The sequence below is a fragment of the Amphiura filiformis genome, chromosome 11 (genome assembly GCF_039555335.1).
Source record: "Amphiura filiformis chromosome 11, Afil_fr2py, whole genome shotgun sequence".
Lineage (NCBI taxonomy): Eukaryota > Metazoa > Echinodermata > Ophiuroidea > Amphilepidida > Amphiuridae > Amphiura > Amphiura filiformis.
In genome coordinates, this window is record NC_092638.1 from 65,243,288 (window position 1) to 65,387,466 (window position 144,179).

The 144,179-nt window shown below is 37.0% G+C and overlaps 6 protein-coding genes and 1 long non-coding RNA gene across 7 annotated transcripts; 4 read left to right on the forward strand and 3 right to left on the reverse strand.

Annotated features, from left to right (window-relative positions):
* Positions 1-10,150: 10,150 nt before the first annotated feature.
* LOC140165157 (uncharacterized) lies at positions 10,151-49,083 on the forward strand. Its single transcript, XM_072188599.1, has 30 exons — positions 10,151-10,582; positions 11,534-11,905; positions 25,311-25,556; positions 26,586-26,717; positions 26,837-26,977; positions 28,416-28,547; positions 28,769-28,915; positions 32,238-32,555; positions 33,224-33,294; positions 33,510-33,747; positions 34,131-34,421; positions 35,533-35,835; positions 36,339-36,438; positions 37,270-37,346; positions 37,531-37,763; positions 38,261-38,354; positions 38,780-38,856; positions 39,370-39,406; positions 39,530-39,627; positions 39,908-40,030; positions 41,313-41,491; positions 41,598-41,733; positions 42,482-42,628; positions 43,693-43,792; positions 44,534-44,610; positions 45,324-45,458; positions 45,943-46,071; positions 46,387-46,538; positions 47,056-47,191; positions 48,255-49,083. Exons 1-30 carry the CDS (start codon positions 10,456-10,458, stop codon positions 48,327-48,329), a joined length of 4,623 nt encoding a protein of 1,540 aa, XP_072044700.1. The 5' UTR covers positions 10,151-10,455; the 3' UTR covers positions 48,330-49,083.
* On the forward strand, positions 14,965-18,417 carry LOC140164089 (uncharacterized). The gene is made up of 3 exons (XR_011860490.1): positions 14,965-15,019; positions 17,443-17,510; positions 18,290-18,417. It is a non-coding gene; the product is annotated as an uncharacterized lncRNA (long non-coding RNA).
* Positions 49,084-55,663: 6,580 nt separating the features above from the next.
* LOC140165160 (uncharacterized) lies at positions 55,664-67,784 on the forward strand. The gene is made up of 11 exons (XM_072188601.1): positions 55,664-55,952; positions 57,084-57,455; positions 58,202-58,447; positions 59,116-59,247; positions 62,646-62,789; positions 62,972-63,103; positions 64,736-64,882; positions 65,606-65,913; positions 66,609-66,679; positions 66,987-67,224; positions 67,506-67,784. The coding sequence occupies exons 1-8, from the start codon at positions 55,877-55,879 to the stop codon at positions 65,773-65,775; spliced, it is 1,419 nt and encodes a 472-aa protein (XP_072044702.1). The 5' UTR covers positions 55,664-55,876; the 3' UTR covers positions 65,776-65,913; positions 66,609-66,679; positions 66,987-67,224; positions 67,506-67,784.
* Positions 67,535-85,026, forward strand: LOC140163868 (receptor-type tyrosine-protein phosphatase epsilon-like). Its single transcript, XM_072187181.1, has 20 exons — positions 67,535-67,790; positions 68,879-69,175; positions 69,546-69,639; positions 70,353-70,426; positions 70,606-70,847; positions 72,900-72,993; positions 73,487-73,563; positions 73,733-73,769; positions 73,885-73,982; positions 74,276-74,398; positions 75,802-75,980; positions 76,783-76,918; positions 77,724-77,870; positions 78,384-78,483; positions 79,297-79,373; positions 79,785-79,919; positions 80,386-80,514; positions 80,978-81,129; positions 82,137-82,272; positions 82,805-85,026. The coding sequence occupies exons 1-20, from the start codon at positions 67,535-67,537 to the stop codon at positions 82,877-82,879; spliced, it is 2,658 nt and encodes an 885-aa protein (XP_072043282.1). The 3' UTR covers positions 82,880-85,026.
* Positions 85,027-85,705: 679 nt separating this feature from the next.
* On the reverse strand, positions 85,706-94,410 carry LOC140165161 (3-oxoacyl-[acyl-carrier-protein] reductase FabG-like). The gene is made up of 9 exons (XM_072188602.1): positions 94,291-94,410; positions 93,202-93,341; positions 91,828-91,920; positions 90,007-90,145; positions 88,657-88,697; positions 88,307-88,376; positions 87,025-87,061; positions 86,470-86,533; positions 85,706-86,295 (listed from the first exon to the last, which is right to left on the reverse strand). The coding sequence occupies exons 1-9, from the start codon at positions 94,337-94,339 to the stop codon at positions 86,149-86,151; spliced, it is 780 nt and encodes a 259-aa protein (XP_072044703.1). The 5' UTR covers positions 94,340-94,410; the 3' UTR covers positions 85,706-86,148.
* A 5,805-nt stretch (positions 94,411-100,215) lies between these two features.
* LOC140164090 (short-chain collagen C4-like) lies at positions 100,216-102,274 on the reverse strand. Its single transcript, XM_072187342.1, has 2 exons — positions 102,063-102,274; positions 100,216-100,722 (listed from the first exon to the last, which is right to left on the reverse strand). Exons 1-2 carry the CDS (start codon positions 102,271-102,273, stop codon positions 100,217-100,219), a joined length of 717 nt encoding a protein of 238 aa, XP_072043443.1. The 5' UTR covers position 102,274; the 3' UTR covers position 100,216.
* A 22,429-nt stretch (positions 102,275-124,703) lies between these two features.
* Positions 124,704-130,712, reverse strand: LOC140163869 (cytochrome P450 2U1-like). Its single transcript, XM_072187182.1, has 3 exons — positions 130,346-130,712; positions 125,514-126,458; positions 124,704-124,897 (listed from the first exon to the last, which is right to left on the reverse strand). The coding sequence occupies exons 1-3, from the start codon at positions 130,710-130,712 to the stop codon at positions 124,704-124,706; spliced, it is 1,506 nt and encodes a 501-aa protein (XP_072043283.1).
* Between the last annotated feature and the right edge of the window lie 13,467 nt (positions 130,713-144,179).

Genomic DNA, 144,179 nt, shown 5'->3' on the forward strand with positions numbered 1-144,179 from the left:
GGAAATTTATTTCTCTAAGGAAGGTGTTGCCAGAAAAACATACATTTTGTAAAAATTCAAAATTCTCATAAAAAGAAAATTTGCTGCATTTTGCCCTAGATTTAGCACATGTGATGTAATGAGTTGTATGTAGAGTCAGTTTATCATCATGGTCAACTATTCTGAATGTTTGGAAACAATAAATGAAGTTTAATTTTAATGCGGTGTTGCCAGATCCCGAAAATTATGAAAGCTACATTACGCCAAATAGCCCAAATAGGTCAAGTTTTCATGTATGAATCTAGTCAATCCAGTTAAATCACGGTCTATTGTTATAAATCATTTTATCATAATTTTCACCTGTTCTGAATGTTTGGAAACAAAAAAGTTCATCATACAATGTTGCCATATGCCAAAAAATAAAAAAGATAGGTACAATTCTGGTTTACCCTGTGTTTTCAATACAATTCTGGTTAACCCTGGGCACCATATTTTCATGAAAGGATTTTTTTTCTAATTTGCCCCGAATTTAGTACATGTGATGTAATGAATTGTATGTAGAGTCACATTATCATCATGGACAACTATTCTCTATGTTTCGAAACATTTTTTTAATGCAGTGTTGCCAGATGCCTAAACAATAAAAAAATATGACAAGTTTTTATGTATGATAAACAATTAAATTATAATAAATTACGATATGACCCCTTTAACCATGTTATTTAAACCTATCTGTTTGTCAGTTGTGAATGTTTAACATAGTGTTGCCAGATGCCAAATACTAGCAGACATAGGAGGATTTTGTAAAAATACACCATACATGCCATACACTCTCAGAGCTTTTTAAACATTTCCAGTAAACATGTTTACAAACAAAATTGTAATTTCATTACTTTAATAAGTCCTCAGTATCGCCAATTTTCATTTTCATTTCAGATATTGCTGAAAAGTTGGAAAAGAAACTGGCCAATCATATCTAATCAATACACATACTCTTTACCAGGGTTCCAATTTCATGATTACATGACCAGGTATTTGATCAAAAAGTGTTCCCAGAACATAATTTTGAGTTTAACAAGACGTTCTTGATGTTCAGGGTGTATCAAAATGGTTGGTACCGGGATATGTGACATTTTCAAAAATATATCAAAAATATAAAATTGCTAAAACAAATAGGAAGGGTAATATGTTAACTTATTGTTCTAATAATCTGAAGATAATAGGTTGATGCATCTGGGAGCTACAGTCATTTAAGCGAAGATCGACTTTTAAGTAAAACAATGCTTAAAAGCATTGTTTTACTTACATAGCACAAGATCGACTTTTAAGTAAAACAATGCTTAAAAGCATTGTTTTACTTACATAGCACAAGATGAATAGCCGGGGATGAATAGGTTCATTGCTTGAACTATTTGCATACATGCTCTCAATCAGTCTACATAACATAAAATTGCTGTACACATACTTTTTAGAAAGATAGTTCCCGAAGTCTATGCCTTACGACTCTGACAGTGTGAGGTGAAGCCCCGTGATCTTAAATGAGCTTAACACCTGGGATAGATCCATTCTGTAACTGCCCGCATCAAATTTTGAAACATTTTGAAACGTTTTGAAATCATGTTTCCATGCTCTTGGAAACTGTCTTCTAAATCTTCTCTGCACTTCTCCATAGCTTCGTGTCAACCAGTAATTTTTCACTATGAAACCCGGCTATGAAAGCACGCTGAAGTGTTGAATACTGTGGAGCCATTCCAATAACTCTTACCAGGTCTAACCTAACATTGTAGACTGTCTACAGTCTATCACCATTCTGTCACACCATCTACTTGTAATCTCAATGCACCCTAGAAAGTGTTAATACACAAATTTCTTTAAGGCGTGGGGTATACTTGAAGTATATACATGTATCTGAAGGGGGAAGCAACGAGTTACCCCAAATCACAGTAGCAGGTAGTGGCTGGGCCGCCGAGTGTGAATATGTATTTATTTTGGAAGGTTCGTGTTTGTTATAAATTTTGTGGTGTTTTTCCAAAATTTAACATTTTTGGTGATAATTATTTGAAAAAAGCGACATGCCAAAGACAAATCTCTGGGCACATACTTTGTTATTGTTAATGCAGTTCGTTTCCGCATACCTTTGTTACCATTCGCTTTGATGATTTACTAATATTATCAATTTTGTGACTGCAATTTGGCGTTTTAATACGTTTTACCAAGAAATTAAGAAAAATATCTGGTCATGGTCGTTTCAGAATTTCATTATGATCTTCGGCTTTTGCAGGCAACAGAATGCAGATTGGCTCACGATCGATGTCGTATTCGTCTATGTGGGTCCCTTGATGATAAAATTATTTTGAATTCCTTGTAACAACATACAAATTTTCGTCTGAAAACAGGGTTTCAGTTTTATTATGGCACAACTGTAGTCTTCGGCGCCGTATCAAGTCTCCAAACAAATAGTTTAAGGGGTCATATCATAATTTATTATAATTTAATTGTATTTTAGATGCATCATCAAAGAAATTGTTCTATTTTTCATAGTTTAGGCATCTGGCAACACTGCAAGTTAAAATTTTGAAACATAGAGAATAGTTGTCCATGGTGATAATGTAACTCTACATACAATTCATTACATCACATGTACTAAATTCGGGGCAAATTGGAAAAAATGTCCTTGGAAATAGAGTGCGCACGGTAAACCAAAAATGCAGCATCTGGCAACACTGTATGATGAACTTTTTTGTTTCCAAACATTCAAAACAGGTGAAAATTATGATAAAATGATTTATAATAATAGACTGTATGTGATTTGACTGGATTGACTAGATTCATACATGAAAACTTGACCTATTTGGGCTATTTTGCGTAATGTAGCTTTCATAATTTTGGGCATCTGGCAACACCGCATTAAAATTAAACTTCATTTATTGTTTCCAAACATTCAGAATCGTTGACCATGATGATAAAGTGACTCTATGATACAACTCATTACATCACATGTGCTAAATCGAAGGCAAATTGCAGCAAATGTTCCTTTTATGAGAATTTTGAATTTTTACAAAATGTATGTTTTTCTGGCAAAACCTACCTTAGAGAAATAAATTTCCCCAAGCTGTTCTTATTATATATGTTGGGGGCAAGGTATGTTCTACCAATAACCATAACGACAAAATCCTAGGTGAGCGCGAAAGTTAATTTTTCGAATCACCAAAATCGGTAAAAAATGGCATTTTTCAAATTTGAAAAACTTGCAGTGTTGCCAGGCCCGAAATCGATATTTAGAAAACAAATCTCTAAACACAACTTTGTTTGTAGATAGAACAAGGATAAGGCTTTTTTATGATACAATTCATTTTTAAATACCAACTTGTATATTAAGGCAACAAGGCATCCTTTTAAGGGCCATTTTCACTTTTTTAGCTCCAAAATAGGCGAAAATTGTAAAAACACAAATCGGGTCGTTGCCATGGCAACGGACTTCAGCTGAATTTTCGAAATGCATTTTTGTAACCTCCAACCAAAGTCCTTTCACCTCAGCAAGAAAAAATTTTTTGACCGTGGCCAACCCTACTAAATAAATATCTGATATTGCACTTAACACCATAAGAAGGTTTGTCCAAAGTGTTGCACGAAAATTTGAAAATTACTACGTGACCTCTCTAAATCTTAAATCATAGTACTTTCCTGCTCTAGGCCTATGTATTTACATGTATAAAAATGAAACAATCCAAATAATATGTATTTTATGTTGAAATTGCCTATAGTTTTCTGGAGGTCATAGGTCAAAAACAATGAATCACAGAAATATGTTATTGTTAACCTTTTTAAACTCAAATAAATTTTACCTCAATATTATGGAATGATGGAAAATATTTTTGTACACAGATTTAAAGTATTCATATGTCCTCTATTATTCAGAGCAAAAATGGAGGTTGTAGCCAATTTTCTTTTAAAGTTATGGCTAGCTGTAATATTTGGCATTATGGGTAAAAATTAGAAAAAATCATAAAAAGCACATTTTTCAACCAAAATATCTCATATCACACCACTTTACAGACATAATTGCCAGCCGGGTAAAACAATTAATTCTAACCTGGCTGGCACCTTTGTCCAAAACTATTGCACGAGACTCTATGTAGCCAGTAAGTGGCCTCTATACTACTATGGAGGAGGTTGTACAAAATTAAAACAGCAAAGGTTTTGCCAATTGGGCGTAGACACTGTGTATAAGCTTAGGCCAACTCATCTATAATAAAAATACAGATAAGATGTTTTATCGAAAAGCGTGATATTATAATCAAAATATTAAACGGTGCTTATCACAACCTTATGCACTATTTGAAACAATTCGCATATTATGAAATGTTGTACTGCAGCGTAAATTTATAATACTCTATTTAAGCAATATAGCTAAGATTCCCTGATTGGGGCACTCAGCTATATTAGAGTCACGCGGTAGCTTGACCAGCAAGTTTTTAAAAAAAACGACTGATAAAGAAGAATAAACAGATGCACCGCGAGACTATATTTACACGGAACAAAACGCTATTGTTCTATGATATTTTTCGCTGGGTACAAAATATATCTAAAACCATGCTAAATCGTATAGACTGTCCAAAGTGTCATATTTTGATAACTCTTTATTTCAAAAAGTTACACGAATCTTACAGTCAATCCGATTGTTTGATAATAAACAAACATTCTTGCTTTATTTCACGCTGTATTTCATAGCCAAAATTAGTGGCAAATCATAGCTAATCATACTGATATCCACAATCTTTCGACACTGCTACAGCCATACATGGCTGTCACTGTCGCACTAATTTTTCAGATTCACTTTCAAATATACCCAGGCATTTTCCTGGATACCCTACATACAAATTCTGGACCCCATTCGCCAAAAAATCAAGTTTTTCACAATTCTTTTATTCTTTCCGGACCACAGCATATATTCATATTAATAAATACTCCACTTTCACACACCGTAATAACGGGACGTCCCCGTGGCGAAGTGGTTAAGGCCATGGACTTCTAATCCATTTATGAATTTTTGCTCAAGTTCGAAACTTCCCACCACTTTTTTTAAAATGTTTTATTAATCAATTTATTGTCGTAAATCAAGAATAACACCATTTCGAACATCCATTGCTATTGTGATATTATTATTTTTTTCATCAAACAAACATGTTTGATTTTTTATTCACATTTAGGCCTAGGCCTTGGGCCTACTTTCACCATCCAGATGCTATCACCATGCCTGACTATCATGGCATCTTCGTCATTTAAAACACCGAAATTTATTTATTATTTATTATTTATTTATCAGTGACTCTGTTCACAGCTCAGACTGAAATTATAATTCATATAAATATTATAAATGAAAATCACAAACCGCGAAAGATCGCCAACAACTGCCGCTGAATATTGATATCCAACTAGATTTCCCCACAGGGCTAAAGGGCAGGACTTAATTAGGGGAATTAAAATCACAAACCGCGAAAGAACGCCGACAACCGCCGCTTAATAGGTGTATCGAACTAGATTGCCCCGCAGGGCTACAAAGAACTACAAACCGCGAAATTTGGATATCCAACCAGATTGCCCGCAGGTATATCGATTATATGGATATCCAACAAATTCAGACCACAAACCGCGAAAGATCGCCAACAACTGCCGCTCAATATTGATATCCAAGTAGATTGCCCCGCAGGGCTATAAAGAACCACAAACCGCGAAATTTGGATATGGAACTATTGCCCCACAGGGCTTCAAAGAACCACAAACCACGAAATATGGATATCCAACAAGCTTAAACTACAAATTAGCTCCCGATAGAGAGCAGGACTTGATGAGGGAAATTAAAACCACAAAACACGAAAGATTACAAAGAACCACAAACCGCGAAAGACTAGATTGCCCGCAGGCCTATCGATTATAAAGAATCACAAACCACGAAATACGGATATCCAACAAGCTTAGACTATAAACTAGCTCCAGATAGAGGGCAGGGCTTGATGAGGGAAATTAAAACCACAAACCACGATATTCAACTATATTGCCCTGCTGGGCTACAAAGAGCCACAAACCCCGAAATTGGGATATCCAATTAGATTGCCCGTAGGCCTATCGATTATTCGATTATAAAGAACCACAAACCGCGAAAGATCAACAACAACTGCCGCTTAATATTGATACCAACTAGATTGCCCCGCAGGGCTATAAAGAACCCCAAACCGCGAAATTTGGATATGCAACTAGATTGCCCCACAGGGCTACAAAGATCCACAAACCACGAAATATGGATATTCAACAAGCTTAAACTATAAATTAGCTCCCGATAGAGTGCAGGGCTTGATGAAAACCACAAACCACGAAAGATCGCCGACAACCGCCGCTTAATAGGAATATTCAACTAGGTTGCCCTGAAGGCTACAAAGAACCACAAACCGCGAAATTCGGATAGCCAAGTAGATTGCCCCGCAGGGCTACAAAGAACCACCAACATTAAAACACGATTATCTGGGGCATTTAGACGCTTCCGTAGTATAGGCTTAAATATATGCGCATTTACCAGTTCCGACATGAAGTAGGCCTAAATCGGATTTACTCTATGTGTGTCTCTCTGGCATTGTCAACATTGGGTGTGTGTTGTTCATATTTACATTTTATTTACATATTTACGTAGCCTTGAATAATTTAAGTATATTAAAATGTTTATTGATCATTGTGTACGCCTCTGAACATTACAGTCACGCGTGACGAGCAAGTTTTAAAAATAAACGACTGATAAAGTTTTGTTTAATTATTTATTGTCATGAATCAAGAATGGCAACTTCAAACATCCATTTTTCGTTTTATTCGTTTTATGGTGCACTTCATAACCTGACTTTCCAAGCTTCGAGCTGCTTGGCTACATTCATAAAAAGAAAAGAAATCTACCAAAAAAACGTTGACAACGTAAAGAAATCAGCAAGTTTAAAAAAACCACCTCGGCTCACTTTTTGAAACTTGGTCCCATTTGAACACCAACAGCAAATCAGTGTTTTTATTTTATTTCAACAGAATACAGCGTTTCCAACAAGATTACAAACAAGCCTACTTGTTATTCGTTTAATTCAATCATTAATCATGATATTATAAAACAAAACACAAAAAGATATAGGCTTATCATGCAAGAACAAGATAATAACCGTTCAGGTCGTTCCAGAAAGCTTACAAATTAATATCGCATCTGCACATTAAAGATACATAACACTTCTGGAAATGTTTTAAATTGATGTAAATATGATAAAGTTTAAATCAGTACCTTTTACAAATGGGACCAAGTTTCAAAAAGTGAGCCGAGGTGGGTATTTTTAAAATTGCTGATTTCTTTACGTTGTCCACGTTTTTTTGGTAGATTGGTGTTTACACGTGTGACCAAAAACAAACGGGTAGAACTATACTACTTTTCTAAGTAGTAGATAAAGGGTGAGAAACAGACCATTATCAGAAATAATGGGCGTGTTGTTCATGACTGGCTCAATGTTAGTTGGTTTGAGGTTGAGACCCCGATTTTCTCTTGCCACTCTAACATTTGCATTTAAATTGAGCTCTAAATGCATTTGTTTTGAAAATCTACCCGAGACAAGAAACGAACTCAGATTCTACATGTATGTTGTGATCCTTTCCATAGTGTTTCTAGAATGTCCATGGTATTCCTTTTGTTTAGCTCGCAGCCCGAGACCGTTATCTTGAGCTATTGTGTTGATAATGGTCTCTGGGCAGCTAGCCACCTCCATTACTCTATTGTAGGTAATGGTAGGGGCAGCGAACCTTAAACAAAAGAAATACAATGGATAATCTGTGAATATAAAAGGGCTAGACGTATATATCATAATAATGAGAGGAATACATACAATCAATCACTGTATAACTTAACTATAGTATGTCAATGGTATCGATTGCCATCTTCTTCATCACCGTAGACGTGGTTGTTGCCAACCATACGTCATACCTTAGTAACTTGTTCACGTTTGCATACCCGTTGGCAAGCATTGACTCTATGTTGTGATCATTATGATCGTGGTTCCAAGCACATAGAGCGTGGAGACTTTTTCAGCAAACTTCCCCTTACGGCATACCGTCGCGAACGCAACATTGGAAATCACGTGGTTCGCGCCTCATATCCTCAACCCACACCTGGCACCAATCCTTGTAAGAGACCACGATGTAAGTGCTGACCTATGTACTTCAGGTCCCTCATGTCACTGGACATAATGACGTCAAACACCACATCACCTCCAGATTCAACTGTACATCTGAGAATTTGATTTATGCCATTATTTGCCAACAATGGCACAAAGTCTATACATTGGTGAAAGCAAAACTCATCTGACTCATCTGTCTGTTCGCTTTTCCGCACATCGCAGGTCAATTGAACCTTGCAAACCAGTAGCCGCACATTTTAACAGCCAGAACCACAGTTTGGAATGTTTTATCCTCTGTACCTGATTGGAATGTTTTATCCTCTGTACCTGAAGAAGGGTCTTTACCCGAAATATTGTACTTTTGACTCTGTACACTTTCAGCACCGCTACCACACCCATAGGCAACTGGACTCTATAATATTCTACAGTGCTACTGGTTTCAGATAACACGTTGTTTAGCGTGCAGGGTAGGGTTTATATAATGATTATGGGCTATGAAGGGTAGTTGGTGAATAATTATAATGCATGGCAGAAGAATACGTAACGGTGAATAGAAATGTGCACTTGAAGTATTTGAAGTATTTGAAGTATACATGTATACATGTACTTTGATAAGCTCCCATTAAGCATACTTTCATAGTTTGAAAACTGACTTTGTAAGTTCAATAGGTGTGAAGTAGCCTGGGACACGTATGGTTGAGGTAGTGATTCTTATACATGTTTTATAATCATGTGATTGTTGTCAAAATTAAACATGAGCCAGGTATGGTGCTAGTATATAATGTAAAACTCTTCTCCTTCCAATCATGTCTGTAAATGTATGTGTATTTTATTTATAATAAAAACATAAAGATAAAAATATAACATATGATTTTGCATACCACTTTGTCCTGTTTTTTTCTCATTTCTTCACAATTTTTTTTTTTTTTTAAGTGGAAGAGAATTTATGCCCAAAAATGAAGTCTTCGCTTATGAATAGGGCTGCCACACATCCAGGTACTCTTTTTAAAATGGATACATTTTAGCAACAATACGTGTTCCCAAATCCCAATAACTACGTGTTCGAGTAAACTGATCCATTTTACATTGCACTAATGCATGACACAGGAGGGCGATATATAGACATCCAAAATGAACCAGAACAGGGCCACTGGCGTAGAAAAGTGCAACCACACTATCGTATATCCGCCTTATAGTTAAAACAGTATTTAAATTTACTGTTTGTGCTATCGACTGTTTATAAAACGTACAGTTTGCATTGTCTATTTTTTATTGTGAATGAGATGTAGGCCTACATGTTATTATAAACGATATGGAATATGTTTATTTTCATTTCGTTTACTTGTATTATACAGTAATATCTTCATGGAAGTGTCAAGTGCGTTAAGAAAAAAATTATAAGAAGAATGATTATTGTGTTATAATATGAAAACAATTATTCAAATGTCATGATTTTAGAGACGGAATTATTTAGAAATGGTTTATGAATTATCAAGCTCATGACATGAGGAGATATTTATGTGTGTGATATTCGTTTGATGAAAAATAAAAATATATTGTTGTTCAGATGTATGATAAACATACAATGTACTTGTAGTAAGTACAATATTAATGATCCGAGCAGTTATAATATAATTTTTGTGGTGTTTATGTAAATCATATAAATCAACAAGTTTTATGGTGATATAAAGGACCGTATCTCAGAAACTGGTCGGAAAGTCTATACTTACATTTTGCAATTAAAATACCATATAAATATCAACTTTAACAGTGATCTGTACACTAATGGTCGAATCTTTATTTTCAGTCAAATTATTAATACAACACTCTTTCGCATATTAGTATGACTTCGACTCTTTGTTTCTCTTTGTGTTTTCTGAAGCGTTAAATTGGTTCAATGTTACTGGAACTCTTTTGTCAAGTCAAAGTTCACAAGTGCTATTGTTAGAATATTTCATAAAGCCATTCAACGTGAACAACTAATTGAAATGATATTTACTTTTTCATAACTTCCTTATTTAGACAATATAAGCGATACCAAGTACGTCGGTATTATGGTATAAACGATAGAAGGAAGTACTTCAACGTGATAATTGTAAATTGTCAGTGATCATGACAATCGTATAGGACTATTTGTCGTCCAATAATGAGATATTATTGCGGTGATTCAAATACATGCTATAATGAGGCGGATCAGGCAAAGTTTAACAAACAAATCCGGGATGCAAGCAAAAACAACTCGTTCTGTTCCACACAACACTCGATGAAAATCTAGCAATGAAATCACATGATTCTAAATAGTTTAGTTGACTCGTGTATACTATACAAAAGTCTCGTCATGCATGTCCATGCAGTTGGTGTACAAATTTTTGTGTCAGTAATGCTTATATGCATTTGGGAAACGTGGGCTGCTGGTAAGTACAATGATACTTATATATGCCTATAACAGGAAACCATTGCCAGTGTTAGTATGCTAGAATGTAAGATATTAAAGTTTTAGTTGAGCTCGGAGTGAATGAATTTGAACATAGGTCAAGAAATGAATATTGGAATAAAACAATTTAAAAAGCGCAGCGTAGCTATTATTATTGTGCACCATATACGCAAATTTGATTTGATTAGAATGATTGGTTGCAAAGAAATTAGCGATTACATGATGCACACACCAATGCAAACAAAAGTTTTTAGTTGTCGTATGGGAATCTCCGGCCTCGGGTCTGCACAAATAAAAGGAAGGATTTGCCGTAAATCCTTCCTTTACTTTGAAGCCACTTTTTAGCCATGTCCTTATGCAAGTCATGTCTTGCATGGAGACATGCATGCTTTGTGGAAAGGCAGGACTTTGAGCTATGTCCTTATCCAAGACATGACTAGCTACAAGACATCAACAAAGTATGTAGCTAGCCTTAAGTCATATCTTAATACGATCAGAATGGGACATGTCTTACTTCATGTCCTAATTAAAGACACATTATTGAATAAGTGACTTCTAACAAGTCACTAATGCTTCGAGTCGTGTCTTATCACAATTTCCTATGTCTCTAAACTAGACATGACTCATATGAATAAAGTCATGACTAACCACAAGATATGTGGTTATGATATGTGACTTGCACAAAGACGCTAAATTAAGACATGTCGTCTGAAGACATGTCTCCATGCTAGACACAATTTTTGCAGCGTACTACTGATAAATACTTGTCCAAATACTCAGTGGATATCTTTGGTATATAAAATGCTACTTTGGTTTTAATTTTAAATCCCAAACCACAAATTCAACTCTTCTGAAATTGGTCTATGTACAAGTCTATGGATCAATTAACATGACTGCCTAACAACTGCTCCTAATAATTTTATTTCCACAGAGTACAAAATAGACGTAATTCTTGTTGATAGCAGTCCCCTTGTTGGTGAAAATACTGCAGAAAAATACAGAGCCTATTTACCATGGAGCAGACAAAGTGCAGATTTTATTGAGATTGGTAGAACCAGCAACACTGGCACAGGAGAGGTGGGACAAGGATATAAAAACCCTGGTGATGGAGACAGTGTTCCACGCGGGTCTGGTTTACCAGACGGTACGAGAATTGATCTTGGAAGCAGTGATGGCAACTGGAGACGGATGGAGGTACAAATTCCCAAATCAACAAGTCTCAATCGTATTGGAGTATTCTATGCCACAACAGAATACAACTCAAACCGTGTTACAATTCCAATAATCAAGATGTCTGAAACTGGTAAGATCTGTTATGTAATATTATGACCTCTATAATAACGAATGTAACCTTTATACCCTTTAACATTTGACTACAATATGACCTTTGACTTTGAATGACCTCAGCTTAATTTTTGTCATGTATCTTTCATATTGATGATTATATCACCAAGGGAATGTTTATAGGAGGTCTGGTTTCCAAGTAGTACAATATTTCTGTACCAATGATCAATACGCAATGACAAATGGATACGGATTTATAAAACAAGTCTTACATTACTAATGAAGACAGCTTAAACCGTGTCACAAAACCAACTATCACGATGTTTGCAAATGGTAGCATCCCCTTTCGGTTAAATGACTTTGCCTTAAGGATGGTGTAAACTAACAGTCAGATAATTCTTGATGCAATGATCAAACCTTTTTGAATGGAAATGAAGTCAATCAATGTTGTTTGATTGCATCATATGGGTAGTTTATACATTGTAACAACCGTTACGTTATGAATATTTACAAACAAACTCTACAGCAATTAGCTATGGTGTATATACACACACACTCTACATTGAAAATAAATAATCATAATCTTAAACTAGAACAGTTCTCGGCTTTTGTGGTGGTAGGGGACTTTGTGTGATGCTGGTTGGTGTGTTTTGATTTATTGGTTTACACTTGATCTGTATGTGAAATTTCTCTTTAGAACGTTTGTGTTTTAAATGTACATGACTGTATGTGTTGTATGTCTGTGCCGTTGGAATAACCAATGCCAGATCTATCATATAGTTTGATTTTGAAAGGCCACTAATGGTAGAAAGGGTGTGTTTGTAGCTTAGAATGGATTTGGAATCTTCATAGCTTGTTGTGATTGTATAATCACAATGCCTCCACCTTGACGCCCGTTGATGTAAAAAATAATATGTGCTTTTTGTTTTTGAAAATTTGAAAAACATTTGAAAGAAACTATTTTTGAAATTAAAAATCAGAAAAGAAATGCAAATTAGCTCAGTATCATAATAACGAATTATATCATACCCAAAAATTAGCCGGAATTTTAACCGTGGTCTACCTATCCTACCTCTGAAGTGGATTCGCCTATCCATTCACGAGATTGGACGGAGTGCTCATTCAAATATTAACAACTCAGAAGTAAAAACAGATTAATTGAATTTTACTGATAGACCTTCTCCGTTTCCGCAAGGCCGATCACGTAAGTTGCATTACGTAAAAGCATTATGGCATGAGGATTTTAAGAAATGTAATTGCGAAACAATGGACATAGCTTCGCCGTACCATGGGACTTATTTATAGGATCAAGTAGGTGCAAAGGTGATGTTTAGTGTGCTGTTGAGTTATGTTTTTGGTTAACAACCGCCCTACCCTACCACCCTACCTCACACTCATACCCCCACTACCATACCCACCCTTATACCACACTACACCCACCACCCTAACGGCCACCACCTTACCCCACTAATACACCTGACACCACCACACCCATCATCCTATCCATACTACACTCATGTACTCTATGCTCAATCTCATTAATGCACTACTCCTACCACCCTACACCACTCTTATACCCCCGTATCACCTTCTATCATCATACCCAGACCCCACTACCCACATCACTCTATCCCTACCAACCTTCCCTTATATCTCACCCTAATACCCACCACTCTATCCCACGCTAATACCCCACCCACTCTAATACCTCACCACCCTACCCCACGCAGATATGCCATTGAGTACTTGAAAAACATACTGATAAAACATGAGGGTCTATCTTACTTCAAAATAATTAAAAAAATCATTCGTATCATGCACTGCAAGCAAAGAAAGACAATTCATTCTACGCGTATTTCAATGAGTCGCTTACTTAGTGATATGCGCCATTATCACTAGAGATGTCCTTTTCAGAGGGCTGAGCTTTCGGAACTCTAGCGAGTGTCATCTTCAGAGCAACTAAATAAACATGATTATGCGCCTTATATACACTAGGGCAACTGTCAAAATAGGACATGCCAAAGTAATTGACATAAAGTGTCAAGAGGGGGATGTCAAAATGATTGACAGGATATTCAACTTGGTCAGAAGTCCTTTTGAATAATCTATTCCATTCAGGAGGAACGTCCACTCCTTTGTCCCTACTGAAATTGTCTGGAGTGGAATGGATACGCCAAGCTTCCATGAACTTCCTTTCAGACCATGGTGTTCATTAGACTAAATCCGTCAGTCTCCTAACCTATGCGCACGGCCGCTTCTCTGTGCCGGTTCGGAGACTGACAAAAATATAGCGCATAGAGTGTAGCAGTAGAATTTGACCCTACGTCATGAAACGTCACCTCATGAATATGGATTTTTCAAGCATATAAGATCGAAATTCACTTCAGCGATGCGCTGGCTCAGTTTATTTTTACTGTCGCTTAGATGTAAATTTCGAATGTAATTTCCCTGCCAAGATAACTTTTACTAATCTTTCTTGACTTTCAATGAAGCATGTAGAAACTTTGAGTAAGTGGGCACACCTGGACTCCACTTGGGCATATACAGTGCTCAATTTTACGTAGGCCTATATTTGATAAGGACAAATATCGTAACCGGGGATGGCACCATGCAATGCATGCATGCTATACACATGCACATATGATATACATGTGTATAGTGTGTATTGAAAACTGCAGGTGCTTCTGAAAATGTGAAATGACATGAGCCAGGGCTGTCAACTTTTTGGAATTGCTTGGCGTGAGACAGAGACGTACCGGGATTTGCCGACTCCCAATGTTCATTTTGTACCAGGATTATTTGAGCCACGGCGCTCGAGAATGTGAAACGCGGGGTGGGGGTAGGAGCAACAAATTATTCATGACGATGCGTGAGATTTTACTCATTTTCCAGCTTTTTGCGTGAGCTTTACTACCTTGGCGTGAGATTATACTACCTTGGCGTGAGACCGTGAGAAAGTGACCCAATGCGTGAGACTCACGGCCAATGCGTGAGAGTTGACAGCCCTGCATGAGCCTGATCGTCAAAATACTTCTGCACCGTCCTGCACATTAATGGCATCTGCAACCTGACATACCAGAGATGATTCAATGGGTGAATACTGAGTCTGAGATTTGTGCCGTTTGAAATTGTGGTAAGTTTACTCGGACAGAAGTCTGAACTGTCACACTGTCACTGAACTTCAACTGTTGAGCGTTGTATGGTTGTACTGCTGGTTTGTTTAATACTGGTATCATAATACTAATCATGGCGTGTCCGTCCGTCCCTCTGTCCGCGCGCTATCGCGTGCGCGTGGCTCGCTAACGCGTGCTCGCGGTGCGTATCGCGTGCGAGCTATCGCGTAGTGCGCGGAGTATACCCACGGGCGTCATGGGCGTAGTGCGAGCATCGGAAAGCATTACAGTGTGGTTAATCGTGCAGGTGCATCTCATCGGATTCCAAAACGGCACACGTGCACTAGTCGTGCAGAGGCCTATTAGTAGTTTAAAAGGTCAGGGCAGTAGGCCTATATGGGTAACGGGTGTTGGGTAATGAGAGATAGTCACAAGAACCACCCAACCCGAGAACCGCGAAATCTAGTTAGGCCAAGTAAAAAATAAAACATGTTTCACGTCCGGGTTTTGAAAAAAAGGAGGAGGAGGGGCTTTTATTTTTTATTTTTATCGCAAAATTGGTGTAAATACCCATACTTAGAGCTGTCTTAGCGTATACAATAATGCCTGGAAAAGGAGGAGGCCCTTTTTATTTTGTTGTTCTGAGAGTTACACCCCTCCAATGATCACAAAACCTTCCTAAAATGTTTCTTGTATCTTAAGGGCTGGGGTATGAACGTTTGGACAGTATTTATTGTGGGACATTAGAGCACATCAGACATATCGAATTGCATTCTGAATACGAAGAATGTCATTCTGATATCAAATAATTTTGATTTTTGAAATTCGCAATTTAATACACATTTTATGGCAAATCATTAAAATTGATATTTTTGATATTTAACAGTACTTGAAGTAAACTTTATAAATCTGATGATTTATACTTAAAGTGTATGTAGATGGGATGAAAAGCCGACGATCAATTGAAAATTTTGACCTTTCGTATTGAAGATATGGATTTTTTTTCCCAAAACACCCAAAAAAATAGGTCTTTTGGGAAAAAAATCCATATCTTCAATATGAAAGGTCAAAATTTTCAAGTGACCGTCGGCTTTTCTTCCTGCTACATACACTTTAAGAATATGTCATTAGATTTATATAATTTACTTGAGTACTGTTATATATCAAAAATTTGAAAAATATCGATTTTTTATAATTTGTCATAAAATTTGTATTATATTGTGATTTTCAAAAATGAAAATTATTTGATATCAGAAAGACATGCTTCGTATTCAGAATGCAATTCGATAGGTCTGAGGTGCTCTCATGTCCCACAAAAAACTGTCGAAACGCAATAGACGCTCATTTTAGATCCCTTAACAAAGCTATAGAAAGCATTCCAACTTCCTAGACATATTTTTTGAAAAGTTATAACTGAATTTCAAAAAATAAAAATATATTTGAGGAAACCTCAAATAAGGAAGCGGGAGGGGACGTGAAACATGTTTATTTTTTTATTTTGCCTTATATATAAGGCGGAAATTATTCGGGTTTTGTTACTGCGTGCGTCAATAAAGTCCCAACTCACGCTTGCGTAAATTTACATTTAAATATTAAGCGTGCGCCAGTCATGCATTGCATTTACACAACAACTAGCGTAAGCACTGCGCCCAACAGGATGCTAGCTAGATTAGTCTTATTTTTTCCGCCTAATGCTTGGTTTCATACTTTTTGCCGCTCAGCGGCATGACGCTTCACCGTGCCATTTGTACTTGTCTGCAAGCCGAGCGGCACACCACTGAGCGGCAGTGGCATGACTCTGAGACTGAATGGCACTCTTTCCGCGCAGCACCACTCCAACAATTGTATTTTGTTCTCATACGTCAGAGCGACACCGCTCTGAATTGATTTGGAACTCTTTGAAACCAGGTCACCAAACTCAAGGTGTAGGGTCTTAATAGTGTGCGCATTTTGGTGATTGCAACAAATTATCAAATCACAGGTACCGTATTTGTTCCATTGCCCAGGGCGCTTAACAAAATCATTTAAAATCATTTTGGGTGGGCGCTGATTTTTTACATTTCTTAGGCCAAGAAGATGTAAATAAAGGTCCAAAATATTCATCTATCATCGTGGTGTGTCATATGTTTCAGATTTGCATGGGCAGAACTAATAATGTAATATTATCAGTTTGCTTGATGTAAAGTCACTACAAATTATGTAGGTGGGCGGTTAATGGAACAAATGCGGTACGGTACGCCAACCTAATCCTTCAGCCGCAGAGCGTACACATACAATGGTGGTCTGTTGGAGGTGGCACACTGAAAGTAGGCCCAACTGATGTTAACTATCAAACTTGAAGCAAGTAAAAAAAATACTATGGTCAATGTTTATGAATTCTAAAAATAGGCCTAAATGTAAATAAACCAAGACTACTAAATGTTTTGTATTGTTTGTTTTTCAGTACACAACATGACTGTATAGTGTTCAGCAACTTGAAGTTTCACAACTCAGATGACAATCAATTATCAGGTATGTACAAATTAAACAACAAAAACATTGTGAGAGAAAGATATGATCACTTCCATATTGAATTTTGAACTGGAAGTCATGCATACAGGTCATAAGTTTTGTGTTATTTAGACCAAAATGTTTTGTGTTTATTAAGACAAAAATGTAAACCAAATAACCAATGTAGGCCGAGTATGCCCGCAGGGGGCAGAGTGCCCCTGAGCTTTTCCCCTGACAAAAATGGAAGAAAAACTACCTTTCTGACAAAAAATGAAAGAAAAACTGCCCCTCTGACAAAAAAATGAAAGAGATAATCTGGAGGACAAAGGAAAAGAAATAGAAAAGGGGCAAGGAGCTCCTTTCCACCAATATTCACCCTGATCATGGGCAAAAATAGTGTAAAATGCATGAATGGTGTTGTTACATTTGCAAAAACAACAACATTTTAACTGTTCAAATGAGGGGCCTTCAGGAGGCCTCATCGTACCACTTCCGCATGAGGCCTAAAAAAATGTTTGATCGGCGTAGCCTGACCGACCCCAAAAGAGTCCCGACCCTTTTTTTTTTTTTTTTGCAAAATGAAAAATAAATGAATTAAATTTTTTTAAAGAAGAAAAGTTCAGCTAAATGGGTCATCTGGTTACGCCAATCAAGCAATTTTTTATGCCTATTTCAACAACTTTTGAAATTGGAATGTGTTACGATTTTGAAAGCCAACATGCTGTAATACCGTACATGATTGCATATCAATATTCTTTACTTTTATTGATTTAGCGTTCTTTTTTGTTGTTATTTTGCAGATCAAGAAGATGGATTTCAACTATAACAAGTTTTGCCTACAGCAACAATAGATGAATGATTAGCAAGCAATGGGTGCTGGCATTTTGCTGAACTGAAAATATGAAAAAGAGCAATTGTAACATTCACAATCATTAAGGGGTGGTGCAATAATTATGTGTACCCCGGGGGGGGGGGTGAATTTTCAAAATGGTCTGCCAAAAGCCGCTTGCCCCCCCCCCCCCTTTGGCCGTGCCAAAAACCTTTGCCCCCCCCTTTCGACGTGCCAAAAACCTTTGCCCCCTTTTGACGTGCCAAAAATCTTTGCCCCCCCTTACACATGCAAGATTTTGGGAACCCGAATTTAAAACCTTAAATTGTCTTAACATGTAATGCGAGCGCAGCGAGCAGGAAATTTTGTATATTTGAACGTGTTCGTAACGTTTTCCTGCGCTTTTTAGGGCGTAATATAGAAACGGTGCCCAAAATATCTGTGCCAAAAATTGCTTGCCCCCCCCTTTCGACCGGCCAAAAATCGCTTGACCCCCCCCTTTCGACCTGCCAAAAAATGCTTGCCCCCCCCTTTTGGCCTGCCAAAAAATCTTTGCCCCCCCTATAATTCACCCCCCGGGTACACATAATTATTGCACCACCCCTAATTCACATTCCTCCAGGAGTGAAATTCATACCGTAGTTTTCCTTACTGATGTTAACAGTAACAGTATCCTGCAGGGTTCATCAAAAATAAATGAAATAAAAGATTGGGTCAGATTTTTATCCAAGTCCACCTCATCTCAGTCATCTGAGTCAGAGCGATTCCATTTGTATCCAGGTCAGTCAGCCACTTCCGAATTCATTTGTGTCTGAGTCCAGACTCGAATCCAAGTCCAACAAGACTATGGCAGATTTCATGCTCATAATCGGAAGTTACAGATTTTATATTAAAGATTCCAAAAAAATTGCCACCAATCCCATTGTAGATGTTCAGTCACAAAAACAGGTGTTATATTTCTTGTAACTCTACATCCATACATTGTGAATCGCAATCGCAATGCATGTAGAGTCACAAGAATTAAAACACCTTGGGCGGGTGTTGTTTTCTTATGAATAATGATTACTCTTCATGATTTTGTTGTTTATTATGTAGGGTGTCATTTTTGGGTAATTTACTGCCCGGGTACCCGGCGCATTTTTTGGGCGGGTAACCGGGTACCCAAAATTGCAAAAAAAGTTTTCGGTTTTGTAGTGTCCCTGGACCTAGACCTAAATGCTAGGATCATTCATGGTTGACGATGTTTTGTGTTTTTAATATGAAAATTTATACTTTGTTTTCATGTCATACTCTATTAATGATATCAAAATGCATTGAATTTGAAAAATGCACAAAACATTGTGCAAATTTTTTTTGGGTTAACCATGAATGATCCTAGCATTTAGGTCTAGGTCCAGGGACACTGCAAAACCAAAAAAAAAATTAAATTTCTGGTACCCGGGCAGTGTAATCTCGGGCGGGTACCCGCGAGCCCGTCCAAAAATGCCAGCCTTATTATTATGTCAATGCACCTATTGGGTTGATCTGTGTTTATCATTACCCAGCTTTTTGGCTGTCCGTGCTTCTTGCCATGTGCATTCACTTTCTTCTGGACACAGATCATCTCCATGTACCGTATTTAATTTTAAAATAACTTTCATAATGTGTGATTTGATTGTATGAGCAGTAGTTGATTAAGAGCAGGGAGCTGGTGGTTATTCTCTTTGTACCAGAGATGTAAGTTTTCGGGGAAATTTCCTGGGTTTGTTTTGGTTTGGTTCTTTTCGTGGAATTTTCATGCCTTTCACAGGAGTTTTTTCGTGGCTTACATCTCTGTCGTGTGTCTTTTCCCCCACCAGTCCCAAGTACAGGGAATAAAAAGGAAAAAGAATTAAAACACCTGTTTTATCTTTTCTAAGTTTTATGATAAAGAAATAAACAATAAAAAAAGTGCACACTTCACAACCGGATCAAACTGCACCACTAATAATAACAAAGAAAAAGTAGCATTTTATTATTAAAAACATGCAAGAAATCATTAATGTTGTGACCAGATTGACTCTTCTCTTACAATATATCATCACTTCCCTGATCATACAAAGTGACAAAAACAACAACACTCCAACCCCTTCAGATGCTCCTTTTTTGTCTGAATTCAGTTCCTAAAGTTATGTAATGGGACTAGTGACTACTCTGCACTGCACACCCCTACCAAGATTTTAGTTCAGTGCTCGCACCACAGAACCAGTCACACAATGAGTCCTGAATACATACTTATGAAGAGGCAGCTGCTACTATGAGCCCCAACTTAGTAACTCGGGCCATGACTTAGTAACTCGGGGCCCGAGTTACTAAATCAGGCCCGACTTAGTAACTCAGGGCAACGCTTTAGTAACTCAGGGCCCGACTTAGTCACTCAGGGCCACAACTTAGTAACTCGGAGCCTTGACTCAGTAACTCGGGGTCCGAGATAGTAAGTCAGGGCCCCGAGTTACTATCTCGGACGCCGGGTTACTAAGTCGGGCCCCAAGTTACTTAGTAACTTGGGGCCCTGACTTAGTAACTCGGGGTCCGAGTAAGTAACTTGGGGCCCGACTTAGTAACCCAGGGTCCGAGATAGTAACTCGGGGCCCCGACTTAGTAACTCGGGTCCGCGATAGTAACTCAGGGCCCCACTTAGTAACTCGGGGCCCTACTTACTAACTCGGGGCCCGGCTTAGTAACCCAGGGTCCGAGATTTTTATTTTCTTTCATGTCACTTGGGGCTCCGTAGACATATGACCATCCATCAGGCACGTAAAAGGATAGAAGACGGAACCTAAGCTACTAAGGGTGGAATTGCGCCACCACCAACTTATGCAAGTTGACCACTAGTGCATAGTGTAGTCCTAGAAGTTCCATTTTAAACCCTTTAAACACATACCGTATCTTGTGCAATTGACATATTCAAGGTCTGTGACCCGATTGACAGCCTCATCCCCAAGTTGAGATTTTTATACCATCAGAAACCTGATTTACCTGATACTACATCACATTAAAATGTATTTAACTTTACTGCGATATCGTTTGCAGTTTGGCCTAGCCCTAGCTGAGGCTAGCTCTAGTATTAGACTTAGAGCGCTCACTTGGGTATTAGTTCCAAGGGAAATGAAGAAATCCTTGTGACCAGATCCACAGTACTCGCACATTAAAGGTCCGTTCATACCACCACCGCATAATTTGCGATGCTTTGCTTTGCGATGCCGATATATCGATTACTTTTTACCGCAACTCAACGCAACTCGTCACATTTCCAAGTTAAAATGTATTTAACTTCATTGCGATATCGCAATGCAATTTTGCAGTACGATGCAGTGCGACAACGCACCGCATCGCATTTGCGATGCGTTGCTTTGCGATGCCGATATATCGATTACTTTTTACCGCAACTCAACGCAACTCGTCGCACTCAAAGTTAAAATGTATTTAACTTTATTGCGATATCGCAATGCAGTTCTTGCAGTGCGACAACGCACCGCATCGCATCGCAAATACGGTGGTAGTATGAACGGACCTTTAAGGTTCGTTCATACTACCACCGCATTTGCGATGCGTTGCTTTGCGATGCCGATATATCGATTACTTTTGCCGCAACTCAACGCAACTCGTCGCATGTCCAAGTTAAAATGTATTTAACTTTATTGCGATATCGCAATGCAGTTCTTGCAGTACGATGCAGTGCGACAACGCACCGCATCGCAAAGCAACGCATCGCAAATACGGTGGTAGTATGAACGGACCTTTAGTTTGCAGTACGATGCAGTGCGGCAACGCACCGCATCGCAAAGCAACACATCGCAAATGCGGTGGTAGTATGAACGAACCTTAAGGTCCGTTCATACTACCACCGCATTTGCGATGCGGTGTGGTGCCGACGATCAACGATTGTGACACAAGTTTTACTTTCATATTAGGGCATACATGTACAACTACAAGAACTCCAAAAATCATTTGAATTTCAGTAGCCTTCAGTCGCAGGCCTAAATGTCGGGCCTAGCTGTGCAGTCGTACATCACATATCATAGTTTTAACATTAAATCATGTATATAGGCCTACTAGGGCAGGCCTAGGCCATATAGTAGTCACAGACACTATAGGGGCCTAGTATAATTTAAAAGAGTCCTGTACTCCTAGCTATATTTTTCACCCATGTATCAGTGATGTCAACGCATTGTGGAGGCTATTTTCACTTACACATCAGCAATCTATGTGGTGTCCTTACTCGTGTGCAGGTGTACACCAGCAATTTCATGGTACGCTAGCTATTTGAACTTGAAGCTGCGCCCAAATGCAATGAAATGCGCAGTCATGTCACTGACATCTACTCACTGCCACATCACAGCAGGTTGCAAAATGGTAGAACTATGGACACCAATATGGCAATAATAATAATATTTTTGTTGAAAACAAGTCGGTCTGGACAAACACATATTAAACATCCGGGATGACATCATATTCATAGGCCCGAATCCTTTCCCTTTTAAAGTAATTTATTATAAGCTGAAGCTTATACTCTGTCAATGCAGTTTTGTGAGTAAAGATTTTTACACACTGCACTGCGGCCTCGGCATGATCAGTCTCAGCAGTCAGTATTCTCAGCCTCAGGGCCAGGCATCAGAAACCCGATAATATTGCATGCTTGTGCATAAGCTTTCTTGCAGATCAGGCATGCATACAATGCATAACTATGCAGGTCGTTTGACAAAGATATTTCTCGGATAATCATCCATAATTAATACCATGAATACCTGACTACGTTGACGGTAGATGAAAACTTGCATTCGGCCTACATGCCCGGGCCTACATGATCATGTCTGTGTCTGAAAACACAAGCCCTTACCCGGCCGGTTCTGCACAGGGGTTCTGCATGCCCTTTTACTGATGATGAAGCTATTCTGAACAAATAAATGTAGCGATTCCTCCAAAATAATCATGAAATACATGATTAAATGGTTAAATTACGATCACCAACGACACAGTTTATGTAAACAACTTCACGTGTGTGATGACACGATCCCGGCACAATAAACCTGTACCGCTGATATTTATGACAAAACAGGACACTACTGCGCACGCTCAAATGGCAGGAATCCTGCCAGAAAGTGCTACACTTTTTAACACACAAGTTTTGTCAGGCCCTATTCGCGGCCGAACAGGATTATGGGTAAAAACGAACAGGATTGTGGGTAAAGTAGGACGCCGCCGCGATAGGGCCTGACGGAGATAGGCTAGGTGTTCATATCCAAAATCTTGGTATTGTCCCAGTCAATGCCATGTTGGTTTTGCCACACATGCCACACATGCTCAATGACTACAGTGTGAAAACTCACACTGACCAGTATCTTAACTTTGACTCGCACCATCCACAATCAGCCAAACGTTCAGTGCTGCGATCACTGTCCCAAAGAGATGACAATGTTTCGTCGAACGCTTAGGAGAGGAGAAACGCCATGAGAAGACTCACATCCGACAACCTTTGAAGCTCAACAACTGTAATCTTGCCGTACGTAGCTGGGACCTCTAAAGCTATACACAAAGTTCTTCGGAAGAAAAACCTTCGCGTTTACTTCAAAACGACCAATACTCTAAAACAGCAACTAGTACACCCCAAGGTCCATATTGCCAAGGATCTCCACTATTCTATACCTTGTGGAGCTTATGACCAAGTTTACATTGGTGAAACTGGCAGAACTTTGAAGAAGAGAACCAAAGCACCTTTGTTTCATAACCATTAAGGTATAGGACATTTTTCGTTTTTGCTATAGCCCACGAATGAAATGTATTTAATTATGTTTGTACTCACTCAGGTAGCATTGTGTGTAAATTTTACATCCGAACTAAGTGCTATTCTGTTTTTATGGTCATTTTAGTTTCTAAAATGGTCCAAAATTAGGGTTTTTTTAATATTGCCGTCCATTTCTAATCGTCACCCCCATAGACTTAACATGTAAATTAAAAAGGCCCATAGAAATTGAATAGCACTTAGATCGGATGTAAAATTCACACAGAATGCTTTTTGAGTGATTACAAAGATAATTGAATACTTTTCATTCGGGGGCTATGTGGAATTATACAATGACATTATAGGTCCTTTCACAATAAAATGTCCATCTGAAACAAAGCTGAAAGAGATACTGACTCTGGCAACACACAAAAATCAGCAATCGCTGAGCATGTGTGGCAAACCAACATGACATTTAATGGGACAATACCAAGATTTTGGACATGAACACCGAATGGTCTGAACGGAAGTTCATGGAAGCTTGGCATTTCCATTCCACTAGAGACAATTTCAAAAGGGACAAAGGAGTGGACATTCCTCCTGAATGGAATAGATTATTCAAAGGACATCTGACCAAGTTAATTAGCCTGTTTGCTCTCTACACAGGAAGTTCTCCTTTTTTTGACTCATTGACATTTCCTGTCAATCATTTTGACATCCCGCTCTTGACACTTTATGTCAATCACTTTGACATGTCATTTTGACAGTCCCCCTAGTGTATATAAGGCGCATCATCATGTTTATTTAGTTGCTCTGAAGATGGCACACGCTAGAGTTCCTCCCGAAAGCTCAGCCCTCTGAAAAGTACATCTCTAAGGAAATATCAAATCTTACTCAATTATTCCTATATATCATTAGGCCAATATTGGTTCTGAGTGTATTATTGAGCTACAATGCAATGAACATTGTGCGCCGTTAAGGCCAGTTTACCGAATTTCTCATTAAATTAGATATCCGTTGACGTTCAAAATAAAGTGCTGTCTAGATGTAATCACAGTTGACACACCAGGGAAATTGTACAACATACATTTACCTAAAAAAATAGTAGCTTGCGAACAGACCTGTTTCTAAACCAATAACAATGTATAAGGCCCTTTGGGCTCATACAATTATCAGAAACATAACAGTTTCTTTGCTAACGGTCCAAATGTTATTATTACTTTTTTTATACACATTTTGTATCGCCTCGCAGCAAAAATAACACCAGACCATTACACCAAGACCATCGGTATTGGGGAATCTGTTACACTCACTGTGACATCAACTGTTAACAATGTACGCTGGGTTCACAATAACGGCGACATCATCACAGATTGGAATGACCAGACTGAGGTGACAATAGACAACGTACGGCTGGCAAACGCTGGTATCTTTGAATGCTTTGAAGCAGGCAGACGAGAAATGGGTGAACATGCTATTATGAGACTTATCGTCAGAGGTATGTCACTTTAGCAATGCGTACAGATTATTTCTTCAGTTTTTAACAAAGTAACTCTCTAAGAGGGCCTCTATATCAAACTACAAAATAGTGCAGTTATGCTGCACAGCAAGAATGATTCGACCTTTGCAGTACTTAAACCTGCTTAACAGGAACTTACTCCAGCAAAATCAATCGATAAAGTCTCACCCATCCTCCACATTGAATGGTGGACTGCACCAATACCCAAATATGGCACTTGCCAATCAATAATCACCCACTTGAAATCCCCTGACTCGCTCCACATTTGCAGATGCCCCACCTACTCAGTTTTTAGCCTACAGGTAATGATACATTATTCTTGATTGACAGCAAGTACAAAAAAAATCCGTCAAGTGGTAGAGTGCGTTCCACAAGTGAGTGATAGTCACTAAAAGTTTCATTTGAATTACACAGGGAATTTTGCAGGACATGCCGTGCCCTTCCTTACCAAAACACCAAAGTGCGAATATTTCCAAACATCTAAATTAGCTAAAAATGTAGGAAATGTTACAAAACTATATTTTCTAGAATTTCAGAGAGTACAAAAATATTGGCCGGTTATTTTTCACACAGTGACGTTAATTAGGCAATGCCCTATACCTATAACATAAACTGTTTGTCGAGGTCACACGTCAATGGTGAGAGCGTTGTGTAGGCATATAGAAAAATGAACAGTAACTGCAGCATGAATAGTTATGAGCTTGGCGGAAATTGTCCAAGAGGAAATATAAATTTTTTTAAACTCTACCTTTTATCATTCAAATACGTATAGATAAGTGGAATAAAGCCGCACTGAACCGAATATGGTATCAAAGTCCGCAGAACAAATTTTTCCGTATATCGACGCAATTTGTAATTCAAGAAATTGCCAATGATAAGTGTTCAGATACTTTTTGGTCGCAATATACAAAATTGGCGTGTTGTTTAGGTGTACAGAAATGTTGTCTTATATATTTGAAATGGGTGTGTAATTCTTTACTTAACTAATACTAATTACTTTTTGTTTAGCGTGTCCAAGTGCTAAGTACGGCCAAGACTGTTCCAGCAACTGCGAAACCTGTTGGAATGGAGGTATTTGTGCTGCTGACAACGGAATATGCTTGTGCCAACCAGGATTCACCGGCCCTTTTTGTGGTCAACGTAAGTACGTTCATCAAAATTCAACAAATATCCAAATGAAAAAGTAAATTATTAGCAACCATTGTCTTTGCTTGAATAGATTTAATTAACTAATAACCCCAACCATAATTCGTGTCTAGGTCATGGCAGAAATACATTGGGAGCTTCTGGCTACTTATCTTGCGGTTCAGGTTCCGAATGCATAAGAAGACTGATTTGCGGTCCTGATCCTATTGGATGTTCCTGTATAGCAGGGTACACTGGACTTGATTGCACAACAGGTATTATTGAATTGATGGAACAATAAAAATGATTCAATTTCGTACTTGTGTGGGTATAAACGTAAAATTGCAAACTTGGTTGTCTTGTTGATTTTAAATTACGCTCTAGATGGCAATGAAATACATCGTTAAGTAAGATGATTTTAGAAATTTGGAAATGGTTACAGAAGAAGATCGCGCGGAAGCAGTGATTGACTCTAAAACAGTCAAACATGACCGATGTCTTGCAAGGGTTGTGGGACTGAGGACTTTCGATTACAATTATAAGGTAATGATTACTACATAAATAACATTGTGATATTCAAACCCATAAACGAACACACAAGACAACGTGTTTGATATGATTCAAATTCATCTGATGCCCTATTAGGTACCCACGTGACCTTTCGTTCTCAATGACCTTTTGTCTTCAAAGACTAGTAGTTTCCTTCTACCGACTAATTAAACCATTTTGCGTGTTTGACTCTGCATTCGACGGATATCGGTCTTTACGCCATTGACAGCATTTTGAATAAGCGTGCGATGTCATAGTAAGAAAAGTAGCACGCATTGCACAGTGTTTCAGCTCATTGTTTTAAAGAAAATAACTGAGTAGCCATTCACAAGCTTTCAGCACGGAGTTGCTCATTATACTGTCTTTTCGCCCAAGGTCGGAATTACCAGAGCATGAGCTACTTTACGCTTGCGCCCAATATTGCCTTATGCAATAGAGGTGGGTTAAAATCAATCAGATGATGAGGTTTCCCTATCATAAAAATTCTTATGTAAATGGTACATCAAACTTGCCACTTAATGTAACAACTTTCTTACGGTTTTCTCTCAAAGTGCAAACCATTTATATATTCTCATAAGGTAACAACATAATGTATCATTTTCCTTGAAAGACGGGGGTTTAGAATTGTCAAAAGATTTGCTTCTATCAGAATCAGAAAGAGTGGACATCCAAAATCACAAAAATATCGAAAACTTTTCCATGATAAAAGAACTGATTATGAAAGAAAGAAGACCCTTTCTGAATGATTGTAACAAAACCAATATTTTGAGACCATTTTCATCACAATTGGGTAACTTTTTTGTGTTTGACCCCTATGGAGCCCCGATTCCAACCTTCGACCTTTTCGTCAATAACAGACTGATTGGTCGTAAGTAGTTCAAACTATATATTTGCTAAATTCCTGTAATATGGGGAATTTTTTGCAACCTTTGTGTAAATTTTGACCCTGCATTTCTCGGAATGCTCTTATTCTTATTCAATATACCTCAATATTAAAGCAAAACATGTAAGTCATACCCAAATTTAAAAGCATAAGCAAGTTATATCCCACTACAAAGCATGAAGTGAGCCTACACCGAAATCACTGATTGTGTTCCCTGAAGAATTGTGTTCCCTGATGAAAATAAAATAGCATTTCATCTTTTGATTCGAATTACTTCACAGCTTGCACTCAGGGATGGTATGGGGCAAACTGCAATATGGAATGTCATTGTGATGTCGACGACTGTGATAATGCAATAGGTTGTAACTCAGACAATAATTGTAACGCTGGTTTTGGAAATAACTTCTGTCAAGGTAAGAAAATTTAATAATCATGTCAATTGACTTGATGGTGTCTTTATAATTGGACATTGCTTTATTTCTGCAGCATGCTTTGTTGCGTCCGGTACTATTAGTGTATTGAATGTAGCCATCTCATGGTTACGCTTCGTATTTGAGAGAAATGTATTTATTATAAGTGTCCCTAATATTCTATTAACAGAAAGTTTATTATGTTAATATTAACATTGTCATAGGAAAAGATGTATGCAGTCGTGGATACTTTGGTAAACAATGCGAATTCATGTGCCACTGTCATGAAGGAGAAGGCTGTGATCAAAACAGTGGTGTCTGCAACAATGGAAGATGCGCTTACGGATGGGGCGGGGATGACTGTCAACAAGGTAATGTATAGATTCGCTTATATTTAATGATACCCCAGAAGAAAATAGTTATTTACAACGAACCATATAAAACAGTAGAATTGTTTTGATCTACATACAGTCATGGACAAAAGTTTGGATTTTTTTTTTACATAGCCCTGTTTTAAGTACAGATTTCTTAACATCAATGACCCGTCAGCCATGCAAAATGGATCACGGGTGTCTGGCAAGGTCCTAGGTACCATTTTATATTACACATTACGTAATGTAGGACAATGGCTTCTTATGCCTGACCGATGAACCATCGGGCATCCTTTTCGCAGTTATTTGAGCGATATGATTCATAAGGTCATGGGATACGAGTTGAGCGCAGATTTATACGCCTGCCTCATTCACTTACGTTATCGCGGCTACAAACAGAAGGATATTGGTGCCGCTTTAGTATTACACAAGTTGCAGTTCTAAACTTTTGAAGGGATGTCGAGAGACCGGAACTACTACACCTACTACACCAAGGTCAGGTCGGCCCCGAAAGATAACCGCCAGGGAAGACCGACCTCTTCTGAGACTTTGCCGCAATGACCGCACAAAGTCTGAATCTCGGCTAGGAACAGAATGGCTGAGGTCCACAAACGCGCCTGTTACCAGGAAACTTGTGAACAATAGACTGGTTAGTGCAGGTTTTCGCCCAAAGCGACCAATAAGTAAGCCGAAACTTCTGCAAAGACATCGGCATTCGCGCTTGCAATGTTCACAGAGACACAGGAATTTGACAGTAGGCCACTGTCGTAATGTGATCTTCAGTAACGATGCCCGGTCCTCCTCTACAGACAAGATGGCCGAGTCAAGGTCTGAAGACAGGTTGGTCAGGCCCTGCTTGAGGATTGTATCCTACCTAGAGTCCAGGGAGGTCGTGGTGGAATCGCAATATGGGAAGCATTTCACAGTAGGTCGAAATCACACCTCTGCATGCTAGAAGGACACATGAACCAGGACCAATCCTGCATGTTCTTGATACAGTTATGCTTCCGTTTGCAAGAAGAGACTTCGGGAACAATTTCTTGATCCAAGAAGGCAACACCACGGCACACAGAGCCCGACGCGTGCAGAACAATAAACATGTTCCTAATAATATTGAAAACTGCATTTGATACAAAAATAGAAATATTCCAAACTTTTGTCCATGTTTATTTCTTGATGTGTATGGTCGAGTAACTTTAGAATCATTGCGTCTCTCCAATCATAATCCTAACCCCAATCCTAATTTCTTAATCCTAGTCTAGCTATAGGACTAATCCTAGCTCCAAAACATAACCTAAATCATTACTCTAGACCTAACTAACCTTATCCACAGCTCGTGAGGTGGCAATAATTTTCTGAAAACTAATTTTTATATGTTTTTATAAGTAGGTATGTCACAGTGGCTGCACAATAATTCTGCTACACTGTGCATGCAAGCATAACAGTGAATTGAAAAGGGCGCGCTTCAAATTTGGCCAATTTTAGAAAACATCCATGTCGATAAATGAATTTCTTCATATGCTTCATTTATCCAAATTGTTTAAATTTTTAATATATGATGTGTGAAGCCTTTCCGAGGCTAACATCGGGTCCTTAAAAATTAAAAATTGTTTTGTTTAAAAGCTACTGCCTGTTTTTATGGATTTTGAAGATCGCTCATAAATCAGTAAATATAGGCCTATTGAAGTAAAGGAACTACCACCATTTAGCTGAAATACTAATCTTTCTTAGCATGTAAATTAATTCCGTCGACAACAAATGAAACACTTCCCTAAAACCAGTTGAAGCTAGGGAGTAATTTTCCAAACCACAATAGCTCTAAGCCATTGTGTGTGTCCAAGGCCATACTATTTTTGTATACGCGGTACAGTAAAATTGCTGTTCATTTTACCGATTGTCCTCCCGTGTTAATCCAGATGACAAAATGTTAATTTAAAGTCTCATTGCAACTGAATTTTAATTTTTAATTTTCGGACTTGGCTTTGAGTAATGGTGACGCATACCATGTTTACAGTAAAAATGAAAATTATATTCCAGACACCGTCAAAATGTCAATTTTTATTTTTTTGTGTATTGTTTTTAAATAATTAACTGCAGTTCATTTATTCAACCTCATAACAGGATCATACTTTAAAAAAATATGATGAATGAACAGACGTTCATTAAATATTGAAAAAAAACTAAAATTACTCATGCCTAATTTGCATAATAATATCATAAATACATAATTAGCTGTAATTACCTAATTTGCATAATTAATTACTTTTTGTGTATTTTTTGTTATCAATTGAAAGAATGTTGTATACATATGTGTGCAAAAAAAAAACCGCACCTTTATATCATGTTTTATCATCAATTTTGCATATTAATTAGAAACTTAGTCATTTTTTGAGATTTCATTTGTCTGCAGATTGGCCGAAATCGCTAAAATAGTATATTTGGTTAATTTATTATGATTATTCAATGATAAATTTTTTAATTTTGTTTTCTGTAACGAAGTCAGGAAAGATAGGCATTTTACATGTGATATTTAAATTAACGCTGATTTTTCAAGCAAGCGTCCAAATATACCTTCAAAATCTCGAAATGTGCCAATTTTGTCATTACAGCCATTTGTGGCAGGATTTCATTCCATCTACGAGCATCTTTAAATTGACACTACATCACAATGCATTGACCGATTTCAATTCTGTTTTTGATTTTTGATGCTTTAATAAAGCTCAATAATGTAGGAACATTAAATAACGTGTTTCTGCTGCGATTATTTTTGAGGTGATATGCCTATTATAAGTGGTTAACAGTTAAGCAGTCAAGTTAGCTCAATCGATAAGGCGTTCGACTGTGGTGCGAGAGGTTGCGGGTTCGAACCCTGGCGGTGCCTAGTACGCTCACGTGGAAAAATTGAGTTAGCTTGAAATTCCCCTGGACAAGGAACTCACTGCTAATTTGTCTCGTTGTAACCCGTACGAAACTCGGGGAGCTGATCCTGGTTGCGATAGATATTTGTGGAATGTATAGGGTGTGCGCTCTTGAAGCAGCAAAGTCCCTGATTTGTTGTTTAATGGTTTGTGGAATGATGTGGGGCCGTAGTGGTCAGCGTCAACCTGTAAAAAGTGTGCTGAGGCTTGTGGATCAACGTCTAGGCGTTGTGCCTGTGCGTAGCGCACTATAAATCACTGCGCTTTTTTTTTTTTTTTTTTAAGCACTATCACTCACAACCCAAAACAAAACCTAAACAATTTACCAGTGCTGTCAACGGAGAAGGGTTTTTTCGAATTTACTGGGATAAAGATTCTCTTTCTCGCATTTATCTCTTCCATAGCATTACCTTACTTTTCCAACAATGATCACATCACTGCAAACGCTACACGTAATTCTGTACTCCTGGCCTGGGGTGACTGGAATCAAGCAATTGACTATGGTACAGGACATGTTGACCACTATAAGATCTACTTTTGGAAGGAAGGTGAAAAAGAAACTTCAAGCCAATTTCAGACGTCATTTGATTCGTCTGAGATAATCTCAGACTTATCCATAGAGTCAGTATACAATTTTGATGTGGCAGCAGTTAAAACTGTTAATGGCGAGGAACTAGAAGGACCGCGTGGCAGATATATATCTGCCACTACACAATGTGCAGGTAATTCCCTCTCCGTCGGGCGATTAAACGATAGATTAATGAATCACATATTTTGCCAATCAGGTACTTCATTAAGGCGAGTGGTACGGGGGGGGCACTTAACACAAATGACCATACGGGTATGTTCCCCCGGAAAGACCCCCCTTTTTGGATTTAGCAGCTCCGAAAGACCCCCTATATATGACCAAAATAGAGTTCCGAAAGACCCTTGATTTTGATCATTTCAGCTCTAAAAGACCCCACAATTGCTCATTCCTCATATCTCTGTTTTTCAGGCGATTTTCATCCAGAAAACCAAGAAAGACCCTTGATTTTTACTGTTCGCAGCTCCAAAAGTCCCCGTTTTACTTGTTCGCAGCCCCGTTCGCAGCTCCGAAAGACCCACCGTCAGCTCCCGAAGACCCACCACCTCAAAATTCCGGGGGAACATACCCTCCAAAATTGTTTGATGTGTGTCCCCCCCCGGAGTGGTACAAGACGTGGCAAAATCAAAGTAATGACGGAATAAATACAGATATCTTTTTATTGATGAAATAAGTTGCCTTCTCGTTTTAAAACAGGTTAATTTGTAGGGTATCAACATCATTATAAATAAAAATTGAACGAAACAATAATATAATAATAAATATGATTATTCTTTTTTCTACCTTTTTTTTCTACTTTTGTAGCACCTACACTTTCACCGTCAATAGAGAGCGTGAAACAAGTCGAATACACGACAGTAAAACTGTCATGGAAGGTATGTTCATTCGATCAATGATTTTCAAAAGTACCTTTCGAAACAATGAATTTTACATTAGTAATATTTACAGACAGTGCATAATGTTATTAGCAGAAATCTGTATAACAGGGTATTTGCTTGCGTTTGATTTCTCAGTTTCGTTTTAATAACAAAGTATAATCCATCTTTGTTGATCAGGTAACTGGGGTAGAATGTTTTGTTTATACTTTCAGATTCCATCTGATTCAGGTTGGATTCAGTGTTCCTCAGGTTTGAGTGGATTTATCATCACTTATAAGATTAAGGGCTTAATGGGAAATGCGACTGAAGTGGTAATTGCTAACAACCAAATCTCATCAACTGAAGTCACATCTCTGATGCCATGCAAAATTTATCAATTTCAAATTCGTGCCATGAATAAAGACGCGGAAGGAAACAATAGTTCCCCTGAAAATGTGGATGTTTATGTTGGTCAGTGTTTGATATTTTCCTTTATCTTTTGCACTATAAAAACATGATGAATGCAATCATATAAGTATATTGGTTATCACAGTGGGTTATCCCACAAAGGTTGATTACCAATTTTCACAAGACATTAGGTTAGGTTAGGATAAGAGTACGGATTAGAGCTAGTAGTAAAGTTTAAGAATTAGGACAAAGAGGTTAGGGTTAGGATTATGGTTACGATTGCAACCACTTTTCTAAAGCTGTTCACAAATTTGTTTACATTTTCTAATCAGAAGAAATAAAATCGTTATCATTGTTTTTGTGTGTTAAAGGACAGGAGCTATTGTTTTCCACACGAATATTTATAATATGTAATATGTTTAAACCATTTTGTCCTTCTCATACAGCTCCAGAAACAATTACAAATGTTCAGCTCGTAGAAAATATACTGAGTTGGGACGAGCCTAGAAGTATTTGCAATGTGACTGATTACGTGGTAAAATTGATACAAGTTAATCGTGACCCATGTGATCAAACAAATACGCAGGTCAATAATACTGTGGTAGCATCATCAGATATAACTCTTCCTGAGCTTGAATACTTCTCAACATACAAGGCTACTATACAAGCACGATCTGGTGACAGTACTTTCGCTACGAGTGAGTCTACTACTAAGAGATTTGACACAAATGAGGCTGGTAAGATTTTCCTATTGCATTTTAATTATTGTATTTTATTTAAGGCTTTTATTTATTTTTATTTAATTAATTAATTAATTTATTTATTACACTTTATCACTAGCACAGAATTACAAAGATATAATATTGCACATAAGTTACATCAAAAATTACACAATATCATAAAAGGAATTTTTTTTTAAAAGTCCAGTGAATGGCTGGAGCAAACAGGTGCATATGCAACTCTAAGACCGCCCTACAAAATCCACAAAGAGGGGTGGGGAAAAATAACATGGAAGGGGAAAATGCAGGTTAAGTTACGTTTGCCTGCAATTTTGACAATTACAAAAACAGGTCCAAGTGCAAACACAAGTTGCATCAAAGGTGCGAGCAAATTTGGACTGGTAAAACATCAAAACTTGTTTATTAAATGTAGCAACAGAATTTGTGGATCTGATAATACTAGGAAGCTGGTTCCAAGTGGGCACCATACGCTGAAAAAAGCTCATCTTGTGGCACTCAGTTTTAGAAAGCTGATTTACCAGCAACAAAGGATCAGAAGAAAATCTGGTACGGTGGGACAGTCTTTGTTACTACCATTAAAAAACTACATAATCATCTAGATTGATGTCATATAATCCCAGATTATACTTGATAAATATATTTAGATCGACATATTCTTTTCTAAAACTTAATGAAAGAGGAGTTGGTTTATCAATCAAAGGGAATAACTGTGAACATACATATGTGATGGTCCTAAATTTACATGACAGAAAAAGGGTTTGATATTCAAATGACTGCTCGAGGGTTAATGGTTTCGTGTGTAAGTGTAAAAAGAGCCTGATAAGGGTTCTTATTTTTGTTTAGCAGTTCAAGTACCATATGTGGTTTCCTTAATTACTGGTCGTACCAAAAACGAAAATGAATGTTCTATCCTTAAAAAACGACAAACGTGATTGATTTATAACCCATTCCAGAAAATAAAAGAACGCAGACAAAAACATCCAAATCAATAATTTATTGATGATTTTGCAAAGTGTATTAAATTTTATTTATCCTGTTTTAATAATCGCATTTACTATCATAATTAACACTGACTACAAATGTATTATTGTGCATTTTATATACATAGCTCCGTCTGGTCAACCCCAAAATCTTCAGGGCAAGGCACTAGAAGATGGTCAACTATCTTTCACTTGGAACCTACCACCATGCGGATCGCGACATGGCAAAATAATCGCCTATGAATACGAGTATTGGCTACAGTCACAGCAAGATGCTGTTAACAGAGAAAACACAACACTTGAAGAGATAACTTTGTCTGCGTTACTTAGCAACAAAACATATGTTTTTCAAGTGCGTGCATATACTATAGAGGGTCCGGGACCGTTCAGTGAGATGTATCGAGCAAGTACAAGGATTTCGTTGCCACCAGGTAAATCTAGGACGAAAAACGTTTTTACGATAAGAGAAAGTAGAATCTTTGACCAAAATTCTGACATTAATTGGTTCGTGGCAATAATGAAATACCTAGACATATTTTTGTTTGCTATCTTTGTTGAATTGTTTTAAATTGAGACACTACTTCAAGAGGCGGGGACCGGAAAGTTACCTTTGCCAGCACATGCAACTGTTTGCAAAGAAGTGCTTAATATCATATTTATAGATTAAACAACTGATAAATCTTGAACACCATATATTGAAAATATAACACCATCAATATGCAAATTACAAAGGATATTAATTTAAAATATATGGATACATGTATATTCATTATTTAAAGTCATAATGTACGATCTGTGAAATTGGTTAAATTTCTTCAAAGCTGGTTATTTGGCGTAATGTTCACACATATTTCAACTTATACCTAAACGGAATCAATTCGTTATGTTTTCAGATTAACAGAGAAATCTTACTCTTTCTTGAACAAATATATAGGCTCTTCAGCAAACATTGCAGGTGTCATTGGTGGTGTTGTTGGTGGCGTTATTTTGCTGCTTGTATTACTCATTGTTATAGTCATCATAATTCGCAAAAGGTAGGTAATATACTTGTAATAAAGAAAAAATAAAACAAATATTTACCAACTTGAAGTTAGTGGGCTCCTATCGATTCTACATTTTCCAGATATGAAACAAATATACGATTAGCTTACAGCCTGTCTAAAAAAATTGTGCAAGTAAAAAGCGCCCTCTTTGGCACTTAGAAAATACCGTTGTGACATGATGCTTACATCAACGTCAAGAGCACAGTCTTAGCTCTCAAATACCGTTTGTTCTGTTCAATTTGGGTTTTTTTAATCTCGAGATATGTATAGTTAACAACGAAAGGGTAAAATCACAATTGTGCAACTTTTACTTGGGAATAGGGCTGTACATGAAAATGAAAGAGAGCACTTTTCACTTGCACAATCTTTTTTTGAGACAGGCTGTCAAGTTACGATTCTCAAGTTACGATACCTTATCATTGTAGAAGGCGTCTAGATATTCTCTGGACTAAAGGCTTCAGTATAATGCGTTAGACGAGTTTTGGTACTTCGTCATTTTAAGCTCTCGTACCTTGGGTTATGTTTACCATCTGCACGCTTTCGCCCTCTGTCCTGACGTCTATTATTATGTAATGTAGAATCGCAGAGTGTTATGTAATATTAGTAAATAGATTGATAATTACAATAAATAATACAAAATACAAACATTTTTTGCCGAATATTTTGTCAGCACTTAAAAAATAACATTATGTCAGAAAAGTTTGCAAGAACTTTTCAACAAATGTCTTACAATGTTATAAAAACGTTTTATACCCTTTATATATCCTTTATATAACCCGACATTTAAACGTTTTCAAACCTTTCTAATCTTGCATATTTTAGAACTACCGAGACAAAAACTAAGACACAAGACAATACTACAGAATCGCTTTCTCAGCCAAAGAGAAACGACAAAGTGTGTAAGTCAACATTATTCTATTTACTAAGTTTTTACATTTTTTATTTTTTATTTTTAAATGTGAAAGATTCAAATCAAAGTAAATAACGTCAATTTTAATATAACTTTTTGGACATTTGCACTTAAAATGTATTACTATTGTTCACCCCTGATTGCTTAATAATTTCTGTTTACCTCGTGACCAGCGAGTTTAAATGTTGGTTATGTGAAAGACACAGCTGTTAACATAGGACATACAGACGCTAACGAGACGCCATTGGAAAGACCAACACCTAAACCAAGAGCTATTGTGAAACCAATATATGAGAATACGCAATTACCAAATCGCAACCAACCAGTGAAAGTAGAATACCTGATGGAATACGTGGAAGTGAACAAGGCTGGTGGTCCTGATCATGGACTTAGCAAGGATTTTAAGGTATATAAAAATAGATGTATTTACACTGAGAACATCACGGTACTTCATTAAGTGTATAGGGATAAAGTCTTAGAACACATTATACCAAATGTTAGTATTAGCGCGGGATTTTTGTTTTCATTTGGCTTAGTTAAAATAACTATGTTATGCAATATCTGCAGTGAGCACTTATTTTTCGTACCTTTTCCCACCTTTGTGGTTTTTCTTTTTATTATTATTATTATTAGTAGTAGTAGTAGTAGTAGTAGTAGTAGTAGTAGTAGTAGTAGTAGTAGTAGTAGTAGTAGTAGTAGTAGTAGTATTTTTATTCTTATTATTATTATTATTATTATTATTTTTATTATTCTTATTATTATTATTATTCTTATTATTATGATTATTATTATTATTATTCACTTGTTTGATTTCCACTCTATAAAGTGTAATTTGCGGTACATTTGTTAATCTGTTTGTCTGCTGTTTAATCTACTTGGTATTACACCTCTACACCTCTATAGGCATTACCCGACCCTGAACAACAGCTGTTCCCGTGGACTGCAGCAAAGAAACCAGAAAATACAACTAAAAACAGATACAAGAATATTATACCATGTAAGTGATGTTGGCCACAAGACGCCAAACATAACAACACCCATCATAATATAATCACATTGAAAATGAAAGTGAGACCGGGTACTGTTAACCTTAATAACAATGGAGCGAAAGCCAAATAAAGTGATAGTGCCAAATTTGGGTCAAGCTGCAAAGTACCACGATTCGGTATGGTTGTGTATAGAAGCGTTTTATCACAAATTTACTGAATCGATATCGTTTTTAAAGAAGATATAAGTATGGTACGCAATACGGTGTTGGCTACACAAGCCACAAAGCATACAAGGAGAAGAGTGCATAAATGTAGTCAATTGTGACGGTATCTTACTATTTCCTAAATCCTTTATTAGTGGAACTGCGTCAATAATAGTTTAACATAATTGATTATACTTGCTTTTTAATTTATTTACGGGAATTGTTTTTAGATGACAACTCCAGAGTAGTTTTAGACCTCCAAGATGGCGATGAACATTCAGACTACATCAATGCCTCCTATATCGACGTAAGCTTTAATATTATTAAAACCAAAAAGAAACATTGCTATTATTACGAGTATTCAATTTCAAGTAATAGTGACAGGAAATAAATTACCGGCTGAATGCAACATAACAACTTGGTCAAAGTTTGTCAGATCATAATTGTGCAAAATCATACCAAGTAAAGTGACACCTACTGTAAACGACTCTTTTATCGGACAATGAGCAGCCTGCTTGAACAGCTCTTTTCAGAGCCGCTCTATTTCCAGTAGGAAAAGGGTGCCTACTACAAGGGCTCTTTACAGAGCCACACTCTTTAGTAGATAAGGGAAAATTGAGCACATTGAAACCAACAATGATATTCTGTAGGCATTTGGCAGTCTACTTGCAGAACCCTCGAAGTCAGAGCTCATTTTAGCAAAACCTTGACAGTTTTACTTATAATAATAAAACTCATTGAAACATTCAATTGACATCATGAATACTCTCAGTATAGGCCTAACGTTTAATTGTAAACATTTGGTTTTTACCCCTTACAGGGCTATAAGAAGAACAATGCATACATAGCCTCACAAGGTACGTTTGCATTCAACCTCTTTTGTGTTCACAACATCAGCTGAAAGATTGAAGTAAATACAATCAATTCTTCATAGGCCTTATTCTATTTATGTACCGAATATAAATTAAATTATTCAACAGGTCCTAATTCTGCAACAGTCAAAGACCACTGGCGAATGATATGGCAAGAGGGAACTGAGACGATCGTCATGGTAACGCGTCTAGTTGAAGTAGGAAAGGTTAGTGTATTTCTTGTAAACAATCAAGAAAATATTAAAATAGTTTGTAGGAATTTGTTTTTCTGTTTGAATAACTGTTTCGCTGGACCGAGTAATTCATGAGGTGACACAGTAAATAAACTGAGACTAACATTTCAAAGAAAATTAATAAGGTGATACGGTTGAAAATGGAGAGAGGAATTGATTTCGGATTATACATATCTATATCCAAGATATCTTTGTATGCCATTGAAGTTAAACTATTGCCTTTTGTCTTTTTAATATTTCGTGGGTTTTCCAGATTAAATGTGAGAAATACTGGCCAGATCAAGGTAAAACCATTTCATTTGGAGATTACACTGTTACAAATGTCAAGGAAGAAGACAAAGGACTATATGTTGTGCGTAAATTGACACTGGCTAAGGTAAGATTTTTTTAAACCTAAAATTATCAGCTAAAATATTGCTATAGCCTACATTTTTATATACAATATAAATGCAGGCCATCCTGCAATGTAAGGTAATCGGGGTGTGGACACTCCCAGTTATCGAATTCATCTGATGTTGTTATATCTTTTCTAAACTGGCTGCAAGTTACATATTCATTTATTTTATTTATTTATTAATTTATTACACTTTATCACTGGCACAGAATTACAAAATAATATAATATTGCACATAAGTTACATCAAAAATTACACAATATTATGAAAGAAACAATATTTGTTTTAAAAAGTCCAGTGAATGGCTGGAGCGAACAGGTGCCAGGCACCTCTAAGACCGCCCCACCAAAACCAAAAAAGAAGGGAAGGGAAATATAAATTACAGGGGGGAAATGCAGGTCAAGTTACATTTGCCTGCAATTTGGACAATTACAATTTGGACAATTCAACTGAGGTGTGGCTCGATGTAGGGCGTATTACTTTCATGGAACATTTATCTAATTCTAAATTTACCACATGAACAACAACCCTGGCACAACCCCCCCGGTGAAAAAATAGTCATTCTGACCAGATGGAACTGACTACTGCAGTTATGCCGATTTGTAAAGTACTATGACCATCTAAATAAAACCGCTGACAATATAACGGCAATTTTGCACACATGATAGTACCGTCGAAACTAATCTTATCTTAAGGGTACACAATGTATTGTTGGTCAAAGTTGGTCGATTTTTATTATCTTAATCAATATATTATTGAAAAATAACGTTTTGATGTTTTGCAATAGTTCATTCTACAAATCATATACTTTAATACTTCTATTGTTGTTAATGAGTTATGTACGTTTTACAAAAGTGCTGTTGTTTCAGCCCTCTTTACAACATAACTCAATAACCACATGACCTACAAAACTATATCTGTGATATTTGAATTCTTCTTCACACTCGCCATGAAATGATCAATGCAATTTTTGCCAAAGCTCACTACCATTCGCCAGATGCTATGAACTACCAAATAGCAACAGTTTAAAATAATTGATAACCTTAACATTCGCGATGAATTGCTGCTGATACCTTGTAAAACAAAGACATCGCATAAACTGATGGCGTCAGTTTCACTGCGACTCCTAGAGATAAATTATAATACAACTTCTCCTCAGTTGATAATAGCAATCTCCCACATCTCTTGACCCCTATTGTCGCTAATGTTTTAGTCAAGTTTGGTTATTTGTGAATATAACAGAATGTCACCATCTTTCCTGTAGACGGACATATACGCCAATCCACAGGCAGCGAACAATGAAGTTCGATTTATCAAGCACTTCCATTACACCGGTTGGCCAGATATGAGTGTACCAGAATTTGCAGAGCCAATTTTAGGATTTTTGGACAATGTCAATGTTGAAAATTCTACTACCGCTGGACCTATTGTAATTCATTGCAGGTCAGTACTATATTTATAAACAGTAGTAAACTAGCAAAATCAAAGGTGTCTAAACATAAATCCCAATGACATATGAATAAACATATACTTTATCAATCATTTCCAGTGCCGGTATTGGACGGACGGGAACATTCATCACATTGGACACCATGCTTAAAATGGCCAAGGCAGAGGGCAAAGTTGATATTTTTAACTTCGTTCATGACATGAGACAGCGACGACCTGGGTTGATACAGATAGTGGTATGAAAAGTTAAAACTTTACTTAAATAAGTAAATAAACTTAGACAGTGGTGATTTACATATAAATACGATAAAAGCTTTGCTTTGTTGTCCTCAGGTCGTAATCATACTTTCTTGGTATAGATGAAGTAACCGGTGACGCCACATGTTTACATTCAGAACGCCCTCTGTTGATTCTCGCAGTATCAATTACAGAACACATAAAATCTTTTCAAAACCCAACTTGCAAAACCTTGATTGTTTCATATTTGTGACACTATGTAGCTTGTGGCACCTGAATCTCTATGTAAACCATACTATTACAGTCCTTTGCTTGGGCATACTATGTAACTTCATTTTAGTAGCGTAGCCAGAATTTTGGTGTAGGGGGCAAAGCCAAATTTTCACCACCATTTGTCCCCTTTTTTGTCATTTTAAGGACACTTTACTCTTTGCCATCCCATTTTTATCCGGCAGAATTTATTTCAAGAGATAATAAATTGTCCCCAGGTGGAAGAAGTCCGTAATCGTGGGGTTTACACGTCCCACTCATAGCATAGTCATTAAATATATTCGTGTAGCGGAGCTGGTACAGTGTAGCACTGAGATTTGGCGGTGGTTGGGGCAGGGGAGGATAATGTATTCTAATGCTCTTCACAATCAGCCATGTCAGACAAGCACGTTTAAAAACAGTCACGTCAACCTACTGAGTGAGCATGCGCATCTGGTTCGACCTAAGCTTTAGGTTGATTTTATCTTACATTTTCAGGCACAATACATTTTTGTCCATGACGCTTTGTTAGAAGCATTGTTCTGTGGAAAGACAACTATACCAACATCTGATGTTGAGCATGCGTGGAGAGCAGTCGAAGGTGCCATCAACGGTGAAGATAATCACATTCGTGGTCAATTTCAGGTAGAAATTTGCATTCAGAAATAATCTTTTACAATCCACACTTCTGTTAAGGATACGATACACGATTTACCGACAAGTTACTCATTTCGCAATGCGATCATGAATTTTGCAGAAAAAAAAGTTTCCACAGGTTTCGATGGGACTCGAACCAACGATTCCACACGTCATTGATTATCAGTCACGAACTCGGCCACGGAGGCAGATTAGTAGGGTAATAATAGAGTAGGGTAATAATAAAAGATAAATCTCATAATGCTATCTTTAGCCTTTTGTTAACATAAAAATGATGCATTTTGTAAAGATAGATTGGCGGTTTTATGCATAAATAGCACGAACGTTTGGAAAAGGCCTCAAACAAATAATAAAGACACTAATACGATGATGAAATTGCATAAGTCGGGGAATATCTTCGTCGCAATGTTTTGTTTTGATTTTAAGAATTTGACCTTAAAATTTACGATGTTAAGACATTATCATTCGAAATCAACAAAAGATTTCAGCAGTTTATAGTCTCATTCTTTCTCTAGAGTGTTTTAAACATGTATGTGAAATAGCTTCAACATTGGTTCGCTGCATAATGGTAAAAACAGTCTTGACCTAAAAAAGGGCGAGAGGTGCCATATTTGCGGATTCAGGCTAAATTCAAAATTGGTATAAAACGTTTGGTTTTTGATCGATTACAAAAAATCATTTTTATCATTAAAATAAATTGTGTCTGGCGTGAATTACACTACAATTTGTATTCCTAGGGCTCATTGATTTCTTCAAATATTTTTTTACAATGATAGAGTGAATCCCCTGGCTCTCTATAATTACGCACAAAAGATCGCCTCCCCTTAAGGATGCTAATTATCCTGTCGTTTGAAAATGTTATGCATTATAAATCACTTATTATTATTTGCTTTTGGCATGGTATTCAACATCCCAAATAAATATTCATCTAAAACCAAACATTTTAGTCATGCTGTTTTGAGCACAAGTTACTCTTTTACTTGAATCCATAAGTATGTTGTTTTCACCATATTTCTTACACCCACTGATTATCCTTTCCTCTTGCCTTACAGTCTCTCGTTAGTATGTACCCAGCATTATCCGAGAGGAAATGTGCTGAAGGAAAGACGGAAGAAAATTTGACCAAGAATAGATATAGCACATGTTTACCACGTAAGTGGAATGATAATGTTTGAATTACAATATTATATTAGTAATCGGCTCAGGTAAAGGAGTAAACTTTGGATATTCAAAACCTGTGAAAACATGCTACAACTAAACATCTCAAAAAAGTAACTAACCCCCTTAAATAATGACCGTTATTAAAAAAACCGGGCAATTGTATTACAAATCTGTAAAATGCGTTGGAAGCAGAATTTATTTCTGCACATTTTGACACCTCATTTGTAGCAATTGACTAAATATTGACGTCACAGCGTACATTTAAACCAATGTACCCCAAGATTTGAAAGTTACAGTAAATTGTATTGATTTTGTATTCAGTATAATGGAAGGAAATCAGTATAATGATATATGAGTGTTTTGTATTGTATGTAAGGGCAACTTTCAAATCTGGACCTCACTACATTAAATTGACCGGTGTTTTCTTGTTTTCTGGGCTATCGTATCAAATGAGGTGTCAAAATGCGCAGAAATAAATTCTGCTTCAAACGCATTTTACAAATTGGTAATACAGCCCCTTGTTGAATTATGGCATTATTTAAGGGGGTTAGTTACTTTTTTTGAGATGTTTACTTCAAGATTGTTGCACTTTAGTCTTATTTGGATTACCCGTAATATAAAGTATTTTAAAATTATAGAAATAAACACATAATCTTGATTTGCATACGGCTGCATCGTCATACACTATTTTGTACGTTTTACCATATTCATTTACTTTAATTCTGTTAAAAGCTGACTCTATGAGACCAAAGTTGCCAACTCCGGGTGTTGAAGGCAGTATTGATTACATTAACGCCTCATTTTGCCATGTAAGTTTATAATATAAAAACCAAACTTGAACTTTATGTATGATGGTCGATTCGTTAGCTCTTATTAGAGCCATCAGCATAAAATGATCTTCATGGACAATATTACTTATTATTCTGCATGACTGTCTACTGAACGACCCTTACGGATTCATCATTAATCAGACAAGTGGAATTCTGCATTTTGGTCATGGCTTAAAGATGTGTCGACCAGTTTGGGAAAAAAAGATGACCAATTCCTTACTAACAGTGATTTTGAAATTTGTCGCTCGCACAAAATCATCCCAGAATATTACTACTGCTGCGCTATATCTTGTGTTATATAAACACCTGATCTTGTTATGACAATTTGATTGATAAATTCGTGTGTAGAATCGCGTTAGCTCCAATATGGTACCAAATTTGCTCCCAAACACTCAACATTGATAAAGATTGATACCAGTATATGAAAGTTGGTGCATTTTCAAAAGTTGCAAATCAGAACGATGCACGCTTTCGAATTATTGTTAAGCGTGGTCAAGCTTGCTTGCCCATGATGGCCCCTGCCGACTATCCCAAATGCCTGGACAAAACAAGCTTGACCACGCTTTCCGATTTCGGGAACAAGATCAGGTTTTAGTGTAGAACGGATTACATAAGTGTGGACTTTCTTTATTTGTGGGGTTTACGTAAAAGCAGTATGCATATTTCCTAATTCTACAATTTGATCTCATTAGGGACACGAAGAAAGAAACATGTATTTAACAACTCAAGTTCCGCTGTCGAATACGGTAGAAGATTTCTGGCGCCTGATTTACAGTTTCGATTTTCATACCATTGTTGCACTTCACCATCCAGATGATAACAATAAGGTATGTTTGCGGAGGTACGGTAAGGTACATCTAAACTCGCTTTATTAATTTTTACGTTATGGACTGTAAGACTCAACATAAATTTGATCCTCTGATTTGGTCCTATGTTGCTATCCTGCATATGCTGACACAGTATAGTTCATAGGTGCTCAGAAAATACCAGGTGTTAATTTGTTTCTCAAATATGAGATGTTGGTATCAACATAATTAGAATTATATTTTCTCTCAGTACAGAAAGCGAATATTCATAACTCTACATGTATAAGTCATAGCTACCAAATCTTCAATCGCCTTTTTTTTTCTTCAAAATGGTGAAAATGGACTTTTTATCAGTAGGTTAGGCGTTTGACTCGAACTCATAATTTGCTCTTGTTCTTTTGTACTAGCCAATACAATGCATTGAACATTAAGCAATACATTTAGTTGTAACAAATATCATGAGCTTACGAGATCGATTATTGATAAATGTATGATATCGTTGCAGACGTATGGAACATATTTTCCACAAGAAGGCTCTGTGGTATGCGGTCAATATGTTGTTGAATCCTTGGATATCGAGAACAATGAAAACACAATTGAGAGAAAACTGCGCTTCTACATGTCAGACAATCCGGTATGTATTTATACTCGTATGATATAAAGGGAATCTTGAATGTAATCTAAGTGTTGCAAACAATATTCCAATTTATGGCACAGAATTTGAAGGTTTGAAGCATGTCAACATATTTGCACATGATTTTGAATAAATGCCTACAAGTTGCTTAAAAACTAAATGACACAAAATACATTTAGCTTATTTTGATAATACTTCATAAATAAATCAACAAGCTGGACATTCAGTACAAGATAGAGGTAGATAATAAGGTAGAAAATTCTTTGTAATGACTTAACACTGAACTATGATATGATGTGTGGTTTTCTTTCTTAGACTGAAGTAATAACAGTTCGACTTGTACAGTACACAGATTGGTCAACGAAATCTGACCTTCCTTCTTCAGCTTCTTCCTTCGTACGTCTATTAAATCGTGTTGATGTACATCGACGAGACACCGATAACAATCGGGTTGTTGTAGTTGATAGGTATGCAAATGACGATAAAGATAAGAACAAAAAAGATTCCACATAACTAATGTAAATTGTCCTTAGTACCTCCCTAGTAAAATGCATAGATTAACGTGTAAAACTTGCGCAATATGTAATGTGATCATGCAAATTCAGTCTGAGGTCGGGCATATTCAATTTTCAGTTTCTTACAGAAAACCCCGTTAAATTTGGACAACCATTCAAAAGATTTGAGCAGTTAAAGATTTTCGAAATCGATAGGATTAAACAAAGGGAAGTACTTCCTTTCTTTGGCTATATATCTCAAAATCAAAATTCCGACAGATTTGTGTCACAAACTAGTTATTATCTAAGAAAGTTTGCTGTTCACTCTAAATGATTAACCTTGAGATTAATTGAGTCGTGCAGATTTCCTGATATTGAAGGTAATTAGTGGATTTAACGATTTTGTTCCTTTTAACAATTAAGGTTAGCAAAATGATAGTAGGAACTACAAATTTGAATGTTCTTCCACATTTTGTTTTCCCTCATACAGTGATGGAGTGAGCCGCTGTGGTTTATTTTGTGCTGTCATGTCAATCATTGATCAGATCAAAGAGAAACAAGAAGTAGATGTGTTTAGAGCTGTGAAGAGACTCAAAGTCTGTCGACATGAAATGATCAAATCTATGGTAAGATGGTCATACCGTATTATATTTGCATAATGCCGAATAGTGGATTACTATAAACCGTGAAGTGCTTTATGCTGACAAGTAACTCACGTATTGTCATATTCATGGTTTTTTTCACAGTTTAGCTTATAACTTTAATACCACTAATTGTTCTCATCTTATAAGGTCATATAATTAGATAAGTCGGTTATCCAAAGATCCCAGGTTCAAATCCTGGATGGTCAGTGAAAATTTTTTACTGGCTGTCATTTATGTATGTAGAGACTTGTGTTAAAAACCTTTCTCATATAATCATATAATACACTTTGAAATTCATATAATGCACTTCAAGGTCAACAGGTGCAATGGGATAACTCGTTTCACTACTAATTGGCCTTAACGCCTGTCGATCCACAAGAACTACTATCTGCAGAACTGCGATTGTAATATGATTTGAATTCCCTGACATTCGATTTGAAGGTGCTACATAGCTATTTTTTACATTTTAATTTATCTCGAAATATAATTATCGACTCTTGAAAGCGTTACAATAGTGTCAACCCAAGAAAAAAATTTATAAAGTTAATCGGAGGAAATGAGCGTAATGTAATAAACTGATAAAAGTACAGCTAATTGTTGTTGTTTTTTCGTATTGCATGAAAATAATCGTGTTTGTGACGGATTTTGTAATTCGTATTGTAGATACCAAAATTCAATAGGCAAGAGCTTGCATGCGTTAAGCATCTCAATAATTGTGAAAAACGCAATGTATTACGCTTAGGTTTAATATGTGTCAAATTCCGAATTTGACTGACGATCCTCTGCTGTGGACTTGGATTAGCCTGGAAGCTTTGTCATGTAATGAGGCGAACAAACAAGGACATAATTAAAGACTAAAAGTCTTCGCTTATTTTGTTAGTTGCCTCATTCGAATTTGAAATACAATGTGTACAGTGTATTTAAAATTCGAAGGAAAAACTTTTTTTGTTTTTGTTTTCGCTGTTGTTTTGTTGTTGTTGTTGTATGCTTGTTGTTGTTGGTTTTTTTGTTGGTTTTCTTACTTTTCCCTTTTGTTTCATTACAGGAACAGTATACGTTTTGTTACGAAGCAGCCCGCATGTATCTTCAAGCATTTGAGGAATATGCCAACTTTATGTAGGTTGCCAATGAAATGAGTGATTCTCATTACTTGGAGAACAATTCAAATTCATTACAGACATTATGGAATGTCATTACGTTTGTTCTTCAAACACTTGAAAAGTTACACGGTCAACTAATAAATGTCGTGAATAAAGACATTTTTTTCGTCCAGGTGGAATATGCATTTTAAATAAGAACTTTGAGGACACTATTTATTTAAAGCCATTTTTGCATATACTTGTGGTATCTACTTGAATGCTACCGAATAATTAAAATGTTTTAAGGTGATATGGAGGGGGTCATGAGGTAAAGCTACTCTGGCCCATTTTGTGAAAAATCAATAAGAACTACCGTAACAAAATATCCCGGCAAAATACACACCATGTTGTAAATGAAATTATGCCATAGGGTTTGATAATCCATATAGTATGATAATTGAATGAACAAAATATTTCACCTTATTAAGACCAGGCCCTGGAGTTATATTTTCACGGCTTGGTTTTATTCTACATGATCAACGAACAAACTGCAGGCTATAAACTTTCATCTGATTTATCCTTTGTATTTGAAAAAGCAATCTTTGCGGTAATTCTCTGTCTAATATTTTAAAAATGTTAAAAACCACCAAGCAAAACATTAGATTAGCACTGGCAAACAGTAGAATTTTCTTGTCATTTCGATCGAGCTAATCGTAGGCGACCCACTCCATCACACCTTAAATAAGCGCCCTCATTTTTCACAAATAATCACCTTTGTGGATATTAATTATAGGTTATTACATGAGTATCACTTGTTGGGAATGAAATTGTACAAAATAATGCACGCGTACTGAGGTGTTGATGCGTCTAAATGCACGAGCCCCGAAGGGGGAGTGCATTAGACGCATCAACATCTCAGTACAGTGCATTATTCTGTACAATTTCTTGACAAAGAAGTGATACGCATTTATTAACCTATTTCATACACGAGAAAAAATCCCGTGATTTTTGATATTTTTATAACAAAATGTCGAAAAATCCAAGCTAATATAAATGCATCCACCCGCAAGAAACATGAACGCGTCCGAAAGCATTGCACGTACTGCGCGGAGTGCACGCCCGTGCAATTATACAACATTTATGCATGGCTAGTAATTTACTAACGATTGTTCTAATTGGTTCTCACTATCTAGGAGTGTATGAATAATAAGTAAACAGAAAAATAAATAAAGATTGTATAGATATTTAATATTCAGATTCAAGATTTGTAAAATCAAGAGATGAATTTGGTTGCTGTTAATAACTTAAAAACTAAATGTCACAACTAAATGTTGCAACCAAACAGCTCTGTCAAATGAATATCGCAGCCGTAATTAAACATTGTACTATGAAATTTCAGCAGCGCAATATTGTAATGAATAGTAGATTGTATAGATGTTTGATACTCAGTTTCAAGATTAGTAAAACCAAGTAGTAGAGAATATAGGTAATATATCTTACTCTAATTAGGGAAATGTTGTGTGTGTTTGTTTGTCGATCAAAAGGGGTTTTTTTTACTTTGATCTAAACATATACTAGAAGAAAGCTTAGATTAATGGGAGCAACATAAACTGTAAGTAATTGATTGAAATAGTCAAGAATTTGCTTTTTTGTTGTTTTTATGAGCTAATTTATTGCCTAGCGAGGCCCACACCGAGTGTGGGCTTCCCGCCAGTGATTTATAATTGTGCTAATGACATTATAATTAAATATGAATTACATTACATACGTGCATTCATTGGACGCCCTATATAATAAGGAACGGATCATGGGCGCCCTATAAGGAACGAAGCACTTACTCGTTTTTAGTTTGTCACTAACGTCAATGGGAAAAAGGATAGTATATACCACTATTCGTTTTGATGAGATATACTTTACAGTTCATTGGGTACTTTATCACTTTTGACCTACAATCTCATCAAACGGAATATGCTCCGTTTTATTTAAACAAATATCTATTCAAATTGATAAGATCTGCAACTCATTATTTGACAAGATTACCCATTTCATTTTGAAAATATTTGGATATATCCACCTCTTACAAAACAAAGTATTCAACTTTGATTTTTTTTTCTTTTTTAAGAAGACAAAGCTACTCAATTTGATAAGTTAGGAAAATTTTGGACAAGAATCTATTCATTTTTAATGGCAAGGCAATCTTATCAGATATGATGGGATTCTTATCATTTTGATGAGCAATCCAATTTCTTTTGAAGAGAAATCTATATGTCCCCATTTTAAAAGTTTCCCTTGTCAAATTTGACATGTTTCTATTAGTTTCCCTTGTCAAATTTGACATGTTTCTATTAGTTTTGTTACGAGTCGTACTTGACTCAAGGCCAAAATCACCTTTTACCCGAACTCACACGAATGCACAATACAAATACACTGTTTGATTAAGCTAACAAAATCTTAAGTCTTTAATTGAAAGCACGTTATCATTGGTACAATATATGACAACAAATGCACATACACAATAATCAAATATAATCACTCTTTATCTATTTTGTACTTAGCCAGCATTCTTCTTCTTGGCGATCATAAAGTTCTTGCAATGTTCTGGACTGATGTAATATATCCTTATTCACTTGTCCTGCGAAAATCAGCGAAGTCCATTGAACACTTGAGTTTATGAATATCCTTGCATATGAGATCCTCACACAAAAATGGCGTTGCTTTCTCCTTGCGTTGCTTTCTCCTCCAAACTTAACTCCTTGCGCTGCTTGCTCCAAACTCAACTCCTTGCGCTGCTTTCTCCAAACTTGGTGCTATTTCCACCTTTCACACAATATCTTCAGGAAGCAGGACTGGAATGCAGTTGTCCCCACTTATTTTGACAGTTGCGTTGAATCAAAATACCAGACTTCAGCAAGTCGACAGAAGAATATATTTCCTTTCTTGGAAGAAGTACGTTCTTTGACGTATTCTCGATCTTCTCCGACAACACTGGCAAATAGTAATACTTTGACTACATAAAATATTTCTGGTTTGCAATTTCCTTTCTTTGAAGGAATTGGACTGTAAGCATATTAGCTAGCTAGCCCAGATCAACACTATCAACTGTGAAGAAATATGTTTACCTTTTCTTATATATCAGGCAGTTGGAAATCCCCAAATATTAATAGCCAAATGTGACTGGGGGAATTCCCAAGCCTTAATTATAACATTAACCTTTCTCATTACATCACTTCCTGAGGGGAAATCACATTACATCACTTCCTTTACAACCTCAGGGGGTTTCCAAATATTCCAAATTAGATATGATTTAACTTGTTTTGCTCAATTTGAGAGGGGAATTCCCCCAAAATGTCATCACTCATGTAACTTTGTAAACAAAGATAAATCATCAAATTAAATTACTGAAGGCACATCACAGTCTCCCTTGTCAAATTTGACATGTTACTATTAGTTTCCCTTGTCAAATTTGACATGTTTCTATTAAAAAATTAGTAGATAATTTTAAGACTGTGTGACTACTTATTGTTGTAAATCTGTAAATCAGTTCTAAACATCATTGATGTGTATTTATATATTTTTGTAATTATTTTTTATTCTATCATCTTTATTCAAGCAATTTAAACATACAAATTTAAAGGAATAAAGAAACCAACAAACATCCAAGACAACTGGGGCCTTTACTGACCACCAGGCATGGCGTGAACGAAATACATATTACACACAAATTTTAAAACACCGAAAAAAGATACAAAAAAATAAATACAAAGATGACAGATATGCTCCCTGGTAGGCGACATTACTGACACGGGCAACAACTGCAGTTACATTCCATTCGAGGTTGGCGTATAAGTGACTATATTTTGGCAGTAGATAGTTCAGTAGAAGTATACCGATGTACGAGGTCAGTGGTTTATCCCTGATAAAGACAATACATGTAACACAGGAGTCATATGAGTCAAAAACGCACAAAATCACATCATCTATGGGGTGATCGAAAGATTCGAGCCAGTGGCACCAAGATTGGTCAAAAGTGTCCCTGACTCGCAGGCCCGTAGCCAGGATTTATTTGGGAGTTGCCGGTTTAAAAATTCGGACCTTTTTGGACTGGGAGGGGGCGGGTTTGGAAATTTTTGGACCAAAAAGTTATAAAAATTCTCTATTTTTTCGCTCAATACGCTCGCATATCGGACTTTTTGGGTCAACAAAGGGGACTTTTTGGGCCTTTGGCATTTGGGGTGGGGGTGCGTCACACCCCCTGGCAACGGGCCCGGGTACTCGTATACCAACTTGATGTGGGGCACAAGACAAAGACAAAAGATTTAAAAAAATGCAGTGATGTAAACAATGGTGCTGTACACTGACACTGCACTAGTAATAATTCAAAACCAGAGGGATGGTAAACAGAAATACAACCGACGTTACGAGCAGATGAACTGCTCTTCCTCAGGGACAAACAACAAAAATATATACACAGTAGGTAGCGAGCATAAAAATTACTGGAAATAATTAAACCAAGGTAGCAAGCAAAAAACCCTACAGAGCCAAAAATATACCGTCTCTATAGAAAGAGAGCTGGCCTGCTACTTGCTGTATTGCGAAAGCAATATTTAGAATGACCACGTCTCAATATTACACGTGTGTACGTTGAGAGAGAGGGTGTGTCTCGTGGATATAGTGGATTGGTAGTAGAAGTTGGTTCCTGGGTTGGTATGTGTGAGGAGTCAAATTAATGGTTTGGATTTCGTGTCTATTAGGAGTTGTATAAAGGAATTTTTTGCCCCATTCATAAACTGTGGTATTTGACGGGCCTGACACACAGACCTAATTATTTATCTTTGCAAGTCTATGATTCTAGCAAGGTGGATGTCTGAATTGGACAAAAAGGCCTGTATATAACTCCTAGTAAATACTTAATTGGGCTCCGGTCGAGTATCAATTTTCCAGCATCGTTTTCATGGTGCACCGATCTGCAGAATTGCACATCGGTTTCTAGAAAAAAGATTGTATTTACCATCTAAATGCTATTTTAATATGTTTGTGTGCGTAGGGGTGTGCCTATAAATGTGTTGTGGAGAAGGAGACAGCATATGCACAAAGGGTGAAATAGAATAGACTGGTTGAGTTGGTGTTCAAGCGAATGAGTGTGGGGACAGTGGGTTTTGTTTGGTGTGTTTATATTTAAACATGTCTGTATTATAACTTACTATTGTGAAAGTTTCTGTTACTATTTTTTATAAATTTGTTGTATTATTGTCATTATGTAACCTATTTGATATAAATGCTAGTGTTTACATTTTGATAATAAATTAAACTCGCATGATAAAATTACATAATCTGTCTTTGCCCGGACTCTGAAAGAGCACCATTTTACGTTCTATTACATCCTCCTTACTCCCCCTTTTTTCCTACAAGTGTTTCAGATAATTCTACCACCATCCAGATCGAAAATGGCGGTGTTTCAAATCTCAAAATTCTGATCATTCTCCAGGGGTCCATTTCACTAAATTTTTAACCCTTCGTAACTCAAGTAACCGTTCGTAAAGTTACGAATACCCAATACTAGACGTGACTTTCCGAAGTGTCCCTGTATAGTAAATCCCTATTACTTACAAATGGTACCGTTCGTAAGTTTATTGAAATGGACCCCAGATCACTCTCCGGAAACCGATTGTAAAGCGTCCCCTCCAAACAAAGTTTTATATTTAATATATTTAATATGTTTTTACATAAAAAAAATTGTCATGTATATGAGCGTTTACATTTGTTTTTACACCCCGAACCTTCCTGAAGACCTGCTGTGATGGAACATGGTATACAACTATAGGTGGTAGAGTGAATCCAGAAGATCAATGTAGCATTGCATCAAAGTTGACAAGCTAACACGATTATAAGCCGGTTGGTCACATTGATAGTGCTGAAAGTAACTTGTAAATGAGCAGAAAACAGCCACCAACACATTAATATTTCAAATCCAATGGTCTTGTTTAATTACGACTAAGATATATGGGTCCATACTTTCATGTGCTATTGTGATTTATTAATCAATCAATCAGCAGTTTTAATATATCTTTGTGGTGTTTATATAACTTACATAAATCAACATATAAATAACCTGAAAGTATATACAGGGTGTCTCAATAAAAACAGAGCCCTCATTGCGCCCTCTTTTTCTCCTATTTCTGAAAAGTTGATCAAATGTATTTTGGTATGTAAAGAAACCTTAATCGTTAGCTTTTATAAACCAAAACAATTATTTCAATCGGCTCACAATGTTTGAAGATATGTACTCTTTAAGAAATGTAAATGTACCCGTTTTTATAAGGTTTGGCTACATCAAAGACTAAAAGGAAACACGCAGTTAATGACATGGATAGATAATAGCATTAGGCTTTGGAACGCATTCACTATGAGCAAATGATCACCAGCTAGCCTCCAACATCTCCGCAACCGTATTACTGCTGCATTCGTAAGTATACGGCGCACAAGGAGGGTACGCAATGCAATTGATGCAATGACGACCAGGGCTGAAACCTGTAATGTCAAGGAGGCAACCAGGTAGAGGGCAAAGCAGCACCGTGAACTCACTTCAGAAGAACCAAGGACATACCAAACAGCCCTTTTCAGGCTCCCTTTTATCCCAAAAAGAGAAAATGGCATGTTGTAAATAAAAAGAAAGCAAGAAACAACAAAGTAAGAAAGTAAGAAACATAATAAAACAAAAAGGCATAAATAACCAAGAAAAAATAAGTCTAACTGCAAGTATAGCAAGAGAGGTCCCATCTCACATCCATTTTACCGACAAGTTAATGATACTTAAAACAATCCATAGCCCATAGGCCCATCGGTAAAGCGACAGAGGTGGACAGAGCGAAAAAAGGGTACATTTCTTTAAAGGTTGTGAGCCGATTGAAATAAAGGTTTCTTTATATACCAAAATATATTTGATGAACTTTTTAGAAATAGGAGAAAAAGAGGCCGCAATGAGGGTTCTGTTTTTATTGGGACACCCTGTACTTACATACGGTATTGCAATTGAAAAAAACCCATACAAAGAAGAACTTAAACAGTTAGCGTCTGTATACAAAGTTTTCCAACCTGTATTTTCAGTCAATACAACACTAATTCGCATTATGCTTTCGACTGTTTGTTTCTCTTTGTGTTTTCTGAAGCGTTAAATTGGTTCAAAGTTTCTGAACTATTTTGTCAAGTCAAAGTTCACTAAAGTGTACTTTCCAGAATATATCATAAAGTCATTCAACGTGAACAAGTAATTTAAAATATATTTACTCTTCGTAACTTCCTTATTTGGACAATGTGAGCGATACTAAGTACGTCGATATTGTGGGATAAACAATAAGGAAGTACTTTAACGTGAGAATAGTAAATCGTCAGTAATCATGACAATCGTATAGGTTTATTCGATATGATTGCGGAGATTCATCAAAATCATGTTATCGTAAGTTTCCGCAGACGTATCCGTTGAAGCAAGTACAACTCATGCAGTTCCACACAACACCTGAGGAACTTCAATGAAAACCCATGATTCGGAATATTTTGGCTCACGCGTGTATATAATTTAACAGGTCTCGTCATGGATGCACATGCAGTTGGTATACACAGTTTTGTATCGGTAATTCTTATATTATGCACTTCAACGTGGGCTGCGGGTGAGTACAATACTTTAGAACAAAATTGAAAACTATTGCCAATGATAACTTGCTTACTTAGGCTCATATGTGTAACTGTAAAGTTACATCTAAAACTGATTGAATCACTGTCGAGCTGTCCAATTCCACATAACACACTATTAAGGTCTAAAACAAATTTTGTTGTGTTGCCCTCAATCGACCGACCCTAAATCCTGAAAAATCAGGGTCGCATTTTTTTTAAAATTTTATAAATGATGATTTTTACAGATTTGTTCAAAAAAGCAATGATTTTCACTTAAAAATAACATTTTATTGAAAGACTAATCTTAAATTGATTATCTAACATGTCTAACAAGTATACAGAAATAAAAATTGACAAATGTCCCCCCAATTGAAAAAGCATTATTTAATATTTGAGGGGATTTAAAAAAGATTTTAAAAAAAGAAATCCGACCGATTTTCCCACTTGAGGGCAACACAACATTTTTTTTGCCTAATGAGCAGAATCTTCATATATGTTTTACTACTTACTTTTGTGTAGCTATTTTTCGAGTTTCGAGCTCTAGTTTCGAGTGAAGTTTTACGATGATGGTGATGATAATGAATATAATAATAATGATGATGATAACACTAATAATAATAATAATAGTAATAATAATAATAATAATAATAATAATAATAATAATAATAATAATAATGATAACTAATACTACTTCTACTAATAATAATAATAACACCATATCATGACTAATATTATTTTTAGGTTTTGGTTTTGGTAAAAACGTTTAATAATATTAAATGTCGGGTTTCATATCGGTCATGAAAATGTTTTAAAACGTTTTGTATGAATATACACTACAACAACATTCGTTTGGTCAAAATTGAAATGTTTTTGCAAACATTTTTGCCCAATATTTCGTCAACACTTGAATAACGTTATGTAAAAATATTTTGCAGTTAGTTTTCAAGAAATGTTTGTGAATGTTATGAAGACATTTTATATAACCCGACATTTAAATGTTTTCTGGCAACCCTTTCTAAACTTTTGCGAATAATGTCAAAAACATTTTGTGTTTGCTGGGGCGCCACCAAAGTCAGATGATCTTTCAAGAAGAACTAAACCTGCTCTTAATATTTCTATTACCACAGAGTACAAAGTAGACGTAACTGTCTTTGACGAAAGCCCCCTTGTTGGTGACAACACAGCAGAAGAGTACAGAGCCTACGTTCCATGGAACAGACAAAGTGCAGATTTTATTGAAGTCGGTAGAACCAGCAACACAGGCACAGGGGAGGTAGGACAAGGATATAAGAACCCTGGTGATGGAGACAGTGTTGCAGTAGGGTCTGGATTTCCAGACGGTACGAACATTGATCTACAAGGCAATAAAAACAACTGGAGACGGATGGAGATAAAAATGCCAAAGTCACGAAGCCTCAGTCGTATTGGAGTATTCTATGCCACAACTGAATACAACACAAATCGTGTTACAATCCCAATAATTAAGATGTCTGCCTCTGGTAAGATCTGTTATATAACTTACGTCTTTAGTAAAACCTAAGCTTTTATTTCGTTATAATTCCTAAAATTGGCAAACTGGAGATGTAACCCGGAGATGTAAACGATGTTCTAAAAGGGAGTGTCCCAATAGGGTCTGGTTTCCGAAGTGATACAATATTACGCCAAAGCAATGCCAAAATTGAGATTAAGAAAAGAAAAGTCATGTTTTCTGGATCGGATTCTTTTATATTATTACTGAATGCAAATCAAATTGTGTCACAATATCGGCAAATGGTAAGATTGTGCATCCTCTTTCGGTTAAATAACTTTGCCCCAAGGAAGATGTTAACTAAAAGTCTTGTAATCAAATAGTTCTTGATCAAACCTTTTGAATGGAAATGAAGTTATCCAAATCAATATTGTTTTAGGGCAATTAGATCATGGGTAATTTGTACAACTGATAAATGAATGACGACTTACAAATAACTATTTCTACAATCGGCTATGGTCTGTAGACACTCTAAATTGAAAGAAAAAAGTAATCATAGCTTAAATAATTGGAATTACATCAGTTTGTTTGCGATACCATTTTCACCCTGATGATGTGACAGTGACGTTAGCTTAAAGACGCGACAGTGATGCGACAGGAGATGCTCCCCTAAAACTGCTGCCTCAATGCTTTGACGTCACTTTCCCATCAGGGTGAAATTTGTTGTAAAGGTTCAACTTTTTTAGTTCCTTTAACATATTTCATATCGTGTCGCAGCAACAATAACACCAGACCATTACACCAAGACCATCGGTATTGGCGAATCTGTTACACTCACTGTAACATCAACTGTTAATGATGTAAGATGGGTTCACAATAACGGCGACATAATCACAGATTGGAATAACCAGACTGACGTGACCATAAACAACGTACGACTGACAGATGCTGGGATCTATGAATGTTTTGAGGAAGGAAGAAGGGAGATGGGTGAACACGCTATCATGAGACTTATTGTAAGAGGTACGAAACTGAAGAATGTGCCCTTATTGTTCCATTAAGCACAGCTCACTTTGTTAATCTTTTGCTGTATTTGTTTTGCAGGCTTCACTCTCTAAGTGTGGTGATATAACATGTATCCAGACGCTTTTGTTCTGCTCAGAACATATGAGTTTGTTACAGTACGGAAGCAGGTCAGTGGCGTGCCTGGTGAGGGGTAGCAGAGAGGACGACCACTCCCACTAAACAACTCAAAGATAAAAGGACAAAATATTCCGTAACACCTTGATTAGTATATGAAATAGTGTGCAATTGCAGATATCCAGTAAAATTGAGCCGAATAATGCTCACTGGAATTGTGCTCACTAGATTTTTTCTTTGCCCCCCCCCCCCCCCCCCCCCCCTCTACAAAACGTCCCGGCAATGACCATTAATATGACCAGAGTATTATTGGAGAGATTGATCAACAGGAAGCCTTAATCAAGGCAGATATTTGTACGTACTGAGTTGCGTGTAATATTAACGTCGTCTTAATTTACCATATTGAAGATTGTAAATAATTCCTAAATAATGTAACATAATTGTGTTATCTATATAAAGGACAGTTATTGTTTGTAGCGTCCGCATATTTGAGAAAATCAGTATCATGATTAAACCACTGCTTTTTGTGCAACTTAACAATCATTATGTAGGTTGTCCGAGCCCAAAGTACGGTTCAGACTGTAACAGCAACTGTGTAACTTGTTGGAATGGAGGAGTCTGTGCTGATGACGACGGAACATGTCTATGTCAACCAGGATTCGCTAGTACTAGATGTGGACAACGTAAGAAAACTATTAGCTATAAGTGGGATAGTGTCAATTTGATTTGGTGCCACCCCCACCCCCTTCACCCTCTTCTTTAGCTTTGTTTGTAGGTGACTCTAAATGTTATAAAAACATCTCTGATGTCTCTGATTGTCACATGCTCCAAAGAGATATTGATGCATTATTTAATTGGAGCAAAACTTGGGATCTCCATTTTCATCCCTCTAAATGCCAGATCATATCAATCACAGACGTAGGAATGCAATTCGTCATGATTATAAAATGAATGGTGCCGTTCTAGACCGTGTTAGTTCCATCAAAGATATTTCCTCATCTTTCCATTCCATCAAAACAATATTTTTGCTCCTTTTATGATATTGTGTAATTTTTTATGTAACTTATGTGCAATATATTGTTGTAATGCTGTGCCAGTGATAAAGTGTAATAAATAAAAATAAAATAAAATAGGATGACTCACGCTACGCCAATGAGTCTGCTATAAGTAGTTCTTTTCTTTAAGTCATCACCCATGTTCCCAGCAAACACAAAAACGTTTTAAAAATGTTTTAAATAAGTTATATTTTGGCTTTTGGTTTAGGTAAAAACGTTTTAATAACATTAAAATGTCGGGTTATATAAAGGTCATGATAACGTTTTGTATGAAAACACACTACAACAAGTTTTCAAAAAACGTTATTGTAAACTATATTTACAAACATTTTTGCCAAATATTGTGTCAATACTTAAATAACATGTTAAAATATTTGAACCCAGCAAACACAGAAATGTTCTTAAAATGTTTTTTTTTCGAAACCTTTAATAACATTTAAATGTCGGGTTATATAAAGGTCATGATAACGTTTTTAAAACGTTATTGAAAAAATTTTGGACAAACATTTTTCGCAAAATATTTTTTCAACCCCAAAATAACATTTTGTTTACAATGTTTTGTATCAAGTTTTCAAGAATGTTTTTGGAATGTTGTTAAAACGTTTTTATACCCTTTATATAACCCGACATTTAAACGTTTTCTGTAAAACATTTTTGTTTGCTGAGCAGTAGATTATCAAAAATATTTTTTAAGGTTATGAAAACGTTTTATACTCTTAATGTAACCCTTTATATAACCCGACATTTAAACGTTTTCTGACAACCTTTTATAACCTTTTGCGAATGATGTCGAAAACGTTTTGTGTTTGCTGGGTTAATACAATGTATGATTCATTTATCGAAATAATTACTTGCTAAAGGCTGGCTCACACTATGACGAATAGGGGTACGGCAAGCTACTTTAAGGTGCGAATTGCAATTTTGAATTTCCCGTCATCGTGTGTTGCCGTCAATTGTTGCTGACGAATCCGCTAGCGACCGCAGACGGCCGAAATTATCAGTCGCGTTCGTCGGCAAATTTTCAGCATTAGTTGTGATAACGTTCAAATTTCGTTGGAGACCGTAACCCTCATTTCATGTATGCCGTTTGAGGCTGTCTTTAGTCGTTTTGAGTTCGTCACAATTTCGTTGGTAATCGTTGTCAACGACCATTGACGAAAAAACAACGGCAAGTGACTTGAACCCTGACGACACATTGTGGCAAGTAACGAAATTGTAACGACCTTGGTGCGACAATGGCTTGCGAATTCTGTCCGGAGGGTGACGTATGTTGCCTGTTGGTGGCGGGTCGTTTGCAAGTACCTGCGGCATTGCGACGGTGGTATGCGATGGGTTACGATTTTTAAACGATGGTCCACTATTTGTGTGCAATTTTTGAAGTTTGTTTACGTCAGTTTGATTTCAATAGACTGTCCGGCACGATGCAATCTGAAGCCTGATACATGTAGTACAGTTAAAAAAAAATAAAATAAAATAAAATAAAATAAAATAAAATAAAATAAAATAAAATAAAATAAAATAAAATAAAATAAAATAAAATAAAATAAAATAAAATAAAATAAAATAAAACACAGGGTTTGATGTCGGCCTCTGAAACACGTTATCGTCGCCGCAATCCACCGTTATCGTTACTTGCCGCCAGCCAATTTGCTGCCAGCCGTCTGACCTATTTGCTTGTTATCGGGCTCCGTCGAGACATCGTTACTCGCCGCCCAGACAGCATCCGTTTTTGGTCGCTAGACTTTGTTTCCTGCCGCAGTCATTCGTCCCTGGTCGTCGTGTTGTCGCTGAAGGTCGTTCCCACTCGTCAGCTTTTCCCCTTTTGTGACGACATTGTAACGACCTTGGTGCGACAATGGCTTGCGAATTCTGTCTGGAGGGTGACGTATGTTGACTGTTGGTGGCGGGTCGTTTGCAAGTACCTGCGGCATTGCAACGGTGGTATGCGATGGGTTACGATTTTTAAACGATGGTCCACGATTTGTGTGCGATTTTTGAAGTTTGTTTACGTCAGTTTAATTTCAATAGACTGTCCAGCACGATGCAATTTGAAGCCTGATAGTACAGTTAAAAAAAGAATATAATAAGATAGAATAAATAAAATTAAATTAAATTAAATAAAATGAAATAAAATAAAACACAGGGTTTGATGTCGGCCTCTGAAACACGTTATCGTCGCCGCAATCCACCGTTATCGTTACTTGCCGCCAGCCAATTTGCTGCCAGCCGTCTGACCTATTTGCTTGTTATCGGGCTCCGTCGAGACATCGTTACTCGCCGCCCAGAGAGCATCCGTTCTTGGTCGCTAGACTTTGTTTCCTGCCGCAGTCATTCGTCCCTGGTCGTCGTGTTGTCGCTGAAGGTCGTTCCCGCTCGTCAATTTTTCCCCTTTTGTCGTCGCTTTGCCGCCAAAATTTTATGATTTTCACCGCGCGGGTTATCTGCCGTCATAGTGTGAGCCAGCCTTAAACGATTAACATTACCGGCAGGACTTCTATGAATTATGTTTGGTGGGTATTGATAGTCCTAGACACTTGTCAAAAGTCTGTAATCTTGTTCAAACTATGCCACTTCGCTATGTCGAGCAGGAGTCTTATTATCATTAATTAATCAATAAAACAAGAGGCAAAACTCATCGACATTTTTGCATACTGACAAATACCATGTTACTATAAACCGACAATATGAAAACAGAGACGGTTTATGATTGTAAAGGATTTGTTAGTATGCAGTGATGACAATGATTTTTAAAATAGCAGGAGAGACTCTGATAGTCGCAACCTAGCAGTGGATAAGCACAACTTGTGCCTAACTGTTGGCGTTATCACATGAAATTACATCATTAACATAGACTCAGGGCCTCGAAATATTATTTTTTATCATTATTACTATAATAATTATAATAATAATTTGTAACTTTTGCTGTGTTCAAGGTCACGGCGGCATAGAAGGACAACGTCTGCTATAATAATAGAACTATCACGGCACGTCTCTAAAACGTGGAAACTTTGCTTTTTTAATTTCAGGTACTGACAATAATCACTGGGGAGCCTTCGCCTCATTGTTTTGTAGTAGCAGAAACGGTAATTGCGGAGGAGCTCTAATTTGTGGACCGGATCCCATTGGATGTTCATGTGTTGCGGGATATACGGGGCTTGACTGCAATACAGGTTTGTTGACTGGGTATTTACCGGCATACAAGAAATAAAGAAAAGGAACAAACAAGGTGGAGAAACCTGTAGTTCACAATGCAAGAAAACATAATTAACACATAAAAAATCATCGAGTCTATTACCAAATGATATTAGATGAGAAATTTTCCATTGTTTCTTTTATCATTAATATTATACAGCTTGTCCTTCAGGATTTTATGGGTCAAACTGCAACAGGGAGTGCCACTGTAATAATAACGATTGCGATCCTGCAATAGGTTGCAAAATGGGAAGTGGTTGCGACAATGGTTTCCAAGAAAATTATTGTCAAGGTAAGAAATAATAGCCTGATAATTGTCAAAATTCAATTTTAACACGTCCTTTCCGGTTCCAAATACACAACGTGTGTTGTGAATGAAAAGTATCTATTTTTAGAAAGGAAATGGACAGCCTGCGAAGTTAGGTTTGTGAAAAAGATGTTTGAGAAAATTTTAGTTTTTTATGTTTCAATTCAATTCGTTCACAAAAGCGTGACATTATAATGTACCATAGCCTTAGTTTGTATTTATTGAAATAATAATATAACGATAATAATGATAAAGGAGATTTGTTATGAGCAGATATCTGTCTAAAAATAATGTCATAATGCATTGACACAACGATGCAAGAGAAATGCTGAAAATTAACTGCATTTTCACATTCCAGTACAAACAAAATAGACTATGGATGACTATTTTGAAAACAAAAATGAAAAACGTTCCCGGGAGTCAACCTTCGTTATTCTATTATTATCAATGATAATAATTGAATAATGAAGGTTGACTCCCATCAACTGTCAGGAGGGTTTTCTGGTTATTATTCAACTTAGTTTGCTTAACCATTTATCTTATCTTTCCTTTTAACAATGACTAGACAACTAGCCAGTTTTATCGCAAATTTTAAATGCAAAATTAATAGTTACAGAGGGCCTATGATGGTGAAAGTAAATCTGAATGACTAATATAAATAAACAGTACATTGTCTTGTCTGAAAATCAAACATCTTGCTTTGACAAAAATAATATCACAATAGAAATGGATGTTTAAAAGTAAGTTTTCCTTGATTTATGACAATAATTATATTAGTTTAATAAAAATTGAAAAAAACTAACTGGAAAAAACTGGGCCACAAAATCAGAAGCCCGGAGGAGAGGTCTGACGCTATAACCACTGGGCCACGGAAATCTGCGATAGATCGGCGTGTGAAAGTGCCGTATTATGAATGGATACTATTGAATGAAACACTGACAAAATAGTGCGGCAGTGCTTCGTAGCTAGGGCTGTAGCAGCCACCATAAATTCCGGATATTAGTATTATTTTTGACTAATTTTGGATATGAAATACCGGGTGAAATGAAACGAAAATGTTTGTTTATTATCAAACATTTATTGACTGTGGCATTGGTGTCACTTTTTGTGTTTTTAAAGTAATAAAATTGGGATAGTAACAGTAGGCTAAAGTGTTGCGTGCAGTCTCTGGGAGCATCTTTTTAGTCTTCTTTATCATTCCGTTTATTTTTAAAACTTACTTGCTTAAAACAGCTACCGCGTAATATGTCATGGTTTGGTCTGGCTTACAATATCCGTACAGTTAAAACAAAAGCAATATCTTAAAGACATTAAACCTAAATTATCAAATAAATTAGTCAATATTATGGAGTATTTTGTAATTTTACACCCCTACCAATGACCTTCTCGTTTCGCAAATCATGTTTTCGCAAAGACTCCCTTTATAAAGAATTAGAGGAAGCCACTACCCCGGCATAGACTTTCTTAAGTAGCGTGATAGAAGTGCGATTACTTGTCCCCAACATTTACTTCAATGAAGAGTCTGATTTCGTATTGGTGAATCGTAGGATAACAATAAAGACATTTAAAGACATTTATCTTTTATCACAAAATTTTGCACTTTAAAAATGTCCATAGGTGAAAATGAGTGCAATCAAGGTCACTACGGAGCTCAGTGTGAATTTACATGTCACTGTCAGGAAGGAGATGGGTGTAATAAAACCACCGGTGTTTGCAACAATAGACGATGCGCCTACGGATGGGGTGGGAATGACTGCCAACAAGGTATTTTAGAGTAGCCTTATTTCATTACATGTTGTTTTCAACTTGATTAGAAGTCCTTGACTATCTTTCACATCTAGTGTGTTTTCATATCGATTTTTGTTTGTGTTATCATGCAAATAATGTATTAAAACAATTATATTTGTGACCGAAGAGAAACCTATTTGAGCCCGAGTATTTATAAATAATAAACATAATTATGAACTGCTCAGCGCGTGTAATGTCTTTCCATATTTAACTTGCAAAGTGCAGAAATTTTTTTTAAGATAAAGGAAAAATCAAGTTATTTGATTGTCCCCAGATATTCCTGTTTTTATTAGATGGCATAACTTTAAACAAATTAACAATTAATGTGTATTTTTATGAATCAACGAAACAAACTATTAACTCGAACTTTATGGAGTGATCATCTTTAAATAGAGGCAATGTAACTACTTCTGTGGCCATGTATCACAAACTGTGGCCTCCTTTCGTGACATACTGTTTTCATAACTGAAAACATCAATTTTGATATGAATGGATATACCATTTTATGTTTTTTTTTGTAACACATGGCCATGTACCAACTATTCTTATCCGATACCACTGTGACATAATTGTGATTGCTAAATTGACAATTAGATACAATATTTGAAAAAGGGGTAAAAATTTATCTTCGGAAAATTAGTATCATTCCATACAATATTATTGAAAATAAAAATAACACTTTCAAATGTTTTATAACAGCGTTGCCTTACTTTTACAACGATTATCATGTCACCGTAAATGCTACAAGTAACTCGGTTAACGTAACCTGGAATGAATGGAAGCCAACCATTGACTACGGCACTGGGCCTATTGATCACTACAGAGTTTATTATTGGAAAGAAGGGAAAATGCAACTTCATACGAATTAGAGGAGTCAACAGCAATCATCTCGGATTTATGCATAGAGACAGTGTACTATTTTTCTGTGGCTGCGGTTAAATCTGTAAACGGAGAGCAACTAGAAGGGCCATGGAGTAGAAATGTATCAGCCAATACTGGATGTGGAGGTTGGCTTTTATCATGTTAAAATTAATAAGTGCTTTTTAAAAATGTTATACATTTTATCACTATTATTATTATCCATTTTATTAGGCGACGTGATTTTCTGCTTCTTAACAATTAGCTATGAGTGACTTAACAAGTCGGAATTTGCTGAACAAAGTCATGACGTTTATCATTTTTGTAAAATGTATTACATATCCCAAGTCGCTTCAAAAAAGTAAATATGGGATCTCAATGTCTATATAAATAACCTGGTCTCCTAATTGAACTACCGTATACATGTAGTCAGTTTACATATGGCTCTAAAGTGCAGTTTAGGGTGACGTCCTCTGTTGGTCAACGTTAAATTAATGTTACTCCTTGCTTTCATTCCCTGCGGGGCCATTTGTACTCCAGTAGTTGCAAGTCCTCTCTATAGGTGTTTCCGGCCTCAGCCCTGCCGGGCTTGCGACCTAGATGATTTTAAGCCCTTCGGGCTGGGAGCTCAGTGTCAACAAAAAAATGCCAAGGCCGCAAGTCCGGCAGGGCTTAGGCCGGAAACTCCCGTAGTGAGGACTTGCAACTAACTGAGTTCCAATATATAATGGCACCGCAAGACAAGAATGCAAGAAGAACTATAGTCAGTTTAGAGCTGATCCACTAGTTTCTGATCCTCTAACATAATTTGTATTTAAAAAGAGCTATTTATTTTCCATTTTAGCACCCACTGCTTCTCCGACAATAACCGATATTACTCAAATTGACAACAATGCATTACAATTATTATGGTCGGTAAGTTACACTTACTTATATTAAAACAAACAAAATAACTTCTTGTGAAGAACTTTAAGTTTAAACATTTTCTACAAACGTAGAAAATATATGAATATCTTGAATTTGTAATGTGTTGCGTTATGACAACAACGCCATATCATATGCCTTATAATGTCCTTATATTCGAAACCTTAATAATAATAATAATGAGATAATTGTGTACCTTTCTACGTATATATATAACGAAGTGGTGTCCTTCGGATTCGGATTCTATTTGGCCATATAACGTTACTGGTGCCTTTCATATTGCAATTTTTGTTTATAGCTACCGCAAGATTCAGATTGGATGCAATGCTCCGCAGGATTAAGTGGATATGTTATTAAATACTACGTTAACAGCTCAATAGCAAATGCTACAGAAGTAATTGCAAATCCACAAGCAACATCATTGGAAGTCTCATCGTTAACGACATGTGAAAATTATGGATTTCAAATTCGCGCCATTAACCAAGACGCTGAAGGAATCGACAGCATCGCTAAGAATGTATATGTTTCTTTTGTTGGTCAGTATAAGCTAGTGTATAATAGTTCTTCGCGTCTTGAGCAATAAACTCACACTATACTAATGCATTATTTGAAATAGCAGGGGTAATCGTTTATGTGTTCGCGTCTTTGTTTTTGCTCAAATAATTTACCAAGACCAAAAATAAATTGTTTGAGGTTATCAACTTCATCATATCATCATCATCATTATCATTATCATCATTATCATTATCATCATTATTTTCAAATCGTGCGACAATGTTTTCTTACAAATGTTTTCACCATTTTATAACACCTCCAGAAACAGTTGAAAACGTTCACATGAAAAGCATGACACTGACATGGAGTAAGCCCGACAGCTTCTGCAACGTGATTGATTACTCGGTACTTGTGACTCTTACAAACCTTGATCAATGTGAAGAAATAAGGAGCAAAGTTGTTGATTCTGTTGTGGTTTACCCAAATTTCACCCTTCCTGAGCTTGAATTATTCTCAACATACGAAATATGTATACAGGCACGATCTGGTGACATAAATGTCGAAACGGACAAAGCTGGTATGACGCAGATAACAACAGACGAGGCTGGTAAGATGTTTTTCCAATGTTTTATAACATAAAACCATGATAACGAGAAAATTCAGTACTATGGCGTAAACATCGAATTAAAACGTGTATTGGATGCAATTCCTCACACATCACGTGATCGTCGTGCAGGAGTTATAAAACAGTTATAATTATATAAGCACATCCAAAAAATGATTGGATTGTCATAACTTGGTAGCTGCAACATGATACCGTATTTTGTTTAAAAAGAAATCGGAATGACCGTTAAATTAATGAGGGAATGTCATTTGATGCGAGGTTACACTGTGATTTACTGTGCCAAAAGATTAAGAATGAGTCTCTCCAGATTGAAAAGGCCGCGGTCATCATGGTCAGTTTAATATCTTTAAAAGGTAACTGGTATCTGTTTGATTTCGCACCAACCTTCATTCAAACATTACTCTCTCGATCATTTCGGTATCATACCAAAGTTTTCTTCATGTTCATATCAGTTTCATTGTTTTTATTTAGTTGTGTTTACTGTATATAGTTATCGACATTCTATTTTTTGATATGTTTATAATAAATTTACACTATCACTCATTGGGTTATATTGCGAGATAAAACGCAACTGTCTATATATTCTTGTCTATATATTGAAGTAATACTGGGGCTTGCGGCGTGCCGCCAAATGGGTCTGTTTTTCACAGCAATTTCCTGACACGAGGTAGGGTTTTCACAGAAATGCCTAGACATTGGTCCATGTTTTGATATACCGTATTTTCCAAAAAACAATCTCCCTAAAAAAGTAAAATCTTTCCGTTTCTTTATGAATTACCATTGTAAGTGGGAAAGGGGTTTGAAGCACGGGTGCCACACCCTTTCACCCTGTGCCTCAATTCTTGTGAAGCGTATTTCAAGATTTATTTTAATCCCGTTAAAGTTTTCTGGCAATTTTGCTTGTAGGCCTTGACGTAGCCAATAGTTGTATTGTAAAGGCTGTCGTGTAATTCATCATCCATCCAACATTTGCATTTTTACGTGCTTTTTTCTTTTTGCGAATGGCAAAATACACGCAAATATCGAACTATAATACTGGCCCTTATTATTCGTTATTTATCCACTTTTAGCCCCTTCGGGTCCACCACAAGACGTTCAGCACAACTATGCCGAAAATGGTCAACTTGTTTTTACTTGGAAATTACCATTATGTGGTCAACGCCATGGAAATATAATCGGCTATGAATATCAGTATTGGTTACAGTCACAAGAGAATGATACAAGCAACGGAAATACCACGGATACGGAGATGAACTTGTCTGACACTATTGTAAGAGAAGCATACGTTTTTAGAGTGCGTGCAATTACCAAAAAGGGTGCAGGACCATTTAGTGACAGTTATTCTACCGAGAAATCTCAATCAGCAGGTAATAATGAAAAAATAAATGTGCAATTCAGTCATTTTAGTTGTATTCGTCATAAACTAAATTGCAAAAGAAGTAGAGTTGTTTTAGTATTTTTTCATTTGGCCCAATTGGTTAACAAAGTGTTTCTTATTTCGTAATGTATTGTGCTGGATTTTCATACTCGTTACAGTAGGCCTACATTTTGGAATGAAGGCGAAATTTAAGTGATTTTGAACTGCCAATATTCGTCAATGAAGAAAAAAAATCTGTAGAAATGAATTTGTTTTAATCACTAAATTGTCCATAATTTTTTTAATCCCACGCTCGTCAATGAAGCATTACAATAAGATTCTTTAATAATTCCAATCTCATATTTTCTTTGGTTTCTAAGCAAAGACGGCTGGGATAGTTGGTGGTGTTGTTGGTGTCTTTCTAGTTATCGTGATCGTATTGATAATTGTTATAGTTATTGTACGGGCCAAAAGGTAGGTTATATCAGACAATATATGACATTAATTATGAAAGCCATACGTTTTCGGTGATACTGACAACGAACGAATTTCAGGGAATCGGAGGTGGAAAACAGAATTTCATAAATAAAATTGAAGAGTGAATGAAATCCAAATAAAAACAATACAAAAATGTGTGTCTGTTGTTGTTGAACATGCAAAAAGTGGGTATAGATTGAAATATTTCTTTATTAATCTTCTTGTAAAACGTACAAAACATGGTAAAACTGACAAAACACGGAAAGCCACACAACGGAGCAGCGTGGCACCTGACGAAGCAGCGTGGCACACTGGTTAAGGTCTTTGCCTTTGGTGCGAGAGGTCCCGGGTTCGATTCCCCGCAGAACCTAAAATAAAATCTCCGCTCTCCCCGTGGTTCATCTGGTTATGGCGGGGCAGATGATCCATGATAAAAGACCTCGTTTACAGGCGGTTCAAATCAGGGTAACGTCCGATTGTCGGTTACACTTGCCTGTCCTGTAAAAATACGAAGTTTCGTCAGCGTTATCTCCTAGATTTCAGCTGTTAATGCCTAGATATGCCCGGACATAAAAAAAACGGAAAACACGCAGAGTGACATATTGATCCGCGCGAGTCCAATCTCATTGGTCAAATCTGGCTCAATTGCAATTTCGCCTGCGACTAGATTGTAAACTTCATGTTTATCAGTATAATTTTTTCAATTGCAGAAACAAAAACACAAGAACAAAAGAGAAGCCAACAGAAGCACTTACTCCTGAACCAGGGAAAGCACGCCAAGTCCGTAAGTCAATATGAACGAATCAGTTTTGTGCTCTTTCACTTTTTAGGAGAATATAAGGTTGTTTGTTTCCAAATTAACAGTAAGGAAAAAGGAATCTACACTTCATGTAATACTAGGTAGGGTCATTTTCTTAAAACAGTTTATCCAAATACTTTTAATTTGTTTGTGTTTATGAATAGCATATGAAAATGTTAGTTACGTCAAAGACACGCCAGTGACCATTGAACACACAAACCGTGAAAACGCTGAAGAAGCCACATTGGAAATACCAACAAATAAACCCAAGGCTATTGTGAAACCAATAGCTGAGAAACGGGACTTACCTACCCGCAACCAACCAGTGAAAGTAGAAGACCTAATGGAATTCGTAGAAGTTAACAAGGCTGGTGGTCCTGAACATGGATTGAAACAAGATTTTAAGGTATATTATAATATATTTTTTGGTTATGAGAACATCGAGTTACTTTGTTTTATGAATTGCGCTAGGTGTTTTGTTGAAAACAAATTGTACCACGTTAGTATTTAGGTCTTTTGCGCAGGTTGAACTAAACATGAGTAAATAAGCAAAGTAGATTTAAACTGTCATTCAACACAAACATATATTGAGATATTTTCCTCAATATTTCGATGTGTACAACACACATCCTCATCAGGAGGGCTCCAATGATGAACTGATGGAGTTGAATGTCCTGCTCTCGACCTTTGATGTCCTTTCCATTGATCGGATTATATAATGAAAGGACCTCAAGTCCTTGATCACGGTTGAGCGCTGGAGTGTGTTTTCTGATTTGAAGGGCCTCCCGCACCAGGCGGGGGTATTCTCTGTCTTCACGATTCAAAACCTTGACAATATGGTGATTGGTATTCGTACTGTGTTCAGACACGGCAGATGGTGTCCTGCTGGGGGCAGTGGACTTATGTTCTTTAAGTCTCTGTCCCAGTTGTCTTCCAGACAGTCCGATGTAAGATTTTGTGCATTCGGTGCAGTTAATCTGGTATATGCAACCACAGCCTTTTTCAATTGGAACTGGGTCCTTAGGTGACACAAGGATTTTGCGAAGAGTCGTGTGGGGTTTAAAGGAGGGTTGGAATTTTGAGTGGGAGGTTTATTTCGACACTGGTGGAAAGGTCAAAAGCCCACTGGCGGTACCCACAATTTCCAAGCACACCCTTGATATGTTCAATTTCCTTTTCCCTTTCTTCGGGATCGGTGACAGCGGTATTACCTCTATGAGTGAGAGTTCTTATGCCACTAAGTTTATGAGAGATCGGATGATGAGAGTTGAAGTGAAGATATTGATCGCTGTGTGTAGGTTTCCGGTAAATTGTGATGTCCAGTGAACCACTTTCTTTCCTAGTGATTTTTGTATCAAGAAAGGCAAGTTGTCCGTTTGCTTCTGGCTCACACGTGAATTTGATATGTGGGTTTGGGGCGTTAATGAATTGGAAGAAAGATTCTGCCTCTGCTTTACGTAGTATCACAAATGTGTCATCCACATACCGTAACCAGATCTTAGGTTTAATCTTAGGACTTGAGTTCCTTCATTAAATAAAGCCCTAATCCGATCAATGGAAAGGACATCAAAGGTCGAGAACAGGACATTCAACTCCATCAGTTCATCGAAATAGTGAGGTAACTATCTCAATATATGTTTGTGTTGAATGACAGTTTAAATCTACTTTGCTTGATTATCTACCAATACGTATGAGCATACACAGTGACATGAGTAAATAGTAATTTATTTCCTTTCAAAGTTGACTCATTGTCTTATTCAATAGAAAATTCGGCCTAGAACGTGAAAGTAACAGAAACGTGGACTTAATTTTGTCCAGGATGGAAGTACACATTGTTTATATTTTTAATTTAAGTTAGCAACTATTTTAAACTGTTGCGATTTGGTATTTGAATGATAGTGAGCTTTGGCAAAAATTGCATTGCTTATTTCATAGCGAATGTGTATTTTTCAATGATAGATTGATTTAGATAATGAAAATCGATTTTCATCAGTCCGGTCCAACTGCCTGCCGAGGAAACATTGCCGGGCCTGGCAGCATGTTGCCTGCGCAGGCAACATAGACTTTGATAACGTTTCCGAATCGGGCAGACTAAGCCCTAAATTTGTTCTGGGTTATTTTATAAAAGATTGGCCAGGTAATGTTTCCTGGCCTGGCAGTCGGACCGGACTGTTAATTGAATAACTATGTTGTGCATTTTCTGCAGCAAGCACTTATTCTGCGTGACTTTCCACACTAATGTACGTGTTTATCGTATTGTTTACACTAGAAGGCGTAAAATGCATTATTTTTTAATATTTTTTTAATACGTTTCAGTATACGTATTTATAGCGCCTGGATTTTAATTGGCCACTCAATCCGTTTGAAACAGAACCAAGTTACAGAAATACTACCAAAGCGTGGTGTTACAAATGTTGCAAAAATAAGCATTGATACATTTGTTTGTACACCTCTATAGGCATTACCGGACCCCGAAATACAGCTGTTCCCGTGGACTGCGTCAAAGAAACCAGAAAATATAACTAAAAACAGATACAAGAATATTATACCATGTAAGTTATATTGGCCACAAGAGGTCAAACACAACAACACCTATCATATAATGACATTGAAAATGAAAGCGAGACCGGTGATTATAACCAAAATGAAAAAGTAAAAGTAAAAATACAATGGTACAATGTAGTTACAAATTTTGCTTAAGCTGCAAATGAGCACGATTCCGCCCCATAGTCGTACACAGAAGCGTATGTTATCAAAATGATACAAATTTTAATCTTAAAACTGAATCGATGTCGTTTTGATTACACATAAAAGTATGTTACGCAGAATCGTTTTAGCTATATACAAGCCACACATAGTAATACATCGAGGAAAAGTGCATAAAAGTAGTCAAACGTGACGGTATCCTACTATTTTCTAAATCAATCCTTTTTTTAACTCTACTTACGCGCATAAAAAGTATATCGGTTAACGGAACTATGTCAATAAGTAGATTAACATAATTGTTTATACTTGCTTTTTACTTTGTTTACGTCAATTTTTTAGATGACAACTCCAGAGTAGTTTTACAACTCCAAGATGGCGACGAACATTCAGACTACATCAATGCCTCCTATATCGATGTAAGCTTTTAAAGCTTTTAATTTATTAAACCAAAACGGAGAATTTTGTCTGATCAAAATGAGCAAAAGTATACACGCCACTACGAGTTGAAATTCTCAAATTATATCATGAATGCCAGTCGTAAAAACCTATTGTGTAATGTTAACCATTTGATTTGACTCTTTACAGGGTTATAAGAAGAACAATGCATACATAGCCTCACAAGGTACGTTTACATTAAATCTTTGGTGTTCACAAAATCAGGTGAAAGTCAGATTAAATTAAAGCCAATCAATTCTTCGTAGGCCTTATTCTATTTATTTTATTTTATTATTCAACAGGTCCTAATTCTGAAACAGTCAAAGACCACTGGCGAATGATATGGCAAGAGGGAACTGAGACGATCGTCATGGTAACGCGTCTGGTTGAAGTAGGAAAGGTTAGTGTACTTCTTCTAAACAATTAGGAAAAATATAAAAATCCTGATTATTTCTCGGAATAGGCCAAGTTTTGTTCTTGTTTGATATATGTTTAACTGGACCGACTAAATCCTTTCCTAGGAAAGTACTGAGGTGACACGGAGGTGAAAATGGAGAGAAGAATTGACTTTACATAATATCTATATCAAAAATACAAGTTGATGCAACTAGTTTATCAAGCTATATTTCTTTTCATCTCGTTTTTTTATTTTGTATGTGTGTTTGTGTTTTCAACTTCCATCAAAATATCCAGATCAAATGTGAGAAATACTGGCCGGATGAAGGTAAATCCATTTCATATGGAGATTACACTGTTACAAATGTCAAGGAAGAAGACAGAGGACTCTATGTTGTGCGTACATTGACACTGGCTAAGGTAAGATTTTTCTTAAATATAAGGTAAAATGTTGTTATAGTCTATATGTGTACAATGTACATGAAAGCCATCCTGCAATGTAAGGTCATCGGGGTGTGGTCACTGCCAGTTATCGATTCCTCTGCAAACATTATAGTATCGACGAAACTTATCTTATCTGACCGTCAAAATTAACATTCGAATTCGCGATGAATTGCTGCTGATACCTTGTAAAACAAAGATATCGCACACAGCGTCCACAACAGGTAAACAATTATTTTTCCCAGCAACGAATCATAGGGAATTGTAATAACACCATCAGGTGCCACTTTACAAAATATACTGAACTATGGACCTATACTCCGTTGGTGAGCGACGGGCGATCGGTATTTCTGCCACCTGGGCACCTTGGGAGAACAATGCCAGTGCATTGAAAGGTCAACCCAGGTTAAATAAGAATGAAATAAAACAAAATAAAATAAATTTCACCAATAAGGTAGCCAGCTTTTCCGAACGAAAGAAACGGAGTCCTGTCTGATTGGCTAGAAACCGATAGCTATCGCTCGGTGATGTAGTACAAACTCAGCTGTAGAGATGTATTCAATTCCATTTAACATAATCAATATTCTATTGTTGTTATTGTGATTTGAATATATTCTATAGCTATAATGTTAACAGAAAAGCCAGTACTACAGTCAGCACGTGGGCTATCCGAGTTGTGCATGCTACTAACATATCATTCATATGGTGGTGTCATATCCTTTTGACATTGATGCTTAGATCTGTGAATGTCTTTTCTCAAAACTCTGAATATATCAAAATATTTTTGTTTTCTGTAAAAACCAATTGTTAGGCTTGCACTTGAATATATGTGTTAAAAGAATATGATAACCTTTACTCTGCGTCTTGAATTCCTCGCCCTCCCTTGAAAACAAAAACTGACAAAAAAAAGTCAAATTTTCTTAGTTAGTAACGTTAAAGAGGGTAATGAGCATGCGCAGATCGTGATTTCAGCAGCGGAGCATGCGTATTTGCGTAGTGGAAAAGAAACGTTATGTATCTATCGTACAGGTGGTGTTCGTACAGGTACAGGTGGTGTGTTATACTTTGTCTGGAGTGCTCGGCCTTTTATCTCGAAACTATCAAATCACGGCGAACAAAATCACCATGCCGTGTTGTTGAACAACTAGTGGATTCGCCTTACTGTCATGGCAATTTCTGAGACGAATATATAGGGATGATGACGATCTGTCGCATACACTGGCGACGTCAGTTCCACCGTGTCTCTTAGAGATAATTATAATACAATCTCTCCACAGTTGATAATAATAATCTCCCGCATCTCTAGACCCCCTATTTCGTTCATGTTTTAGTCAAGTTTGGTTATTAGTGAATATTACAGAATGATATCATCTTTCCTATAGACGGAAATATACGCCAATCAACAGGCATCGAACAATGAAGTTAGATTGATCAAGCACTTCCATTATACCAGCTGGCCAGATATGAGTGTACCCGAGTTTGCAGAACCAATTCTAGGATTTTTGGACCATGTCAATGCTGAAAATCCTACTACCGCTGGACCTATTGTAATTCACTGCAGGTTAGTATCATACAGGCTATACAGTTTGATGCATTTGGTCAAAGACAGCTGAATCAATGTCTTGTCCTCCCACTACTGTAAAATCACTGGCGTGTTACCATTAATAAGGACTCAGTGGTTATTTTTGCGAGTCAATTAAAAAGTCAATCAAAATCAAAACAACATGAAAATCACATGTTCAACCAATTTCTTGACAGTAATTGACAGTCTTAGACTTCCACATGGCTACTATGGTATGATTACCATTCCTCTGTATGCAGATATCAGCTCTCCACAACATGGCATTCACGACACATCTGTCTTATGAGAGACATCCTGCCTGGGGATGTCAACTTATGCAATGTGTCTCTGGAATTCATCAAGGTCTGCAGGGGGACGTGAAAAAACCTTTGATTTCAGATAGCCCCACAAGAAGAAACCCAGAGGTGTAAGATCGTGAGATCTTATGGACGGTTGCCAAACAATTTTGCAAGGCGTTCTGTCAATTATTGTAAAGAAAGCCACGAAACTGTGATTTTCATGTTATTTTAATTGATTTCTTAATTGATGCTTACACGGCTCACAAAAACAGCCATTGAGTCCTTCATAATTGTCTGACCCCCAGTATTATTACAGTTGTTTGAGGACAAGATGTTGATTCAGCTATTTACTAAAATATTTTGACCAAATATCTCATATTTTTTAATCTAGTGGCATTCTTCAAACTGTATACTTTATTTTGATACTCCCTGTATTTATAAACATTTCTAACAAAACAATAACCTAAATATGAATAAACCATTTTTGCATAAAACATTTTCAGTGCTGGTATTGGAAGGACGGGAACATTCATCACGTTGGACGCTATGCTTAAAATGGCCAAGGCAGAGGGCAAAGTTGACATTTTTTATTTCGTTCATGACATGAGACAGCGACGACCTGGGTTAATACAAACAGTGGTATGAAGAGTTGAAACTTATTTAATAAGTAAATAAAACTAGACAGCGAGGTTTTACGCATAAAATACTTATGATAAAAGTTTTGGTTTCTTTCCGACATTTTAGTATAAAGTGCGGATATATAATCATACTTTCTTGGTATAGATGTGACATCACATGTTTACATTCAGAACGCCCTTTGTTGATTCTCACAGTATCAATTGCAGAACACATAAAATCTTTTCAAAACCCAACTTGCAAAACCTTGATTGTTTAATTTTTGTGACACAATGTAGCTTGTGGCTCTTGTAATCATATTTGTTAGTATTATTTGCTTTGAAACCAAAGGTTTATGCAAAAACGTGAACTTTCTGAATCTCTATGTAAACCATGCAAACTATTACAGTCCTTTGCTTGGGCATACTATGTAACCTTCATTTTAGTAGCGTAGTCAGAATTTTTGTGTAGGGGGCAAAGCCAAATTTTCGCCACCATTTGTCCCTTTTTTTGTCATTTTAAGGACACTTTACTCTTTGTCATCCCATTTTTATTCGGCAGAATTTATTTCAAGAGATAATGAATTGTCCCCAGGTGGAATAGGTCCGTAATCGTGGGCTTCACATCCCACACTACTAGCATAGTTATTGAATTTATTCGTGTAACGGAGCTAGTACAGTGTAGCATTAAGATTTGGCGATGTTTGGGATGGAGGAGGATAATGTATTAAAATTTCAGACCAGCACAAACAGTAACGTCACCCAACTGAGTGGACACACGCATCTGTTTTGAACCAAGCTTTTAGGTTGCTCTTATCTTATATTTGCAGGCACAATACATTTTTGTCCATGACGCTTTGTTAGAAGCATTGTTCTGTGGAAAGACAACTATACCAACATCTGATGTTGAGCATGCGTGGAGAGCAGTCGAAGGCGCCATCAACGGTGAAGATAATCACATTCGTGGTCAATTTCAGGTAGAAATTTGCATTTAGAACAAATCGTTTACAATCTGTCAAGGATGCTAATTATTCTGTCGTTGGAAAATGATATGCTTTCTTAAAATCACTTATTATTATTTGCTATTTGCATAGCATTCAACATCACAAATATATTCATCTAAAAAGAAACAATGTGGCCTAGTGGTTAGAGCGTCCGCCTCACGATCGGGAGGTCGCGGGTTCGAATCCCGGCCGGGTCATACCAAAGGCTTTAAAAATGGTACCTACTGCCTTCTTGCCAGGCGTTCGGCATTGAAAGATGGAGTAGGGAAAGTTAGACACATGGCTACCAGTGGACTAACCCCCTGCTGTAGCTTTTCTGCTTGCGGACATGTGGCCTAGGGTTATGAAACGGAGATAGGCGCCGCCCAATGGGCCGAAAGACTTGGGAAGGATTTAACTTTTAACTTTAACTATTTGAATCATTAAGTATATTGTTTTCGCTATATTTCTTACACCCACTGATTAGCCTTTCCTCTTCCCTTACAGTCACTCGTTAGTATATACCCAGCATTATCCGAGAGAAAATGTGCTGAAGGAAAGACAGAAGAAAATTTGACCAAGAATAGATATAGCACATGTATACCACGTAAGTCTCGTGATAATTATTCGATTACAATACTGTAAGCAGGGAGTCTGCTCACATGGTAAAGAATAATCTTCGTATGCTAAAAATGTGAAAACTGATACTATTATTTCGTTATTTCGCACAACCACTTCAAGGTTGTTGCACTTTCTTAGATGTACTCATTCCAGAAATATACAGCACTAATGTTTTTGGATTAAAACAATATTATCCCCTTTTGCCAAATGAAACATAGCTAAATCGTAATCCTTTAGCTAGTTCTAAATGGGCAATAAAAGTCAAATTTTAATAGTTTTGCAATTTGTGGGAATAATTGTCCGAAAAAATATTGAAGTCACAAAATTGTCAAAGCATTCAAAATCTTGAGTATATGGTAAGAGTTAGCTCATAATTTTAATATTATATGTTATTTTTGCTAATTGGTTATGAAAAAGATTGAAAAATTTTTTTCCAAAAATTAGAATGCATAACTTAAAATTAGTTTTTGTTCAAGTCTTTGGATTTGATTGTCACAGAATACGAAAAAGGTCGAAAAACGCCCTAAAAATACATGTTTTTGCCCTTTCAAACATTGACCAAAAATTAAAAATGTTACTTTCATTGCCAGTTAGGCCTAACTAAAGGATTAGCATTTAGCTATTTTCATTCGGCAAAAATGAAATATAGCTAGAATGGGGAGTAGTCTCATTTGGGATACCATATTATAAAGTATTTAATAGATAGAAATAGGCACATAACATTAATTTGCATACAACAGCACCGTCTCGTACTTTTTGGTGTATTTTAATATATTCGTTTATTTAATTCTGTTAAAAGCTGACTCTATGAGACCAAAGTTGCCAACTCCGGGCGTTGAAGGCAGTATTGATTACATTAACGCCTCATTTTGCCATGTAAGTTATTAATATAAAAACGACTTATACCAAACCTTAACTTAATCCATCCATCCATCATGGTCAATTTGTTATCAAACAGCAACTGTTCACTTTCCAGATTTACACAGCTTTTTTCAGAGCCACCAGCATACAATGATCTTCATGGAATATATCCCTATTACCTTTTCTCCGTGTCTATCATTCATTGGACAAGTGGAATTCTTCGGGAGCATTCACGATGTGGGCGTTTTAGTCATGTCTCGGCCAGTTTGAAGAATAAAAAGTTGACTGAATCCCGACTAACGGTTTAATTTGAAATTTGGCCTTCGCACAAAATTAATGACAGTCATTATTATAACCGCGCTTTATCTTGTATATAAACGTAAAGTCTGTACACATTTTTTTAATTTTACCATTTCATCTAATTAGGGACACGAAGAAAGAAACATGTATCTAACAACTCAAGTTCCGCTGTCGAATACGGTAGAAGATTTCTGGCGTCTGATTTACAGTTTCGATTTTCATACTATCGTTGCACTTCACCATCCAAATGATAACAATAAGGTATGTTTGCGGAAGTACGGTAAGGTATATTTTAAACTCTCTTTATTATATCTATATTATGGAAGGTAAAGCTCAACATAAATTTGATTTGGTCCTATGTTGCCATCATGCGTACGCTGACACCGAATAGAGGTACCTACCGTATAGATCGTAGGTGCACCATATCGAGGGCTCAGAAAAGTCCAGGTGGTGTCCATTCAAAAATGAGATGTTCGTATCAACATTTTTAAAATTACTTTTCTCCCAGAAACACAAAGCGTATATCCAGAATTCTACATGTATAGCCATTATAACAAGCTATCTAATCTTCAATCGCCTTTTTCGCAAAATGGTGAAAATGGACATAAGACCTTGGCTCGAACTCATATTTGCTATTTTGTACTAGCCTTTACTTCTTATTAAACAATTTAGTTGTAACAAAGATCATGCGTTTATGAGGTATATTATTGATATTATATCATTGCAGACATATGGAACATATTTCCCACAAGAGGGCTCTGTGGTGTGTGGTCAATATGTTGTTGAATCCTTGGATATCGAGAACAATAAAAACACAATTGAGAGAAAACTGCGCTTCTACATGTCAGACAATCCGGTATGTATTTATATAAGGGCTTCTTGAATTTAATCTAATAATTCAAAATAATTTCAAATTTTATAGCATGAAATATCAACTCAAGGCTAGAATCAGGTCAACATAATTATTTGCCCCTGATTTGAACATTACGTTTTGTTACCTGGAGAGATTTGATCATGTCCTTCCCTCCTTTTTCAACCAAATCGACGGTAATAACTCTTGTAGTGAGGAATCAACATTTAACAACAAATGGCCTCAGGCAAAACTCACTTCCTGGGATCACACAAGGTCATTTTTACTCATTGACCCATTTGTGTTATATACTGCCTCTAGCTATAATGACATCTCTGTGATCTGGTCAACTCATTGACACATACGAACATTAGGAGGGAATTCACTTTTTGATCAATTCTTTCCTGGTAGTGAAACGTAATTAATAAATGTAATGCTTTATGATATGATGTATGGTTTTCTTTCCTAGACTGAAGTAACAACAGTTCGACTCGTGCAGTACACAGATTGGTCAACGAAATCTGACCTTCCTGCTTCAGCTTCTTCCTTCGTACATCTATTAAATCGTGTTGATGTACATCGACGAGACACCGAGAATAAGCGGGTTGTTGTGGTTGATAGGTATGCAAATGACAATAATGATAAGTCTAAGAATTAGGTGCCACATATACATAACCAATGTCAATTTCCCTTAGTTCTGAACTCTCTGCAACTTTGATTAGCATTTGAAACTTGCGCAGTATGGTGTCACAAAATAGTTATTTTATGACCAGTGAAGCTAGGTTAATTGTAAAATACAAATTAACTGTATCTATAATTTTACCCATTTGTTTTACTCTGAATATATATTAACCTTGAGATTGATTGAGTCACACATGTTTCCTGGTATTGAAGGTTATCACGTACATGTATTTAACGATTTGGTTCCATTTTACAACAATTATCATCATGATACTAGGAACTTCAATTCGATAATCTTCCAATTGAATATATGAATACAAAACCCAAGTCCACACGTTGGCTAAATTGAGTTAAGCGTGGGAAATTGTTGCTATACATAGGCCTGTCATATGTATGAAAGAACAACTCACATTCATGCTCTGTGTCTATTGAGCATGTGAAAAATAGTATGTATGAAAGAACCACCCAATTCCATGATTTGAGTCTTGTAATACATTGATTGAAATCCAGTAGGTATAAAAGTCCACTTGTAACACATTCATTGCTAGAGAGTGACTTTTGAGAAAAAAAATGGGTTTAATAAAGGAAAGTATGTGGTTTATATAACATGGCAGAATGCTTATCAACATTATACATACCCGTGTGCTTTATTTTGTATTATTTTACTAGTGGTAATCTCATTCTAACATTGTTGTCTTTGTATATGATTCAAAAACCACCCAAGTCCAAAATTTAAAATGAACCCCACGAAGTCCCTGAAATGCTAATCGTCATACCTAATACAGGTTAATCCACTCATTTGCACGTAAAACTTACCATATTGACCAGGTAAATCTAACTGAAGGAATTAAAATGATACACAGGTTTTTCTCTCAAAATCACTTCACATGGACTTGGGTGGGTTTTGTATTCATGTATTCAATTCTACTTTGTTTCACCTCAAATAGTGATGGAGTGAGCCGCTGTGGTTTATTTTGTGCTGTCATGTCAATCATTGATCAGATCAAAGAGAAACAAGAAGTAGATGTGTTCAGAGCTGTGAGGAGACTCAAAGTCTGTCGACATGAAATGATCAAATCCATGGTAAGATGGTCATATTGTCTTCATTTTTGCTCAATGCCGAATACTATCAATCGTCCCTATCTTACACGTGTAGTGCTTTGCGCGATTCGCCGAGCGCGTGTAGCGACTAAGGCAAAACACCTCAATATCAACGTTGCCCTCTATAGACCAAACAAAGATATGCGGACGCAGATGGTTTATAGTTCGATGATATTCGGCACTGCGCGGTAATCACAACGATATGTGTCTGTGTAATAAATAGCAATAATGTAGTGCCATTTACAGCGTAGACACAGAAAGCACGAAGTCACCTTTTTTATTATTCCATGTCAAAAATAACATTGATTCGATTTATCTCATTTTGCAGCGGAATAAATTGTTGTAAGCGCTTTCAACAAGTTGGAAAGGCGCTATACCATGTATACCGATCCAGCGTATTTAAAACTAGAAGACATCCAATTATCGCTTCTTTTTTCTTTTCTTTTTGGTTTATTGGGTTTTTTTTTTTTGTTTGTTGGGTTTTTTTTTACTTTTCCCTTTTGTTTCATTACAGGAACAGTACACGTTTTGCTACGAAGCAGCCCGCATGTATCTTCAGTCATTCGAGGAATATGCCAACTTTATGTAGGTTGTCAATGAAATGAGTGATTCTCATCACTTGGAGAACAGTTCAAATTAATTACAGACATTATAGAATGTCATTAGGTTTGTTCTATAGTAGCATGGTCAACTGGGAAAAAGAAATGTCGTGAATAAAAAAATAATACTTTGTCAAAGATTGCCCAGGCGCGGATGACATGATCGAGCCGGCAACTTGTGAAACCGCCCGGCCGTATGACATTTTCCAATATAGTCGGTTAGTTTTGTGGGGTTCATTATCGAACCCCAGCGGTTTTAGCTTGTATTTATATTATTTATCAACATAGGCCTATTTGTTTGTGATATTTCAAGCGTTTTAAAATTTCAAAATAATCCCATTCAATTACACGGTTGACGATGTAAATTTACTGAATTTAGAGAATGGAATGCGGCCACCACCTGAGATTGCCTTGACACGTTATTACAAAAAATTAGGATGTCTTTACAATATGTCTGCTTTCTACATAATAAACGCAACATTGTTGTTTGATCCAGATAGAATATGTATCTTAAATAAGAAAACTGAGGGTACTATTTATTGTCAGCTTATTTTGCGTACTCGTGGTATCGACTTGGAGAGGGGTCGTGGGGTAGAGCTGTTATCGCCCATTTTGTGAAAAATCTGGTAGAACTACGTAACCAAATAATAGGTGGGATTATGCTCTTCCTTGTAGGGTTTCAGAAACATACAAAACTGTCCACGTTTTATAAGACCAAGCCCTAAATGGCTACGCATATCGCTTGAAAAAGACTCCGCAAATCACAAATTTGGTTCAGAGAATATCGTTCCGTTCATGCATACTTTTCATAATCCTGGACGCCAACCAGTCGTCAAGCTAGTCATAGGCGACCCACTCCATCTCGCCTTAAATTAAAATAAATAGCGCCCTCATTTTTTACAAATAACCAAGTTCATGTAGATATAAATAATAAGTAAACATATAAGAAAAATAAATAAATCAATATATAAATAGAGATCAGCAATTTGTAGGCCTGGATTTAGCTCAGAAGTATGAATTAAGATGAATCTGTTTATAATAAGTTACTGAAATGGTTTTTGTTTCAAAAACTAAATGTTGCTACCAAACAGCTGTGTCAAATGAATATCGTAATTATATACCGCACTAAAAAATTTCAGCAGCACAATGTTGTATTGAATAGTAGATTGTATAGATATTTATATTCAGATTTAAATTTATTAAAACCAAATAGTAAAGATTATAGGAAATATATGAATTATAATTGTGATTAAACATTATATTTAACCAGGAATCTGTGATATATGAATATGAATTACATAACGTGCATAAGGAACAGAGCACTTTTCATTTTTTATTTTGTCACTGAACGTGACATGGAGGATATTTTATATATTATAAGGTACAAAGTGCTAGACAATCAGTAATACTATGACCACTTGTTTTTGTAAAATTATGTAATCAGTTTTAAACGTCATGGAAGTATGTCCATATAAAAGGTGACTATATTTTGGCAGTAGCATGATCAGTAGAATACAGAAGTTATCATTTTTGGACACAGTTTTGGTAATAACTTACTTCTATGGCAAATAATGCCAAATTATTTGTCTTGACATGGACTATTGAAGAAGTAAAACATCAGATAAGTGATAAGACCAAAGCGAAAAAGAATGCAAAGGACAAGAACACTGAAAAGAGTAAGGGCATGGTTATTATACCGTATGTCCAAGGTTTGTCTGAGAGACTGCAGCGAGTGTTTTTAAAAGAAGCACAACATCCAGACAGCGATGTGACCACACAATAGGCTAAAACAGAACCTCGTACACCCCAAAGACAAAATTGTCACAAGAAAACCATGTTATTGATTGGGATAGAGCGAAAGTAATTGACAAAGACTCTTGCAAGCAAACTAGATGGATCAGAGAAGCCATGTGGATCAGGAAACGGGGGGGGGGGCAACGTTATTAACCGCGATGAAGGAACATACTCTCTCAATCATGTATACGACCAGCTACTGCAAAGAACTGTACACTCTGGAGATGAGGTGTTGCTGGTTCATCGCATTAGTGATGAAGTCTTTCGATCGGAAGATGAAACGTCTAAACGTGAGTAAAATGTTGGACTTGTAAACACAATTTACCAATAATAGTTAATATTGCAGTTGCAATATGTCTACGCAGTAATAAAACATGTTTTTTAAATTGTTTTGTTTCTCCGAAGAGTTCCATTTAATTGATTTATATGATTTATATTTTTATGATAATGATGATGATAATGTTTATGACGATGGTGATGACGATGATGATGACGATGATTTTTTTTTTTTTTAAACAGATTATGTTTACATTACATTGTGTAATATACTATTATTGTAATGTATACTTATTTTGCACCTGAACAGACTCTCTTGGATTAAGCTTGAAGCGCTCTGTGCGGAAATCAGCAAGGAATTATCAAGCAGTGCTTTGTCCACTGATCTGGACTCCCCTCTATCATTATATTGAAAATATATACACTTATGGTCTTTAAAGGGGAGGTATCCTTAAGCATGTTGAGGAAAGCCGCACTTTTACGCCATTTTCACACTAATTTGGCCTAATAAAAAAACCAATCTAAAATAAGAGGTCCCGACCAATTTGTCCCAATCTGAATTTCTTGTCCCAATATTGAGCCCAATCAGTGGCGGCGCTTAGGGGGATTTGCATTTTTTCTTGCCCCCCCCCCAGTTCCCCGCCCCCACACACTTTTGAGGCAAAAACCCCAAAATATGTCGATTTTACCCCCCTCCCTGAAATTCACTATGTCCCCCCCATCCCCCCCCCCCCCGTCCTCGCTTTTTGACTCCCGTTCCCAGACATGCAAGTGGTGTATCAGAAGTGGGCAGTGATGTAAATATTCCCGGTGGTATTATAATTTTTGGCCCGTTCTACTGCAGTGGGACAATTCCTCGAGTCTCGAGCAAAACCTTCCATTTGCAATATTACGCTATTTTTGGCTCCAAATCAAGGTGTTTAATGGGCTTTAAAAAGAAGATGCACAAGGCAATTCTTGGTCATTTCTGCACGGATTTTTAATTTTCACTGCACGGATTTGTAATCTCACTGCCAGTTAAAATGACCTCTGACGCAAACCATGTATCCTTGCAGACTTTACCACATCTATTTTCACTCAAACTCACTATTTATTTATAGGCATTGAAAGGTGTTCTTCAGAATGTCACAGAACGTACTCGTTTTTTTACAAGCAACACTTTAAAACGAACGTTTATATATCTACTGGTTTAGTGAGGACATGAACACATTCGTCCCCCTGATACGTCTAGTGTTTCTCCCGTTGTAAATGAGGCACCGTCGGACGCCATGAACAGGATGGCCTTTGCGACTTCGCTTGGGTTCCCAGCACTTCCTAATGGATACGACTCAGCCGTCTAGTCAATTATAATAATAATAACAAATATAATAATAATAATAATAATAATAATAATAATAATAATAATAATGATAATAATAATAATAATAATAATAATAATAATAATAAAACGCTCTTTAAACATGACAAATAATCAACTATAAAATATAACATATCTTGGGTACATGTATACCTTAATCACATTCGATAGAGAGAGCCCTGCCGTCTCATGAATTGGTGTCAAAATAGTACCAGGACTGAAATCAGAAACAAATATAGTGCGATTATTATAAACGAAAAAGATAACAGACCTGTACAAGCAGTCAAAGTCTCAGCATCAGCCGATTGTTCCATGAAATGCGACAGGCAAAACTGCTATGCACTTACCGCGCATTTTTTACGGTCTATCGCGTAATTGCGAATGCACGCAACGCTCTATCGGGTATACGCAAAGGCACGCAACGCTTGCGTGATTGTTAGACATGGCACAATCGAACAATTGGCTTCATGAATATGCGAGAATTCACAGCATACAATGCACGGGGACTTTGACTGTTCAATGGTAAGAATATTTTCATAAGGCGAAATATGGACTGTTCCAACGAGGCTTTGCCGAGTTGGACAATTAAATTGTTAACAAAAAACCCGTTTTATAAATGATCAATCCTTGAGTATGTTTGTAAGTTTAAGTTTAATGGTACAATCGAAAGTGAAATTAAGCAACAAAAGCATGAAAATTGAGACTTACTTGACGGCATTAACTCTCACGTGTTTGGATGCAAGCTCTGTATAATAACAATGATTAAGCTATTTAAACTGTAAATCTGTGTACAGCTGTATGTTGATAGTGTTTGAAATTGATGGAGCAATGTTCCTAAATGATGTAGGCGTATTTTATATTATGATTTCGTGTATTAAAATACAAGAACTATTTATCCCGTTTAATCTTGCAATGAGACTGTACAGTGTAAGAAATTTTTTCTAATTGAATTCTAGCCATCACATGATTATATCAGTCTTTACTGATTGGTGATCAATTGTTTACTAAAGTGATAATTCTGAGCATTAAATACGCTGTATTATATTCCACACAGTCAATTTACTGCCAAATGAAACGACAGATCCTGATGAAAGTTAGTTTCTATTCTTGAACATGATATAAGTATTAAGAACCCAGTAACATCCATGTTTTATAGATTATGAATACATATCTATACCAAGTAATGCTTCCTTAAATTTTCTGGCAATAACTGGAACTCTAAAAATTTCAAATTTGGGCATTTCATTCTCTCAATTCCCTGCTTTGTAATAAGTCTTTGTTAGCTGTCCGTGTTACACTGTGTCCAATATGTATGAGCAAGCATCTTATCAAGGCTTTATCTAATGGTTTCTTTGAATATGATAGTTACATTTGATTGAAGGATAATACAAACGACTGTTTCATTTTGCATGAAAATGAGACCAAATACTATTCACCTGATCCGTGAACTTTTGTCTTCCTAGAAGACAATTCTTGTTTTGTTGTGTTTTTTAATCAATAAAAGCAATAAGTATTAAAAGGTCCTTTTGTCTTTACTTCCATGTTATTAATACAAACAACATGTTTGTCTCACAAACATTTTGCAAAAATGCTATGTGCTATCATATGTTTACAATTTTTTTTTAAACAGCACGCAGGGCTACGAGCAGGGTGTAATTACGAACATACAACCTGTGTCAAAAAATTGTGCACGTGAAAAGGGCCCTCTTTGGCAATTATAAAATACCAGCATCAGCTATCATTGATTTACATGTACAGTCCTCTTCCCTAGTAAAAGTGGTACAATTGTGATTTTACCTTTCGTTGTTAACTAAACATATCTCGAGATTAAAACAAGCAAAAAACAGAACAAACGGCATTTGAGAGCTAATACTACGCCCTTGACGTTGATGTAAGCATCATGTCACAACGGTATTTTCTAATTGCCAAAGAGGGCGCGTTTTACTTTAAAATGTTGTTGAAGATCTCTTAGGAAGATCACTTGGCTTACCTAATGCAGCCACACTAGTGAATTGATTGATAGCAGCTTTGCACATACTGCATATATAAAAATTAGCCATCTGTTACAGGGAGAATAACAAATATATTTAATGGAAAAATGCAGTTGGATTTAATTTTTTAATTAAAGTTGTAACGGACATGTATAGTTCGACAAAATACTTAACACGACTTCAAAAAATATCCACAATTATTTCAAACAAAAGAGCACTGTTTCTGCAATAATAAAATATTTATATACTTTTCGAAGGATTTCGTGATGCCCTGCATAGTTCCTAAACATAAAATCTATAAAAAAAAATCTTAAATCTTAAAATATACCCATATGCAAATTTAACTTACAGGTCTGGTTCCCGATGTTCCAGAAACGTTGACAATATTCCCTGTACGATTGGAAAAAAAGAATGCAAACAAAATTTAAACTAATATGTTTTGATTCAAAGTAATCACCTCAAATCTGCGTTAGGTACTTGTGGGTACCAGAACTGGACATTTGAGAAAGCTCTCAAACCTCACGAGAAATCAAAATCCATCTCGTCTGATTCCTCTGCCACAAGGAGCACTCGTCCAAGGAACATCACCATCCCATACATTGCTGGGGTTTCGGAGAAGCTTAAGCGAATATTCGGGAAACACAACATCCCCGTCTCCTTGAAACCGGGCAATACTTTGAGACAGAAACTAGTGCATCCCAAGGACAACCCCCCCGCAATAAACAAAGTAATATTGTTTATGCCATCCAGTGCAAAGACTCTGACTGTGAGGACTCCTAGAGGGGAGACTAAACAACCCTTGCACAAGCGTATGTATCAGCACCGTAGACCCAGTTCTACAGGTTTGAACGATTCGGCAGTTTATACGCACCTCAAATTTGCCAATCATTCTTTTGAGGACAAGGATGTGCTAGTGCTCGACAGAGAACATAAGTGGTTTGAAAGAGGAGTTAAGGAGGCAATACATGTCCGGCGGGAGGAACCTTCGCTCAACAGAGGAGGGGGACTCGCCACAACCTGTCCAGGACCTACGACGCAGCAATCCGGAAGCTACCCCGGCGACTCCCCTGTGACGTCATACCATCAAGTACGTCACAGGTCAATAGTCAACAACCTGGTCAGTCAGCCTGATGATGCGTCTTGGATGAGACGCGATACTGTCGCTATCAAAAATAGTAAGTCCAGATGAACAGATTTAATATTCATTTTATTATCTTCTTCTTCTATGTCATTTATAATCATAATATTCTCATCAGGAACGTACAAGTATTTTAATATTAATTACCCCCATGATACTTGAGACTCCATGGAAATGTTTATACGTTAGCATGTCGTCAGCCTGCTACGCTTTTTGGCTAAGTCATTTTTGTATTTTGAGAACACAGTACAAAATAGGCTATGGTTCAAGCATGCATTTAAACATATTTATTCACCAATCTTTGCACAAGAACAAATGATAATGAAACAAATGAAAGGGAATAATCCGAAATAATTAAGGTGATTACGTAACTGGTGCATACTTGAACCACATTTTGTTATTTGTTCTCAAAATGACAAAAAATGACTTCGGCAATTAACATAGCAGGCTGACGATGTTAAAGTGTTGATAATTTAATTTAAACTTCGTCTCGTTTCTCTGTTTTAATATTGACATAAAATTGATCACTCGACCCCGGCACTTGAGACGTGTGAGACGTACCTTTCGATAGAATGAGATGAGGAACACATAACTTTGTCAAATGAACCACAGACCGTAGGTTGACCTGCATTATATCATCATACTGATCAATGGTAGAATGTAAGATGTCTCCAACTTTATAATTGCCAGCACAATTTACCTGATTAATCAAAACAAATCAGATTATGTGCATACGAATAAGACCACTACCACTTAATAAGGATGTGTTACATTAGTAATATGTGACCGTCCACGGCGAATGAGCCGTTAATTCCTCCCCAGTCAATTTTGTTTTATTTCGTGTTTAAAAATAAACATCATAAACTTAAAAATGGTATATCATTTGACTTCAAACGATATCCAGAAGCGGGGTTATGGTTTGTTAAACTTTGCTCCTTCAACAAAATTATAGCTTTTTACGTTTTTACATGTGTCTCTTTTTCCACATTGCTGGCAATATATATCAAACAGTCATAATTGGCGGTCATTTCAAATCATCCCCAAGTCAACGAGGTTTAAGAAAGTTCTCTCATTGTTAATTGTTGGTTATGCATACCTGTACAAAATACAATGCCTGGTAACCCACCACTTGAACAGGATTTAGTAAAAGCAAACAAAGACCAGAGCTATTAAAAGTTCTATAGCCGGCCATCTAAGGTAGAAGCTTATTATCCACTTCAACAATAGGATTATTGATTAGTTTTGACTATCAAAATAAGACGGATGTCGGGCCAGCAAGTTATCAATCAATACGACCTTCGTACACATTTTACACCGTAACACAGAATACAATTTAGGGAATTTACGGCTCGTTTGTGCTGCCGGGTCACATATATAAATATTTACCAAAAAGTAATTACTCTCTTTAATGAATGACAATTATTACAAAACGGTTATTAGTATGCCAAATGTGGGATATGCATTCAAAGCAGAATTTATTTCTGCGCATTATGACACCTCATTTGTTGCAATAAATTATACCAATACTGATATCACAGCGGACATTTAAATGAAATTTAAATTTGAAAGTTGCAGCAAATCATATTGCCTTGTATTCAGTGTTCATGAAAGGAAATGTATTCAGCTCTCACTGGATAAGTCTTCTTGTTTCGTAAATTTGGAGGATGTCTAAACATGTGATAATCAAGCTAAACCACTTGACGGATAATTTTTGTACTTGCTGTCAATCAAGAATAATGTATACATTACATGTAGGCTAAAAACTGAGTAGGTGGGGCATCTGCAAATGTTCGTACCTCCCTGATATGTAAATGACAAATAACAGCAAAAGCATCTCACATTCCCATATCTGTCCATAACTTTGGTCAGTGGAGCGAGTCAGGGGATTTCAAGTGGGTGATTATTGATTGGCAAGTGCCATATTTGAGCATAAGTGCAGTCCACAATTCAATGTGGAGGATGGGCTAGACTTTATCGATTGATTTTGCTGGAGTAATTTCCTGTTAACCAGGTTTAAGTACTGCAAAGGTCGAATCATGTTTGCTGTGCAGCATAACTGGACTCTGTGAAACAAAAGGATAATCTAATGAGAGCTGAACAGATGAACAAAATATAGGATTTTACTGCAACTTTCAACTTTTGGGTTACCTTCATTTAAATGTACGCTGTGACATCAATATTAGAATCATTGCAACAAATGAGGTGTCATAATGCGCAAAAATAAATTCTGTTTTCAATGCATATCCCACATTTGGCATACAAATAACCGTTTTGACCATAATGATCATTCATTTTAAGCGGGGTAATTACTTCTTGGTAGATGTTTAGTAATTTTAATTACTAAACATCTACCAAGAAGTAAGTAAAATGTGTAATACTTACCAGAATATCTAATTTGCCAAAATGAGACATTGTAGATTTGACGATTCTGTAAACTTCAGATTCTTTTCTTAAATCAGCTATGATTAATAGGACCTAAATGCAGAAATCAATATGAATTTCAGATTGAATTGTAATAAGGTTAATGCAACATTTTCCCACACCATGACACGGTACATTTTTACATTATGGGCGGGTATAGTTTATTAATAGTATACCATGCACTTATTAGCTTCTTTACTTAAAGGAGAAAGGTTCGATAAAATCAAATTGCGGGTTTTTTTATTTAATTTGAAATAACTTAGCGCCAGTCATTATATGAGGAGTACATTCCGATTCTTATTATATTTTGCTAGATAATTATGTATGATAATGGGTGCCCTAGATATTATAATAATAATAATAATAATAACAATAATTGATCTTTGACCCCAAAATATCTGAACACCCCATGGACACTGGATAATGTCAATGCATGTGTGCGCGAGGCATCACTCTGCTATATGATTTGTACCAGATGAGGCATTTTGACGGAATTTCGTTTCGTACCAGAAGTGAGCACTTAATGACCTTTGACCCCAACATCCAACAGACAATGGCTAAAGTCGATGCATATGTATAAGTGGCATCACTCTGCTATGTTGTTTTTGGCAGAAGATGCATTTTGAAATATTTCGTCAGGGCCCGGAAATGACCCTTAATGACCTTTGACCCTAAATAAAAGATACCACATACTGGGTAACAACAATTCATGCGTGAACATATAGTCATTCTGCTATGTTTTCCCTAGCTAATAAATTTTTTATTTCGTTTTAGACCGGAAGTGACCCCTTAATGATTTTTGACCTCAAAATAAAAAAATACTACATATACTGGGTAACAACAATTCAAGTGTGAACAAACCCTCACTGTGCTATGTTTTTCTTGGCTAATAAATATTTTGAAGGTATTTGGTTTAATACCGGAAGTGACCCCTTAATGACCTTTGACCACAAATCTCTGCACATGTTAAAGACATTGGATAATAACAATACATGTGTGCAAGTGGCGTCACTGTAGTAATAATCAGAGAGTTAATATAGCGCCCAAAGCTGATAGCCTCTGGGCGCTTAACAAATAAAGTACCTTAAGCTACAGATAACCATAACTTAAACATGGTACAATAACAACCATATTTCTGACCCCATCAATAACATTTTAAAAGATCAAAGCAAACAGTTTCAAATATTATATTTACAAACAGAATATAATAGTACAACACAATGATTACGGAGCTGCGATAACCAGCACATTAAAAATGCAAATATGAATTGCAATGATAGTTTGGCATGCAGAATCTGATCAAAGGATCAAACATCTTTATGCTTTTTCCCTTACATGGTCTTTATCGATGCCCTTCTCTTCGCATTCTTCACCAACTTTTTTGAGACGTTCTTCATTTCGTCCAACCAATGACAGACAACAACCACTAGCAGCAAAATGCCTCGCTGTCTCCGCACCAATGCCTAAGCTGGCACCTGTAACGATCATTAACATGATTAATTATTTTATTGGTCTTTTGGTCGAGTAAAACCAAAATGCAAAAATATTGTAATTATAATTTTTTTTTTTTTTTCAAACTTGGGTAAAACATTTTAAGCAATATTTTAGAGTTCTGCTGTGCTATTCATCCCACATATCCCGACATAATGTATTATAAATTATTATAAAATACGACAAACTGGCATTTTCCCACTCTCCGCTGTGATTATCAGATCTTTGCTGCGATTTTTGGTTCTCCGCTGAGAAAAGATTTATAGTGCGCTACATACAGGTACAACGACTAGACGTTGATCCACAAACCTCAGCACACTATACAGGTTGTCGTTGACCACTTCGTCGGCTCCACATAATGCCATAAATCAATAAATAACAATAAAAAGGACTTGCAGCTAAGAAACGCACACCCTAGACATTCCACAATAGGCTTTCTCAGCCAGGATCAGCTCCCCGAGTTTCGTACGGGTTATAACAAGACAATAATTATCAGTAAGTTTGTAAGTTCCTTGTACAGGGGAATATTTCAAGCGAACTCAATTTTACACGAGAGCATACTAACCACCACCGGGGTTTGAACCCGGAACTTTTCGCACCAAAGTCGAACGCCTCAATTATTGTTGCGGAAAATAGTAATTACGTTGTCACGTACACAGCTTACTGTGACGCTAAATACACGGTTGTTTCGGATACTCCTTGTTTATATAACCAATGATAACAAGGATTCGTGAATGGTATCTACTAAAATAACATTAAGGCATTGTACATAACTTAAGGTCCGTTCATACTACACCGTAATTGCTTTGCGGTGCGGTGCGTTACCGCACTGCATCATACTACATTACATTGCGGTATCGGCAATACACCGCACCGCACCGTACCGTACCGCAAAGCAAATTCTGGCGTTGTATGAACGGACCTTTATCCTACCTGTCAATAGTGCAATTTTTCCAGTAAAGGTGAAGCTTACTTGCGCCATTTCTGTCTGTCTCGGTAAAAAAATGAATCGATACAGAATGATAATACGAAACGTATGAAATAAAATTATGTAATGAATTCAATAACTATGAACCGTGACTAACTCAGTGTCCAGCATACCGTTGCGTGTCACACCACCCTTACGCCATGCATAAATTCGGCTAGACGATTTCCCTAAAAATTAAAATTGGTCGAACTCGATCGCTTCATTTTCACTAAATTAAAAAATATATCATGTACATAAAAGTACAATAAATACCAGATCAATTCTGTCGCCATTGGGTATCAAGAATCATATATGAATTATGATGTACAGATAGTGTTCATATCCTTTCTCGTGTTATCAAATACTACAGTTTTTAAGAAATAGTTGTTTGAAAACCCTACCACTCTTTCCGGAAAAGTAACCAGACTTTCCTAACCGGTGCATTTAATCAGCGTAATTTAATTTTATTCTAGCAACAATTTTCAGTTTCATTAACTCCATAGTATGCATGGTGTAGCGAGGTGTGCTTTCTTGTGTAATTGCACAATGTGTACCTGTTTATGAACAGATGAATGAAATTATTGGATTGCATGATTTATATGAATATAAATTGTGAATTCAAAACCTATGAACCGTGAATAGTTCAGAGTCGAAAGATCCATTGCTTGTGTACTATTGTATGCGGTTAAAATGAAATTCATTGATTTTATGGCAAAATGGACTCACAGTCACTAAAAAAGGCAACTTATTTTTTGCCATAGGACTCATTTTGATATTTTTTGGACTTTTTAAACACCTTATTACGAACAAGTGGGTCTTTTACAATTGAAGACCTGAGTGCAAGAAGACCGTAAGTCCACTTGGCCCCTCAACATGTATACACTAAAGTTGCGTATAGTTTGGTATAGTTTGGTAATGTTTTATACATGTTCAGGGGCCAAAACAAATTTTTCTCAACCTTTCATGTTTTCACCCTGGAACATGTATTTAACATTATAAAATCCTAAGAAACTATACGTAACTTTATTGTATACATGTTGAGGGGCCAAGTGGACTTACGGTCTTCTTGCGCTCAGGTCTTCAATTTTTACTCACACTCCTCTGATCACAAGGATTAAAACAAGATATATTTTCCAAAAACCTGAAAAATCTATATCTTTAATATGAAAGGTCAAATGTTATTGATTGTCGCCTTTTCATCCCAGCTTCACACACCTGAAGTACATCATTAGATTTATACAATTTACTTCGAGGACTGTTGAATTTCATAATATTTAATCATTTGCCATAAAATGTGTATTATATCGCGAATTTCAAAAAATCAAAATTATTTGATATCAAAAGGACATGCCACGTTTTAAAAATGCAATTCGATATGTTAGATGTAGTCTCAGGTCCCACAAAAAATACGAGAAAACGTCGCTATCCGAGCCATTAAACTTAATCATATTTTGTAAATTTAAATACTCGATTACACATTCACACACAAACTCGATTTACATTTGGTCAGAAATGACGTTTTAATTTTGTAAGTGTAAGAATTCATTTCTTACCAAATGAAAATGCGCTCAATAAATTCTTGAAATAATAATAAATAATAATAATAAATAATTAGATAAAATATTTTGCTAACATTTTTGCCAAATATGATATTTTACAATAACATTTTGACATTTTTTAAAAATATGTTATGGTAGTGTTTGTTTTTCATACAAAATGCTTTAAAATGCTTTCATGATCTTTATATAACTCGTTCATAACACGTTTGTAACTTTTTTGTGTTTGCTGGGTTTTTAAGGTATGGTTCAACAAAAGTCTATGACAAAATCGTACTTCCAATTTTCGATTCGGACATGGCAAGTTACGTATAAGTGTATTTATTGCGGGGCTCATAGTACACCGTGTTGTAATTTTGGGATGTCGGGACTTCGTCATTGTCAAATGACTGACTTTGCAAGAAAGGTTGTGTACACAAGCATTGTGTAGTCGAATTAAGCTTTTTGATGGAAATAAAATCTCAACATTCTTAGTCTTAGTTGGTGGAATCACATAAAGTATACGTTGCTGTGGATTACGAATTGTACCTTTAAGCGGTGCCAACATAATTTATCAAAACTCGCATTTAATTCAAAACCACGGTCGCGGTTTGCCCCAATATTCATAGGCGTAGATCCCGGGGGATGGGGGGATTTACCCCCCCCCCAATATTTTGCCAGGGGGGGATGCTCCATACAATCATCCCCCAATGTTGACGCCTGAATATAAGTTTCTGACCAAATTAACCTCATATTTGCCCATTTTAGCCCCAAAAGTACACATTTTCGCGCGCTTCGCTCGCATTTATTCCACTTTTGCACCATATTTCATAAGTTTAGCTTAAAAATAGCAAAATAGCATTTATACCATTAACTTATTCTGTCGCCAAAAGGTGCTGCTTTCACTATACTTCAAGAATTTTTTCCAACCCCATCCTCCCCAATGTCAAAAAGAAATCTACGCCACTGCCAATATTTATCAAACTAATTCAGGCCGTTACACAATGCGACAAGAATTATTAGCGTGTTATTACAAATCTACCATTAATTCTGTTTCTTTCTGTCAATATTGCGTAAAGTGGGTAAAACATAGATTGAAAGCCTCTGCCGCCTCTACGTGACACAATTATTAACCCTAACCGTAAAAAAATCATACAAAATCTTCTCAAAATCTTCCCCGGCCCCGTGATGCCATGACGTAAACACTTTTAGTCATTATACGCACGGAATCACTGACCGGGCCAGCGAAAACCCCCGTGGCATGAGATCGTTGATCTTATGCGGGGCCTGTGAGGGGCCATTTCCGGGGGTACCATGTGATTTTTTTGTTCATCTTTTCTCATTTTTTGTTCCTCCTCAGCCTTCCAATAGCAAAAAAACTTACATACATTTGCGTCCCTTTATGATGATGCTGAATAGTTTAACAGGCGTGGCTCAGCAGCAACCTTCTGTAAAGTGTTATGATCTTATGTATAAATATGTGGCTTTTTGATCAATCCCGCAATCACTTACCGGCATACACCAAGTCAGCGGTATCACTACACTCTTGACTTCCCCATCGAATGTACACACTTCCTGTGTCATTATTATTCATTGAAGACATAGGTAGGTAGGTAGGTAGGTAGGTAGGTAGGTAGGTAGGTAGGTAGGGATTATTTTCATTTACTTTTGAAGCTGTAAATTGCGTTTGATAAAGCCTTACCAATTTTATTTAATTAATTAATTGTTTAACATCATTTTTTGATTTTATTTCTCCAAGTATTTATTTATTTATTTATTTATTTATTTATTTATTTATTTATTTATTTATTTATTTATTATTTTTAGTACAATTCAACATAATAATACATAGAAAGTTGTTTGCGCTATTGATCACAGTGATTATGTCAGTTACAAAAAATATTATTCTGCCGCGAGTTAAAGTCAAAGAACTATGCTTTGATTTAATTCAAAAAACATTTTGCACAATGGATTGTCACACACCTTGAAGCAACAGAATATTCCCTTCCTCGTGAAAATCCTAATAACACTTTTTTCATCAATTTATTTATTATTTAATTTTATCATCAACATGCATGGTTTGTTAGTCACGTAATCCATAGCTACATCTATGATCGTGTAACGGTGGTAACGTTGGTTTAAGGGGGTACTACACCCCTCGATAAATTTGTGTCTATTTTTGCTTTTTTCTCAAAAACTAATAACACAATGGTAACAAAAGTTATGTATATTATTGGGGCAAGGAATCCAATTACTACACTGGAATTTCAGTGACTCAAGACAAGCGGTTTGTTATTTATGATCAGAAATATGGTACCGCTAGGATGTACCTCGTTTCCTATCATATATACTGAACCGCTTGTCTTGAGTCACTGAAATTTCAGTGTAGTGATTGGATTCCTTGCCCCAATAATATACATAACTTTTGTTACCAGTGTGTAATTATTTTTTGTGAAAAATGCTAAAATAGTCACAAATTTACCACATGGGTGTAGTACCCCCCTTAAAGCCACTACAGACTTTTTAGTGGATGTAGAATATTCGATGCAACATGTCTTCATTATGTAATCTATTCCCATTCTAGTTCCAGTAATGTTTAAGTTATAACGAATGTTTGATGACGTGAAATCGATCATATTTCCACCAGACATTCTTTGTAACATGATCGATTTTTCGTCATCAAACATTCACTAAAAGTTATTACTGGAAATAGAATGGGAATAGAATAAATAACGAGGACATGCTACATCCAATATTCTCCGTCGAATACTCAGAGTCTGTAGCAGTCTTAAGATATATTTATAATCATTTGAGCTGTTTCGGATTGTTTCACAATTGTTAACACCTAGATGGACAAAGTCACTTAGTGAGAACGCTGACGCCTAAACCCTAACGTTTGTTGATGAGCAAAGAAGCAGAAAGAAATATAGCTTTTGTTTGATTTTTTATACACAAGAGAATGCAATGACAGCGTTTACGTTCTATGAACACAGTTGCGACAAAACTAATTTGCATTTGCTATTTTTACTATAAAGGCCTATACTAAACATCTCAAAAAAAGTAACTAACCCCCTTTAAATAATGACCATTATTCAAAAACGGGCGATTGTATTACAAATCTGTAAAATGCATTGGAAGCAGAATTTATTTCTGCGTATTTTGACACCTCATTTGTAGCAATTGTTTAAATATTGACGTTACAGCGTTTAAATCAATGTAACCCAAGATTTGAAAGTTGCAGTAAATTCTATTGATTTGTATTCAGTATAATGAAAGGAAATCTGTGTAATGATATCTGAGTGATTTTGTATTGTTAAAAGTACAACTTTCAAATCTGGACCTCACTACATTAAATTGACCGGTGTTTTATTGTTTTCTGGGCTATCGTATCATGTTTATATTTGATTTTCCTTCAAATCGAATTCTGTCACCACACCAAAATATTATTCAATTCTATGAACGATTTCTACACCAAAAAGACGTTTGATTTGAGGAATCCATTCATGAATAATCAAAATATTGTCATTACTGTTAGAATGATCGAACCACAAGCGTTCAAAAGCAAATATTATTTGAGGATTGGTCATTGTTATCTGCTAATCTCCACACATTTGAACAATATTGATGGAACTCTCCATGATTACTACTCCAGAATAAACACTATATTGGGTTACTAACGCAATATTAAACAGCTAAGTAAAGACACTTGGCAAATTTGAGTAAAGATAATATAAATAGTACAATCGTTTCAACTTTTACCATGGACTTCAATGAAAAACAGATCATTTAGGAATTATTCATATTCGCATTCACAATAATTTATTTTCAATTATAAATATACAATAAAATAAGCAAAAACAGATGGAGGAGGTGCAACTAAAAGCAAAGAATTTCCTGACAATTCCTGCACCCCCTATACATTATCCTGGACAGCTTCCTGAACCACATTCACAGCCCAATAATTGGCACCCAGCACAAGAGATCTGTGAGAATAAGTTAAAGATCTTTGCACAGGTGATAATTCCCAAGGAGTAAGTGGAATAGTATGGAACAAGACCTGTTTCTTGAAGAAAGTGCGTGAAAAGCAGCAAGTTTTATCCTCTGTGCATTTTCACAGATTTTTTGTGCTGGGTACCAACATTGGGCTGTGAAAGTGGTCCAGGAAGCTGTTCCGTGTCAGTGCTTTTTTTTGCTGCTGTGTCAGTTGGACAACTGCTTGGTTACTGACATGTGTTTTGAGTAGAGTATTAAAGCAATCCTGTGTGTAATTTTGGTTCATTTTGATTGACAAGATTTTAAGATATGACCTTGTGATTCACAAGTTGTGAAAAATAATATGTTTCGTTTTGAGCTCAGTTTACATAGTACAGACGACGCATGGTAATTCGTGTCCAGATGGATATTGATTGCAGGGTAAAGCCCCGTAATAGTGATTAGGGTCTGGATCTAAACACACTGTCTCCACAAGGAAGAGGCCACTGCCCTGTTGACGATAAACTTGCTGACCGAATGGTGATGCCAGACTTTGATCGACGCAGATAAACTCGGATTTTTTAAAGTCATAAGATGAGCTCATTAAATAGCCAACATATTCACGTGACCATCCCATTGGGCATGTCAATTTTGCGGGAATCATAAGCATTGTGTTTCGATTGGCACGACAAACTGCACATGCAGCATTGTTGTATTCCTGTTCTTTCAGTGAAGGAAACTCAAAAGGTCTGTATTCTACACTAAACAAGAAACCTCTGGAGTTCTGTATGTCTGGATTGATTTTGGTGTCGTCGTATTCAGAATCATCAGGTAGGCAAATATAGTTTGAGCCGCCGCCAATATGATCCCAGCTTGAACTGGCAGTATGACCTTTGGGTGAAAAAGAGAGTGAACCAAATCAAAATTGTAACAACATACATGTATTACCCAAGAGCACACTTATATTGTTCATATACTTCATTTCAATGAACAATGGCCAATTCTTTTAAATTGCAAATCTTGTGCAAAAAGTTACTATTTTCGCCTGTTTTGTCATACGCTTGTAAATTCAATGAACTTTGCTAAAGAGATCTTACAAATTGATACAGGGTGTCCCAGAATGATCTATACCGGGAAAGTTGGTGGTATTGTTTTAAAATCTAAGTTATGCATATACCGCATTTAGCTTCCTTATGCATTTTAAACATTGGACATTTCTAATAGATGTTTCAGGGTACTGCGTGAGTTGTTAATCAGAGTTGTTAATCAGTGATGAACAACGATGAAACATGGTTGAATCCCTTTCAACAACGAAAACAAGCGAATGGTCGTCTAATTCACATGATCTTTCATTCGGAATGTCCGTTTGTCATTGCCACTTAACCTTACAAGAAGATGGGTGATATCTCTGATGATATCAGCAATAAAACTAAAGAAAATAAAGTGGTAATGTTTATTAGCTGCTACTTCCAACATAAAGACAATGTCTACGCATACGTTCCAGGCATGACGAATTTTATGCGTTCACGCTTTACGCGTACGCGTAACCTTACTTTTCCTATAGACTACTGGACTGTGGATTCATTTCCAATTAACAACGCTTGGCTCCTTGTTGAATTGGTTGTAAAACGATTTAGTACAGATGAGTTGATTTCTGAAGTCAATGTCTGGCAGTATGCACACGCATCATCACAATTTCCATTGTTTTTTGCCTGATAGTATGCTCGGGCATCATATTTTTTTCAGGGCTCGTGTTTTTAAAACTCCCGCCACATCACAATAAGGCTTTTGAACAGTGTAGTGGTTGCATGGGTTCACTCAACCATATCGATATACCAGTCCCTTGGCTTTGTTGATAAACATTAAGATCAACTCATCTATACCGGGTGGTACATTCCCCTAAGTTAAACAAGTTAATAATAATGTTGAAGTATTGCCTATATCACTAAATTCCTCTAACGACAAAATTGTACCAAAAATGGCTATGCGTTTAATTTGTAATTATCTGACAATATGTTTCCCTCTAACTTACCTTTTACGCTAGACACTTAGCTTAAACAGATAGAAGAGTATTTGAAAGAATATAATAACGGACCAGCCAATATTTACACGAGGTATGAAGAATTCAAATTTCTTGCGGATGAAAGTTTTTTATCAGAATTTCAACATTTTCCCCTAAATACCCCCCTCTTCCCCTGGCCTTATTATTGATCAATCCCTAAATCACTTACCTGTATACACCAGGTCAGCGGTATCAGGACACTCTTGACTTCCCCATCGAATGTACACACTTCCTGTGTCGCTGTTATGCAATGACGACAGATCATCATTTCTAGACTCATCCAGTGTCATAGCATTTTGTGAGATCCGTAGTTCCTGTATGTTTTGGTATATTTCGTTTCTCATGGCATCAATTTTGCTTTCCATCACATCATTCTGCATAGTTCCATCACCTTTATAATGTATAAAAACAGCAAAGGATAATAGATCAATAGAGGAAGATAATTATCGAAGATACCAGCTACTTCAGTGGAATTTTGGTGGAACCTTTCAATTATTGGAAATTTAATGTCAATGTTGTATAAATCTTAGCTTAAGAAATCAAGGCCCTACTGTGTTCATGATTTCCACATAAGAATTTGTAAGCACTATTTAAGCAAAGTCATTGTTCATCGAATTTACAACTGTATGACAAAACAGGCGAAACTTTTCGCACAAAATATGCAATTTAAAGAAGAGAATTGGTCATTGCTCATTGAAATTAAGCTAGCATATGGACAATATAAGTGTGCTCTCTCATTTAAGGGATCTAAAATGAGCGTTTATTGCGTTTCGACAGTATTTTTTGTGGGACATGAGAGCACCTCAGACCTATCGAATTGCATTCTGAATACGAAGCATGTCTTTCTGATATGAAATAATTTTCATTTTTTGAAAATCACAATATAATACAAATTTTATGACAAGTTATAAAAATTTGATATTTTTCACATTTTGATATATAACAGTCCTCGAAGTAAATTATATAAATCTAATGATATATTCTTAAAGTGTATGTAGCAGGGAGGAAAAGCCGACGGTCAATTGAAAATTTTGACCTTTCATATTGAAGATATGGATTTTTTCCCAAAAAGACCTTATTTTTGTTTGGTGTTTTGGGTGAAAACATCCCTATCTTCAATACGAAGGGTCAAAATTTTCAAGTGATCGTCGTCTTTTTATCCCACCTATATACACTTTAAGTATAAATCATCAGATTTATAAAGTTTACTACAAGTACTGTTAAATATCAAAAATATCAATTTTTAATGATTTGCCATAAAATGTGTATTAAATTGCGAATTTCAAAAAATCCAAATTATTTGATATCAGAATGACATTCTTCGTATTCAGAATGCAATTCGATATGTCTGATATGCTCTAATGTCCCAAAATAAATACTGTCCAAACGTTCATACCCCAGCCCTTAATGACATAAAATTAGAAAAATATTTTGTAAACGTTCATTATAGGCAAGTGTGGGGAATGCGACATAAACAATATTTCAAGATCTCCGAGTACAGCTTTAACATAAGCATTACATTTGTTTACCGTAGTTGGTTAGTTTTTGACAGCGAAATTTACTTGAAATTTCGTCTCAGTTTTCTTACCTTGTATGCAAACCATCCATATAGAGAGGCCTAGAGAAACAAGGGTTATGACTGCTAAACACGAAATGATAACATAAAGGATGACATCATTTTTTGAAGTTGGTCCTGCACTTGTTGCTCCTCTTCTATTATTGACACCTGTGTGTATGTGGGTGGTAATATCAGAAAGACACTATCAGAAATAGAATATTTTGTCTAGCAAATATTAACAATTACAATAATTATACAAAACATTTATAGAGCGCATGTATACAGCATGTCTCAAAAAATGTGCAAGTGAAAAGCGCCCTCTTTGGCAATTAAAAAATATCGTTGTGACATAGTGCTTACATCAACGTCAAGGACGTAGTCTTAGCTCTCACATGCCGTTTGTTCTGTTCAATTTGCTTGTTTTGATCTCGAATTATGTATAGTTAACCACAAAAGGGTAAAATCATAATTGTGCCACTTTTACTAGGGAAGAGAGTTGTATGTAAATCAATGATAGCATCAAGTTTATCAAGTTCCTTCGTGAAATCAAAAGAATGCACCAATTACACAACAATGCAAAATTGTTTTTGTCATTCAGTGGTATTAAAAACTTCGGTCGAAGTTTTGCCACAAGTTTAAAAAATAACGGTTAGTTCATGAAAAGAAGAAGTGAAATTTAGCAAAACGCGACGAGGTTTATTATTTGCCCGTAAGAGAGCTCTATTGTTCCGCTATTGTATCCGCTATTGTATCCACTATTGTATTCTATTCATAAAAGCTACTGCAAGAATCGCGGCAATCCCTGATATTGCTGATGTCTACCGCCGGCGTTTCGCATTTATTAACAATCAAAATTATCCCATACTCTTACATTTATAGTCTTATTCTCACCTTTTATATAATATTAAGAAATTGCAATTATGAAAACTACAAACTTTGAAAGTGAAAATATATTTACCATCGAAAATATATCATACTTAAATTCTATAGAGTCTATAATATATCCAACCCAGAAGTGCCCATTTATTTAAATTGTTGTAATAGCGCCCAAATATCCCCACAAATATCTTATACACGATTTTATTGATTCATTTTGGGCTAAATCAAAAGTCAGAAGTAGTTAAAAGGGCAACATCCTCACCATTACTTGCTGCTTTACAAATTATCCTCGCTTGACCAAACACGCATAGTACGTTGATCGAAAAACCTAGCGTGGTTGTCTTAACAATGCAAAAGAGATGTACAGCTTACCCACTAACACTAGCTCATTTACAAAAAAACCTATAGAACAGTTACGTAGTCCATCGATAGTGCGGACACTCTTCACTCGCAAACCACCAAAATTCGTGCTATTTTGGCGTTGGAAAAGAAATCTCGTGAATAGAGTGCCCTCTCTACTATCTGCCTACATGTTTACGTTCTAGAAATGCCAACTAAAATCATCCAACAACTTCATTTTAAGAATTATTTCAGTATAGAAATCAATAGGAACAAAAAGAGTATGGTCTACACATTCCAGGAAAATGTTTTATTTGTTTCTTCCGCCATTCTATATTTCCCTAAAATTATCACATTTTTTCTTCAAAATCCTATGTAAATGATTCTCCACGCTACGCAGAAATTATGTGCGATAAATCATACAAATTTGCCACAATTTTACATCACTTTAGACAGTATTGCAATATCTTGATGATTTTAGGCATTTTCAACGGCAACTTGAGTATATTCAGAAATCAAATATCGCGCCAAGAGGATGACACTCTTATTCACGCATTCATTTACAACGCAAACTTGTATCGAATCCCGGTGGTTTGCGACCAATGAAATGTCCGCACCCCTGGATTTATTCATCCCTGGTATGAATTATTTATTAGGTTTGTCAAGGCAATAACCACGATCCGTTTTGTAATAATATAAAAGCACTTGCAATAGAATCCCGCTGAGTTCAATGAACTGCGCCCTGAAACCGATGGAGAGGTGCCCCATAAAGAAGCTATTCCATTGACCTCTATTAACAGGTCAGTGAGCTCTCCATACACAAATGAACAAGTACAATAGGACAAGGCCAGCACCTATTACCTGCTTTGTAACATGTTATTTTGAAGTCGTGAAGATTAGTAATCGGCTGTGCATATGAACTGCGCATTTATGATGCAAAATATTAGTTCTATATAATATAAAATTACAAATACTGGTATTATTGTGGCGGAAATGGATGTCGACGATAGAGGGCCTCCTCCAGTCACGTGGTTTCATTGGCTATATAAGCGGAGTGCAATAGCACTCTGGGCCAGTCTGTCTGTAGCCGTGAGTGTGGTTGGTCGATAACTGGTCAATTAGCTCTCCCTCTCTTCTAAGCATCCAAGCCGCCGCTCTCCGCTCCTGAATCCACTCCGATCTTGGATCAGCCCGAAGCCCAATAAAGGTGTTGAGCCAATTGATCTCATATCTGTGAGTGTGAGAGTGTTTCCTTTGCCAGTGTCAGGTACGATATGTTTCGTACACCTACTACATCATAGGCCTTACTTCGCTACCATATATACCGAAGGCCGGTTCCGCTACATTTGGTGGCAGCGGTGGGATTTTTGTGACACTGGACTAGTATCAACATCTCAGAGATTGTAGGACAAGCATAGAGAATGGCGTCCAACTTCGACGATGATCAAGATTGGATGGAGGATTTCCACAGCCAGGTGCAAGAGGAGGAAATCGAACGACTCCGGGAGTGTGATAAGCAGTTGGAGTTACAAGCAAAGGAAGCAGCGAAGAAGAGTTTGGATTTACAAGAGGAGATCAACTTACTGAGAGTGAATGGTGAGGACGAGAGGCAGATATTCGTTGAGGAAATTAAACGCTTACGGACAAAACAAGAAAAACAAAAAGCTAGTGATTTAAGCCAACCAAGGATTGAGCCTCCTTCAGAGTTCTGCTCAGAAACAGTGTCTTCTGCTGAAAGAAACCCCCAGCAGCAGTACGGGGAGACGGTCAATGTCTCCGGAGGGGAGAGGCATGTTGCAGCTCGTAGCTCAGATGAGGCTGACCACGTGGAGTATGCAAGAGCATTAACTCCGGGAGAAGAGCAGGAGCAACGCCAATTTCAGGAGATGCAAACGATTCTCCTGAACAATATGCCAGACAAACGCAACCAAGGACAGTTGGACAAATCGAGTCACAAAAGGCATGAAAGGACACAAAAAGATGCGTCGTGTAGCCCGATGGAAGATGTGAGCGTTATGATGGAATCAAGAATGGTTCATGAATTTGAAAGGCCACTGGGATTCAGAAGAGCAACGGCATCCGACCAAGATGTATTTATCCGGGAGCCGATGCAGATCAACAAATCTATGAAAGAAGAGCAGCTGACGCAAAGCTATGAAACTCCAGCGGTTCCATATGCATCAGCAAGTGTTAAGTATGGACAAAGATCCCAAGTCGGAGATCATCAGGACGTGGAGGTAGAACAAATGAAGTTGGAGTTGGAGAATTTGAAACAAGAAAGTAGTGAGCTCCGTCAAATGCTAACGGGTCAGGTGCCATCCGACAGTCATAGGAAAAATATAAGAAACGGGCTCCGACATCACATCAAGTAGTCAGCTCAGAGGTCCGAAGGAAGGATGGAGGTGATATGACCCCGAGTAATGTCAGCATAGCACGACATAAAGGCAACATCAGAAGAGTCAAAGAAGAAATGTCGGATACAGAATCTGTCGACTCCGAAGAAGAGGAGCCACATCACAGCAGCGGACCATGGAGGTTAAGGCGAGAAGATTGTATAAAAGGAATGGATAAATTCCGGAGCCGAATGGAGCGGCCTAAGCAGAAACAAATTACGCCCGAAGCATTCAAAGGAGACGTGCCTCTACAGGAATACCTTAGCCAATTTGAGTCTGTCGCCACTTGGAACGGATGGACTGACAGCCAAAAGGCACAGCAATTATTTATGAGCCTTCGTGGTCGAGCCAGAGGTGTAATTCGACAGCAGGATGAGTGGAGAACAATTACTTATCAGGAGTTGGTAAAGCGCTTAGAAACCACGTTCTCCGGCCAAGCAGAACTATACTATACTTGGCACAGCTTCGTGGTCGCCAACAACAGCAACAAGAAAGTCTGCAAGATTTTGCACAAGCTGTTAGAAAACTAACAGATAATGCTTACGTCGGCATGGCAGAAGAAGCAAGAAACCGGATAGCAAGAGACCACTTCATGGGTAACATGCGAGATAGGGAGATACGATCAGCGGTGCACCTCTCCCGCCCTACATCTATGGAAGCAGCATTACAGACTGCATTAGAGACAGAAGCGTTTTTGACAACCGAAAAGCAAAAACAACCTACGAAGTTTGTGAAAAGTGTAGAGCAGAGTGATAGAGTATTAGAGGATCAGTTGAGGGAAGTCATTGGGTTGTTGAAGACCGTAGCAGAGAATGCGTCAAAATCGGAGTCGAGCAAACAGTCGGGGTCTACTGAGAAAGGACAAGCGGCAGAAGCCCCACAAGCTCCTAACTACGGCAGAGTGAGCGGAAGGCGACGAGGAAGTGGTAGACAAGATCCAGGCAGAGGAAGAGGTTGCTACAGGTGTGGAGCATTGGATCATTATAAAGCAAGCTGTCCTCAAACGTTTCGCAGCTCGAGAGGAGGATGGCATCATCCGGGAAACGATTTTCGGCCCAACGTAGGAGCCCCGGAAGGGTCGAAATCAGTAGCGTGGGCTCCGGAAAACCAACATTAAACAGAAATGCGACTACAAATCAACAGAAACCGTCAATAAACCCAACATCTGAAAATGTAGAACGTGGTCGCTCTCTAGTTGTAGAAGGACACATAGCCAACTGCTCAGTAGAATACTTGGTGGACACGGGGACTACAGACACTATTATTTCCGTCCAGATGTATAACAGTATTCCAGTTGACTCAAGGCCTGCTCTTTTTCCCATGAAAGAGGCAGCAGAACAAGCAGATGGAAGTCCTCTAAAGTCTATAGGATGGGCATCAATGAACGTCCACATTGGACCCGTTTCTATGTTCACGCCAGTAGTAGTGGCCGAAATAACAAACGACGCTATGTTGGGTATGGATTTCATGTATATGTCAAAATGCACCATTGATCCATATAAGGAGCAGTTGAGATTCGGAGACAAGGTTGTGCAATGCAACGTTAAGACATCGAGTACACGCACATTTTGTGCCAAAGTCACCCTCCGTCAGAACATAACAATTCCTCCGGGGCATGAGATGCTCATACCTGGAAAAATTAATAAGACTCCGGGAATCGAAGGACTCGGAATCCTAGAACCGGGGAGCAGTAAACTTAAAGAAGCCGGAGCTGTGGTGGCAAGAGTGGTTGTAGACTTGGATACAACAAAACCTGATTACATACCCGTCAGAGTATTCAATCCAACCCTGTCAAACCTAACAGTAAAGAAGAATACAGCAATTGGAACAGTAAGCCCTGTAGTAGGTTGGGAGACTGTGAACAAGATAGACCGAGAAATGAATAAACAAAAGTCGGAGAGGAATGTACCAGAGCACCTGCAGACGTTGTATGAAGCGAGCGTACAGGAGTTACCAAAAGAGTACCACGCAGGAGTTGCGGATTTGCTGTCGGAATATCAAGATGTATTTTCAACCGGAGATGGTGATCTTGGGAGAACCGGCATTGTCAAACATCGGATAAACACTGGTAATGCTCCACCAATCCGACAAAAGCCGAGACGACTCGCACCCGCTATGCAAGCAGAAGCTGACAGGCAAGTTAAGGACATGTTGAAGAGAGGGATAATTGAGCCATCCGAGAGCCCTTGGGCCTCTCCGATTGTTTTAGTCACAACGAAAGATGGCTCCCGGAGATTCTGCTCCGATTATAGATTGCTTAATGAGGTAACTGTTAAAGACTCTTATCCGATTCCCCGGATTGAAGAAACATTGGAATCATTATCCGGAGCACAGTGGTTTTCAACACTAGACCTCGCCTCCGGATATTGGCAAGTGGAGTTAGATCAAGAAGCTAAGGAAAAATCAGCCTTTGTAGTGCGGGGAGGACTATACCAATGGACAGTTATGCCCTTCGGGTTATGTAATGCTCCATCGACTTTTGAAAGGCTCATGGAAAACATAATGGCAGGACTTCAATGGGAAAGTCTTCTGATCTACTTAGACGATGTGATAGTGTTCGGCAAGACCATAGAAGAAGAGTTGAACAGATTGATGAGAGTTTTTCAAAAACTCAGACAAGCTAATCTGAAACTAAAGCCTAAGAAATGTGTGTTATTCCAGAAGAGTGTGCTGTACCTTGGACACGTCGTGTCAAGAGATGGTATTGCTACAGATCCGGAGAAGATCCGAGTTATCCAGGAATGGGAAACTCCGAAATGCCTCAAAGATGTGCGTGCCTTCCTCGGCTTAGCATCTTACTACAGAAGGTATGTGAAGAGCTTCTGTGATATTGCCAGACCACTAAACCGCTTGACACAGAAGAACATCGCATTCAATTGGACAAATAGTTGCGAAGAGGCTTTCCTGGCATTGAAGCAGTGCTTAACAACAAGTCCGGTTTTAGCATATCCTACATACTCCGGCCAATTCACTCTTGACACGGACGCCAGTGCATACGGGATAGGAGCTGTGCTCTCCCAAGAACAGAACGGTCAGGAAAAAGTTATTGCTTATGCCAGCAGAACGCTCACGAGAGCTCAAAGGAATTACTGTGTCACACGAAGAGAGCTACTGGCAGTAGTCTTCTTTGTTCGGTACTTCAGACCGTACTTATATGGCAGACACTTTACGATCCGCACTGACCACGGATCACTCCGTTGGCTTATCAACTTTCGAAATCCGGAGGGTCAAGTGGCTAGGTGGCTACAGATACTTGGAGAATACGACTATGAAATCGTACATCGCGCCGGGAAGAGCCACCAAAACGCCGATTCTCTATCCAGAAAACCTTGCTCTCAATGTAATAGGAGCGACTCCGAGAGCGAAACCACTCCTCCAATAAAGGAGGATCCGGAGCCAAAGAGAGACATAATAATGTCGGATAAATCTTGCCAATTTCCCCCGGAGCAAAATAACGCTCCGAACTCCGGAGAAGCACGACAAGAGGACAACCATCACCCGCAGCAATACGGTGATCATGACTCGACTAAGACAAGCAATGGGAGCCATTCCGGAGCAAGTCCGAGGATAGTACCAAAGAAACAGACATCCAGTAAAGCTGCTCCGAGGAATATAAGTGAACACACGGATCAAGTAAGTGCTACCGAGCGATCTGTTTCAGCCAGCTGTAATGACTCAGATCAAGTAGAAAGCTCAGCAGTTCCAAATACGCAGAAGCATGGAACAGCATCCGTTAGTAAAAACAGCTCCGGAACAGTGGAATTAACAGAGAGCCAAGTAAACCAGACAAGAAAAGTAAGAGCCATATGTCCTGCACCAAAATGGACGAATGAAGAAATGAAAATGCGCAGATCAATGATTCCGATTTGTCATGGCTTTGGACGGCCAAGGAATTAAACAAGAAACCAGAATATACAGTAGTATCACCATTGTCAAAAGCTGCTAAGGTCTATTATCTAGAATGGGACCGAATAAAGCTGAAAGAAGGTCAATTGTATCGACGATGGGAGTCTAATGATGGTAAAGTCATAAAGTGGCAGTTAATTATGCCAGAGAAGTACAAAGAGACTGTGCTTGAAGAATTGCACAACTCCAAAACAGCAGCGCATTTGGGAGTAAATAAAACCAGGAACAAGCTGAACGACAGATTCTACTGGTTTGGAATTAGCAGTGACATTCGTTCTTGGCTCCGAAAATGTGATATTTGTGCCAAACGGAAATCACCTTCTACAAGAAGAAAAGCCAATCTACAACAAGACATAGCAGGACATCCGGGACAGAGAATAGCTATGGATATCCTTGGTCCGCTTCCCATAACTCCGACAGGTAATCGTTACATTCTCGTTGTCGGAGACTACTTTTCCAAGTGGGTGGACGCATATCCTATACCGGATCAGGAAGCAGTCACCTGTGCCAATAAGTTAACACATGAGTGGATATGTCGGCACGGATGTCCGAGAACTCTTCACAGTGACCAAGGGAGAAACTTTGAAAGCAAAGTTATGGCAGAGGTATGTTCATTGCTTGGAATAGACAAAACACGGACCACTCCACTGAACCCCAAGTCAGATGGCTTCATAGAACGATTCAACAGAAATATGCTGAATACGATTGCAGTCCTGTTGGATCCACAGAAGCACCAACAGGATTGGGAAGAAGTTTTACCTTTCGCTCTTATGGCATACAGAAGCTCCGTACAGGAATCAACCTCTGAAACACCACATGCTATGTTGTATGGAATGGAGATGGAACTCCCGATTGATTTATCATCAACTCCGGTCGAGGCAGAAACAGATAGAGTGTTGAAGACGGACTATGCTCAAGAAATGCGAAACAATTTAAGAGCTGTACACGACCGAGCTAGAGAAAACCTACAACAAGCAGCGAAGAGACAGAAAAGGAACTATGACAGAGGTATCATAACACAACCAATTCAAGTAGAGTCTTTGTATGGCTACATCAAGAAGTCAGGAAGAAAGGACGATGTCCAAAGCTACAATTCAAGTGGGATGGACCCTACTTAGTTACAACTAAGTTGTCTGATGTTGTGTACAGAATACAGAAATCGCCACAGTCGAAGCCCAAAGTTGTTCACTTTGACAGACTCAAGCCATACGAAGGTGAACAATTAAGAAACTGGTTGAAAAATTAAACAAAATGTGAATTTCAGGCTCCGACGCTCAGATATATTCAGCTCCGGAAATCCGGCGCACAGTTACTCTAAGATATTATGGAGTCAGATGCTCCGACACTCAAATATATTCAGCTCCGGAAATCCGGCGCACAGATACTCCAAGATATTAAGGACTCATATGCTCCGGCGCTCAAATTATTTTACGCTCCGGAAATCCGGAGCATAACTCAGTGGCTCCGAGATATGCTGGGGATGTCACCAAAGAAGAGAGCGCGTAAGTCCAAGACTCCGGCACCATGTACTACTACTAGTACTACAGCTACTACTACTACGGAGCAGCCAAGGGAGGTACCGGGAGCCCCCGGAGCATCAGGACTTCTCCCAATGAGTCATCTTGCAGATGTTGGAGGGCGCAGGGGAAAACTGGTGCGAATTACAGAGACCATCACCAGAGAGTATACTTTTGAGTAAAACATTGAACTGAAACCATGCATCTAGAGCTCCCAAAATTATGTATTACAGTAATTCATGTCATAATTGAGTGCCGCTGATATATTTAAATTGTTCATTTCCATTTTGTCCATTCCATTCATCTCATTTATCATCCGTCCACATATCACTACATACATTTATTCATCCCCATCTACACCTTTCTAATCATAACAGTATGTAATTTTACAATGTTCTAATAACACTTGATCATTGAAATAATTGGTACAAAAACAAACTCCGGAATTTCGGAGTCAGTTACATAGCGCGATTATAATGTGTAGCCTGTATGCGTACCAAAAATATTTTAGCATGTTTAAAACAGGGTAAAGATGTATATAGCATATGTTATGATAACATATTACTGTATGACTTATCATGATTGTATAGAAGTTACAATGTACAGATGTACAGTGTTTCATGTTGTTGTATTATTTTGTAAAGTACTTATAGGAGCATGGCCATGCATTTTAATCAGGTTGATTTTGTATGATAATTATGATTGTGTTTAAATGATAATAGGAGACATTGTTTGCTCCGGATGGAGATTAGTCGGATCGGAGGGGGAGTCTACCGGTGAGTGGTATGTGCACTAGCGAGGATCGTTAGCCTGTCATAGATGTACGATCTATGATGAATCCTCCTGTGTTCTTGCTCCTCGCTGGCCGGCTCTTTCTGTGATGTGATGGCTCCGTGAAAGAGTAAATGGTTACTCCTATTATTTGTGTGTGAACTAAATACACTTGTAATCGTGGCAGTAAAACAATTTTTAATGATCATTGGTATTAATAACCAGCGATAATGCTTTGTACCGGAGCAATGATACAGTTCTTTTAAGGCGACTCCGGATTTGTAACTATAATGTCATAAAGGTTACCAGCATAAAACTGCTTTGTTTAAACATTAAATATCACAAAGCATGACAACAAGTAAGTTTAAAATTGATGATAATATGTTTTGGATATGCCAAATTACTTGTTGGAGATATTTTGGAAAATTCAGAAATCTCCCACATTTGTTTTATATATGTTATAAAGTGTTGAAGAGTATCTTTTAATATAAAGATGATAGTTTTTAAGGAAACATCATTTACTCCGGATTTTGGACCCGGCGGAGCACCGATTGAATCTGGGAGCAGCATGTATGAGCACCGGTGAGGGTAATGCACGATCATGGCTGATCTCGTTCCATGTTCGTATCCTCCCGCATGCTCTTGCATGTCGTTGTCTGGCTCTTTTGGTGATCCCCGCTCCGATTAGGCGTAAGTGAGCGATCCTTACTGAGTCGGAAAGATTCAGTTGCGTGTGATTTGATCAGCTCTGAAATACAATCACCGCCCATTTTCCGCCCTGGCCCAACTATGTACGATCCGGGACGTATCGGTTTGGGGAGGGGAGTGTGTGGCGGAAATGGATGTCGACGATAGAGGGCCTCCTCCAGTCACGTGGTTTCATTGGCTATATAAGCGGAGTGCAATAGCACTCTGGGCCAGTCTGTCTGTAGCCGTGAGTGTGGTTGGTCGATAACTGGTCAATTAGCTCTCCTCTCTTCTAAGCATCCAAGCCGCCGCTCTCCGCTCCTGAATCCACTCCGATCTTGGATCAGCCCGAAGCCCAATAAAGGTGTTGAGCCAATTGATCTCATATCTGTGAGTGTGAGAGTGTTTCCTTTGCCAGTGTCAGGTACGATATGTTTCGTACACCTACTACATCATAGGCCTTACTTCGCTACCATATATACCGAAGGCCGGTTCCGCTACATTATGATACACGGTATAGGTGATATATAAAACGACTAATAAAATCATGTCATCATGGCGTCATGTCAAAGGTTCATTATATCCCGTATGTTTGTCTAAATTCATATATATATTTGAAAAACAAATCTACACCCATTTAATATGTACTCAGGTGGAACCTTGCCTTTTTAATTTTCATTTCTTTTTATGTAACAAATTCAGGTTTTTCCATTACGCGGGCTGCCGGGCAATACAAATTTAATGCTAACATTGAATGAACGCAGAATCAAGAATGGGCGTTTCTAGTACATACAGCGTCTGACTCTACCTGAGGACCTAGCCTAAGTCCCATGGGCTCCAAGAGTGGCTCTCCATACACACATGAACAAATACAATGACGGGTCGCCATTGCACTCCATACACAAATGATCAAATACAATGGAGAGTCCGACTGCCATGCAAATGAGCCAAGTGCCCTCTCAAGGGTCTGCTCTGTGATATCACACTGATCAGACTGATCTTTATGTTATTACAGCGAGGCTCACATACAATGTTCAACACAAAGTGAACGATGTTATAACTTGGAGGGCTAACAAACCAACACCGCCAAATTCGACTGACGTGTGAACAACGTGGGATGCTATGAGGAAATTGAATACTCGTTGTCTGATCATGCATGTGTGTTTATGGTTCGGATAGCGGTTACTTAGCAACTCTCGTTCCGCCTTGGGTTTATTGAATACACTCTATATAAAGTCATCAATATGTCGTTTCCAGTCCTATTGGGTTCAGCTATTAATTTTTTTAATAATTTCTGTTAACCCCATAGCATTAAAAAACTAGTATTTTGATAAATAAAATAGCTGGATGCGGTATGCAGCTGATTGGGGTGGTTACGGGTCGTTAAAACCACTAACCGCGAAATATGGATATCCAACTAGTTTGCCCCGCAGGTTACAAAGAACCGCTAACCGCGAAATATGGATATCCAACTAGTTTGCCCTCGGAGCTTCAAAAACCACTCACCCCGAAATATGGATATCCAACTAGTTTGCCCCGCAGTGCTACAAAGCACCATTAACCGCGAAATATGGATATCCAACTAGCTCACCTCGCATGGCTACAAAGAACCACTTAGCGCGTAATATTTTTTTACCTCAAAAAAAGAATTAATATCTACCAAAAAAACGTTTCAAAACGTAAAAAGCGGCCAAAGTTTAAAAAATCTTTCCTGTGTGGCTTTTCACCCTTTTTTAAACTTGGTCCCATTTATGAAAGTTTCTAAAGACCCATACGAAGTCATCTATAGGCTACTTGTTGGTTTTCTTAGTTGTCAGTGTTTATTTTGTAGAGCAAATGAATTAATGTTCGTGCGTAATTGAAGTTTTTTTCCGAATAGACGTTATAATGTATTTTGTAGCAAATACTCACTTTGTTTAATTCTTCATCGTCATGTGCGATTCTGCGCCTTATGTACAGATGTAGGGCCTATATGTAGCAGGTTGACACACAGTCAATTTGCTAAGTATATATAATACTCTACTACTCTTTATGATCACGCAATATAATAAAACATAAACCTTGAAATGTTTTTGATAATGGTTGCATGTAAAAATTAGGACTCATTCTTCATGTTATTACTACTTTACTAAATGGGACCAAGTTTTAAAAAGGGTGAAAAGCCACACAGGAAAGATTTTTTAAACTTTGGCCGCTTTTTACGTTTTGAAACGTTTTTTTGGTAGATACTGATGCAACATAATACCGTATTATACGGTATAGCAAGATAATTGTCTACACTCGACCCCAGCTAAATTAGTTAAAGCTAATAATTATAAGTCACACAACTTGAAGCATTAGAATGCGCAGTTCCTTAGCAAAATCCTAATAATACTAATTAAATTATTTATTATTTATCGTCAACGTACCTTCTGTTCTCAATGGTTTGTTAGTCACGTAATCCATAGCTACATATGATTTAAAAAAATATGATCGATGTAATGATGGTAACGTTGATTTAATTTTCATCAAAAAAAAAACCAGTGTAAAATTCCCATGTAAAATGTGAAATAAACCGAGTTACAGTAGATGGTTATGAAACTAAGAGGTATTTATAATCATGCAGGCACTAACGGGTATATTTACAATTGTCTACGCTTGGATAAAAACAGTCACTTTGTTAGTAAATTGCTTTTATTTATATTCATACACAAAACAATGCAATGACCGCGTCTACTCCCCATTCCGGAAAAATACAGCACTAATTTATCTGGGTTTAAAAAATATTATCAAGTTCTGCCAAATGAAACATAGCTCAATCTTAATCATTCATTTAGTCCTAACTGGAGATGAAAGAAAAAGTTCACTTTTTTACTAATTTCTTGAAAAAAGAGCCAAAAACATGCATTTTTGGCATGTTTTCTGACAATCGAGTCACAAAAATCACAGATTTGGAACAAGTCTAAGCATTCAAAATCTTGAGTATATGCCGAAATTCTATATTTTTCTGAAATGGGGAGTGAGTTCTGTATGACAGTGTGTTCTGTATGACAATATTCTACATTTTGGCTATTTTTACCATAGAAATTTGCAGTAAATTATTTTTTGAACATGCTATATTTGGCATTAATTTTCCTTCAAATTGGATTTTGTCATCCCAAATTTTTTCACCCAGATCTGTTATTATGTTTTGAAAAACCAATTATAGAAATTCGAAATTGTCATTACAGTTAGAATGGTCATACCACAAGCTTCCAAAATCAACTTTAATATTTGGATTTGATCAATGCTATCCAAATCTTAACAACATTGTTGGAACTAATATGGTTACTAATTCAAAATAAACCCTATGTTGATTTCTTACCCAACTCTGGCGCAAGTAGCGATGTATCAGGTTCAATTACCATAGCAATGAGTCTGCACTCTTTTTGCTGAACCATGATAATGATATCAGCTGATATTAATCTTACTTACTTACTTACTAACTTACTTACTGTAATATCTACCCAGAATGCATTGCTGCTAATGATTTTTGAATTTTAAACTTCGTCCGATTGGGCTTAAGCTTGGTTTTCGAGGTCATCTGAGGTCAAAGGTCATTAAAGTCATCGGAGATCAAGGTTAAAAGTCAAAATTTAAAACTTTGTCCGATCGGGCCCAAACTTGGTGGATGGAATCCTTGATACGAGGGGAATATATGCGCGAAATAAAATAGTAAAATGGTCAAAGGTCATTACGGAGGGGTCAAATTTCAAACTTTGTCCGATCGGGCTCAAACTTGGTGGGTGGAATCCTTGATATGGGGGGAATATATATTCTTCATATCACGGGTGCATGAACAAAATCAAACCGAGGTCACTCGAGGTCAAAGGTTGTATGAGGTCAAATGTTAGAGTATGCCCAATTGGTTTTAAACATGGTAAAAAGAATCACGGATATGTCAGGAACGTGGCATAAAATCAAAAAGGGTCATCAGGGGTCAAGCAGTATCTCTATCTAATAGCTACAGGGCCATTATAGCTTCATGTGCACTAGTACATTAAAAGGCAAACGAGTCTCGTTAATTGGCATAAGCTATGATAAATATGAAGCAAAAAATTGTTGAATTAATAACACACAGTACTCCACCAAAGTATGCAGAAATCATGACATTATGGTTGGTTAGCACATTGGGCTATTCCATTTAAAATCCACTCTACCCTGTGGAAGATTTTTGAAATATCTTGCTTTGGGGGAGTATGAATTTCAAATGGAACTAACACATTAGCATGCAGCTTCATTTGAAACTCGTCCTCCCTGAATGGAAAATTCAGGTTGAATGTTTCTCAGAGGGTGTATGAAATTCAAATGGAGCTATATACGCTACGAAGCGAATCCCAAAAACACCTATCGATCGCTACAAAGAGTGCTAAAGTGTGACAACGGGGTGCATAACCATATAATAAACTTAACCCAGAGAGTATCGAAACAATTATAGATGGTCAGATATATCGGGAACTGAAATATATAGCAATACGAGCCGTACACTTCTTGTGCCCGTTTCTATTCATCGTTATGTATTCTTCTCCCGTGCATTATTTTCGCGAACTACCCTTCATAGCCCAAATTATATAAACCTGCACGCTAAACAATGCATTATCTAAAACCCGCACGCTAAACAATAGATTCTAGATAATACGTGCACGCTCAAATACTAGAAATACTACTTTCACATAACTACATGTAGGCCTATATAGTAGAGTTAGGTGGCGCTTTCGACACAGAGGTCACATAACTATATAATTATCTGTTCGATATATATATATATATATATATATATACCATCAAAAAAGTACGAATATACATTCTGTGGTGTTAAAATGGTATAGTTACAAACGGTGTTCTATTTTGCAAATATCATTGTCATAAATTATGATTAATAACCTCAAATAAATCAAACATCAAATGAGAATAATCGAGCTTCTATTAATTAAAAAGGGCCAAAAACAGGTGGATCATAATTATACAAGATGACACCATTGCAAAATATTCAGCATTTTACAAATGAAATACATGTAGGCCTATATCTAAAATAACATAAACACGCCTGGGAAACACACACTAGCGCATAATATCATGATCATGCTTTATAATACTGAACAAATTGTAAAATCCCAATGTCGTGTGTTTTAATATAAGTAGATTTTAAAGTTCAAATTATAGAGTTATAAAGTCCAGTTGATATTGATATGTGTTTTCTCTCATCTCAATTCACCGTAGTACTAGTCGGACATCTAAATCGATCGTTTCCAGGTGAACTGGTTCAGTGCTCTCTGTGTTCGAAACCACGATATTAAATGATCACAACATAAAGTCAATTGGTTACAAACCATGCGTGAATAAGTTACTAAAGTATGGCGTATGGCGCAATCGATACCATTGATAGCTAACTTATACAGGGATTGATTTTCTTTACCAGTTAAATGCTACCTAGCTGGTCAATGGCCTGACGGTATTTTTAAAATGTAAGATATTTTCCTAATATTAAAACTAATATAATGAATGCAGCAATTAATATTGCCTATTGTTTTAATACACTCAAAGTGTATGACGGATAATGTACTCGTGCAAATGCATTCGTCAAGATAATTGCACTTGCCATGGAGTTATGGAGTTGCCTATCGGCTCTCGAGCTAAATGCAATAACTCCACGGCGCGTGCGATTATCTTGACGAATGCATTCCACTCAGTTCATTATCCTTATCAAAACGCTTGAGTGGCTTCAAATCGGATTTTGAAAGTTGCACTTAGCTCCTATTCAAGCCAAATGCGTTGTACTGTTACCAATAAATGACTGGTTGCTTTTGTCCGCCGAATCCAGGCAGTGATAGACAGTGTTGTGGTATGGAACAAAATTAATCTTGATATCAGAAAGTCGCCAAGTATTCAATGTTTTACAATTTATTATCAAGTAGTATATTTCCATGTACAGGGTGTCCCAGAAAAAAATAAGTCGAGAAATAGACATCAGAATCAAACAATTTAAAATGTAGCTTATTTTGTTATGCATCACATACGAAAATTTTATTTGATTCGGTTGACCGGTTGCGAAGAAATGAACGATTACATAATGCGTGCATCTATGCAGTTCATTCCAAGTTTGATCAACAGGCGCTTTTTTTCATACTCGCTCACCGCTTCCTATAATTTGTGTATCTCATTAAATTTAGTCTCAACTTACGTCCAAATTCATTAGCCCGGTAATTTTTTCTGGGACACCCTGTAGTTTACATGTACTTTTTTTTCAGAACCCAGGAACGATAATAGGCTATTTTGCATTTAAGTATATCGTATATTTTTGTTAATGTTTATGAATTTGGGTGTTACTTGTATCTTATTTTATGTTATTGTTAATGATTTCATCATGATTGATGCACATCAAACATCATGATAAAGAGTATCTTCATTTTATAATTGTATATAAATATGTGTGTATGGGGTGTGCGGGGGTATGTATACAGGGTGTGGGTGTGCGACGGTGGAGTATAATAGTCTGGGTTGGGGTGTATTTGTGATATGGTGATATGGGAATACTACCGAACTTGAGGTGAACTAAAGAATTTTTAATAGCACTTGTCAGTGTTTTCAATTTAAGAAATTAAGTTACTCACGTATGTTTGTGTAAAATTGTTAATTTCGCTCGCTGTGTATGTAAGATAAACTATTCAAAAGGGGTCTTAACCATAAACATTGTCAATCCATCTGACATCTCACCAGTCCTGAACAAAATGGCTATTTATTTCTAATAATGGTTTGTCTCTCACCCTTTCGATAGAGTAGAGAAGCCACATTGGTCTATCTGCTCTAGTTCAGGTTTTCGTGCATCATTTTTAGACAAAGGTGCCAGCCAGGTTAACATTAACCATAAGAGTCTCATCTTTCTGATTTACCCGGCTGGCATTTCTGAAAAGTGACGTGAGCTGAGATATTTGACTTGAAAAATGCAGTTTTTGCGATTTTGTTTTACCAAAAATGCCAATTATTAAGAAAGATATAACTTTGGAAGTAAATACTTGCTGTGGAGAATACATGCCACATGTGTATTCAATATTTGTTAAACAAACAAATTTCATCTGTATATCTTGATGCAATATTGTAGGTGAAATTATTTTGATGATTTTGTTCAATTTTGACCCAAAAAACCTTAAAAAATGGAATTCAAAAAAATTAAAATATTTGAAATAAAAAGTATACCAATGCATTGATATGATTGTATATATCAAAAAAGTCGATCATGACAACTTCCTGAAACAAAAGGTTTTTGACCTATGACCTCTTGAAAATCGAAGGTCAACACAATTGAACGGGTTTATGGCTGCTGCAACTATCTTGAAATTGTGGTACTAGTTCATATAAATAATATTGGTTGCAACAAAAACGTGTGTATAGCAAGTAAACGTAAAATTTTGGAAAAAATGACCATTTTAAGCTAAAATCCAAAAACAAGCATTTTATGCCGACCTTTGACTTTCAAGAGGTCATAGGTCAAAAACCTTTGGTTTTAGGAAGTTGCCATGATTCACTTTTTTTGATGTACACATTCATATCAATACATTACACAAAATCACCGAAATAATGCATTTTCCCTCAAATATTTTGTCAAAATATAAGGATGCAATTTTTTGTTAACAAATATTGAATATACATGTATTCTCCACAACAATATGAAGTTCATACTTTATTTACTATCAAAGTTATAGCTGTTTTAATAATTGACATTTTTGGTTAAAAAAAAGGTTTAAAAAAATCACAAAAGCTGCATTTTCAACCCAAATATTCGCAGCCCACGTCACTTTTCAGAAATGACAGCCGGGTAAAATGAAATGATCAGAGTGTGTCGATACATTTTAACACCATAAGAAGCTTCTTCCAAAAATCACTATTTGGCCTCTTTAAATCTTAAATCATAGGACTTGTTATTGCGGCCTTCCTGCAATAGGCCTATGTATTTATTATATAAAAAGTAATATGTATTTTATGCTGAAATGGCCTATAGTATTCTGGAAGGCATAAGTCAAAAACTATGGGTCACAGAAATAAGTCACTTGGAACTTTTTGTCAATGCAAAGATCCAGCTCAATACATTGATATACATTTCTTGTCAAATGAATAAATTTTCACTCCAAAATTTAACCCAAAGTTCGCCTCAATCTGGTATGATGGAATATTTTTGTTCACAGATATAAAATATTCATATGCCCTCTATTACTCAGAGCAAAAACTAAGGTTGCAATCAATTTTCGTTTGAAGTTATGGCTACTTTTAGATTTGACATTTTTGGGTAAAAAGAGCACTAGTGGTTTTGTCCAGCGCGATAGTAGCTTTAAGCTCATTTTTTAACTAAAGCTCAAATTTTGGTGCAAAAACTATTCAAAAGGGGTCTTAACCATAAACATTGTCAAACCATCTAACATCTCACCAGTCCTGAACAAAATGGCTATTTATTTCTAATAATGGTTTGTCTCTCACCCTTTCGATATAGTAGAGAGGCCACATTGGTCATTAACCATAAGATCGAGTCTCATCTTTCTGATTTACCCGGCTGGCATTTCTGAAAAGTGACGTGAGCTGAGATATATGATTTGAAAAATGCAATTGCGATTTTTTTTAACCAAAAATGTCAATTATTAAAAAACTTTGGAAGTAAATACTTCCTGTGGAGAATACATGTCATATGTGTATTCAATAGGTGAAATTATTTTGATGATTTTGTTCAATTGTGACCAAAAAACATAATTTTACATGGTAAAAAATGGAATTCAAAAAATTTAAAATATTTGAAATAAAAAGTATACCAATACATTGATATGATTGTGTACATCAAAAAAGTCGATCATGGCAACTTCCTGAAACCAAAGGTTTTTGACCTATGACCTCTTGAAAATCGAAGGTCAACATAATTGAACGGTTTTTTTATCGACTGAAAAATCGCTGGAAATATGGATGCTATGGTAACTGACCAACTTATGGCTGCTGCAACTATCTTGAAATTGTGGTACTAGTTCATATAAATAATATTGGTTGCAACAAGAACGTGTGTATAGCAAGTAAACGTAAAATTTTGGGGAAAAATTACCATTTTAAGCTAAAATCCAAAAACAAGCATTTTATGCCGACCTTTGACTTTCAAGAGGTCATAGGTCAAAAACCTTTGGTTTTAGGAAGTTGCCATGATTCACTTTTTTGATGTACACATTCATATCAATACATTACACAAAATCACCGAAATAATGCATTTTCCCTCAAATATTTTGTCAAAATATAAGGATGCAATTTTTTGTTAACAAATATTGAATATACATGTGACATGTATTCTCCACAACAATATGAAGTTCATACTTTATTTACTATCAAAGTTATAGCTGTTTTAATAATTGACATTTTTGGTAAAAAAAGGTTTAAAAAATCACAAAAGCTGCATTTTCAACCCAAATATTCGCAGCCCACGTCACTTTTCAGAAATGACAGCCGGGTAAAATGAAATGATCAGAGTGTGTCGATACATTTTAACACCATAAGAAGCTTCTTCCAAAAATCACTATTTGGCCTCTTTAAATCTTAAATCATAGGACTTGTTATTGCGGCCTTCCTGCAATAGGCCTATGTATTTATTGTATAAAAGTAATATGTATTTTATGCTGAAATGGCCTATAGTATTCTGGAAGGCATAAGTCAAAAACTATGGGTCACAGAAATAAGTCACTTGGAACTTTTTTTCAATGCAAAGATCCAGCTCAATACATTGATATACATTTCTTGTCAAATGAATAAATTTTCACTCCAAAATTTAACCCAAAGTTCGCCTCAATCTGGTATGATGGAATATTTTTGTTTACATATATAAAATATTCATATGCCCTCTATTACTCAGAGCAAAAACTAAGGTTGCAATCAATTTTCGTTTGAAGTTATGGCTACTTTTAGATTTGACATTTTTGGGTAAAAAGAGCACTAGTGGTTTTGTCCAGCGCGATAGTAGCTTTAAGCTCATTTTTTAACTAAAGCTCAAATTTTGAATAAAAAAACGCGGGCCTTTTGTCTTATCCAATCATAAGAAGTTTTATATCTATGGATACCTGAAAGTGTGAATATTCATATTCTGTCCATGGAAAAATAAAGGCTGTGTACAGGCAGGATAATTTCCCATTGAAAACTCGACGTTTTAACCAATATATAGAATTTTAATGAAATAAATGCGGTTTCTTCGTATTTTTGAAGTAAGGCTTTTGTTTTCAAATAAGCTTTTAACTTTCATATCACGAGTGTACATGTCGAGCATAAGTTTTTTGCACTGTAAACACACACTGACCACAGACAGAACAGCCGGTGGGAAATCAACAGCTGTGTAAACTAGTAATTAGGCAAATATACGAAAGTTTTTCATATGTTCCAGTTAAATAGGCCTGTGTCATTTGAAATCGCAACTTTTGTTACACGATTTTCTATGTATTGGTGTCAGCTCGGATATTAAGGCATACCAACCAGCCATACTGTGGTCAGAGGTAGTTCAACTATGATCAGATGATATAAGTCCATATCCATGTTTCATCAATTGTGGAGATTTGCTATTTTTTGTTTTTTGTGGAGTTTATAGTTGACTCATAATAAACACTAATGATTACAATTATTTAAAAAGCATTATGGCGGCCATTTTGAAAATCCAAAATGGTTGCCAATTGAACCTATAATTTCTAATCAGACGATCAGATGTAGTTCAACCAAAGAGAGAATAATCTCACCACCTATTCCCTGACAACAAATTTGACAGTGCATGGCTTTGGTGTAAATGTTGCTCCTAACTTGGCTCCGTATGTGCCTTCAAAGGTTATAGGTGGCGCATCGTCTGGTTTCACAAGTGAATAGCGATGAAGGAGATGGGTGAAAAAAATAAACAACTCCATCTTGGCGAGCTGCTTGCCAGTGCAGATGCGTCGTCCTGTATGAAGAAAAATATCAGATATGTCAGAAAATGTATTTCCTCCTTTTTTGTGTCTACGACTATAAATATCTTCTATCTTAAAGGAGAGAGAGCGAAGATTATTGTGCGCATATGTATGAGAGACATGAAAGAGATATGGGGAGGCGGAGAGAAAGACAGAGACAGGGGAGGGAGATTGGGAGAGAGATAGAGGGTGAAAACAGCCCAGCAAAAACTTATATAATATATAATAACACTCCACGCAAAACGGAAAATATAAAAAACATATAAATACAAAATACGTACGTTACAAGCGTAATGGTTATAACGCGTGGCGCGAAAATAAAAGTGAAACCGCGCGAAAAAATTGTATAAAAAGGGGCGCTGAAAAAAATAATAATTAAAATTTTAAACTGTTGAGGCTAGCATTAAGTCCATTGGGTTGAAGGGTATAGGCCTATATACTAGTATACTCAGACACCATTTCTTTACGTGACTTCAGAATCACGGACGTCGCACATACATGTACACTACCTATATCTGCACGTGCTAAGCAGTGTATGGGGGTGAGAAGAAATTCTACAATTAAATTCTGTGATTTCTCAACACTCCCTAAGATAAGATTATTACTTACCAACTCCAAATGGACACACTTCTTCCTTTGCAAGGTATTCACCAGCTTCATTGATGAACCTTTCAGGGTTGAATCGATCAGGTTCTGGAAACGCAACCGGGTCTCTCATCACGGCATAGATGTTCGAAACGATGGTCGCACCTTTTGGAATACGGTACCCACGAAGTGTAGTCTCAGCACTGGCCGTATGGAAAGTGCTGAGTGGTAATAACGCTACATGACGTTGGACCTCCAAGAGTGCAGCTCTCGTGAATGGCATTTGGGCTTGATCAGATAATTGGGGTAATCGATTGCAACCAACCACCGAATTTATTTCCTCCTGAATCTTCATCTGGATATCTGGATATGCCATCATGTACAAACAACACCAGTCTAAAGTTGTGGACGTTGTGTCAGCTCCACCAAAAAACATCAAGTACAATGCAGCACGCATATTATCCTCTTGGAGATATGAAAAAGGGTCATCAAGTTTTGGCGCCTCTTCTATTGCTTTCAAATAAAGGTCTATAAAATCTTTGGGGGTTTTAGCGTCAAAGTCGTGCCTGTGTTTTTCAATATGTGTGTCAATGAAATCGTAGATGTCTTGAGCAATCTCCAGCATTTCTTTAGACTCTTTATTTGGATAGTATTTTGGACGTATCAAACACCAAAATCCTGCACCAAGAAGGTACACAATACGACTGTTTAAATCGGTAAGATGGCGAAAGTGTTCATCGTCGTAATCATGACGTACTCCAAACACAATAGAAAATAACACATTACAGGTACCGTTGACGAATAAATGATGTGGATTACACGGTATGCCTTTGAGGTCATCCAGCTGCTGCGAGATAGACTTACATTCCGCCACAATCTTATCCTCAAAGCTCCGCTTCCCGATGCCAAATTCTCGATAAAATTTCCTATCAAATTTCCTATATTCTGCCATGTGTTTATACGAGTGATCTGCAAGTAAAAAATGACCACTTATAGTCATTGACTGATTTTCATACTAATGCACAAATCAATTGTAGTTGTATTGTAATTGACCGGGGATGTAACAGATCAATGTGTCCCCGCAGTGCGGGGACGTAGTGGGGGAGTGTACGGGGATGTAATGCCTCTCAAACAGGCCGGGATCTACCCCGGGAGTGTACCCGGGACGTAATAGAAGAGTACTCACAACTGTGCCGGGTCGTATGCGGGGGAAACACTCGCGGGGACTTCGAACATGGTGCCCGGGGCTAGGGGCGGGGACTTGGCCGGGGATGTACCCCGGGATGTACACAGAAAGCCGGGACTGTAACATGTTTGCAACCGTTTCCAAAATTACATCCCCGGGTAGGTCCCTGGCCGGGACTACAATTGATTTGTGCATAACAAACCTGTATGTGCACCTGTATAATTATGAAAAGGTTTATTTATGATTTGAAAGTATTTTGTATTTTAAAATAATAATATTGAAAAATCAACCAGAAATTAACCAAACCATAATTTAATGGGCACAGTCACTAAGATGGCGAGGTATCATAATTAGGTATAAGTCAAAATACTGACATACAATATCAGGCACGTTTTATTTTGTGACACGGAAATGTCAAAACAAATACAATCTATCGAAAATAAAATTGTGTCCAAACCTATGAGAGACTCCAAAGTTGAATTCACCGGGCTCCTATTGCAAGTAGTTTAATATTATACAGGGGCGGATTTAGAGGGGGCGCACCCGGCGCGCGCCCCCTCTAATTTTTGTAGAGCGGCGCCTGACTACCGGTATATGTACTTTTGCAGAGCGGCACCTGACTTTGTGTGGGCGCCGAGCCCCCGCGGCAGCGGCGGTGGCTCGGCACCCCCTCTTTTGAAAATTCCTGGATCCGCCCCTGTTATAGCATAAATGCGGCAACTACCATGCTAGCGTATTTTTAAAATAGCAGAATTGCGCTAATAATACACTTTTTAAAAGTACTTACAGCACAGTATTTATGAATATTATCAATCATCCATGCAGATCAAATAGTTGACTAAATTATAATTCTATTCAACTGGACTTACTATTTATGGTGGCTACGGTATCACGTCATATCCATGACGCATCATCAGGCCGACTGGTCTTGAATTGGCTCTGTATTCTTGACCTGTCTTCTACCATCGTGACGTCACACGAGAGAAGGATAAGATTCCGCAACGCAAACAAAGTTTATGCGATTAATTGCCAGGATTCGGACTGTGAGAACTACTACATAGGGGAGACAAAACAACCTCTCCACAAGCGCATGTATCAACATCGTCGCCGCAGTTCAACAGGGCTCAACGACTCTGCGGTATACACGTACCTCAAAGCAGCCAAACACAACTTTGAGGACAAGGACGTTATTGTGCTTGATAAAGAAAGGTATGAAAGAGGGGTGAAAGAAGCTATATATGTTCACAGGGAGGAGCCAACCTTGAATCGCGGAGGGGGACTTCGCCACAACTTGTCCAAGAGTTACGAACCGACCATCAGGAAGATCCTCGACGACTCTCGTGTGACGTCACTTCTACCATCGTGACGTCACAGGTCAAGAATACAGAGCCAATTCAAGACCAGTCGGCCTGATGATGCGTCATGGATATGACGTGATACCGTAGCCATCATAAATAGTAAGTCCAGTTGAATAGAATTATAATTTAGTCAACTACTTACAGGGTGTCCAAAAACCCAGAACTCTCATTGCTCCCACTTTTTCTCCTATTTCTGAAAAGTCGAGTAATATATTTTGGCATGTGAAAGAAAACGAAAACAATTATTTCTATCGGTGCACAGAGTGGTTGTATGGGTCATACTGTGGAATGACCTACAAGATCACCAGACCTCACACCACTTGATTTCTTCAAACACCGATCAATTTAATGTAGTGAGGTCCAGATTTGAAAGTTGCACTTACAACAATACAAAAATACACAGATATCATTACACAGATTTCCTTCCATTATACATACTGAATACAAAAGAGCAATGGCCAATTCTCTTTAAATTGCAAATCTTGTGCAAACAGTTACTATTTTCGCCTGCTCATCAGTTTAGTTCAGAACAATTTAAAGAGAATTGGCCATTGCTCATTAAAATGAATCTAGTATATGGACAATATAAGTGTGCTCTTTCATTTAATGACATAAAATTTGAAAAATATTGTTAAAAACACTTGAGGTTTTGACTTTTAAAGCCTACATTGTAGCTGTGGTAGGTCGTTTTCAACAGATTTACCACATTCACCTTGCTATAAACATTGAATTGCGTTATCTGTTGACCTAATGAAAAAGTTCTTTTAGGGGGAAGTTTCCAACGCTTCACGAGTCAACCTCATCTCCAAGTGAGAAACTTGTGCTAGTTTTTTTGTTTCATCCCACAGAGGTTCATGGCCTTCTTTGCAAGCATGTTCGGCTAATGCCGAGCCCTCTTCTTTCTTCTGTCTTGTGGCTCTTCGGTGTTCAGATATTCTGACCTTTAGTGGTCGTTTGGTTTGGCCTATGTATTGCTCACCACAACTGCAAGGTATAGAGTACGCACATGGTGCACTAAATGATAAACTCATCAAATCATTTGGATATTAAACCTTTATGTGTTGCCAACTGAACACCATGTTTATGAACTGAACATCTTAGCCTTTAAGTTTAAAGTTAAGCATTATTTGGACATTTAGTTCATAAACAGTGCGTTTAATCTTTTGTTATAATACTTGTATGCAACTTTGACAAATTTTATACAATTTGCAGATATCTAATATGCACCTTCGCGTGTCACTAAAGTTGGAAAATTTACAGAAATCTTATCACATTTTTGATGATTTTAAGCGGCTGTGCGATATTGAAATTGTATGCACCTTAGCAGAGTTCGTATGCGTTTTTTGCATTCTGATTAACAGTTTTTAAACATAATATCGTTTAATATAGCCGTGTCATTTTATCAAGCTACAGCTAGGTAAAATAATACAATTCAATTAAATCATTTTTAATGAAAACCTACCCTTCTAAATAACACCATCCAACCAATTTCCTTTCTGATTAACATTATATAAAACATAGTACCGTTTTAAAACATTTTTAAACATAATATTGTTAACTTGACATTACTGAGCCATGTGTGAATTTCATCAAGCTGTAGCTAAGTAAAAATAATGACAAAACAAGTCAATTAAATGGATTTACATTTTAAATGAAAACCTACCCATTTAAATAACTCCCAGCCATATATTTTCTGATGAACGTTTTGTAAAACATTAACTTGACATTAGTGAACCAGGTGTGTACTTTCATCGAGCTGTAGCTAGGTTCAAAAAATAAAAATAAAAAACGAGTCATAATGCACTTTCAAAGTCTATATATTTTATGTAGATATTTAGTTCTGGCAGAAAAAAAAACGTCACATCTCAAAATAATGAGCTTACATGGTTAACATGATTATTATTTGCGATATTTTTAATCGTGTGAACAATCATGTAAAATATTCTTAGAAACAACAACATGTCATAATACGCCAAAATTTTGAAACATTGTAAAAAAAGAATTGCAGATAATAATAATGATATTAAATGTTTAAAGTTAAAGCTTGAAAACTAGTTTTGTTGTACCCCAAGATTAAATTCTTAAAATCTTTGCCAAACGATCTTTACCCCCTCCTATATACAGGAAAATTTGCATATTTGAACAAATTCCAACATGTTTCTACACCTTTATATCAAAAAGGTGTCCAAAATATCTGTGCCAAAAATCTCCGGCAAAAATCGCTTGCCCCCTTTTAGCCTGCCACAAATCTTTGCCCTCTCTCTAATTCACTACCTGTCCTCGGGGTACACATTGCACCACACCATACTTACAACAACTGCCTAACAGTCTGTTTTCTAATTCATTATTGTGTCCCTTGTCGCTGAGTATGGGATCGTTATTTGCTTCCTTCATGATAGAATAATCATTGATCACCACAAAGACTAGTCCAAATACGTCAAAACTGTATATCTTCCCGTATTTCTGTCCAAGTCGTGTCGCAAGCAGATGCAGTTCTTCTTGTTTGTAAAACATGGACCACATCAGTTGTGGAATGAAACCCACAATTGGTAAACGCCATGGTCCTGGTGGCAAATTGCGAGGTTGCTGCATCCACCAAACAACCGAAAGAAATACCAACACCAGCACCAATACTGACTTCAAGTTCACTAGACCGTCTTGGTAATAATCAAACATCATTTTTCTATTGGAAAAGACTATGTCTTCGACGATCAAAGTTAAATACGAATTTCAATAGTAGCAGGAATATATTGTACACTGGCTTACGCTATATGTCGTGTGTAACCTTAGACTTCTCCGTAGTCCACTTGCCAATAATTGTGCATACTCTGTCTATTACATTTAAGCTTAAAACTGATTTAATTAATGTGTGCACAATTGATAGATTTTCACAAGTTCGGTAGGCCTATGCGATTTAAACGGGGGAGGGGTGTTTAAATGTGGGGAAAATAAACCAGATCAGATCAGATACCTGCAGACGTGTTTTGAGCATTTTATAGTCAACGGTTACGGCGGATTAAAGAAAAGGTGAACGATATTTATCGTAAATCTTATTTGCATCTTTAGAAGGGTTAGACACTTGTATAATGGCATCAAAACATCAGAAAAACTATTTTTTTTTTATGAAATGTAAGGAATACGCTCGTAACTCATATTACCGTAAACGTTCGCCTAATGGCGCTAAGGAGTTCATGGAAATGAGAGAGCGCCATCCCTGTAAAAGCCGACTATTATCACTGATCATTAAGGGTACGTGTAGTTAAAGGGTGAAACCTATCGACACATAAAATTATGAACAAGATCGAACAAACTTGTTCATGATAATGCGGAAATCATTCACCTGATACGTTGTGGCCCAGTGAGCAGAGCATTAGACTATAGTGCGAGGATAAAGAGAACTTGTGGAGAAGATTGATGGTTCGAATCTCATGCAGTAATTTCTGACAGATTATGATGTCTGTCAATGATTTTTTTTCTGATTTGAGAAAATTTTATTCTCTATTTTCTTGATTTTATCTTTAACATTGTTTATATAATTTTATTATTTTATCTTGTATGTGTCTTTTTTCATGATTCTTTGTTTTTATCGTTTCATTTTAGAGTAACTCAATCCATTCAATCAAATGTTGTAATGAACCTATTTGATTGTATAGGCATTTGTTATGTGTGTGAGACGAACTGTCGATGCGACAAGTCTTTCAATTCGCGCAAATGTCCTTGCCTATGCATCAGTGGTCATAAGAGGTATATCATTTTATTCGAAGGGGGGTCCCAAATATACGGGGGTCATAAAGTCTTGGAAAGAATAATAGGAGGGGGTCATAAAATGTTTTATGACCAAAATGTAGGGAGTCACACGATGACCACAGAAAGTATGTTATTTTATTCAAAAAGACTGATTTCAATACAATTTTGGGGTTTGGGATCATAAAATTTTTGTTGCCGAAATAGGGGGTGCGCAATTTTATTGACGCAGACTTTTTGTAAATTTGGGACCCCCTTCCGGAAAAAATGATAGCCCTCTAAGAGGATTCAAAAGATAACCTCTGCCCCAATAATCCCTAGATATATTTGTTTGAAACTGTTCCACGGAGGATGTATCATAATAGGCTCAGTCTTCAAATGATATAAATAAAATTTGAATGAGTGAACGAACAAAATCATACAACGACCAACTGAATAGAGGCTGTGCATATGACGTATCATCCCGTAAATATGGAGGACCACTCAAATGCATTCAACAAAAGCATGATTGCATCTACCGCGATAGTTCGTCTCACACACATCAGTCCAAGAGAACGCCAAATATGGATCAGGAGTATTACATAATAATACCCTGCTATGACAATAGCTGCACTAGGTTAATCGTATAATCTCCTTATGTGGTTAGCATGGCTGGGCCAGGAAATCCACAAGGTCAGCCAATGTATGTACATGTATTCGGTACATGCGCCATATCTTTTACAATGGGTGATACATTTCTGGTTTGTTTTATTTCAAAACGCAACATTCGATGTTCTAAAGCTTGGTCCAAATCCAAGAGAAGAACCAACTCTAGTAATTTATGTGGTTTCAAATTATATCAGACGTTGCCTTTTTGATAGAAATGGTGTTTGTTTATGTGCACAGTTTCCCATTAGATCATAACATGCTGTTGTACATCCAAGGTCAAAGGTCTTTTAATCCATATTTGGCGTTGTTCTGGGACTGATCATTGAATACTGGCTAGGATTCCACAACACAATGAGAACACGTTATAAATAAGGCGCTTTGGAAGGCACACAATACCCCAATGGCTTTCCATATTATGTGCACTCTATTCAGTATCGAAGCCCGGGTATCGAAGTTACGTAATGTTACTATGTCAACGGGATCACGCGCTTAAGTAATGAACCACGATCGAAACAATCAGTACACAAAAAGGCATACCAAAATAGCGTGATCGCCATACAAACAGTGCTTGGTTCCGATACCATCACGGAGTTACGAAACTACTTCGTGGTCTGATAGTTATATGATCAATGGTCTGATCTACTTGGGTTGGATCCTTTTAAGAAAAGAAAAAATAGCTGATCATTTATAATGCATAAATGAATAAAGTAATGTAGTTACACTTTAATTTGAAACATTGAGGCCGTTCTATTTTTCAAAGGTTATTTAACTGTTAAATGTAGTGGAATATATCACGCATTGATAGGTAACAGGTGGAGCAAATTTTGCCAGTGGTTTTTGTTGCCGTTTGTTCGCAGTGCCTATTTATCTAAAAAAAATAAGAAAATTAAAATTAAATTAAAAAAAATTCACAATATTCGTTCGTAAAATGGGGACAAAATCCAAAAACATTTCTTGACCCGTCTTCACATGAAAGTGGGGGCAGAAATCAAGATTCGAACAAGTACCATTCGCCATTCAAGGCGCACCCTCTACCGACTGAGCTAACGGGTCAGACAATATAATGGTGAAATTTTGAACTGAAGAATATTTAAAAAATATGAAGAAATTACAATGTTATAAAAAGATTTACCAAAATGAGTTAGGTATAACGTATGAATCGATTTACAAATTAAGTCCAATGGCACTTTGAGAAAGAATACCTGAAGAAACCCCAAAACATTTGCTGCTCTTGCAACTAACCTATTGACCTAAAGTATTGGGTCATGTCACGATATTTTTTTCTGACGCATTATGTCCAGGTTGCTCAATTTAACATACACGTATCCTTAATGCTGTTGAGATTTTACAAGGATGGCGCTCTCACATTTCTAAGAATCCAAAAGCGCCATTAGGCGAACGTTTACGGTATATGGCTAATCTAAATTAACAATGTATGTAAAAGCGCCCTCAATTTTCACACAATTGTGCAGTTTATAGAATAAAAATTACCACACAAAAAAACACAGAAAAAGATGAATAATTTGATATAAAACGAGAATCTATGTTTAAAATAGCAATAAATGTATATTAGTGGGATAACTGGTGGTATTGTCCAAGTCTAGAATTGAACATTATAGAATGTTTTGTTAGAAAAACCTTGCGCCACCAAAACACCACATAATTATAAATAGCCATGTTTAAGCTTTTATAGGATGCACTCATTTCACCTCAAGTTCAGTAGTGATATAAAGGCGGTTGTGTCTTGAGAGCATTTTACACTCGGCACGATTCACAGTCGTATCTAAGAAAACGAGTATCATGGGGATCCTCCGTAGGCAGAACCAGTATTTCAATGTCATCCCTACAAGCCATCCATGGACGAAAGAGTAACAGACCGCGTACAACCAGTCAAAGTCCCGTGCATTGTATACTGTGAGTTCTCGCATATTCATGAGGGCCGATTGTTCGACCGTGCCGTGTCTAACAATCACGCCAGCGTTGCGTGCCTTCGCGTATAGGCGATTGAGCGTTGCGTGCTTTCGCGATTATGCGGTAGACCGTAAAAAATACGCAGTAAGTGCGTATCAGTCTCGCCTGTCGCATTTCATGGAACAATCGGCCCTCATAATCGGGTGATGCTGAGACTTGTACCCGGTCAGTAGCGTCAATGCGCGTTGAAATGTCAGGGGGACATTTGTCCTGATCAAAAAGTGGCTGAAAAGAGCAACAAAATTTGTGAGACTGTTCGTTGTGGATAGACATTCTGCCACGGGTTCAATCCGAGATCCTAGCATTATGGTTTATTTTGAAAGTAGTGAAAGTCCAAGTTCGACAGGTTAATACAATGGATATATATAACTGCTCTTCAATTTTATACCTTTTGAAAACATTAGGAAATTGAGGGATAGTCCGTAGCTCCTAAGTAGAGATTACTCTGTTGTTTACATGGTAATCTGATCTATATACTAATTTATATGATAAACTTTGGGGTGATAAGGAATTTTTGTGTGCGGAGCAAACATCCAGATCTTGGAGAAATCACACAGATCTCAGCTGTGACCTCCTGCTACCTACCTGACTTTAATAGTAGTACATTATTGCTGTTAATAAAAATCCAAAATCTGGTTAAATATGCCCCTAAAGTGACCAATTTAACCATAATATGATGTTTTTCATTGGATTTTGGAGGCCATTTTGAAAAAAGCGCCGTCACGGAAAAGTGCTCAGGTTACGGGCTTTTTACCCAAAAAATTCGTGTTCCTCGTGCAAAACTGGTCCAGATAAACCATATGCGAATTTCTTGTTCTCCAAGTGGTACTTAGCTCAGTTTTAACCTGGACTATTTGAGGAGCATAATATACGAAAAAGTGCGATTAAAGATTGATAGGATTAGAAGGATTCAATTCTATTTTGGTTCCAAATGTCACCGCATGTTTTTCACATAAATGAAAAACATAAAACAAATACGTATGGAATGATCGAGCAAAATCCATTAAAAGAAAAACGAGTCTTGTTTATTAGCATAAGTTATGATATGAAGCAAAAATTGTTGAATTAATAACACACAGTACTCCAAAGTATGCAGAAATCATGATATTATGGTTGGTTACAGTACTTTACATGTTCATCTTCCTCTTTCCCGGGATATATGACGTAGCATATTGGGCTATTCCATTTAAAATCCACACTACACCTGTGGAAGATTTTGGAAACATCTTGCTTATGGGGAGTATGAATTTCAAATGGAATTAACACATCAGCAGCTCCATTTGAAGCTCGTCCTTCCTGAAGAACAACTTTGGTTGAATTGGGCTTTCCGTGTTGAAATAAAGTCTAATATAACATTGAGGTTGAATGTTTCTCAGAGGGTGTATGAAATTCAAATGGAGTTACCTAAATGTATGCATTCCATTTGAAATTCATACTCCCCTTGTGGAAGATATTTCCTAATCTTCCACATGGGTAGTGTGGATTTCAAATGGAATAGCCCGTTTGGAAACTCTTTAATTGCTATATAATATCTTTGGAACTGGTTGTTCAATTTCAATGGGGGTTTCTGCAAAATCCAGATTTGCAAATGCTTTTTACTATCCTATTAGAAACTGAAAATGTAATATTTTCGAGTTCCGAGTGATTTTGCTTGATCGCATCACTTATTATAACATTCATGTATGCAATGTAATTAATCTTGAAAGTACTAGTGATATACTGTTGAGCGATTTAAAACATCTGTTTACGATCTCTCTTTTGAGGCGAATGCCGGAGTTATAAACTGTGTGCTTGGTAGTTTATCACCTCAAAAATCAAATATCAAAAAAACGGGATTGAAATCGGACAATGCATGTGATTTAGTGTCTAAATGAAATTAAAAAAAAAAACCTGCCAAATGGGTATACTGACAAACTTGGCTGCATCTCAAGAACTGATTTGCACTCAGAATTTGAAACTCCATAAAACATTGTAAGCGTTGATACACCTCAAAAATATACAACAAACGACATTACTAATCCAAACCATTAATGCTACATCCCTTAATAGCCAGTGGTTGGTAGCGCCCGGGGCGAGACACAAAATTAGAGCCACTACCCACCCCCCCGAGAATATCTTAGACGCCCGGGGAGTCACTCCCATTGTGGCCTGTACACCATCCGCGATAATCAACTTTTGAAAAGCACCCTAAACAAGGATTTAACCCTTGGCTAAAATGATAACGGGGACGCGCCTGTTTTCACATTTTATTCCTTGCATCAAATTTAATACCTTAAAGCATTGCTGTGCTATTGTTTTGGCAACTGGTGACTTGTCATTGTGGTTATTTTCTCCGGGATGTTCGGGGAAATATCAAATTTCAACCACTAATGTCTTTTTACATGCTTTTTGAAGATCATTTCCCCTTTCATATTTACCTCTCGAGCTATCCAATTCCTTTCCGCGTATTAGCACATTGCAATTTTGCTCCCCTTCAAAATTTTAAATGTTTTCGACACCCTAAACATACGCGCGTATCGTGCCTATCCACGAAAAACCTACCCTTTTTACGCGTTTTTATTATCGCGGATGGTGTACAGGCCACAATGGGAGTGACCCACCTGGGCTTAGACGCGGGGGTGTGGGAATGACCGGTTCAATATTTTAAGTGAGGCCGATTTGGCGCCCCCTAGTGGTAGCCCTCGGGGCAAGTTACGCCACTGTTAATAGCTTTTAATAAATGTAATCAATTGCCAATATGCATGATTATACCTCATCAGGGAATAAAACGTAACATTTGATTGGTTGCTTTTTTCCGTGACGACAAAATTGTCCAATAAAGGACAAGCTATTCTCAGATGTCATTTTATTCAAGTCCTGACTTTTCTATATTAAAATACCTTGCAAAACATGTTGTGTCGAACGTTCATGCATTATATCTGAGCAGCCGAATCTTCTGATCCTTCTTCCGAATCTTTCGTCAAATCATCATATCAATTTGTAAGCGCTCTTTTTTAAAAGTCATACTTCACTGATTTGCAATTTAAAGAGAATTGATCATTGCTCATTATCCCTAGACACTGAAATAAAGAAATGCCTCACACCATTTTTTGGACATCTTGTCAGTCAAGAAAGAACGCATAATTTATTCATGCAATGCTTTGAGAAAATTCATTGGAATCAGCCAACTAATATTTATTGATTTATGGTCAACTTTTTCGCTCGGAGTAATTACCCGACCGAGCCTCCCAAACAATTACTTCGAAAGCCAGTTGCGCATATAAACCAAAAGTTCCCTTAACAGGGAATGCACTATCTAACGATAGAGGAATAGAATATAAAGACTGCATCTAACGATGACAATATAAAAGCCGCGGACTTACATATATCAAAAGAAATTAAATGGCTGACCCCTTTCTCATTTTCATATTATATTCATATTTAGATTACATGGTGGGCATCAGCATAAACCAACGCCAAATCTTCTAGTAGGCAAATACCCACGAAGATTGGAAAGACTAAATAGAATTTATTAATGTAATATATGTATAATTATGTACATTAAATTGATCATTGTAGAAAAATGATCCAAAAAACTGCCCCAGATTCCTTGACACACATTGCCATGCTTTGAAAGCTTATGATATCGTATGCATCACTAGGTTATGATGCCTACTCTAAATACAAGGAATAGGATAGCCTACCTTAGAATTCAACGCGATAACTAGCCGGCTGCGCAACCTCATAAAAACTTGATCACAATATTTCCTTTTTACTTATATTTTGTTGAACAAGAAAAATCTGAGGGCATAGTACTTGGCCCCTGTCTAGCTACCCCATGCCAACCTGGTGTTGATTCCTATACACAACATTCATCAACCAAAATACCGCCCAAGACTGAAATGGCATAAATTTTAACACTTTTACTAATGCTTCTGAAGAAGAAGCAACTTAACCACACTATTTTACAACGATATTTGAAAATGAATAACTGCACCACAGCATAAAACGTGTTGCTGAATTAGACCTGAACCTGAAATGATCTACTCACGCACTCTCACCCTTAGTCATACTATTCCGCACGGAAAGAACCTCAGTATATTCTAACCCGAGGGCTCTCAACCAATTATGTTTCCCTTTCTCCTTCCTGACTCAAAATGGCACAAATTAAAATTAATTTTACTAATGCTTCTGAGGCAGAAGCAAACTTCACCACACTATTTCACTGAGAATAAAAATATTACAGCTGCGCAACAGAATAGAACGTGTTGCTGAGATAGAAACTGAAGCTGAAGTGAACTACTCACACACGTACACTCATATAGTCATACTATTATGCAACACAAGAACCTTGACATCCAACATGTTCTGATTTCATTTCATTCTTAATTACATTTTGACTTAATAAAGTTGAAACCTTCATGTGATTTGTCTCACTCTTGCGATACTCCTTTTTGACGTCCTGTCCTCTATTTTGATCAATTTTAATCCGATCAACCTTGACATAAAGGGAGTGGAGGGTGGGAAAAATTTTTACGTCCGATTCTGAATGCTTGACTGATATAGAATGAAAACCGGTACCTAACGGCAACCCGGGCTGAGGCCTTGCCCGCGAAACTATCACGTGACTTCCTTACGGAAGGCGATTTCCGCCACCGGGAAAATAGTGAAACTATCACGTGACTTCACTACGGAAGGCAATTTCAGTCGCGAGATAATCTTATGTTTCATTCGACAGGCGAATTAAACTGCATTCTAGTGACTCTAGTATATGGACAATATAAGTGTGCTTTTTCATTTAATGACATAAAATTTGAAAAAGGAACACTTGAGGTTTTGACCTTTAAAACCTACATTTTGGTCGAAAAATGTGCTTGGATAGGTAGTTTTCAACAGATTTTCCACATTCGCCTTGCTATAACATTGAATTGTGTTAACTTTTGACCTAGTTTTTAGGGGGAAGTGTTAGCTTTCGTTTGATATTTTAAAACATCTGATTGGATGAAGGGAATACTTGAGGTTTCGACAAAAACCAATCAAAGAGACCCATTTTTAGCTAGAAGCTTCACAAGTCCTACATTGCTATGCACTCAACCGTGTAGTGTAATAAATTACTGTGGTTGAGACATTCGTTGCTTGTTGTTCTCTGCTTGGAAGCTCTTGGGACAAAAATGTGTGCTCATATGTATCGAGGTGTAAACTGTGCGCATGATGGTTTATAAGATAATCGTTTTTGTATAGAAACCTTTCCATTATGCTTTTAAAAACCATAAAAATGCTATTCTTTCTATAGACGAATCCAATTTTACGCATTCCTACACCTCAGTGCCAGCCAAGGCTGGGTCCCCGCTGAGTATATCTCACCTGAAATGTGAAATGATGCGTCCTTGGCGGGAATTTTAAACTGCATTCCATCACCCGTGTAAGATGTAGACAAAGGAATGATAAAAGTTTACAACACAATACAATATAACATCGATTTTTAAGCGGCTTTAATCCACCCAATTGGGCAGTCACAACACCAGCTTCGTGCGCCGGGGTCCCAGTAATGACCGACCAAATCCTGACCATGACTTGGCTCGTTGGATTCGTCTATATAGTATATGCTATGACCACCAAACTTGGTCAGAAGTACCGCTTGCCCAAGCTTAATATAAATTGACCCACAGCTTGTGGGTCACCCGAGGTCAAAGGTCAAATGTTAAAAGTTGCCTTATTTGGCTTAAACTTGATGCCAGAATCCTTGATAAGAGAGGAACACGAAAAGGTCAACCTGACGTCACCCGAGGTCAAAGGTCAAATGTTAAAATGGGCCCGAATGGGCTTAAACTTGTGCAAATCATCTTGGATGTGAAGGGAACATGAAAAAGTCAACGTGAGTCTACCCGAGGTCAAAGGTCAAATGAGGTCACATGGTAAAGTTTGCCCGATTGGGCTAAAACTTGGTGCAAAGTGTCCTTGATATGAGGAGAACATGAAAACGTCAACATGAGGTTAAAAGTCAAATGAGGTCAGAAGTTACCACCTGATTTTCGTGGCTCTTGAGCCACAGTAGCTCTAGTTTATACTCTCAGTGACGGTCTATAGTCTATTCAGTTTAAGATGGAACACGACCATGTTCATTTTCCATACATATATTCATAGTTTCATATGATGAAAGGGCATGTTAGACCAACATTCATTAAAGCTACCGCAAATTTCCAAAAGTTTCATACCATGCATTTGACCTTTGTCTTTCCATGGGACCAATTGTACTTTTCCAAAGGTCATGTGCTATCTTATAGTGAACGGACTATAGAGCAGCTTCGGCTTGCTGTCAATAATATTTACCCTACACTTGTAGAATATACACCGTAGTTTGGGACAGGATTCAAAAGAATAGAGTGAAAACGGGAAACATGAAAGGGCTGAATTTAACCATTTTAGCGGCCATTCTGACCGTTAAGACCGTGCAGGTTTTGGGTGGACCAACCAACTCTCTTATAACAAAAGGAAGTCCAGGTTCAATTAAATCAACTGAATTGGGTTCTGGTAAACCCAAGATACTCCAAGACGAATTTCATGCAGAAGAGTCTACGCCATCCAAACCACAAAGCACCCCGAGTGATCCGAGACAAACCGCAACGCGTGCCGCGGCTGCTGCAGGGCTTGATTCCAGGAGTACATCCCCTCCGGATGACGATAGCGAATTGGGAAGACTGCACAGACTAGAAAGGTTTAAAAATCATATTTTACAAACGTTGCAATGGACTGGACCACCAAGCATATCGAACCCCAGTTTACCGGATGAAGTTTTTCAGAACGAACAAAAAAAGACAGGATCGACTTCTAAAGTGTATGTTTTTGCAGGTAAATATGATATTAACCATGTATAGAAAACACTCAATGGCGTAATCGTATCCAAGTTGTACTTTAAATTTACCTTCTTTACACTGTAAATCCCCCATTTAGAGTATTTGTGCGTGGACACCACAAATCAGCCGTAAAGTTGGCCCCGGTCAATTTTGTTTTATTTCGTGTTTAGAAAATATAAATGGTATATCATGCGCGTATTTTGTGGGGGCTTTGAGGGCGCCAGCCCCCGGGGTAAAAGCAGGGGGCGGTCAAAACGAAGGGGCGGCGGAAGAAGAAGGTGCGGCAAAAAGAATTAGTAAAGAAAAATTGGGGGAAAAAGTATAAAAATTTTTTTTTTTTTTGCTCTTCACTTTTTCAAACCACCAAAAAACAATTGGGTCAATTGAAGGGCGGCAAAATTGAATTTTCTTCAGCCCCCCGGGGTAGGAGCGGCCCAGAGGATGATTTAAGCACTTCCCACCACGCCACTGTGTTGACTTGCGGTTAGCACAGCTGTGTGAGTGAACATGACACGACTGCTCGTACATAGCATTGACGGCCATGGTTAAATTTGAATTTGGACTGATATATTTACAATAAAAACGCATTCACAATGCTGGTCGATTTCACATTTTATGTTACCTACAGAAGGTGTGAATTATCCTTCATGCATACATCACTTTAGATCTGAAATCGACCAACTAATAATGACACACGCACAATTCTTAAACAACATCTTTTGCACAGAGTTCAATGGGATTTGAAAAGTAAAGTGGCAGTTGAAACTCTGGTGATAACACGTTTGCAGTGCATGATGGGGCTTCCTTAAATCATCCTCTGGGAGCGGCCACTGTATATCATTTAACTTCAAACGATATCCAGAAGCGGGGTTATGGTTTGTTCCCGGGGGGGTCACTCCCATTGTGGCCTGTACACCATCCGCGATAATCAACTTTTAATCAACCAGACAGCCAAGGACTGGACAGCTAAGACATGGAAAGACCAATGGCTTCAGACTTCCTCACCACTCCAGCGCTTTGTCAAAGACCCAACAGACACCATCCCAGGCTTCAACCTACCCAGGTCTGCTTGGACAAAATTAAACCGCCTGAGAAGTGGAGTTGGACGCTTCAATGCCAACCTGTTCCAATGGGGCTTAAAGGAAAGCCCAGCATGCGAGTGCGGTAGTGAGGAACAAACAGCCGACCATATCATCTCATCCTGTCATCTCCATAGACCACCGAATGGTATCTCCGGCCTGATTGAAGTCGACGAAGCCACCAGGGACTGGTTGATGCGTACTGGGCTTGAAATTTAATGAAATTTATTGATTTGGCTTTTATATCTTGTTTCTTCCTGACATACGCAAGAAGAAGAAGAACTTTTGAAAAGCACCCTAAACAAGGATTTAACCCTTGGCTAAAACGACACCCTAAACAGGGATTTCATTCCTAACATCAAATATCATACCCTAAATTTCATTTCCGCGTATTTAGAAATTGCAATTTTGCTACCCTTTTTTCTAATTTTTCATGTTTTTGACACCCTAAACGCGATACGCGCGTATCGTGCCTACCCACGAAAAACGACCCTTTTACGCGTTTTCATTATCGCGGATGGTGTACAGGCCACAATGGGAGTGACCCCCGGGGTGTTTGTTGAACTCTGTTCCTTCAATAAAATTGTACCTTTTTTCGGTTCTACTTTTTTTCCCACATTTCTGGTAATAAATATCAAACAGTCATAATTGGCGGTCATTTTAAATTATCCCCAAGTCAACGAGGTTCAGGAATGTCCTCTTATTGTTAATTGTTGATTATACATACCTAGACAAAATACAATGCTTTGTTATCCACCACTTGAACAGTATTTAGCCAATGCAAACAAAGACAAGAACTATTTAAAGATTCTATAGAAATAGGTTATTATCCTCTTCAACAATTGATTGGTTTAAACAGTGTTTGATGAGATACTTGTCACAACGAATTGAGATAGCTATGAATACGACCTTCACGCACATTTTACACTGTAACTCAGAATACAATTTGCCGAGTTTACGGCTCATTCGTAGTGTCCAGTCACATTTAGGACAGACAGGGGGCGTAACAAGAGCCTCGGTGCCAATGGACAAGGAGCAATACGGGGTCCTCTTAACATCTCTATTATTAGCCTTATGCCCTTATCCCTAAGAGAACAACCTGAAAGTTCGATGAAGTGCTTTCGTTAGAAGGCTGAACCCCTCCCCCTAACATAAATGTGAAATATCGAAAATTACAGTATTTCTAGGCAAATAACAAAACTAAGTGACCCAAATTTTTAGTTTTATTCGCCATAAATTAGCAAATGGCCATTTGCGACTCGCTTTTCTATTCTATCTTTTTAAAATATACATGAATTCTAAGACGGCTGTTAAATAGATTAACATTTTCATACTTTACATTTAAGTAATTAACACATAGGAAACAAGAGGCAAACATTTTGATTCTTTGTTGTTGGATTTTTATATGACTGGGAATGATATTAACGTATATATTCATTTGTTATTCCATATTTTTATCATCGTGAATAAATTTAATAGTCCTACCTGTAACATGTGTAATGAACTTAATTCTTCTACAGAATTAACGGGTCATTTGATCATTATGAAAATTATTCATGTGTTTCTCATGAATCAAGTAGTCATGGAACCTTTAGTGAAAAAATAATGTATACATAAATCCTAGTGTGTTATGAACTTAATTCTTAATTAATAAAATGTGAAATCGACCAGCATTGTGAATGCGTTTTTATTGTAAATATATCAGTCCAAATTCAAATTTAACCATGGCCGTCAATGCAATGTGCAAGCAGTCGTGTCATGTTCACTCACACAGCTGTGCTAACCGCAAGTCAACACAGTGGCGTGGTGGGAAGTGCTTAAATCATCCTCTGCTTAAATCTAAGCCACAAAATAAAGGTTACTTGATGAAA

Bases quoted from the DNA above. Each gene is read 5' to 3' on its own strand.
- LOC140164090 (XM_072187342.1), bottom strand. From the start codon at position 102,273: ATGCAGAATGATGTGATGGAAAGCAAAATTGATGCCATGAGAAACGAA. The intron at 100,723-102,062 runs GTAAGTGATTTA...TTTCACCCAAAG, and splicing joins CGCTGACCTGGTGTATACAG to GTCATACTGCCAGTTCAAGC.
- LOC140165160 (XM_072188601.1), top strand. From the start codon at position 55,877: ATGGATGCACATGCAGTTGGTATACACAGTTTTGTATCGGTAATTCTT. The intron at 62,790-62,971 runs GTTTGTTGACTG...AATATTATACAG, and splicing joins GGGGCTTGACTGCAATACAG to CTTGTCCTTCAGGATTTTAT. The intron at 63,104-64,735 runs GTAAGAAATAAT...AAATGTCCATAG, and splicing joins CCAAGAAAATTATTGTCAAG to GTGAAAATGAGTGCAATCAA.
- LOC140163868 (XM_072187181.1), top strand. From the start codon at position 67,535: ATGACACTGACATGGAGTAAGCCCGACAGCTTCTGCAACGTGATTGAT. The intron at 70,427-70,605 runs GTAAGTCAATAT...GTTTATGAATAG, and splicing joins AGGGAAAGCACGCCAAGTCC to CATATGAAAATGTTAGTTAC. The intron at 81,130-82,136 runs GTATGCAAATGA...CACCTCAAATAG, and splicing joins CGGGTTGTTGTGGTTGATAG to TGATGGAGTGAGCCGCTGTG.
- LOC140163869 (XM_072187182.1), bottom strand. From the start codon at position 130,712: ATGATGTTTGATTATTACCAAGACGGTCTAGTGAACTTGAAGTCAGTA. The intron at 126,459-130,345 runs GTAAGTATGGTG...TTTTACTTGCAG, and splicing joins CAGACTGTTAGGCAGTTGTT to ATCACTCGTATAAACACATG. The intron at 124,898-125,513 runs GTAAGTAATAAT...TTCTTCATACAG, and splicing joins AGTGTGTCCATTTGGAGTTG to GACGACGCATCTGCACTGGC.
- LOC140165161 (XM_072188602.1), bottom strand. From the start codon at position 94,339: ATGGCGCAAGTAAGCTTCACCTTTACTGGAAAAATTGCACTATTGACA. The intron at 88,377-88,656 runs GTAAGTTAAATT...TCCCTGTAACAG, and splicing joins GAACATCGGGAACCAGACCT to ATGGCTAATTTTTATATATG. The intron at 86,296-86,469 runs GTATACATGTAC...ATAATTGACTAG, and splicing joins CTCTATCGAATGTGATTAAG to ACGGCTGAGTCGTATCCATT.
- LOC140165157 (XM_072188599.1), top strand. From the start codon at position 10,456: ATGATTCTAAATAGTTTAGTTGACTCGTGTATACTATACAAAAGTCTC. The intron at 45,459-45,942 runs GTATGTTTGCGG...ATATCGTTGCAG, and splicing joins ATCCAGATGATAACAATAAG to ACGTATGGAACATATTTTCC. The intron at 47,192-48,254 runs GTAAGATGGTCA...GTTTCATTACAG, and splicing joins ATGAAATGATCAAATCTATG to GAACAGTATACGTTTTGTTA.